At 40.3% G+C, this 144,179-nt stretch overlaps 1 protein-coding gene across 4 annotated transcripts; it reads left to right on the top strand.

Moving 5' to 3' along the window:
- The first annotated feature begins 34,273 nt into the window (after window positions 1–34,273).
- Window positions 34,274–98,438, top strand: LOC148017381 (carboxypeptidase). 4 transcript variants are annotated; one of them, XM_087663118.1, is made up of 4 exons: window positions 34,278–34,462; window positions 34,551–34,661; window positions 97,993–98,055; window positions 98,165–98,438. In XM_087663118.1, exons 1-4 carry the CDS (start codon window positions 34,366–34,368, stop codon window positions 98,215–98,217), a joined length of 324 nt encoding a protein of 107 aa, XP_087519244.1. In that variant the 5' UTR covers window positions 34,278–34,365; the 3' UTR covers window positions 98,218–98,438. The 4 variants fall into 4 exon arrangements, with proteins under 4 accessions (XP_087519246.1, XP_087519245.1, XP_087519244.1 ...); XM_087663120.1 differs by lacking the exons at window positions 97,993–98,055; window positions 98,165–98,438 and adding an exon at window positions 96,121–97,431 and having other exon boundaries at window positions 34,274–34,462; XM_087663119.1 differs by lacking the exon at window positions 97,993–98,055 and having other exon boundaries at window positions 34,275–34,462.
- The last annotated feature ends 45,741 nt before the right edge of the window (window positions 98,439–144,179 follow it).

Genomic DNA, 144,179 nt, shown 5'->3' with positions numbered 1-144,179 from the left:
TTCTCAACTTCCCATTGACTCCCCACTCGCATTGGGTCTCCTTCCCGGCAGCCATAGCTCATTCTCTTGAGCTCCCGTCACTCCTCGGCTTCCCGAGCTTCTTCCCGGCCTATTGATGCACCATCAGGAAATTGACATTGAGGTATTGCTTCATTATTTCAGAGTTTTACTTCAGTCCTCCACAGGTCTAGGTAAACAGGGTTTTCACAGGTTGTGGGTAGCCATAGCTCACACCTCTTGGAGCTTCCTCCACCTGGATCTTGCTTCCATCCTATCAAGGCTTACTGAGGCTTGGTGTAGGTCCCCCCAGCTAGCTCACGTTTTTTTTTGCGCCTGTTTCAAAATCTAGCCCAAAAATCACTCTTTTTGTCATATCTTGGGCATTCGGAACTCGATTCAGGCAAGGTAAGAGTCTAAGTTGGGGTTTTGCCATGCTCCGAACGCGATGGTGATGTCAAATTTGCCAAATTCTAATGACAGAATATTCTGTAATAGATTTCAGGTCTGAGACAGCATGTATTTGTATGCCTATGGCTTATGTGATGCTTCTACTGATGTCTATTGATACTGGATCACTTGTGGATGTTATGCCTCTTATGTGAGATGCATTTGGAGCTGATTTAGCTCAGCCATTGACTATTTTGAACAATCCCAGATCTGTCCAAAACAGGGCAGCCACCTGTTACTTCAATTTTATGCTTACAGGTCTTGGCATTTGATGCCCGATTATGCCCAGTTGGTGCCTAAAGCATTGATTTGCTCAGTTTATAGAGGTTATATGCTGTTGGAAACTTCAGGGCTGAAGCTATTTATGCTGCAATTGGGTTATGCCTATTGGTCAAGGGGTGCTCCCGGCGACTCAGTATGATGTCATGATGTATTTGGACTATGCCACATGTCTTATTTATGCTCCGGAATGCTTTTGAGCTGAGATTAGAGCTTGATTTGGGTTTGACTGTCACTTCTTTGCAGTTGGCATTTCATCTATGACATGGTTTATGCCTAGGCTACCCAGTATGGGTTATGATATCTTGGTGAATGCTTTATGCTTTGGCTATGGATGACAGTTGTTTAAGTTCGCCTCGACATTCATTTGAGTATTCCCTTGAGCAGTTGGACATTGACTTGGATTTTTCCGTTATGACTTGGCTTTTTCCATTACGACCTCGAATGCTATTTAGGCATTGTCTTGGTTACCTATCTTTGGTACTTTGACTTGGTTTGCTTTAGCTATTGAGCTCATTTATCCTCCTTTTGAGCTAGTGGGAGCATCTTATATGCTTGACCGACATTGAGTAGGAGGTTTATGCTATTTGAGCATTTTGCAGATACTTGAGACTTTGGGATCTCTTATACTTACATATTGCATGGTTCATATACTGATATCTTGGAATTGCTTTTGACCTGAGCTTGGGCTTTGCACTCTAGTGAGCATACACCTACTGGTGTCAGGTCTTGCCAGTGTTATGTATACTTTGCCCTACTGTCCACCAGGGGGTATGCCTACTCACTGTCAGATGCTTTGGTGACATGTTTGGGTGTTTGATCAGAGTCTTGATGACTGTTTGGTGCTAATTTATGCCCGTTTATGGCTGGTTATGTCTTGGCTGTCACTTATTGACTTGGTGCAGTTATTTGGTCAGCAATTGACTCTCACAGTACCCTGCTGTCATTTATTACAGCAAGCATATAACTCCGGACTGACATGGATTTTTCATGCTAAAATATTTTAAAATGATGTACTTTCACTAGTACTTGGTGGGTAGTAGCTTTGGTTAAACTTTTCTCGCCATTTTTCTCTCGATTTTGGTGATTTTTTTGTCATTTTCTGTAGTAAACATCAAGCAGTTTTAAATTATCTGCAGTCTTCCAGCGTGCATTATGGCGAGTTCGTCCACTAATCATGCTATTTTCAACATCACTAAGCTTGATGTACAAATTACTCTTATTGGAAGAGCCAGATTTGGCAAGTGTTGGTGCAGAAATCACAGATCAAACCTTTGAGGTTGAGCAGGCATCCACCTGCAACTATGCCAAATGAGGAATGGCTTGAGCTTGATGAGTTATGCAAGACCACTATTGTATTATCTCTCACACGATAGGTTCATTACAATGTATTTGAGGAAGAACAGAGTGCATGGCAGTTGTGGGATAAAATCAAGAATCTCTATGACAAGAAAAGTCTAGTGAGTCAGATGTATTGGCTGAAGCAGCTTATGGATCTGCGCATGAAGGAGAATGTGACTATGTCTGCTCACTTGAGCCAGTTCCATGCTATACTCAAGAACTTGACTTTGCAGGACATCACTTCTGTAGAGCATGTCACTCCTCTTTTCTTGCTTGATACTCTTAATGAGTCATGGGATGTATTCCGCACTGCATTATGTGCCTCTACTACTACCTTGAAATTATCTGATGTTGAGAGTGCTCTTCTGCAGGAAGAGGTTAAACGTAAGAATTTGGATGCCTCTCGTGTGTTGCATGCTATAACAGTTAGAGGCAGGAATGATGGATATGGAAAGCATGGCAGTGGCAATGGCCGTGGATGGGATTCTCAGAAATCTCAATCCAAGTCTCGTGGGAAGTCACGTAGCAAATCCCGTGGTAGGAAAGCAGATGTTACTTGTCACCATTGTGGAAAAAAGGGCCATATTAGGCCACAATGCCATGAACTGCACAATGAAAGGCGCAAAGATAAGAGGAAAGACAAAGTGCCGAATAAGTCTTCTGATCGCAACATAGTGCCTGCAAAGTCCAGTGTTAAAATTGAAGAGATCAATGTTATGCAGCCTAAGGATGTTGATGATGATTATATCCTTGCAGCTTCTTCTAGTGCTTCACAGATGACAGAGATACACTCTATGTATGCAAGTGTTGGCTCTTGGACTCAGGTGCATCCTTTCATGTGACACCTTGCCGAGAGTGGTTTCATTCATACCATACTGTTTCAGATTCTGTGCGCTTGGGTGATGACAACTCTCTTGATATTGTGGGCATTGGTGATGTTAGGCTGTAGTTTCCTTCTGGTAACAGTTTTGTTATGCAGGATGTACGTCATGTACTTGCTTTGACACGCAGTCTCATGTCAGCTGGACAACTTGATGGCGCAGGTTATCATGTATCTTTTGGAGACTCTGCATGGAAGATCACTCGTGGCAGACTTGTGATTGCGAGAGGTGCCAAGGCTGGCAGCCTCTATCCCTTGATTGTATCCGCTTCTTCCCTTGATCATGTTTTGTCTATGGGTTCTATCCCACATGTATCTCTTTGGCATGCCCATTTGGGCCATATGTCTTTGAAGGGAATGAAAATGCTTTCTGGTTTGCAGTACTTACCGCCCCTTGATTATGCATGTTTTGATTCATGTGAGCATTGTCTTTATGGTAGGTAGACTAGGTCTACGCATAAGAAGTCTGGTAGGCCACGCATGAGTGAGCCCTTGGCATTGGTACATCCGGATGTCTATGGGCCCCCTTGTCAGTCTATGGGTGGTGCAAAGTATTTTGTTACGTTCATAGATGATTTTTCACGGAAAGTTTGGGCTTATGGATGGTGCAAAGTATTTTGTTACATTCATAGATGATTTTTCACGGAAAGTTTGGGCTTATCCCATTAAGCTGAAATCCGATGTCTTGGCTATGTTTCAAAGATGGCTTGCATTGGTTGAGAACCAGTCTGGGTATCAGCTAAAATGCCTAAGGACAGATAATGGGGGTGAGTATGTCACAATATAAAGGAACGTGGCCTACTAAGTCAAACAATGCATAGCAGACTACACTAATCGACTGGCGTTATATCTTTGCCAGTTGTAGGTAGGTGTAACAAACTAAATATAATAAGTGATAAGTCAGTGGCCATGTGAGTATCATAATGACCACCAACATGTTGAGTGTAGATGTGCGGATCCATCTAGCCAAGCGGTCCGTCATCAATGTCCACACGTGTTGAGCTTGCCATCTCAACAAAAAAAGGTAGGGACCACCTAGTATGCAGATTGAGAAAGAGCCTTTATGGTCTTAAGCAAGCACCTAGGGAATGGTACTATATGTTTGCTACTTTTATGCTTTCACAGGGCTATACACGCAATGATATGGGTCCGTGTTTACACGAAAAAGGCTTGTGATGGCAACCTTTTGATTTTGGCACTCTATGTGGATGACATGTTGATTGTTGGGAGAGCTCTTGATGAGTTGGATGCTCTAAAAAGTCAGCTTGAGATGAGCTTTGATATGAAATACATGGAATAGGCCTCACATATTCTTGGGATGCACATTATGCATGATTTCTCTTAGGGGCTCCTTTACTTATCACAGAAGGAGTATATCCAGAGGGTGCTTGAGCGGTTTTATATGCAGGATGTTAAGCATATTGGCTATCATTTGCCTTCTCATATGAAGGTGAGCCAACCTGATTGTCTGTAGTCTAATTAGCAGAAGGTCAAGATGTCCAAGATCCCTTATGCATCTACAATGAGCAATTTGATATATGTCATGATTTCCACTCGTCCTGACATAGCTTTTGTAGTGGGAGTTGTGGCATGCTATATGGATACACCTAGCATGTGGCATTGGGATGTCGTCAAGGGTATCATGAAGTACCTAAAGGGCATAACAAATATGTACATATCTTATGGTGGCTAGGATATAGAAGTCATGGGGTACACTGACTTTGATTATGCAGGACATGTAGACAATAGGAAATCCACCTCTGGCTATGTGTTTACCTTTGCTTTGGGGGTGTTATTTCTTGGATGTCCAAGGTGCAGAAATGCATGGTCCTCTCTACTACTGCAGAGGGGCCAAATATGTTGTAGCCACTGAGGCTTCCAAGGAGGCTCTGTGGTTAGGTTGTCTAGTGGCAAATCTTTCTATGACTGATGTGGTCCCTACACTACATTGGAATTCTATGAGTGCTATCCACTTAGCCAAGAATTTGGTCTTCCATGCAAAGACAAAGCACATTGAGATGCAGTACTACTTTATCAAAGAGGTCATTGAGGATAAATTTTTTGATCTTGTCAAGATCTCAACTGACCAAAATCCTACAAATCTGCTTACAAAAAGTTCCTCAGCTGAGCATTTTGCCTTCATTAGGAAGTTGATGGGTTTTGGATGAGATGATCTCTATTCGTCATCCTGTTGTTCTCCATGTACACATTGTACTTTGTCATTTTTTCTTGTTCCCTCTTCACTTGAGACACATTCTCCTTTAAGTGGGAGGTTTTTGGGGGTAAAGGGCCATGTGTCTAGCCACCCGCATATTACTATACTAATAGTGCCCGCACTTGCACACTGTAAGCGGTGTGGGCGCCCATCACTATCACTTCATTCTTTATTCTTTCATTGATATTTAAATAAAGGGAAGGAAAATCACACATTGTGACTAGATATCTTGAGTCTCTCTCTTTCTCTCTTGCTCCATCCGTTGTGGCTCACACGTCTCTTACTTCCGCTTGCTCGTGCTTCCACTTAGGCTTCTCTTTTCACAAGAAAAAGAGAAAGGGAAAAGTGCAGGAAAAGAATGATAATCACAACATTATCCCCAGTAATTCCAACAACAATATTAAGTAGATTAATGTTGTGAAGACCGATTCTGATGATGATTATATACTTGCAGCTTTTTCTCATGATGTTTCACAACATTTGATTGATGCCTTGTCTACCTATGATTTGTATTGGATAGGATTTGGATTCCACACATGGAAATCCAATTATATATTTGCTTATGTAGAAGAACTTATGGGGCATTATCATTGAAAGAGGTATAACAAGCACAAGCTTGGGAGAGGAACATGAAGAAAGCAATGCGAAAGTATTGGGATATATAGCAAGCTTAGGTGAAGAATGCATACACCGTATTGATTGTATTTTAAGTGTAAAGTCAGTATGGGAGGAGTTCAAGAAAGTCTTGGACACTAAATCCAAGCACTCTAAGGTGAATCTACTAATGCAACTTTATAATCTGAAGTTCAACCCAAACTTAAGATCTCACGGGTCACTTAAATAAATATAAAGGCATTAAACAACAATTGGCCGTAATGAAAAGAACACTAGATGAAGATGAGACTAAGGCTACTTTATTAGCAAGCTATGATGTAGATGGTTATCAAAATCTAGTTGAAACATTGTCTAATATGGAAGATTTGAAGCTACACGACATTGAGGCATCTGAGAGAGACACACACAGAGAGAGAGAGAGAGAGAGAGAGAGAGAGAGAGAGAGAGAGAGAGAGAGAGAGAGAGAGAGAGAGAGAGAGAGAGAGAGAGAGAGAGAGAGAGAGAGAGAGAGGGGGAGGGAGGGAGGGAGGGAGGGAGGACACACACACACAACACACACACACACACACACACACAGACAGAGCAAAATTAAATCATTTGGGAGCACTTCAACCTCTACTCTTAACGATGTCTTCAATACTGCAATAAACTCAAGGCTGTTTGGTGTCATCATGCCTCTCCACTATTCTTCTTCTTTTCTCCATAGCTTATCTTATATTCTTGCTCAACCATGTCTTGTAACACTAAGTTCCAAATTGACCCATTACTTTTTCCTCTTCTAGTCATGTTCAACACTGATAATTGTACCCATTGTTAAGTCACTACAGTGAATAAACCATCTTGGAATTTTTGCCTCAACATGCCATGTATGCATTCTATTGAACTCATCAAGATGATATAGCTTTCCTTCCATTTTCATACCATGCCCTATATGCATTCTATTGAACTCATTAGGATACGGCTTTCCTTCCGCTTTCATACCATGGGCCTAAATTATCTTGATAATTTATGTAGGATCAAGAGAAAATCAAATGCTACAAAGGCTACCTTACGAGCAATGTAGCACAACTACTACAAATTAGCCAGGTCAAGAGCATGAGAGGCAAAATGATGAATGATATGAAAAAGGGGAACCAAATGGTCACCTATTAGCTACCTTGACCTCAATCCCAGTCTCCTTACCACTAGGACACTTGTTGAAGTAGAGTCCAATACTCTATGAAGCTTTAAATAAATGGGTAGAAGAATCGATGCATCACAAGGCCATGATGTAGATACACATATACAAGTAAACACTTTTTGGGAAGAAACAGAGATACAATTAGTTCTACTCATTGTCGCATTGGGTGATATGACTTGAAAGGGATTGTTGATATAGGGGTAGGAGTTATTATTCTTAGATGTACAATCCTATAGGATTGGGGCAACCACCAAGAATAACATGCTTTAATGTTATGCTAGCCAATGGAACAAAATTCATGCCATTTAGAGTTTTGAAGGATTGGCCAATCAAGATCATTGAAATCCAATTCTCCATAAACTTCATCGTCATGAAGAGAGTGGACTATGATATCCTATTGGGCTGACCTTAGATGCGAAATGTTCATGATTGGGGCAATGGATTGGTGCTGTGTGCAATCACTCAAAAGTATTGAAATTGAGATGAACACTTGAAAGACCTCACCTATCAACTTAGATGCCATCTCAACCTTGCTAAAAGGAGACACAAACACTACACCCAATGACGGCTTGCTCACAAAATATATCCCTTGTGTTGATGATGAGTGAGGATAAATATCCTAGCTATGATTGACTTGCCCTTCTTGGATGATGAGGATGATTTTTAAAAAGCAATTAATAAAATGGGAAAAGTAGAAGAGCTGAGAGAGGGGGGGAAATACTAGATAAACACTTGTCAACAATCCTGATTTTTAGGATGGCAAGATGCACTAAAGTAATCCCTAGCATGTCCTACCATATACTTGCAAACAAGATAGAGCTGATGAAGATTCTAGATTTTTTGAAGGATCGACTACATGATAACCCTAGTGAAAACCTAAAGACTCTCAAAGAGCTCTTGGAAGCTAGATGATGGAAGTGGACAAAGGTGCATGAACTGAACTTGCTCTATAACTGGGCTCTTCTTGAGAAGAACACAATGATGAGGATAGAGGAAATACCCCTTACATCACCTTGCTTTGCAACCTCTTTGGTCTTCCTTTTGTTAAAATAACAACCTTTTCTAGATGAGGGTTTTTCTCTAGGTAGTCAGAGCTCAAAAGCAATCCCAATTTCATATGCCATTACTAAATCCACTTGGCTAAGTCTCACTTGTTCATAGTCTAGTACCTCGAAATACTGTAACCAAGATCTATCACAATCCATCCTAACTACCCCCTCAATATGCAATCCATATGTCTCCTTAATTTGGAGTTGAAAATGATTTGTTCAATTGCATGCCTATCAGTGTCATAGTCAATCGTTTCAAGCCCTATGGTTGAAACTTCTTCCTCTAATTTGCAATCAACGTATGCACTTTTTGCATCTTCTACATAAAAAAGCTCATCGTCAGTCCTAGGAAGCATTATCATCTCAGTGACATCCCTTTAGGTCAAGGAGAAGAAGATTATGACATACAAAAGGACTTGCTTGGCCGGAAGAAAACCCGCATCTCCTTTGCTCAACGTATGGAGCTTTTCTCCTAAGATGAGAATAGAGTTGAAGGGACTAGTTAACCCTAAGGCCAAAGAGAAGAAGAAAAAAATAGTCAACATCTTGAGTGTGGAGGAGTTAACCTGACATTGTCCTATTATGAATGCATGACACAAAGACAAAGATATTAGAGAAGCTTATATTGATGGAGGAGCACATGTATGTGTCATCACACAAGCTTGTGTTGAGAAATTTTGCATCAAGATGACTAAAGAATTGGGATTTTGATTAAGGTTGGTAAATCATACTCAAATTAAGTGTCTAGGAGTCATACCAGACCTTGAAGTTAAGGTGTATGATGTACCCATGAATATAAGCTAACATGCGATGCTAGTTGGAATAGGGGTATTTCCTCTAATTCTAGGAAGACCATGGTGCAAAAAGACAAAAGATATTAAAGACCAAGGAAAAGGGACAATTACGATCAATGATAAATGAGGTATGTCACCATTGATATATCTACAAGGAAGCCTATTGAACAAGATGATAGTGAGCCTAATAGAGTGAACATAAGGACACTAAAAGCTCTAAAGGATAGGAAGACATTGATGGTGAATTTGAGATGATTGAGATGGATTCTAGCTAAGATATACCTTACAATGAGAATTACAATGAGAATAGGAGGAGATAAGGAAAGGATCCAAGAAGTATCTTGCAACCTTGATGAGGGAAGTGTTGAAGAGCCATCTTGTGAAAGTTCTTGTGAATCAATGACTAGAGATGTTGTGTTGCTTGTAGATCCTAGTGGATTGACTGGTGAAGCTGACTTATATATTTTAAAGGTAAACTCATCAAAGGATGAGGATAAATTTTCTATGGATAAAGAGAGAACCCTAGGAAGAAAAGGAGTTGAGATTAACAAAGAGTTGTTGAAAGTGACATGAGATATGGAGCCAATGTGATGTAAATGCATCTTTTTTGTAAGCATCAAAAGTGAGTTGAGAACCAAAAGGATATATTTTGGAGTTGAAGGGAGATGCTCGATTGATAGCATGAGTAAGCAAAAGCAATGGAGATGTGAGCTATGGTGGATGGAGCAAGAGAAAAAGACTCAAGATGTGCAACAATCACAATGTGTGACTAGCCTCCCTTATTTTATTAGTCATTGAAAGAATAAAGAATAAAATGATAGTGATTTCCACTTGCCACTTGTAGTATATAGGTGTGTGGGTAATATCAGTATCATGAATACACGGGTAGCATAGGCACATGTGCCTTTATCCCCAAAATCTCCCACTTAAAGGTGAATGTGTCTCTAGTGAGGAGAGAACAAGAAGAAAATAAATGACAAAGTACAAATGCCCATTAAGTATAACAAGATGAGGAAGTGCATCATCTCATCCAATGCCCATCAACTTCCTAAGGTAAAGTGTTCCATTGAGAGACTTTTAGTGAGTAGATTTGCAAGATTTTGGTCAATTGAGATTTTGACAACCTCAATGGACTTGTCCTCAACAATCTCTCTAATAAAGTGGTAATGCATCCCATTAATGTACTTTGTCTTTGCATGGACGATTGCATTCTTGGTCAACTGAATAGCACTCATAAAAAATCTAAATACATTGTAGGGACCATATGAATAATAGTAAGGTCTATTACCAAACGGCCTATGTAGAAACCCTCCTTGCAAGCCTTAGTGGCTACAATGTACTATACCTTTGTAGTAGATAGAGCTATGCATTTCTCTATCCTGGACATCCAAGAAACAACACCTCCAACAAAGGTGAAGATATAGCTAGAGATGGACTTCCTATTGTCTGCATGTCTTGCATAAGCATATCAATTTTACCCCACCATAACATATGCACATATCTATAGTATCCTTAAGATACTCTCATGATACCCTTCATGGGATCCCAATGTTGCTTGCCAAGTGTAGCCATATAGTGTGCTATAACTTCCACTACAAATGCTATTTCAGTATGATTGGCTATCATGGCATATATCAAACTACCCACCCACTATTGATGCATAAGGGATCTTGGCCATCTTAGCCTTCTGGTCACCGTACTGCATACAATTGGCCTAACTAACTTTCACATGAGAGGGTAAAGGACAACTAATAGCCTTAATATCTTGCATATGAAATTGCTCAAGGATCTTTTGGATGTACTTCTTCATTGGCGAGTAAAGGAGCCTCTTAGAGCAATTGCACATGATGTGCATCCCAAGAATATGCGAGACCTATCCCATGTCCTTCATCTCAAAGCTCTTCTTAAGCTGACTTTTCAAGGTATCCAGCTCATTATGAGCACTTCCAACAATCAACATATAATTCACATAGAGTACCTATCTAACATCATAGTCATGGGGTGCATTGGGGTATTAGCTGCTGCAAGTTGTCTAGCAAGCTATATAGTAACAGGAGACTCCTCCTGAAATATCACCCTGCATACCTCACCTATGTGCTCAAGCTGCTTATACATTAGCTCCTCATGGAAAAAAACATCATGGCTACAAATTACCTATTGTGCTTGCAGATCCATAGGCGATAGCCCATCTCACCTACACACTTATAACCAAGAAAGATGCATTACACTAACTTAGGATCTAGCCTATTGTGCTTGTCCTTGGGAACATGGTAGAAAGTCTCACAACCAAAGACACACAAATGAGTATATGATGGGGGGTTTTCAAATCATACCTCCTCTACAACCTAGTAGTCAAGAGTAGTGCATGGAGATCAATTGATAAAATGTATAACTATAATAATTACCTCATCCCAAAAGTATTGCAATAAGCTTATTTAGCTATTAAGCATATTACGAAATCTCTTCTAAATCTTCATTTTCATGCACTCAGCCATACGATTCTGGGGTGGGGTGTAAGTGGCAATAAATTGATGCTTAATGCCCCTCTCATCATAAAATTGCTCAAAGACTCTAGATACATACTCACCATTGTCAAAGTGTAGGCATTTTAGCCTATATCAAATTGGTTCTCAATAAGAGCAAGCCAATTCTAAAATGTAGCTAACACTTTCGACTACTACTTTATGGGATATGCCCAGACCTTATCTCAATAGTTAACGAAAGTAACAAAATACTTCATGTTGTTGCAATGTGTAGGGTTGAAGGTCACCACAGGGGTTTGGCAAGAAAAAAATGTATGGGGGTTCAAGAGCTTTTACTCTAGAGATGGTAGAGATAAGAGAAGGGTTGAAGGTTTCAAGCCAAGTTCTTGAAGATAAGAGACAACAAGGTGAAGGTAGATTTAGGAAGAGAAGTAGGAAGAGAAGGGGTTCGAAGAGATTGAAGATGTAGAAGAATACTCCCAAAAAGAATTAGAAAATATAGAAGAATACTAACAGAGATGAAGCCTGTCAGTTTCTTTCAGCATTATGAGAAAATATAACTCTAATAGACAAAAACGTGTACAAAATAATACATTCCTCTATACTTCTCAAATCACCAATCTGATGCCTCCATTAGCTCCAAAAGGGGGGTTCAATACTAGGACACCTAGCCAAAATTCAGCCACATCACTCCTTCATCTCCCACTTCAGAGTGTTGTTCACTGCCTGAAAACAACGACCGCGCGTCACGCGATTTCGTCAATCTCTCTTTTTACATAAAATCCTCTCAAATTGGTTGAAAGCTACATGCTTTCTTTTACATGTCATCCTAATCTAGAACTTGTCTATAGTTTTATGGATTTTTTTATAAGAGATAATATCTAGAATATCAAAAATTGACTAAAAACTTGTCCAAAAAAAATCTAATATTTTGAACCATGGACACTAACACTAATGCCTAAAGTGGCATTAGCTCTCTAAATCTAAAAGGAAGCCACACTCTAGATTTGTTTACATGGTCTACCATATCAATGTCTTCATCTTCTGCCTCTTCTTCTTCCTCTATGTCTTTATGCTCTTGAATTATGTGTCAAAGTCTTATGGATTTGCATTATCAGAAGACGTATCTTCTACCATGTCAATGTCTTCATCTTCTGCCTCTTCTTCTTCCTCTATGTCTTCATGCTCTTGAATTATATTCAATCTTCTAGCTCATATGTTGAACTTTCTCTTCATTTGAAGAGGTTGATTCTTTTTCCAGCTATGTGTATCTTCATGCTTGTTCCATCCAATTCAGCCAATGAATATGTGGCATTGTCATGAACAACCTTTACCACATATGGGTGAAATCAACGCTTTACCATCTTCCTAGAAGCACTGTATTGATTGTCTAGACTACTGTCATAGACAAGCACCTAGTCATTTTCTTGAATTGCTCTTGGTCGAAGTCGATGTCACTTATCAAATCTCCTTTTGTTCTTTAGTCTTGCTGTCTTTAGCTTTTCAATAGCTACTTGAACATCTTCAGGCCTTCTTTCTAGCTACCATATGTGCAAAGTCAGCAACTCTTCTCTACTGATGCCTTCCTCCCAAGGTAGAAGACTCCATGTGAGAATAGATTCTTCAATTGGCATAATTGGTTGTTGTCCATGCATAAGTTCAGCTGGCATATAGCCAATCACTGTACTGTGAGTAGTCCAATCAGCCCATAATGCAAAAGGTAGCATTTTAGGCCATTCTTTGATCTTTCCTCTACAAGACTTTGCTAGAGCTTTAAGAATAGGCTAGTGCCCTCTCTCGCTTTTCCCATTGCCTTCAGGGTTGTAAGCTGATGTTAAAGCCAACTTAATACTCAATTGAGCAAAGAAGTTGTGTGCCTCATCAGTATCCAACTCTCCTCCATCTGCAGTTACTTTACCCACACAACCATATCTACAAAACACTTCTTCAAGCAAAAAATGACAAACAGCTTGAGTGGATTTGGTTGTTAAGGCTTTTCCCTCAACTTGATTGGTTAGATCCTCTCTTGTAAGTACTAAATATTGAATATTCCATATTCCTGTGGGCATGGTTACAAGATCAATAACCCATCTACAATGTATATGTAATATTTCCACACAATAAAAGTTAGTTGGTTAGTTTGAAAGTTAGTTAGTCAAATAATAAGTTAGTAAAATTACTGACTAAAGACTAACTAAGGTAAAAACTAACTAACATTAATAACGAATAATTTTTATTTAATGAAAAATATTTTATTTAGAAAAATCGAGTCGTAATTTCGATATTTTTTCGGATTGATAAGGACCGTAGCCACCGTTCACGTAAGTTACAACCTGAACGAGACTTATGAGCTATATTAATCACTAGTATTAATGTGTATAGTTTGGGAGATTTTGGGCAAAACTAGTTTATTTTAGATATTATCCTAAAAAAGATATGGAGATTTCTAGATTTGGATGTTATTTAAAAGAAAAGGCAAGTGATGTTTTAGTTAGTTTGGAGATTTTATAAAAAGAAAAAAATAAAGAGAGGATTTGCGAAATTACGCGTGCCGCGATCGCAGTCTACAAACAGAAAACAGCACTTTGAACAGAGAAAAGAAGAAGGAGTGAACTAAGAGATTTCTAATCAAGTATCTTGGGGTTTTACCCCCCTTTCAGAGCCAATGGAACCATCAGATTTATTATCTGAGCATCAGATCACTGATCTTTCCAAGATCCCCCTCTATAAAGAGCTCAACTTCCCAACCACAAGCCCTCTCCTCTAATTCACTATAAATATGAGGCATGGGGAGGCACAAGAAAGAATAAGGAGACCCCGAGAGGCTGCAAGAGAGAGGTAGAGAGAAGGATACCCCTCCAAGAGATTGTGAGAGAGAGCTTGAGAGAGAGAGAAAGAGAGAAAGAGAGAGAGAGAGAAGAGTCACCCCAAGAGGCTTCGAGGGAGAGAGTTAGTTCAATTTCCTCTATTTTGATCCCCTCGACCTACCCATCTTCTCTTACGCTCTCCCATCTTGAATCTATTCCACCTTCTTAATCTCTTGAGTCTACTTGCAGATGATGGCCCCCCAAGAGAAGAATGTCACGTATAACCAACAATGAAGCTTCAGACAAAGGCATCACCATCAATCCAATTTTATCTCACGTATTCAAAAGATCGAGCTTGCAAAGTGCATGTATTAAGGAAAGTTAATTGCATCTAGTTGCATATGGCTTGTTTGTTGATAGAGCAATTACAAGGAGGAATCGGTCAAGGATTATGAATGGCATAATCATTATATTAAAAATTATGCATACAAGTGTTAAGTAAATTTTACATAGAATTGCTCTTTGATCCCAAGGGAAAGAGCATATATGCGATGGAAATGTTATCCGACTATTCTTGCATTGTTTGGCAAGAATGCAATTGGTTTTTGTTGGTTGATCGAACAACATCCTAAATGCTTTTACATTCAACTGATTGCTAGTTGTTGTTTGGATGATTATTCCAAGTGCTTGTGATTTATGCTAAATGCATGGCAAGGGTCTGTGATGACAAGTTGCCATGGGAATAAAGGAATGTTTTTCTAGAAAATGATATTAGGGCTAAATGCCTTGTTTGTGCTTGATTCTTAAAGGATTTAATTAAGGAAGGATATTTTGCACGAGTGGATCACCTCCATGATTGCACCGCATATTAACCCAAAGAGGGCACTGCTCGATTCATGGACTGAAGATTGAGTGGTGAAAAGTCCAACCACGGGAATGATGTTTCGCTCCTAGACAGCTTGCAGATCAATTGGAGCTCTGGACACCCCTTGCTAGGTCTAGAATGGAGTTGAAGACCTCTGTAGCCCCCAACGTTTGGGCATGTTGGGAGATCCTATTCTAGATAAAGAATTGAATTTGTGGTGCCATGTGATTTGGACCAGTTACTTCTGCAGGGTAGAAGGGATACTTCTGTTAGATAGAAGCGATACATAATTTCTCCTATATGGGCAGGAGACAAATATTAATTTGAAGATAAGTCAAGGAATTTGTTTGAGCTTGCTTGTCAATAGATTGCTTGCTCTATTTTCGTGTCTATGCTATAAGTTATGCGAACAAACCCTGTTTCCCTAAATGCTTAATTAATGAAGCTAATTTTAAGTGTCGCACATAAATGTGGTAGGACCTAATTAGAAAACTAAAGCTTTCAAGGAAAGCGGGTGGACAGACCCCCGACTGGTCTGTCCTACGGGGCAAGGTGGTCCCAAAGAACTGGGAGGCTTTTCACAAGGTTATACTGATGTCCAACAACCCTTAGGAATTGTTAGATTAGAACCCTGATTCATGCCGTTTTAGGGGACCGGAGTGGGACTATGCCCTACGAGCAGAGAGGTTGAGTAGTGTATCCCTCTCGTTTCCCATTCTCTTTGAACCAAGTGCGGCATGAGTCTACTTTGGCTTGGGTATCTCTGCATAAAGTAGGATGTCCAAGATCCGATGCTAGAATGCTGTTAGGAGCCCAAATTTCAGGTCGATCCTAGTGGGTTTGGCCGTAAACGTTCCATTGTGAGGCGAATTCGAGAAACCCTAAACAACAAAACCTAGAATATTCCATGGGAGTGTCGGATAATGATGCTTAGATTCCTTTCTCGATAGACAGCTGAATGCATGCCTAGACAGCCGATGGGTGGGCACCTTACAGTATAGACAAGGGATAAGTCGGTTGTAACCCATCTCGATGCTTGACCATAGAATACATCTGACACACATAACATGTTTCAACAAAATTTGCTATGTCCCGATACATGTTTTGCCACCAATATTTTTCTTTGACTTTAATAAGGTTCCCAATATGCCTCTATGTCTTGCCCACAAGCTTTCATGAAATTCCTTCATTATTTGTTGTTGCAACCTTTTGTTACCTACAACTCAAACCGATGCTCCTTTCTTCTCCTTTGCATGCTTCCATAGATGTCATTCTTTAAGAAAAAAACCATAAGCCTTCCTCTTGATATGCCTGAACTTCTCATCAATCCAAGTCTCATTCTTCTTCATTGTGATCAAATATTGGCCGATCTTCTTCTCCATAATCTTCTTCAAGGAAATGAACTAGAACTTGAGCAATGCAATGAGCATGTTGGCTTCTAGTTAACCACCCTGTTGTTTTCAACTTTGGACCAGTATATGCTATAACTGAAAATGTATTTTCAACAGCCATGGAATGAAATTCAGCAAGTATAGATTCTTTAGCTTCATCTTCTTCTATCAGCTCTTCTTCACTATCATATATTGCATGTGATAGCATGTCAGCAATTGGATTCACCTTTCCTACAATATGCTTTAATTCGGGGTTGAGAGATTTAATATATGCAATCCATCTTAGCATAGCAATGTCTAGTGTAGATCAGTTTGGCAATCATGCCTAAGAGTGGAAGACAATCAATTTCTACCACTACAAAAGCACCTATAAAGTATTCACGATCACACTTTAATGTTGTTACAACTCCCCACAATTCCCTTTTTGCTTGTGCATACCTTCTTTGATGTTCATTGAGAACTTTTGCTCCAAAACGAATTGCATACCTATTACCTTCAAGATCCTCTTGGCCAACATCCCATCCTATCCCAATGGGACTTGTATCCATAGTAAGGAAGATGGGTTGACCATTTGAATAATTAGCCCTTTTGAGAGTGGGGACTGAAATTATTAGCTTCTTTAATTTACGCATAGTGAGAGTATGCTCATTACCCCAAGAGAATTTTTGGCCTTTTCTTAATAATTGATAAAGATTTTCGACTACATGAGCAAAATGTGGTATCCATATGAGATAGAATACGCATGTGCCAAGAAATCTTCTTACTTCTGAAGCATTTATGCATTTCTCTTACATTCTGCTGATGGCATCTATCTTGATTGGCGAAGGTTTGCATCCATAGGGGCCACATAGATGACCGACCACTAGGACTTCTTCTACTCCAAAAATCAACTTAGTTCCAAAAAGGGTAAGATGTACCTCTTCTAGCCTTGTCAAAATCCTGTCACAATCATGAATATGGTTAACAACAAATGTCTTGTAACCATCTTCATCAAGCTCCTCATTCTTTTCATTGACTTCACATCCCTTGATAGGTACATCATTAAGAAATGGAAGAGTAAGTTGTGGAATAAAGTCCCTTAAGACTTTATACATGGCATTCATCATATGGGCTACAGAGTTTGTTGCACCTTGTGGTAGAGTGCACATGCGGACCAATCCAAGAGGTGTCTTCATTGTGGTAATGTCTTGGCTTTCTAATGAAAGCTCAAATTGGTCATATCCTGAATATAGGTCACCCATAGAATAAATTGCTCTACCTGCAAAAGCTTCAGCAAACTCATCAACAATTGGACTTGAACCAACATTTTAGATTGTCACATGATTGAGAGGCTGTAGATCTTGAATGAATCGTAAAGATCCATTTTTCTTAGGCATAGTAAACCATCGGTTTGAGTAAGGTGCTGAAGAAGGTCCCAAAATCTTCATTCTGATCTTTTTATTTAGAAGCTCTAGTAATTTGGGCAAATGCGCCCTTGGAATAGGAATAGGTTTGAGGTTCCAAGGTACATGTAGAACTGTACAAATGACCATAGGAGTGACAATATTTGGATCCACATAACCTATTTCACTTGGCTGAAATGCGAAAGCTTTTCCGTGTTTCATTAGCATTTGCATAAAAGAGTGTTTTTCAACCAACCAAAGGAAAGAATTTTCACCTATTTTGAGCTCTTTTATACTTTTAGATGTGAACTTATGACCAATGTTGGAAGGATCATGAAGACTTGGCTAATTTGTTGCCCTATCAGCCAACCCTTCACTTTCAGGAGGCAGTGGGTTGACTTTCTTATCCACCATCTTGTATTTTGTCTCCACTTGCGCTTCAACCTTGTTGAGTAAACCAATGTCTTCTTGCTCAACAAATTCTTGAATTGTTTGATAAAAATCAAATGTACATACTTCTATGGACTGATTTTCAACCTGATTTTCTATATGAGCAGCTACATATATTTCAACCAATATGTCAATAGTAATCAGTAAAAAAAATGACCGAAATATCTTCATTTTCAGCCATCATGTCATAAGTTTTTCACTCCCTTTTTACATGACATAAGTATTTTCTTTCAGCTTTAGTCATGGCTAGAAGAGACTTATAACAACCCATATTATTGGTTGTATATACATACAGATTTTCTAGAGACATAATTTCTGTAGCATAAGGAGGTTCAATCTTTTTACATGATGCACTACCATAGCCTCCTTTTATAGCAGTGTAGCCCGAAAACCCTTGAATTCTCGGGCATTAGAAGGCACAGGATAATCACGCAGTCAATCTCTAATTCGATGATGGTCAACACACACAAAAAGAAATTGAATAGCTCGTTCGTTATCCTTGCTTTGGATTCAAGCATAGGAAGAACCATCATCGAGAGCTTTTGTTTCCAAGCGAGCTTCAGAAATGTAAGGTTGCCCAAGAATGATAGGGTAACTACAAGAGTTTAAACAAAAAAGTGAAATTTGTCTTTTATGTCTCTAATAGTTACCTGCACATTAGGACATGCAGTATATAACTCTCTAGAAGAGTTGTTTGTAGCTCTCATTCGCCATCCTGGATCAACATCTATGGGCCATCCTCCACTTTCATAGAAACTCCTTGCCATGATATTTATCTCCAAGCCATGGTCTAAGAGGGCTATACATGGTGTTTTTTTTTCTCCAATTTTGACTACTTTCTTCGTTGTTGCTCTTGCCCAATGCATACGGGAGTAGTGACTGCTTGGAATGAACCGAGCCGCTTTCTCCTCATACATGTGCTGTAGACGGCCTTCTTTTTGAGAGGTGGACTGCCCAACTAGTTTGGACAGCCGATGATTACATTTTCAGCTTTCCCTTCTTTAATTTTTGCATTCATGCTTTCTTTATCTTCTGCTTCAATTGGTGCAATTAATTCTTTTACTGCTTCAAGATGAATTCCTTGTGAAGTCAGCTTTTCTTCATCCTGCACAAAAACTTGAAGAACTTGTAAAAAAGCATGCATTGTTTCTTCAGCTTCATCACCAACATATTGTCTTTTCATTTTGATTATATTAATAATTATATCATGGAATTCACATTTAGCAATTTCAAGAATCTCATCTAAGGTGAATTCAATTTTGCTTCCTAGAATTCGTTCTTCTAGGACTCGTTTAAGATCAGTTGCAGATTCTATGTCAGACTGAAATTTGTAGCCTAGCTGCTTGCCTTTCTTCTTTCCTTTGGTCTTCTTTGTTTGTGGCGCATTTTTCATCTCTTCATCTAGGGTTATATTTTCAGCAAGCTTTGGTTGTTCAAGCGTTCTTCTAGTTACCTGTTTTGGAGGGCCAGAAGACGAAGGCTCTGGTTCATCTTCTCTTCTTCTCTTTTCTTCAATCAAGACTTCCCTATGATTAACATCAGCCAAATGTGTAAAGGTGAAAAAAGAATCTACCAATTCTTTCCAACCAATTATTCTTCGAATGCACTAACTGGCGTTAGCCAAATCTTCTTTAGCTACTTTACCACATTCCATTTGATTTAGTGCATGCATCCATACTTTAGATTGCACATTAGCTTTACATGCTTTCAAACTTGATTTAGTTGGCTCAATTTACAACCCATAGGTAGCTGCATCAATTGCTACGTAGGCATTCATTATAGCTAAATCTTCTAATCTTTTCTTCATTCCATCATTGCCAAATTTTGGCTCCAATGGAAGACCAATTTCAGCTGCATGAATTTTTTCGTCTTTCCAAAAGATGAGCTTCTATGCTTTAGCCTCATGGAAGGCAGAACACTCCCTCTTGTCATGTTGTTGGCTGTCACACCAAATACAGCGTCTCTTAAAGCCTTCTCTCATGGGTCTTTGAGTTGATGATCATCCTCATTCTTCAACTTTGACATCCAGCTTCTCCACCTTGGAACTAATTTCTGTAAGATTCAGATGAAGGTCACGCATGCTTTTAATGAGTTCATCCATTACATCATTTTTAGAAGAAACAGAAGAAGAAAGAGTTAGTTGATTAGTCAAAGGAATAGGGGATTTTGAAGGTGGAACAACTCCATCAATGGAGTTGTTAAAGTTTAAGTAGAGTCCAATCTTAGTCGCATCCGCTCTCTTCGAGCAATCATGTTAACTGCATCAATAACATCTGTCCATGCAGTCTCGACTCCTAATTCGGACGTAGCATCTTCTAGCCGATCAGCAAGATTTTCTTGCAAAATGGGATCTGTAGCCTTAAGGAATAACTCAATCTTCTAACCTTCCATACTTTGTTGGTCTTCAACATCAGGTTGTCCAAATTTACTTTCAAACTCATGGTATAGAGTTGTTGCAGCTAAACCTTTGTTAGGTTTTTCAACCCATTCAGTGAAACTTTTCTTCATCATAAGGCCAAAGTCTTCTAAGAAGAATTCTTTGCATAGGGCTTTTTTGAATGCAACTCAATCCGCATCTTGCTGAAAAAGACCATGGATTCTCTCTTGAAAACCATGCTTGGCTAGTCTGGCAAAATAGCGACTCCATGCATGTTGTGGTATACCAAAGAAGAGCATTTTTTCAACATACAAGTGAATAAAAACAAAGACATTTTGACAATTAAATTGTTTTGATTCTTGCCCAACTTCCTCTAGGGCCTTGATAGCTATGGAATCAATCTTCTCTTCGTCTTGTCTTTGTTGTTGTTGTTGTAACATTTGGATTTTTTGTTGCTGAGTCTGTTGTAGTATGCGTACGAAATGTTGTAGAGTATCTCCTTAAGAATCCCCCATCTTGAAGTTCTCTTACACCGACTTTCACATTGGTTCGCCAATGTCGCAGCATGTAGGTTTGAAGGTCACCACAAGGATTTGGCAAGAGAAGAATGTATGAGGGTTCAAGAGCTTTTACTCTAGAGATGGTAGAGATGAGAGAAGGGTTGAAGGTTTCAAGCCAAGTTCTTGAAGATAAGAGACAGCAGTGTGAATGTAGATTAAGGGAGAGGAGTAGATGAAAGAGAAGGGGTTCGAAGAGATTGAAGATGTAGAAGAATACTCCCAAAAAGAATTAGAAAATATAGAAGAATACTAACAAAGATGAAGCTTGTTAGTTTCTTTCAGCATTATGAGAAAATATAACTCTAATAGACAAAAACGTGTACAAAATAATACCTTCCTCTATGATACTTAGATCGCTAATCTAATGCCTCCATTAGCTTCGAAAGGGGGGTTAAATACCAAGACACCTAACCAAAATTCAGCCAGATCACTCCTTCTTCATCTCCCACTTTGGAGTGCTATTTAATGCCTGAAAACAACGATCGCACGTCGTGCAATTTCTTCAATCTCTCTTTTTACATAAAATCCTCTCAAATTGGATGAAAGCTACATGCTTTCTTTTACATGTCACCCTAATCAATAAGTTGTCTATAGTTTTATGGATTTTTTACAAGAGATAATATCTAGAATATCAAAAATTGACTAAAAACTTGTCCAAAAAAAATCTAATATTTTGAACCATGGACACTAACACTAATGCCTAAAGTGGCATTGGCTCTCTAAATCTAAAAGGAAGCCACACTCTAGATTTGTTTACACGGTGTGTGCGTAGCGGCACGACAACGCCACCTAACAACTTGTAGGGCATAGGTCCACAAACACCTATGCACGTAATACTAGACTTCTTATGTGAACTACCTGTCCGTTGGGGGTAAAGGTGATTATGCCTATACTACATGTGTATTCACTACACTTATAATACCTGCACACCTGTACACTAAAGGTAGTGGGCACCCATTACTATCACTTCATTCTTTATTCTTTTAGTAACTAATGAATAAGGGAAGGCTTGTCAAACATTGTGACTCTTGGAGTTTCCATATCTTGAGTCTCTCTCCCTTGGTCTCTTCCTCCATCCACCATAATTCTCACCTTCGTTGCTTTTGCTAGCTCATGCTCTTACTCAGGCTTCTCTCTCCAACTGGTATCAAAGCCCTTGCACTCAAGAGCTTTATCAGTAATCTTCTTAACTAGTGACGAATACCTACAATACTTCACTCATGGCAGCCATGGCTTTAGCCCATTAAGGTAACCATTGATGCTCAACTCTCTTCATGTCTCTTGATGCTTATCAAGGACCTTCTAGGGGATACTTTAAGCATTGCCAATAATCACTTGAGCCTTAGTAGCATCAGCATAGTGTCCAACAACCAAATCAACAACAATCACAAATCCCACATGGATTTTTTAGCCATGTCCTTCATCACACCTCAGCCTACTATAGGTCATCTTTTGCAACTCTTGGCACTCTTAGGCATTAGGCAAAGGCTTGACATTAGTTCTTGGAATTGATTAGCTAACATTAGGTCACCCTTGAAGAGGTATTTTGGCTTGCTATTGATGTATATTCGTAGTAGCAGATCTCATGTACACACTCCAAGGCATCTTATATTGGATGCCTATTGATTCTATTGATGCCTATTACTCATGTATTTGTGCTTAGATCATTATGAGCATGCAGTATGATGCTTCTTGGATTTTATTGAGCTTGAATAGCTTAGATTTTGAGAATATTTCACTATTGTATACTTCTGGGTAGTAAGTCATTTATGAGGGAAACTTTGTGTTTATTGCTACTTAATGCTCTATTCATCTTTGATGTGGCTACATGCATTGGTTGCTACAATGGCTTACATAGTTTATAGGCTTGAAGATTTTATTGAGTTTTATGCTCCTGGCTTATTCTTCATGTATCTTGGATGCTCAGATGCTATGTATATAATCTATTGAGCTTGTCTTGCTTGCTTGGCATTCGATTTTGTTCTAATGGGAGTCACTTAAGCTACTTGGATATTTTCTTGGGGAGGTCAGTCATAAATATATATATGTATCACGTGGTTCTAACACATTTTTAACATATAGAAGGGTCCCATATAAAGGGGTTACAAATTTAGTAGAAAGAGGTTATGTTTTATTAAGGAAAAATAGGCCTTGAATGCACATGATATAGAGGGTATACATATAGTGAATTACCTGGGGATATTTTGCATTAGAGTAGAGTTGTGGGTTTTATGTAGTTGAGCTTGAGCTTACTTCATTGAGATAATGGGACTTTCATGTGATGTATACGCTCTCTAGATGCTACTTGGATCCAGTTACTTGCCTAGTGGCTAGATTTGATTCTTGCTTTGGATCTAGCACATATCTCTATCAATGTGCTATTAATGATGTATCCACCCTACTAGGCTATGTATTGAGATTCATTGCCCTTGCTCAGTCAGTTGTGCATTTAGCTATTCTCTTCAGTTATTCTTTAGACCTCCTACATGCATGGTATTTATGCCCATTAGATGTATCTCTCTCTAACACATTGACTTAAATAGTTCTCTCAGTACCAATTATAAGCTCCATCATTGGTATAGTTGCTCGTACATATCCTATTTGTTGTAGGATATACCTCATAGTTGGAGCTTGGATTTTTTGGATCACTTGCCCAAATTTGGTTTTGGATTTGCTGATGTATTTATTTCAGCATTCTATAATTGTAGTTTTTAGAGCTTTTTTATAAGAGCAGACACATTATCTTGATAGTTCATTGGTTGTAGTTAGAAACCGCTCATTATTTTGGTAGTTTCTCTTGCGTAGCCCTTGCATTGGCTATAATTTTAGTGCTAATTTGTAATAATTTACGGTAGCCCATCCTCTTGTAATGTGCTTTTATTTATTAGCACAATGACTAGTGCATCAAATGACAGTGCTAACTTTAATATCAACAAATTGCATGGCACTAATTACAGCTATAAAAAGGCAAAGATATGGCAAGTTTTGATGTAGAAATTGTAGATTACTCCATTGAGACATGAGGGTGTAAATCTCAAATGCTTTAATACAGAGAATTGGGCTGAATTGGATGAGTTATGTAAATGTACAATCATTTTGTCATTCTCTAAGCAAGTATTTAATCATGTTGTGCCTGAAGAGTAGACTACCTGGCAACTATGGAAGAACATCCATGATGTATGTGATAAGCAGAGCCCTGCTTCTTAGGTGTATTAGCTAAAGCAACTCGTGGACCTTCAAATGCCATTTGTAAAAGAATAGATGGGTGTAGGCTTAAGGCATGAGGCAAGAAGAGGGAAATAGGAAAAAGGACCTTGCTACAATGGTCGGTCATGTAAAAAGGGATGGGTGTCCATGGGATTTTAGGGCTTGTGTATAAAGTTCAAAAAGTGAATGGAAGCTCATTCTTTGGTGTGTGGCTACAAGATTCATCTCTTCTTCTCTTCTTCTCTTTACCTTGCTTGTGTGTATGATCTTGAGAGAGGGAGTGTGAGAGTGTGAGGGGATGAGTGTGTGAGAGTGAGGGATCAAGAGGGTGAAGCTCTTCACCATCTCCTCTTCTCTTCTCTTCACTTTTCTCATGAGCGCACAACTATGGTGGATGGAGCTCGATGGAGGAGGTTTGAGGATGCTTGAGCTAGCATCTAGGATCATGGAGCTACCAGTGTGTGCGAGGGAGGAGGCAACTCATTTCAGCATCGAGGTAAGCTCACTACACTGGTAGGTTTGAAGGCACATCGACTAAGTGAGAGATAGTTGTTAGAGCTCCCTTGAAATGCTTGAAACAATAAGCAGTCCGTGGGTCTTGGCAGTTGAGCATGAGCTCTCTCCACATTTTGGTTCCATTGCCGGGACCAATGGATTCAAGCTTGAGCACTTGCACACCTCATATTGAGCATCAAAGTAAGGGATTTATCCCCAAAACGGAGCTTGAGATAGGTAGAAAGTTTGGGTTTTTTGATCTTTGATACAAGTAAGTATTTTGGTTATTTTGGTTGTTTGATGATTGGAAAAGAAGGGGAAATCATTTTAGTTATTTGCTTTTGATTCTTGTTGCATTTAGTATAGATTAGGATAAAGTAATCAGATTGGAAAAGCATAGGGTTTACTGCTATAAAACAAGGCAAAATAGGACACAAATCGTGATAAACGGAAAAAAAAGAGTGTTTGAAATGATTAATATCGACAAATGAGTGATTGGGGATAGCAAGACCTTGCTCGGGATGGGGTTTAAGGGCCAAGAGACCATAAAAGAGCTCAATTTTTCACCCTAGCATTGAGAGAGAGAGAGAGAGAGAGAGAGAGAGAGAGAGAGAGAGAAAGCTTCCATTGGTGATTCAATTCAATCTTGTCATCAGGGAGTTCTTCGCACGCATGAAGTATATCAAACCCTTCCTCCTATGTCCTTGTTGTGATCTGGAGGTTTGTGTGCCTTGTGATTGCTTAGATCGCTAGATTTAACGAAATCATCCTTGGCGCTGCCATCGTCGCGCGCAACCTGGCCCGTCTGAGTGGCTTGGTTCTGGGTCGAGTCCCAGAGTCGGCCCTCAATCCTCTTGCATGTGTCCAATTCGGCCGGTCCGAATGAACAACTTGGCCAACACCTTTAAATTCAACCCTCGACCCTCGCGTCTCAGCCCCATCTGAACATACTATTCAACCCTGTTTGGATTTGGCCCTCGTCCAGCCCTTGTCCAACTCGATTCGGCCCAAGCCAACTCGACCATTTCCATTCAGCCCTTTTTGACTCGGCCCACTAACTTGACTCGACCCTCGACCACGTCCATTCAGTTGTCTAAGCCGCAAATTTAGCCATTATTCCTAATCGGCCCTTGGCCCGTCCGAATCCACCACTCGGCTCCCCTGTAATTCGGACTAGTTGGATCGAGTCATATTTTTGCAAATTTTTTGGAAAATTGCACCAAACCTAGCCAGATTTCAACTGCACAAACCTTTGTGAGCCATCTCGATGCCCAGAAATCGATTTTGACGCATGGAATAGGCGAGCTCGCAAGACGCGGCCGCTTAGTAGCTTGAGTAGGTTATTGAGAGTCAAGAACTTGGCAATCATTCTAGCGTCGTTCTTTCTCGTAGTTCTTGCTTTTGCCCATTTTGTTAGATAGTTAGTGGCTACAATAATGTACTTGAATTGGGAGTATTGTGCCGCATGATTAATGGGCCCTATGAGGTCAATTCCCCATTTTTCGAAGGGTTGTCGTGCAATTATTGGGGTTAGCTCCATTTGATCCTTGCAAACCGAGACCTTTGTCCGCTGACACTCGTCGCAGTGCTTAACAAATCGTGCCGCATCGCTAAAAAGCATGAGCCACCACAATTGAGACTACAGCACCTTATGGGCTGTCGTATCTCTGCTAAAGTGTCCTCCAGCGATTCCTTGTGTGCCTCTAAGAGCGCATCGTGCATCTCATGCTTGCATATGCATCTATGCAACAATCCGTCTTACCCTAGTTTATATAGCTGGCCTACTATCAACTGATAGGGTTGGATCTTGAGGATAAGTCACCTAAGTCAGGCTTTCTCTATTGGAGTAGGTAATCTCACAATTCGGCTGCCCCATCGAACTAGTTAGTGACCAGGGCACACACTTCATTAATGAAGTGATTGCGCATCTTCTATCCACCTTTCTAATTATCCATCGAAGTCCTCGCCATACTATCCTCAGGAAAATGGCCACACAAAATCCACAAATAAAATTCTAGTAAACATCCTGATCAAGGTAGTCTCTGCTTCGTGCAGTGATTGGGATAACAAGTTGATGGCAGCCTTGTGGGCTTACCGCACGGCCTATAAAATAACTGTAGACCAAATGCCTTTTAGGTTGACCTATGGAACTGAAGCAATTCTACCTGTAGAGTTCTTTGTTCCTAGCCTGAGGATCACACTTCACAAACAATGGGAAGGGAAGGAGGTATGGACAAACTGTCTAGCTGAACCTGAACGCCTCTCAGAAACTCAACTTCTAGCTACCCATGTGCTCATATGTGAGAAAGTAGATGCAAAAGCTGGTTTAGCAAGCATGTCAAGTAGCGCAAATTTGAATAGGGAGACCTAGTGCTCTTGTACTCCATTAAGGGGCATAAATAGAAAATGAAGTTTAAAGGTCTAGGGCCTTTCAAGGTTCGTGCCATCAATCGAATTGGTAATGTCGAACTCGAGACTTTGGAAGGTGAGGGCATTGGCTTCTTCAATGACAATCGCATCAACAAGTACGCTGATAAAAGAGGCTTTCGAGGAAGGTATCTTTCTCTTGATACTTTTAGAGGGTGGAGACTCTCCGCCTACCAGGTCTGTTACCCAGGGCTAGTGCTTTGGCTGCTTGGTCTATAGTCTTGTGCATGTAGCCATTCCAGTCTACCTCATCCAAGGTGTGGGTTGTTGGGGTAAAGGCACCTCCCTCGTGCCGCCCCGTGTGTATTACTACACTGACAGTACCCACCACTACACACTGCAAGTGACGGGCGCCCGTCACATCACTTTATTCTTTACATTCATTTTAGTGACTAGTAAATAAAGGAAGGCCTGGTCACACATTGTGACTGTTGGAGTTCCCATTTCTTTTCTCTCTCACTGGGGCAGATTCGCCTTTAAGTGGGAGGTTGTTGGGGTAAAGGCGCCTCTGCCGTGCCACCCCGTGTATTACTACACAGACAGTACCCGCCACTGCACACTGCAGGTGGCGAGCGCCCGTCACGTCACTTTATTATTTACATTCATTTTAGTGACTAGTAAATAAAGGAAGGTCCGGTCACACATTGTGACCGTTGGAGTTTCCATTTCTTGTCTCTCTCTTTCTTGCTCTTGCTCTCCTACCATAGCTCGTGTGCAAGCTTCGATCCTTCTCACCTTTATGTACAGTTGTACTGTCTTTTTTTTCTTTTCTTTTCTCTCTCACTGGGGCAGATTCGCCTTTAAGTGGGAGGTTATTGGGGTAAAGGCACCTCCGCCATGCCGCCCCGTGTATTACTACACTGACAGTACCCGCCACTACACACTGCAGGTGGCAGGCGTCCGTCACGTCACTTTATTCTTTACATTCATTTTAGTAACTAGTAAATAAAGGAAGGCTCGGTCACACATTGTGACTGTTGGAATTCCCATTTCTTGTCTCTCTCTTTCTTGCTCTTGCTCTCCCGCCATAGCTCGTGTGCAAGCTTCGATCCTTCTCACCTTTTATGGGTTGCCACATTCTCTAACACATGCACACTGATTTGGTGCATGAGGGAGTTACAGTGCTAGTTGGAGAAGAGTGAATGCATCAATTTTGCCTACATGCAGGCCTCAGCATCGGGGATATCCTGTATGATGATGCTGTCGTTTGTCAAAACATCCTCCCTCTTCATCTTTAGCATAGCATACACATGTCTCTTATGTTTCTTCTCCACCTTAGGTTCCAACCCCATTGCCTTCTCCACACCAAGGCCTAGTTCAATGGCACCTGCATATCTGTTTAGCATTCTCCCCTCTTCCCACAGTCACCATTCCGCATTCTTGATCGAGGTTGTACATTCTTAGAAATTCCATACACTTTGTGTGGTCAGGCTCCTGTGCAAACTTCTCTAGGTGCTTCGAGAGGCTACATTGTTCCACCACTCTCCTTGTAGCCTTCTCCTTGGCTACCACCTCCTCGAGGTTGCAGATATTATGGAATTTCAGCTGATTATAAGCACGGTTTTCTAAGCTGATGCCGTACTGCGTCCTCTCCTCCTCTATGAAAGGGAGTCGGTGAGCACGATCTTGCTGCGACATCTTTCGTTCCTATCATGAACCACGATTCCCATTAGTGCTTTCAAAACAATTATTTGCTGAAAAGAAAGTCTTCATGTTTGTTGAATGAAAACATTTAAGCTCCAAAATAAACTTTCATTTCAGACTTTTCACCCGTTATTTCAAAAATTTTGTGACATTTTTCCTCAATCACAAGTTAACATGTTTCTTTCCTTTCTACATTTAAGTGTAGACTGAGGTTTTCAAGACGGTGTGTTTTTTCTTAGGTGTTTATGCATTTGCTTGATTTTGATTGGTTTTTATTTGACTCACCTTACCCCCTTCCCTTTCAGATTTGAGAAGGATCCTTCCTAGGATTGAAGGTTAGTGGGCCAAGGGCATTCAGCATATGGGTCAAGTGTTTATCTTCGCATGAGCTAAGCTTAGAAGTCTGGATTGTACTCCAACTGAGCTTCGTGGTCCAGATCGAAGGGTTGACTGCCTATTTTTGTGATGTAAGTAAGGACATCCATTAGGAAGTTGTCAGAATCGATACGGTTAGCAATATGTAACTCTTCCTCGGTCAGGAGGCGATCAAGGTAAGGGTGTCCTTTGATGTGCTTTTCCATGGGTCAGCCACAAATAGTTGTTAATACCCTATACAAGGTTGGAGTGACATAAGTTGGGTCATACTCTGATGTCTTGATTGCGTGTCATTGCTTAGTGTTGGTCATTATTTGGCATACTTCGAGTTCCCATTGCAATTGAAGAGAGTACCAGTTTCGTAAGAATGGGGATTCGGTTTCACCAAGCTGTTTCAACTCCTTGATTTCTTGGTCATTGATAGTAGAAGTAGATCGCTTATCGTATGACGTAATGAGACGTTGTTTGATGGCTTGCTCTCTAGATATCTTAGTATTGAGCAACTCTGCAGTCACCTGAGTGGGGTGCTTTAACAAATGCAAATTTGAATGTGTCCCATGAACAAGGCATCGTACAAACTTTGGTTGCTAAGGGCTCTTGCAACAAGTCCAAGTACAAGTGGTCATAGCTCAGAGCCAACGACATGGATGTGGCATCTAAGTGCCTAAGGCAAGCAATCACGTCATCCCTTGTGTCTTCGGCTAGATCTACGGCCAATGTCAAGAATGATTTCCACTCATAGGAGGGTCTAAGGCCTGCGGGTGGTTGGGGTTTGATAGAACAGAGAGTTTGGTAGCAGATGGTTGTGGTTTTGGTTGTTCTTGAGATTGCGATTGGATCCCTTGTACAATGGGCTAGGATTGGACTGTTAATGGGACACTGCTACTTGTGGATGCAGTTTCTTGAGTCTTGGTAGAGTTATATGGTACTGGTTTGGGAGTAGCAAGCTGAGATTTGGGCCGATAGACTTGGTCAGTCTTCATGGGCATAATCCATTGTGAGTCTATGGGCTTGGTGTCTCGAGGCTTATGCGGCTTTAGGCCTTGTCACGTTGTATGGTTGGGTATGGTTAAGCGTGAGGTCGGCATTTGATTAGTGCCTTTGGTTGTTTTAGCCTTAGGGATCCATATCCAATCATTACCCTCATAATAGCCTTATGCTTGCAATAGGGTCTTAGGAATCCATCGTGGCTGACCGTAACCGTTGTCTGTAGCTTTGTCTTGGCCTCCTAGGTTTTGAGGTTGCATTCTTAGCCTTGCAAAGGCATGGCCGATTGCTCCTCGGTGGGCACGCTCTGATGTTTAGGTACCCATTTGAACTGGGGTTCATGGGCATTAGCTTTGGCCTTAGTGGGTTGCTGGCATAGAGGCTTGGCGAGTTGTAACAAGTCACGACCCCCTCCTTAGACTTGACTATAGGTGTTTCTACTGATGACTTTGCAGATCTTGTAGGAGTCGCATAGCCGTTGTTGAAGGCTCCTACTATGCAAACATTGCCAATGGCTAGGTGGATACGCTATGACTCATAATCGACATTGCAGTGACCTTGCTTTTTAAAGGTTTGACCTAGTAGTGACTCCATGCCTACATCTTTAGTGTTTGTCAACACATAAAAGATAATTGGTATGCTCTCAGACTCGATAGAAACTGCAGCCCTGCATTCCCCTAGGAGTGCATATGATCGGCCCCCATATGGGCTTAGTTTGGTGGTAATGGGTTGTAATTGTGATTTGCCAATCTGGATCCAATGATCATGGGTTAAGACATTGAAGTCTGCTCCCTCATCGATCAAGGCATTGAAAGTGCATGTTTGCTTGGCAGTGACTGTGATGCGGAGGTAAGCAGGTTCAACGACTTCCTCATTTTCATCATCAATCTCCGTGATTGTGGCTACTCGTACCTTGACAAGGGGTTCTAACATTGGTGGTTCATGCAGAGGATGCGTGGGAGGGTGATCCACTAGGAGAAAGAGCCATCGAGCAATAGGACAGAAACCGAGACAGAGGAGGAAGATTAGGAGGCTCAATCCAAAAGGAAAAAAACAAAGAAGCCCATTAAAAAGATAGCTCAGAAGAAGAAATAGAATAAGGGTAGGAAGAAGAAAAAAAAAGATCTAGAGAGAGCCAAAAGGGAATCCCTAAGAGAGTCAGAAGGGAGGGAGAAAAAGAAAAAGCAAGAGGCAGAGGAGTTAAAAGAGGAAGTCAGAAAAGCCAAGAAGGAGTCAGAAAAAGAAGCTAAAGAGAGGAAAAAGAAAGAGAGAGAGAGAGAGAGAGAGAGAGAGAGAGAGAGAGAAAAGAGCTGCGGAAAAGGAGGCGGAGTTGAGGAGAAAGGAGGAGGAAGACATGGCCGGAAGCAACTCGCCGGTCCATAGAACAGCAAAGTCGACTCGATGACCTAGGGGCTTTAAGTCCGCCTAGGGATGAAGAACCTAGCTCAAGCACTCATGTACCCGAAGTCACATTGCTTGTGGTCATCGAAGGCAAGGGCAAGGCTCCCATCCATCCCATCCCGCCCCTCTTGGTGCCCACCAACAAAGCAACCACTTTCACTCCAAGCATCCTGGCCAGCGCCAATGTAAACAATTTTGTGGCCTGAATGCAGTACTTCATTAATAAGGAACTGGCCCAAGGAAAGAGTGTGGAGACTATGGCCAATGGGCAGAAAAGACCGGCCACAAATGCCAAGTCTAGGCAGGATCCGAAATGCCAAAAGGTGGAAGCTTCAACCACTCCAATCCCTACTACTATAATGCCACCAGAAAACTATGATGAATATGTTGTTGGACTGTGCTCTCAGCTAGAGAAGGCAAAGGAGGAAAGAAAGATAGCGGTGGCTGAGTTGGAAGCGAAAAAGGAGTTGATGGTGGCAACCTTCCATCTTGAAAAGATGAGGCAAATATCTATGCAACAAAAGGAGATCTTTGATCTAAAATAGGAACTAAAGGCCAAAGATGATAAGGAGGAAAGCTGGCGGCAATAGCTCCAAGATAAAAATCAAGAGCTAGTGAAAATGCAAAGAGAATATACACTTTTAATCATGCAACATGGATTTGGCAGCACAAACAGATCGGATCGAACGAGGCATGATGAAAGAGTTTGACGCAAGGGAAGAAGAAAGGAAGCAAGAAGAGGAGCAACACCACAGAGAGATGGAAAACATGACTGAAAAGTTGAGCCTTGAAAGAAAAGAGCAGGAAAGAATGAGTAGGGAATTGGAAGACCAGGAGCAGAGACTCATGGCCTTGGTACAAAGACAAGGAGAAAGTATGGAGGAGATGAAAAAGAGAGTTGAAGAATGGGTAGGCAAAAATGAACGAAGAGTGAAGACCTTGACGCGTTGTCACAGCGCGCAGGGTTGAAGGTCACCACAGGGGTTTAGCAAGAAAACTAAACAAGATAGATAGAGATGTGTCTTCAAGAGATAAGTAAATTACAGTGAATGTTTAAAGGTTCAAGAGGTACTTCACGGTCAATCACAGGGGTTTGAGAGAAAAGAATGCATGGGCATTCAAGAGCTTAGACTTAGAGATGATAGAGATAAGAGAAGGGTTGAAGGTTTCAAGCTAAGTTCTTGAAGATGTTAATAGAGCTTCCAACTACATGTTCTTAGCAAAGATCACAAGAGTATTATCTCATAATTTCTAATTCAAATCAAGCTTCTTTTCTTGACTGTAAGAGCAATCACAAATTATAAAATCAAGTACAATAGAGGCCACAAAAAGAGGAGTTACAATGTGTAACATATCTGATTTTCCATGTGATGTTATTTCTAATCCTCTTTCTTCAATCTTTCATTGTATATTTGTATCTAAAATGGCTTACGTTTAAGTTGTTTGCACTAGTTACTTAAAAATTGGGACAAAAAAAATCCCCTCCAAATTATGATGAGACTTTAATATAGAAGTTTACATATAAGACACTAAAGGATCAAGCAAGTTTCCTATATATTCAAATCCTTTAGATTTGCAAACCAAGTCACAAGGAAACACTTCCACAAGCATACTCCTTCCTACTAAACTTAAAAAGCAAAGTGAAGAAGGATGTGAAGTCTACTCTTTTTCCTATACAGGAACCCCTAGCCTTGGCCATAATAATGTGCAAAGAACTACTTTGGTTGCACTTCACCACTTGCTAATATCTCAATTAATAGTCTCCACTTTATGTTTATATCAATGTACTAATGATCAAGATAGAGGATGTTCAAAAACACATCATACAAAATAGTGTAGGCCCAACTAGCACCATGACACGTACAAGTCCATTTGACCTGTGTGAGTCGCCATAGCAAAGTTGAACAATGTGTGGATGATGCTTATCGACTTCAACTCTCGGACATGAACTTGGATGAGTCAACAGAGTACCCTCCAAAAAGGAGGTTAAATTGTGAACTTAATGCAGTTACAAAAACATGGCATCCTAAGAGCTCATACATGCACATGTCAAATCGACATGCGTGACTCAATGAAGTTGAAGTATATTACCTAGAGATGTATACTTAACTTTAACTTTGACAAAAATGGGACTCAAGCAGATTGATTAAGTACTCTCTAAAAATAAGGGTGCTCAATTTGCTTGCGGGAGTTAACAATACATGGAGTTTTCTTATTTGTTAGACCTTGAATTGGCTATCTTGCTCAATGCTCTCTCTCTTCCATTTTAGACTTTCTCTCTCCTTCCCATGCCTATGTGATGTTTCATTACTTGTGTGCTTCATAAAACTTGAATTTATGTGGGGATGTTGCGCTTTCATACTGAAAGTTGCACATGCAAGTCAAGGGACTTGTGTGTGCCTCAACCCCAACATTCGTGCTAGTGTTTCCATCTCCTTGTCATGCTCATTTGTGGGGACCATTGACCACCACGACTTGGGCCTCTATGGGGACGAATTGCTGCTAGTGAATGAGCCAAGAAGGGGAAGTGAATTTGCTTGTGCGTGTCCCCTTTCTTACCTAACCAGCCGATTTTCACATGCGGCATTTGGGCATGTTGCAAAAATTTCCTTTCATTGAGGCAACTACCTAGTACGTAAGGCATTTGGGAATCCAAAAGTTTCCTCTCATCAAGGCTGCGCGTGTTAGCCGATCGTGCGCGTGTTAGCCGATTGATGATAATGATGCAGGCCAGCCACTCTTTGCTACTCATTGTCGTGCCCTGGAAATCGCAGAGTCGAGCGTTTCCCGCAACTGTGAGGGCGAACGCAGGTGAGATTCTGATATGAGAGAGAGAGACAGAGAGGGTGCGTGTGTGTGTTTCACTGCTGATCACCGATCGTACTGAATACTGAAACAGCTTCGACGGGGCAGCAAAGATCTCTGAGGACATGCCGGCATTGCAAGAAGCAGTTTAACCCTGCAGAGAATCACCCTCGCGCCTGCCGCTACCATACTGCTCATTTTGGGGGTGAGTAGTAGCTGTTTGTCCTTTCTTGCCATTTGGTTTCCTTCTCTGGTGTCACATTTGTGTAATGAGTGCACTGGAATTTTGCTGATTTATATGCGAATGCACCAAAAACTGAGAGTCAAGGTTCTGAGAAAGCTGCTCATGAATGGTCGCGATAACCTTTCCATCGCACATTTGCTCTCCTTCTTGGGATCAGGAGCGGTTCTATGTAAAATTTACTTAACATGCCCTTCTTTCAACTAAGGTTTCAAACACTGTTCAAGACATAAGTTATATTAATCACTTATATTGATCGATAACCCAACCTTCTTTCTTCTTTCCAAAGAGTAGTGATCTTTAGTTTGACTCGGTCTTCTCAATCCCTTGAGCTCTCTACTTGCCTTTGGGGGCCAGAGTTATGTTTGGATCTAGCCCAATCTCAAAATTGGATAGATTAAGGTAATGGTTATCATGCGGATCCCAAGGTATTCTTAGCCTTAGTTCTTATGGTCGTTGTTTGTGTTAACTACGCATATCATCAAGATCCCAATGATCTAACAGACTCGAGATTTAATTTTTTCTAGGTTAGATTACTTATCATGCAATTCGTTAAACGTGCAAGCTATAACATACTTTTAGTGTGGGAAAATATCCATCTATTATTTTCATGAAAAGAAGAGTCGATAATACCTTGAAATTCAATTATACTATGTGTGAGTTTGTCGCTCAGCATCTAGATACAATTAACTTTTCTTGATATCCGTGCTTTACAACTTTGTCTTTTAAATGTATGAGATGAAGCCTATCTCTTTCCATGATCTAATCTCGTGTGGCATCTAATGTACTTCATGCGAGAATTAAGACAAACATCTATTAATTTGAAAATACATTACTTATAGCTGGTATTGCAGTTGGATTGGAAGTGATGCCTTTACTTGAGGTTTCGTTGCTTGTTATGGGGTTGCCTTTTGTGCGCGATATTTTCCGCTTGGGAGATATTCTCGGTCTTCATCTCTCTTAGACGCAAGTCGCACAGGACTAACCTTGAGCTCGATTAGTGGGACCAATTGGGAGAAAGAATTAGGCTTGCGGGTGGACAATAATCTCGTGGAAAGAGGTATAGTGGTTCGCGGGCAAAGGGGAAAAATGATGCCCATCCTCTTAGGAGAGAAAGAGAAAGATTCTCTCTCTCTCTTTCTCTTTCCCTCTTCTTCTTCTTTCTCTCTCCTTTGTCTCTTTATCATCTCACCTCTTTCTTTCTCTTCCTCTCTCATCCAAATCTGGATTACAAGAGAAGAGTTTATCGTAGTCACATCTCATGGATATCTTCTAGGTGTTTTCTAAGTATCTGGTATATTTTGGATCACTGGAGCTTGTACAATTTCATTCCTTGTAAGTTCAAGTTTTCTTTGAGTTCTTTGGGTCAATTGATGTGGTTATGTTTAATGTTGTGGCGCTCGGAGCATCGGTGTTTAGGGTGCTTTGGATATTCCCTTTTGAAATGACCTAGCTCCTTGCATAGAAACAACGCGAAACTTTATCACTTGGAGTCACAAGATTTTTGGTCATCCTTGGCAAGATTATCTTCTTTAAACTAAATTGTCCTAGGATCCTTTCAACAAACTGAAGTGGTCCTTTATCGCGGAAACTCTGTTTCCGAATTGTCCACTTTTTAGATCTAGACTGAGGTCCATGGTTAATCGGCTTTGCTAGTAATATTAAAGAATACTCCTAAACTTTGATATTCTGGTAAGACCCAATCTATATTAGTTGAGAAGAACACTTAAGGAAAATTCATTGCAAGTTATAATTGCCATTCCTCGCTAGAGTATCTCTAATCATTTGTAAGTCCTAGGCCCCCAAACAGATGCAACTCATATTACTCGGGTTAATTGTAGTTACAAGAGTAAGGTTTATTCCGTTTAGGATATATCTGCGAACCATACATTAATCAATCATATATCATTACGAAGTTTTGCTCTGATACTAACTGTAACGTGCCTGCGTATTGACTGTCCAAGCACGTTTTAGCGGTTCATCAAGAAACGAATCTAAGCATTGCTGGCCGGCACTTCCATGGAATGTTCTGGGGTTTGTTGCCTAGGGTTTCTCGAGTCCGTTTCGCAACGGAACGTTCACGGCCGAATCCACTAGGATCGACCTGAAATATGGGTTCCTAGGGGTCAAAGTCTTCTAATAGCATTCTAGCGTCGGGTTCTGGACATCCTACTTCACGCAGAGATACACAAGTTGAAGCAGACCCATGCCGCACTTGGTTCAAAGAGAATGGGAAATGAGAGGGATGTGCCGCTCAACCTCTCTGCTTATAGGGCATAGTTCCATCCCGGTCCCCTAAAACGGCATGAATCGGGGTTCTAATAATTTCTAAGGGTCGAATGACGGTAAAACCTTGTGAGAAGCCTCCCAGTTCTCTGGGACCACCCTGCTGTAGGATAGACCTGTTGGGGTTCTGCTCACCTGCTTTCCTTGATAGCTTTAGTTTTCTAATTAGGTTCTACCACAATTGTGTGCGATATTTAAAATCAGCTTTATTAATTAAGCCTTTTAGGGAATAGGATTTGTTCGCATAATTTACAGCACAGATACGAATACAGAGCAAGCAATCCTTTGACAAACAAGTTTAAACAAATTTCTTAACTTATCTTCACGTTAATCTTTGTCTCTTGCCCATACAGAAGAAATTATGTATCCCTTTTGTCCAACAAAAGTACCCGGTTCAAATCACATGGCATAATAAATTTCCATTCAATATCTAGAATCGGATCTTCCAATGCCTAGACGTTGGGCTCACGGCAGTCTACAACTCCGTTCCGGACTAGGCAAGGGGTGTCCAAAGCTTCGCTGACCCCAAGTGACCTAGGAGTGAGACACAACTTCCGTGGTTGGTCTTTTCACCACTCGACCTTCGGCCCTTGAATCGAGGAGTGCCCTTCTCAGGTTGAAATGTGGCGTGACCTTGGAGATGATCCACGTGCACAAGATATCATTCCTTAATTAATCCAAGTAAGAATCAAGCACAATCAAGGCAATCAGTCTAATATTATCTTCCAAGGAAACATTCCTTTATTTTCCCATGGCAACTTGTCATCATTGACCCTTGCCATTCATTTACCCTCAAACACAAGAGCGTGGAATAATTATTAAAATTACATCCCAACAATCAATTTAATACAAAATCATTTAGGACATTATTTGTTCAGTCAACAAAAAACAATGATATCCATTTTTCAAACATTGCAGGAATAGTCGCGATAACCTTTCCATCGCGTATTTGCTCTTTCCCTTGGGATCAGAAGCAGTTCTATGTAAAATTTACTTGACACGCCCTTCTTTTGACTAAGGTTTCAAACACTGTACAAGACATAAGTTCTATTAATCACTTATATTGATCGATAACCCAGCCTTCTTTCCAAAGAGTAGTGGTCTTTACGTTGACTCGGTCTTCTTAATTCCTTAAGCTCTCCACTTGCCTTTGGGGGCCGGAGTTGTGTTCGGATCTAGCCCAATCTCCAAATTGGATTGATAAATGTAGTGGTTATTAGACGGATCCCAAGGCATTCTTAGTCTTAGGCCTTATGGTTGTTTATGTTAACTCACACATCATCAAGATCCCAATGATCTAACAGATTTGAGATTGAATTTCCCCTAGGCTAGATTACTTATAATGCAATCCGTCAAGCTACAACATACTTTCAGTGTGGGGAAATATCCGTCTATTATTTTCACGAAAAGGAGAGTCGACAATACCTTGGAATGCTATTATGCTATGTGCGAGTTTGTCGCACAACATCTAGATACAATTAACTTCTCTTGATACCCGCGCTTTGCAACTTCTCTCTCTCACCCTCTCCCTCTCTCTCCTTACCTCTCCCTCTCTCCCTCTCTTCCTCTCTCTCTCTCTCTCTCTCTCTCTTTTCACTTCTCCCTTCCTTTCCCTCTCTCTTCCTCGGCAGCAAAAGGGGAGGGGCGTGGAAGAGGTGGAGTGGTGCAAGGAGTCCGCTACAACGGACTGGTCGAGGTGGCATGGATTAGTGGTAGACCCGTGCTCTTCGACATCATCGTAAACTCCTCCTTCCTTGCCGTGTCATCTTCTTCTTTCCTCCCCCTACACCAACTGCTACGTCATCTCCTCCTTCATGTCATCGGCAACGGCTTTCTCTCGTCCTTTTTTCCATGACATCGTGCCGTCTTCCTTCTCTTTCCCCCCCGGCCACTTGTCGGCGACGACAAGGGGGGTGGTAATAAAAAAAATTTGATTATTTTTTTTTAAAAAAAGAGGGGGGTTTTGTGTGACGACGGAACGTTACATAGATGATGACAACGGATAGATTCGACTGAGATATTCTCCACAAATGGGTTGTGGACAGTAAAGCTTCACCACCTGCAAACTACAAAAATGAGATTGGGCTGAATGGAGGGCAGGTTGCCTATTTATAGAAAGTTTGGGGCCTCTTAAATTAGGGTTTGTAATGTGAGATACAGGAACTCTGTAGGAATGCATTTCTTTTAGTAAAGTTTTGTAAAATTCATTAGTTAAGCATGTTTTGGGATTGTTTTAAAGAAGCTAATGCAAATTTACCTCAACATCTTCTCTCAAGCCCAAAACTAGTACTAGGAGGGATTGCAAACAAGCCCAAGCCCATGTTCTTTTCTTTTACCGCAAGGCATTGTTGAGAAACCCACTTCTTCAGTTCATACACTTCATTGAGGGTTTCACATTGATAGCCCCAAAAAGGGTTGGTATCCACACTTTGGCCACTTTTTCAGTGGGTGCCCACACAATGGTGCGCCACCCTAGATAGCAAGTCTCGGCCATTCTCCAATCCGTCCTCTGCATGCTTTGGGTAATGCTTTCACTATCGGCGGATGCCCTCTTTCACTCTTTCCATTTCCCTCTGGATTATATGCTGTGGTTAGAGCCAACTTGATTCCTAGCTGTGAGAAAAATTCCCTAGCTTCATCTGCATCCAATTCACCACGATCCGCAGTGATCTTACCCACACAACCATACCTGCAGAAAATTTCCTCCAATAAGAACTTACACACTGCACTATTAGTCTTCGTTCTCAAAGATCTGCCCTCAACATGATTGATAAGATCCTCTCTAGCCAAAACAATGTATCTCATCTGCCATAGACCAATAGGCATGGTAACCAAATCAACTACCCACTTATAATGAATGCATAGCGGATAGGTCGGATGAAGCTCATCTCGATGACGCACTACTGAATACATCTGGCAGTCTCTGCAAGTCTCAACAAAGTGAGAAACATCCCTATACATGCCTTTCCACCAATATTTCTCCTTGATTTTCTCATAAGTAGCCCACACTCCTCTATGACCAGCCCAAGGACTCTCATGAAACTCCCTCATCACCTGTAACTGTGTCTCTCTATCGCAGACAACCCGCAAAGGTAATCCGCCTCTTTTCTTCGGATGCTTCCAAAGAAATCCGTCCTTGAGAAAATAACCATAGGCTTTCCTTCTGATCTTCTTGAACTCTTCATCTGTCCATTCATCTCTTTTGCTTAGTGTACTAAGGTACCTGCCAATCTGCAACCAATCTCCAACATAGAGCTGCCTATAAATAGGTAATCACTTTATTCATTCTTAATCACTCTCTTTAGTCTTTCTTAACCACCTTCTACGATCGCCACCTCCACTTCCCTTCTCTCTCTAGCTACTTCCACTACCCTCACACCCCTTCAAGAGGATATTGCGGTTCGCGGCTTGTGGCTGCTCTCACCCTTCTTTTGCTTCAAGCGTCTTGTTCCTTCATCAGGCCTTGTGTTTGGAGCATCTTCCACTTGGTATCACCATCATCTGCTTGGCGTCAACACCCTTCTCCTTTAGGCTCCACCTTCACGTGCGTTTTTCAGACTGGAGGTCTTCTACTTGCTTAGCATCATCATCTCTAGCTTGGCGTCAGTATCCTAGTCTGTGGCGATAGTCTACACCACCTAGTGTCGGTGATTTCATCATTCCTCTATCATAGGGGCTATTGGGACTTGTGTTTTTGCAGCCTGCTTCTCCTCCATCACTTGGCATCACTCGTTTGTCACATAGAGGCTATTGGGACCTGCGTTTTTGTACCATGGCTTATCCTCCATCATCTGGCATCATCATTATTTACCTGGTGTCAACATCTGGGCTGCTCTCCTTGGGTTTGATAGCTCCGACACTCTGGGATTTGCATTTTGTTCCCTAGGTCACTCCCCAACATCAGAGGAATGCAGTTCGCTCCCTCGATAGCTCGTGGTCATCTTCCACATCTTCGACAACATTAGAGGATTGCAATTCGCTCCCTCAATAGCTGTCCTTTACCTTCACTTTCCAGTGATTCCTCTATGCAAATTTTCCACAGGTGTTGCCGCTTGATTTAGATAGGACATTGCAATTATCTTTTGAGCTTCGGCTCCATTGTATCAGCTTTTCTTCTCATAGTATGATTTAGTGCATCATCACCATGGTCTTCTTGTGTTTCTAAGTTTCTCTTCTGTCTTGGTGTTTGCTGTACATACTTTGTGTTACTCCTCGCAAGCCCTATTATCTCTATGTACTCATATTTTGACATAGTATTAGATCATACATGTTATTTTTGATAGGTGTTCCACCCCAAAGCAGCCAAGACATTGGGCAAAGAGTGTATATTGGTTGCCTAGTGACCTATTAAGACTACAGAGGCAATAATAATATTACCAAGGATGCCTAATTATTCACTCCAGAGAGGACAGAGTATTGGGCAAAGGGTACATGTTGGCTACCCAATGGCCTACTAAGTCTTGCAAAGGCAGATGGAACCACAATGGACTTTGCTTTTTTTCTTTGGGATGACTTTTTTGTGTTGTTTTCAAGGTATATTATTGAGTGAGTGTTTTCAATAAGTTTTCATCTTATTGAGTATCCATGCCCCAAAGGGAGGATGATAAGGGTTGGTCAGCCCTAAGACCTTTACAAAACAAACAAGCTATCCCATCCATTAGTGGGTGTTGATGATTGAGGAAAAGTGGCATGATGAGGCTATGGGGAGTATGTGATAGAGGCAAAAAAGATAGATGGAAGCAAGCTAGGTAAGTGAAGAAAGCAAACAAGGAAAAGTACCCTTGGACACTACCATATTAGTTGTGAATATGGTGGATCAAGAGTTGACCACTTTAAAGATTGAAAAGGGATAAATGCATATAGATGCATCTTTATAAGAATAGAATGCAGGTGCATTGGAGTTATGCAAGAGGCAATGTAAGTGATTATGCTTATGCAAAATGCAATGTAACAATGCCACTTGTATAGGGCCTTCACAGGGGAATTGTTTACTTGTCCAAGCATCCTTTTATAATCATGGTTATTGTGATAATGTGGATGATGATACAAAGTATAAAATAAATACTTTTTGTCTGAATCAAGCTGTAATCAAAATCTTGCAACCATTAAGAGAAGAAGGCCACTCTCTCTCAAAGTGAAAGGGAAAGCTGGAGGGAGTCACCCTCTCCCTATCAATGTGAAGAAGTAGGGGAGGGTAAATCCAAGATGATCTTGGATTACAAGTACTATAGAACCAGCTGATTGACTGCCTTAGTCAAAATATTTGCAAAATTTTCACATGATGGCACAAACTCTAGGCAAATAGTACCTACCTCAACCTCCGGTCTGGTGAAGTGAAAATCTACTCCATTTTGCCTTGTCTGTGGGGTGATGATGGGGATACCAGATAGTGCAATTGCACTCTGGTTATAGTAGTTAGATGATAGTTGGAACAACACAAGAGAATTGAAACACTGCTAGCAAGCTCCTCAAATAGATGGCCTTAGTGGTGCCATCGTAAAGAAAGGAAACCACAAGAATGTCGGGTGTTGGGATCTCTTGCCCAATTAGAATCAATGTAACCCTGCAAGCATAACTCATGACCATAAATCAAACCATAAGAATAGTTACATCAAAGATATCTTGAAACATGTGAACAAGCAGTCCAATATGACATGCTAGGTGCAATGAAATACTGACTAAGTAAGCTAACTAAGTATGCAAATTTAGCCTAGTGTGAATCAACCAAAGAAGCTTCCCTACAATAGACCTATGGAAGCGTAGGGACAATAGGTGGTGTAGGCAGACTTGGTGAGCAGGATTGTTGAATGGGTGGCTATTGTCAGCTTATGATAGATATTGGCACGACATGGACAATGAGGCCATGGTTACTTGGAGGTAGCCGATGAGCTGTAGACGATGAGAGAAGGCCTGGTTGAGAGGTACCTGGATGCTTTGTATAGAGATTGAAGATAGAAGCCTTGGGTCGAGGGGAGTGTGAGGATTGTGGGACAAGTTATTGATGAAAGCTGGCACAATGACAATGAGCAGCAGTCGGTTGAGGTGTGATTCTCAATAGCAATGGCTATAAGAAAGGTGTTTGCAGGAAACAGATGGAGATAAGTGGCTCTGATACCATTGTTGGTCTAGGTGTAAAGTAATTGCGTGATTAATTGATAGAGAATGAAAGATAATGCAAGAATTATCGACTCAATCACAAAATGAGAGGTGATGTATTAATGAATAAGAGAGAGTAGAACGCTCAAGGTGATTACAATAAATAGTGCCACAATTATGCGGTAGTGATGCACAAAGTTACTTTTTATAATAAAAGCTCACCCTAAACGGCTTAATAGCCATAGGAGACCCTAACTAAAATCCTAACCTTGGTGTCACTTAGTGTCTAAGACACTAGGGAAAACAACATCGTTTAATGACAATGCAAATGCCTAGGAAGCCTAGATCATGGATCAAAGGACATCAATGCATAGCCGATGAGATGGCTACATTGAGGCATGCCCTTGAGTGACAACACTTATGGGACATTGTGCAAGGGTTGGGATTTGAACTAGATCCTTGCCTTGCTCCATTTGAGGTTGTCCATTTTTGGAAGGCATGAAATACCTTTGTGAGTGTTGAGTTAATGCAAGGTTTCCTTCTGCTTTAACCTAGTCTCCCTCTCCCTCTTTCCTTTCCTCTTTCACTTTTATCCAAATCTTCTCTTCCTCTCCTCTCTTTGTCCCTCTCCCTCTTCCTCTCTTGCTTTCATCCACATTCCCTCCTCTTCCTCTTTCTCTCTCACTTTTATCCATACATCCTCTCCTTCTCCCTTTCCCAAATCTCTCTTTCTCTCCCTCTCCTCCATTGCCCTCATTCTTCTCCACAATGCCTAGGCCTCTTCATGAAGCTTTTCGTCTTTACACCACAGATCTTGAGAAGGCCATAGGCAAGTCATATTGCCACCGATGGACTTACAAGTTTTGTGAAACCACCACAAGGAAGTTATTAGCAAGCTTGGTTTTTGAGTAACTCAATAGCTCGTTTGTAGCAAATTGTCTATACATAGCTAGAGAGATGGCAGTGGACACAAAAGAGATCGTCTTTATGTGAGAATGATACTTTTGATCCATGTGAATGTTCCAATATCTTTTAGCAAATTATTAAGATAATGAGTAATACACGGACTCTATGTGATGTGTGAAAAAATTTGCTCTAGTGAAGCACATGGCACTATTTTGTCGGATGTAGGGGTGTAGGAATGATAGTACATAGCTTGGAGGAGAAGAAGCTTGAGAGAGCACAACTCAAGGTATATTGAGAGGTATCAATAGAGAAGATTTACAAGACTAAGTATGCCCTAAAAGTGAATAGGCATATACACAAGACCGGGGACAAAAGACCTAAAGAGGAAAAAAGGCGCCTTGGCAGTCCCGTGTTATTTATACTCATCACTACCAAAATATAGTAAGAAATCTTCCCTAAGAATGATGCGGTTAACAAGAGCTAGTACTCATGTATAGGAAAGTGCCATGTCTAGTGGACTAGATCAATTCACAAAGGGGAGAACCTCAATGTGCTTTGACTATCAATGAAGATGGTGGTGGCAAATGACTATCCAACACCCAAATCAGCCAAGAGGCTTCTAAGCTAAACACACTAAACTTGTCAGAAGTGGTGCAATAATGGAAGCATAAACATATGCTGAAATAAACTGCTGAACACAAGACAAAAGAGAAAAGAAAAGAAGGAGAGAACACAACAGATGAGAACTTAGATGTATGCTCGAGAAATGGAATCTATATATCAGACATGAGACTGTTGCATACAACAGTGAGTCACTGGCTACGTGGGCATTGGCACTGGCTCCTCTCTCCATGGGATCTCCAGGTGTTGAACTGATTGACTGAGGAGGAGGAGCCCATAATATATAGGCATAAATAATGCCATAAAATATGTCAGGTCGGCTAGTATTAATGTTGGCCGACTAGTAGCAATAAATGTTATACAGCATAAAATGTTACACAATAAATGCTATAAAGCATAAAATGCTGCACAATAAAATGCCTAAAATATCTACATAATGTGCCCAGTCCAGAATACATGCTTAGACTCACACATGAGTTGACATACTGTGCTAACACCCTCTCTCAGATCATGGGTGAGCTAATACAATACAATGATACAATGATAAATGACTCATCATAGTCCATACAACATAGAACCACCAAGTAGAACCATGGATACCCAGGCAGTGGGTGATCAAGCCAGCACCAAGGTGCCTCGGAGAGAACCTGATGTCGATGTTGATTGTACCAACTCCTGAAGATAGAGAAGATCACAACAACTCTCAATGTCTGTTAACAATGCCTTTGATGTAGCACACGTGACCATCTTGTCACCAATGCCGTGGTGCATAAATGACCATGGATCTTTGTCCTTTGGCCAGACCACCAAAGTGTCCCCTCATGTGAGCTCTAGACAAATGCCACCCTCTCTTTGTCAAATAATTAGCCCATCATGAACCTGGATGTCAATCCTAGCTCTAGGATTTGAACCTATCAGACTTTGGTCGATGCATCAGGGACGTTTCTCTCTGGATCCTGTGTATCTGTATAGAAATATAGATGAGGCGCAGCTACCCCATCTCACCACCCTCTCACACTTCCTCTTTGGCACTGGAGAGTCGTGCGGGATGACATCATCACCACCACTAGAAAGCAGCTGAGGAAGGGGCCACTAAGCCCTTCCCGCGATCGAAAGAAGAGGATCCCTTCCGCGCCTTGGACTTTGCCTTGGCCGGAGAATGTGAGTTGGAATCTGAGGCAGATAATGACTCGTCGGAGAAGTCCGTATCCTACTTCGTCTTTTGCTCATTTTTCTTCATGGGAGCTGCTAACTCTTTGCAGTCCTTCCTCAAATGGCTCTTCTTGCCATAGTGGTAACACTAGGCCGTCGAATTCTTCGTCTTCGAACCCCTCTCTGAAGCTGCAAGAGCCTCATCTGAACCTCCAAAATGTGATGGAAGTGGCTCTTGTAGTCGCAAATTCGCCTCATGCTCAAGTAGCATCGAGGACATGTGACGAAAACTGACACGAGTTGTAGATGTTTGCACCCTCAAAGCATTCGCCACTTCATCAAACTCTGGAGGAAGCTTGTAGAGTACCGTACCAACAAGATGTGCCTCTGATGGGGTAGATTGCATAGTCCGAAGCTGGTCCTAGATTTGGGTAACTCGAAGTAGGAATGATTGGATTGTATCTTTGGTTTCAAACTTCAGTTGTTGGAGGTGGCCATAGAGAGTAACGGCCCTCATGGTGGAAGGAGCCTCATGCATTAGTTGCAACTTCAACCATACGTTTGAAGCTGTCTTGCAGGAGGTGACCGCTGGTAGGACTTCTTTGGAAATACACCGAAGTAAGACCGAGTAAGCACGGGCATCATCCGAATCCCATCTAAGCACTGCTTCCTCATGGTTGTCTTCATCAAAATTAGCTAGAACAGGAGAAGGCTGTTGAGGACGTGCAATAGCTCCGTAAACCATGTATCATAACTGCTTCTGGATGAACCAGGCTTTCATTACCGCACTCCACGTGTGATAATAAGGTCCATGGAGCTTGTCATTAGTGGATGTGTATGGAGGAGCCATCTGTAGAGGATTTAGAAGAGAAGTAGAGAAAATAAGGTATTTGGAGAGGAAACATAGCCAAAATACGATCAAAGACTGGAAAAAGCAAGAGTTCACATACAATATAACCCAAAATCTGAGCAAAATAAGACAAAAGCTGCTGCAAATAGTCAAAAAAATCAGTCAAAAACTGCCAAAAACAGCAAAAATGGCGTGAAGTTACAGTCGTCCAGCAAGGAAGGAGTTACGAACAGCAAAATGCAGGTTGAGTACTGCCACAAATAGGCTGAAAAACCGTCGCAACAGTTTGAAAACCGGAAACGCAGGTAGAGAGGGGCTGTAGACAGCAGGCGATGGCAAGTGTGTAGAAAACGCAGGTAAAACAGGTCGCGTGGTTGGAACTGCAGTCGCATGATCAGCAAGGGTGAAAACAGTCCTAAAACTAGCAAGAAAATATATCAGGAGCACAAATCCTGAAATTTGATACCATGTCAGAAGTTGTGCAGCAATGGAAGTATAAACATGTGCTACAATAATGTTGAATACAAGATAAAAGAGAAAAGAAAAGAAAGAGAGAACACAATAGAGATGAGAACTTAGATGTATGCTTGGGAAATGGAATCCATGTATCAGACACGAGACTGTTGCATACAACAGTGAGCCATTGGTTGCGTGAGTATTGGCACCGGCTCGTCTCTCCACGGGACCTCCAAGTGGTGAACTGATTGACTGAGGAGGAGGAGCTTGGAATATATAGGCATGAATAATGCCATAAAAAATGTCAGGTCGGCTAGCATCAATGTTGGCCGATTGGCAACAATAAATGCTATAAAGCATAAAATGCTACACAAAAAATGCCTAAAATTTCTACATAATGTGCCCAACCCACAATACATGCTCAGACTTACATATGAGTTGACATACTCTGCTAACACAACTGTAGTTGCAAAAGTTGCCCTTGTACTTATATTTACAACTAGAAGTGGCCACAGTGGGTTGCTTTTTGCTCAATCACTGTATGCGTGAGTTACCAAGCATGAGGCAAAAACCACTTGTGGATACACGAGTATCGTAACAACTAGCCCAGTCAGAATTCAAAAAAGTATGTAAATTTGGCGGGGTAATAATTCCTCGGGATAAAATAGCCCCAGGTGCAAAGTATCACTCAAGCAATGAAAGATCCGTTTCACTGCCTGCTAATGCTTAATGCTTGGGTTGTGCATAATCTTGCTCATATGTGAGATTGCAAATTGAATGTTAGGCCTAGTAATGCATACATAACTCAAGTATCCAATAGCTTGTTGATAAAGAAAGACATCAAAACTATCTCCAGCATCATGAAGGCTCAACTTCAAACTTGTCTCCATAGGATTATCAATAGGTTTGCAGTCTTCTAGACCAAATCTTTGCAATAATGTTTCAACATACTTTGTTTGACACAAAACAATACCTCTATCACACTACTTAAATTGAATGCCCAAATAATGATGTAGTAGGCCTAAATTTGACATGTCAAAACATGAACTCAACTCAGCCTAACATCAATGTGTGTCTTAGAACTAGTGAATGTCATCAATATAAACCACAATGATCAGAGGCACATCATCCTCATGTCTAATATATAATGTGCTCTCAATGGGACTATTTTGAAAACCACGTGTAGTTAAGTATGCATGCATCTTCTTATACCAAGCTCAAGGTGCTTGCTTTAGAACATACAAAGCCCTTTTCTATTTGCACACATTATTTTCTTGCCCCTTTTGCATAAAACCACAAGATTGTAAAACATATACTGTACAAAACTACAAGGTTGAAAAACATACATTCCTCATGTAAATCACCATTCAAAAATGCGGTTTTGATGTTCAATTGATGTACATTTCAAGCACTTGGAAAATGACAACTAGCTATGGAGGAGAGAAAAGAGAGACAATGAGAGCGCGTTAAAGTAAAAGGGTAGAGTGTACTTGTTGAACTGAAAGAGTGAGACTGAAATGTACAAGATAGGTCTAAGATAGACTTAGCTCTAACTCAACTAGAGAACTCTAACTCTAACTCTAAGAGTGGTGACACAACTTATAACTTTAGTTGTGTTCACACTAAGAATTGAAAAAAACCTAAAGACTAAAACATTAGGCATTGCCCATAGAATTGGCAAATTCTAACACCCCCCTGCAGTGCCAATATGGTAAAGTACAGGAATGATCAATCACCAAAGGGTAATAAGTTTAAGGACTTGTGAAAAGCCTCAAACTTCTCACGAGGTAGTGCCTTGGTGAAAATGATTGCAACATTTTCTTGTGTAGAAACATACATTAAGCTAATCTCTCTTGCATAGCTTCTCTCTCTGACATAATGGTAATGCACCTCAATGTGTTTCATGCGAGCATGAAACATAGGATTTCGTGCCATTGCAATAGCACTCTAATTGTAAAAAAGAATGGGTGTAGGACCCTCCAATGGTAAATGTAGATCAGCCAACAATCTGCACAACCATACACATTCCACTCTTCTTGTGAAGGCTGTCTAGCCTCACAGGACAAGGTAGCCATTGTAGGTTATTTCTTGCTTAGTCATGAACGGCCTAGAAAGAAACAATGTCCACTAGTAGACTATCTAGTGTTTGCATCACGAGCCCAATTTGAATCACTGTAAGCCAGTAATTGCAAGTCTTCCCCTTGGGAAATAATAATGCATGTGATTGAGTACCTTGCAAGTATCTGAAGATCTGCTTAATAGCTTGCCAATGTATGGTCCATGGGCTATGCATATACTTGCTTACCTGAGATATTGCATACTGAATGTCAGGGCATGTGTTGCAAAGTAAATAAGATAGGCTGTAAATTGCAACATTAGATATCTCTTCACTATCATGCATAGACAGCTTTAAGCTTGGCTCCATAGGAGTGCACATAGGTTGCAATCTTGCATATTAAAACTTTGTAATAGCTTATCCACATACTGTGACTTTGACATGATGATACCATGCTGATATTGGGTGAATTGAATCCCCAAATAATACTGTAGATAGCCCATATCTGAGATAGTAAATGCATGTTTTAATTCGGCCTTTAAATCTGCAATTTTTGCATTTGAAGGTCAAATGAGCAGCATGTCATCTACATAAAGAATGATAATCATCAAGTCCCCCCTTTCATTCTTAATGTATAGAGTGGGAGTAGTTGGAGTGTTTTTGAACCCTTTGCCAGCCAAATGTGCATCAATTTTAGAGTACCATGTACGAAAAGCTTGTTTGAGACCATAAAGAGCTTTGTTTAGCTTGCATACTGTGTGCTCTTTCCCCTTAACCACAAAACTTGGAGGTTGTGACACATAAATATCCTCATGCAAATCCCCATTCAAGAATGGTGTCTTAATGCCCAATTGATGTACCTTCCAACCATAATTTGCAGCCATAGCAATTATACATCTCACTATACTCATGCGGTGTAGGAGCAAAAGTCTCTTCATAATCTATGCCCTTTTTTTGTGCATAGCCTTTTGCTATCAATTGTGCTTTGTACCTATCAATGGTACCATCAGCCTTGTGTTTGAGTTTAAAACCCCATTTTGTGCCAATGGCCTTCTTGCCAAGTGGTAAATCCACAAGATCCCATGTAGAGTTAGTGGCAATAGAGTCCAACTCATCTTGCATGGCCTACATCTAATGTATATCTTGTTGAGCTTGGTCCAAGGAAGTAGGCTCATTATTATCCAAGAGTGAGCTTATGCATGCTTATCACAATCATCTACTTCCGTAAAATCAACCAAATGGGCTCCCCTTGCATCATGTGCTGCATATCTAGTAGCCCTTCTAGTACGTTGAGCTAAAGGAGCATCCATTTGTTAGCAGATATGTCAGCTCATGTGTGAGTTTGTGCATGGAGAGGTTGGGCACATTATTTAGGATATTTAGGCATTTTTTGTGGTCTTCATTTTGGTCATATTGAGCATTTATTTCTAGTTGACTAGCATTAAATGTTGGCTGACCTGATCATATTGAGGACATATTTTTGTCCTGTGTATTTAGGTTTCTCCTCACTCACTCACTCATCTGCCATCACACATGTGGAGACTCCGGGGAGAGGAGCTAGTGCCGATGCCCACACAGCTAGTGACTCATTGTTGTATGCGACTGTTGCGTGTTGGATATATGGATTCCATTTCCTGAGCATACATTTGAGTTCTAATTTGTATTGTGTTATTTAGTGTTCTTTCTTTCCCTTTCTCTTTTGTCTCGTGTTTCAGCAGTTTATTACAGCATATATTTACGCTTCCATTGCTGCTCCACTTCTAACATGGTATCGAATTTCAGGTTCTATGCTTCTACTGTGTTTTCTTTGCTGATTTCAGGACTGTTTTGACCATTACCAACCAAGAGACCTGTTTATCCTGTGTTTTTGCTGACGTTAGCATTTGTACAGCCTGCGTCAGTCCCTCTCTTGCCTGGTGTCAGTTCCAACCTGCGTTTTGGTGTCTTTGTATCTTCTCTTGGCTGGATGACTGCATTCTCAAGCTGCTTTTGCTGTTTCGGGCAGTTTCAGACTGATTTTTTGACTTTTCGCAACAACTTTCTTCTTGTTTTGGTCAGATTTTGGTGAATATTGCATGTGAACTCTCATTTTCTGTAGTCTGTGCTTGTGGTTTGGTTGTGTTTCCTCTCCAAATATCTTCTTAGAGATTCTAGTGAGGCTCTTGCTGCTTCAAAGAGGGGTTCGAAGAAAAGTCGAAGACCCAGTGTTACCACTGTGGGAAGAAAGGTCGTTTACGGCAGGACTACAAAGAGTTAGTGGCTTCCAGGAAGAAGAAGGAGAAGAAGACGGAGCGGAATATGAACTCCTCCGACGAGTCATTGTAAAGAAATACCCTAACACAGAAATATAAACAGAAATCGTATGACAGCACAGACTGATAAAAGAACACAGTTAGGGTTAGGGTAACTCAGAGACAATGAACACAGTGAAGGACAGGGGTAATGAGCTGGAGAGTGTCATACTCTGAACGGATCCCGAATCGCAACAAGGCAGCCTCTGGATGTCAAACATCAACAAACGCAGCAGTGAGAAGCTAGGTCTGATACAGACAGTAGTGAGGAGAGAGAAAGACTAAAAACGCAGGCAACATGTGAGAGAAAGACTAAAAACGTAGACTGCAGGAGAGAGAAATACTAAACACGTAGGTAAGATAGCCTGTAGGAGAGAAAGACTAAAAACGTAGGTAGGATAGTCTACAGGAGAGAGAAAACTGCCAAACGCATAGCTTGGCGATAGCCTGCAGAAGTTGGGCGATAGATGGAGAAGAGAGAAATCTGCCAAACGCAAGTTGCAAATGATGTGGAAGGTAGTACCACAGTAGGTTTATGCAAGAACAGTAGTCGCCTCGCTGGGATCAGCTCCAAACTGCGAGAAGAGGGTTGGAAATCATGTGCCAATTGATGTAGACAGCAATGGACAGCTTCGGTTGAGATGTCCTCCGCGAATGGGGTGTGGGCAGTAAGCTGAAACACTTGAAATTTGCAAAAACGAGATTAAGGGCTGAATGGAGGGTAGAATATGTATTTATAGAGAGTTTGGGCCCTCCCAAGTGGGTTTGTGCTCATGGGACATAGAAACTCTCTAGGATCGCGTTTCTTTTAAATAAAACAAGGTTTCTTTATTAATTAAGCATGTTTTAGGGCTGTTTAAATAAAGCTAATGCATTTTTAGCTCAACACCCCCTCTTAGGCCAAACAACGGTGCCACGAGAATAGAGGTCAACCAAGTCCTTTTTTTGTTTATCTTTTACCCCAAGGCGTTCCACCCCAAAGCAGCCAAAGCATCGGACAAAGGGTGTGCGTTGACTGCCTAGTGGCCTACTAAGACTAAAGAGGTGATGGTTATCTTACCAAGGGAGCCCAAGTGATCGCCCTAGAGACGTCAACTCAACACCCCCTCTTAGGCCAAACAACGGTGCCATGAGAATAGAGGTCAGCCAAGTCATTTTTTCGTTTATCTTTTACCCCAAGGCGTTCCACCCCAAAGCAGCCAAAGCATCGGACAAAGGGTGTGCGTTGGCTGCCTAGTGGCCTACTAAGACTAAAGAGGTGATGGTTATCTTACCAAGGGAGCCCAAGCGATCGCCCTAGAGACGACAGAGCATTGGACAAAAGGCGTACGTCGGCTGCCCAGTGGTCTACCAAACCCTACAAAGGTGGATGGAACCAGCTATGGACTTTTTGTTTGGTTTTTTTTTTGAGGGCTTTTTAGGTTTGATAGATTGAACATTAAGTGAGGGTTTCAAATCAGTTTTCGTCCTATTGAGTATATGTGCCTAAATGGGAGAGTAATAGGGGATGGTCAAACCCCAAGACCTTCACAAGATAAGCATACTATCCCTACTATTACTAGGCGTCGATGATGAAGAAATGGCTAAGGTTTGTGTATAGCAAATATGTCAAGCAAGCGAGACAAGCAAAGCAAGCAAGCAAGTTGGGAAAGATTACCTTGGAGATGGTGGATCCTAGAGTCGACCACTCCAAACTACCGAAAAGGGATAAATGCGCACAGATGCATGTTTACATGAGTAGAATGCCAATGCATGGGGTAATGCAAAGGGAGATGCAAGATATCATGCTTATGCAATATGCTATGCAATGGTGCCACTGGGACAGTACCCTCATAGGGGAATTGCTCACTTGTTTTAAGTGCCCTTTTATAATCATGTCATCCTGACAGTGCGGATGAAGTTACAAATGTCCATAATACAATACAGAAGAATAAATGAATGTAATGGCTAAAAAAAACTGTATCATCACTGTGACTATCAAGAGTAGAAGCCGTCCCCTCTCAAACTGGAAGGGAAAGCAAGAGGGAAGCACCCTCTCCCTGTCAAGCTGAAGAAGTAGGGGAGGGTGTACCCAAGCCGATCCTAGGTAGCAGGTATTGAAGAACCGGCCGGTTGACCACTTTGGTTAAGATATCTGCAAAATTATCAGATGATGGCACAAACTCTAGGCGAATAGTGCCTAGCTCAACCTGCTCTTTGGAAGAGTGGAAGTGGACTCCCACATGCCGTGTCCGTGGTGTGATGATCGGATTTCCTGCAAGGGTAATGGCACTCTGGTTGTCGCAGTAGACAACTGTGGGAGAGTCACATGGAAAGTGAAGCACCACTAGTAAACTCCTCAGATAGATGGCCTCGGTGGTGCCATCGAAGAAAGCTCGATACTCAACCTCGGCCGTGGAAGCCGCTACCGTCTCTTGCTTACGGCTGGACCAAGAAATGGGAGCCATGCCCAAGGTAAAGAGGTAGCCGCCATGGGAATGCCGGGTGTCAGGATCTCTTGTCAAATCAGAATTAGTGTACCCCTGCAAACATAAACCAGAACCATATGTCAGGCCATAAGAATAAGTACACCACAAATAACGCAACACACCAAGACATGCAATTCAATGTGACATCCTAGGTGTTGTGAAATACTGATTGAGATTGCTAACTGAGTAAGCTAAATCTGGCCCAGTGTGAATTAACCAAAGAAGTTTTCCTACAACAAAATGATAGGTATGTGCATCGAAGGGCTGTCCTAGGGTATCCTTCGACAAGTGGACAGTAGGATCTAGAGGCTTGATCACTGGCCGTGGCTGATCCTGAGTATACTGATCCACGAGCTAAAGTGCGTACTTCTGTTGTGACATAAAAATACAGCCCCCAGAACGAACTATCTCCATCCCCAAGAAATAGGATAACAAACCAAGGTCTGTCATCTCAAATGTACATTTAAGCTTAGCCTTGATTTTCGCTATGGCAATAGAATCTCAGCGTGTGATGAGTAAGTCATCAATGTATAACAAGATATAGCTAACCCCCTTTGCAGTAGATTGAACAATAAGTTCGGGTCATAAGGGGTAGAATGGTATTCGTGAGTCTGCACGCAAGAACTCATCCATCCTATGGAACCAAGACCGCGGCGCTTGCTTCAGCCCATAAAGAGCTTTATGCAAACAGAATACCTTATCCCTAGGGTTCCTTGAAGGAAAGCCCGGTGACTGCTCCACATAGACTTCCTCCTCTAAGAAACCGTTCAGGAAGGCACTCTTGACATCCATTGATGGATCAGCCAGCCGTGGTGAGCGGCTAGCGCGAGTAGCAACGGAAAGGAAGTCAACCGCGCAGTAGGGGCAAAGGTCTCTTCATAATCAATGCTATGCTTCTCTCGAAACCCTTGCACAATAAGGTGAGCCTTGTACTTGTGTAAAGTCCCATAATCTTTTAGCTTGGTCCTAAAAATCCACTTTGACTTTCTTGTGGCTCGGACGATCCACCAATGTCTAAGTCTCATTTTGGTCAATACTCTCTAGCTCCTTCTCCATGGCCTCTCGCCATTGAGGGTGCTGAAGAGTCTCCTGTCAGCTTAGAATGCACTATATAATCAGCTGTAAACAATGATGCAAATGATATTTGAGGAGCAAGCCGGGCAGATCTTCTAGGTCCCTCTGGAGTGGAATCTAGTGGTAGAATCCCCGAATCCCGCATGGTGTGTTGGTATCAGTGAGGTAACGGGTCTCGAGGAGGGGGCCTAGGAGCGGAAGAATCTGCGGAAATATCAGGAGCGGAAAGTAGACCAGGCTTAGTAGGCACGATCTCTGATGATGTGGAAGAAGAAATTAGATCGGAATCCTGTGCAGAGGATGCCACGATATCCCTCTCGTCAAAGACGACATCTCGTCTAATGATCACCTTGTTTGTTCGAGGATCAAATAAATGATAGGCTTTCGCTTCATAGGAATATCCCATAAAAATAAGGAGATCAGCTCGGGGAGTGAGCTTTCTTATCTTGTCATTAGGCATCTGTGTGTAGGCACGACACCCGGAGACTTTGAAGTGGAAAATAGCAGGTCAAGAGCCAAAAAATATCTCATATGGGTTCTTCTGAAGAAGAGCTGTAGTTGGGCACTGGTTGAGGATGTACACCGAAGTGTTAACAGCCTCAAACCAAAGGCGCTCAGGGAGCTTTGCTGCGAATAACATAGAGCGTGCCATTTCCATGACGGTTCGGTTTCTACGCTCTAGGACTCCATTCTGAGAAGGAGAGTTGGTAGAGGTGAGTTGATGGGAGATGCCATGCTTCTGTAGAAACTGAGAAAACTCGTGGGAGATGAACTCACCACTGCTATCACTCGTGCAATCAACACGACGACTGATTTGGTTATGAACTAGCAGCACCCAAGCATAAAAATATATGAAAGCATCTGACTTATGCTTGAGAAAGTATAACCACACATATTTGGAATGATTATCCACTATCGAAAAGAAATACAACGCGCCGTTCAAGGCGGCAGTGGATGTTGGCCTACAAAGATCAACATGAATCAATCTAAGAGGCGTCTCAGCACGATGTGAGGTTTGCTGAGGGAATGGGGTACGGTGCTGCTTCCCAAGCTGATAAGCTTTACAGACATCTTGAGCTAGCTTTAGGCGCGGAAGGCCCTCAACCAGCTCACGGTGTGACAACTCATAAAGAGAGTCATAACCAAGATGCCCTAAGCGAAAATGCCAAAGGCGCTCATTGTTCGTAGGCTCCCAAGATGTGGCTAAGGCCTGGAAGCTATGGAACATGGAGCTTGCAGTTGTTGGCTCGATTAGGAAATGTGTCATGTGGTATAGGCCATTAGGCTATGCCTTAGTGTGAGCAATCACTAAACCAATTTGAGAGTCAAGGACGTCGATTATGGTCGCTGTAAAGAAGACTGCTCGCCCCAACCAGCAAAGCTACTGAATAGATAAGTTCGCTCCAAGTCGAGGGACATGATATACATTGTGCGGCGAAGCCAGATCCGGACCCTTGTTAGTGGCAAAACTGACACAACATTGAGTCTGAATCTTGATCGAGGAGTTGTTTCCTACGCAGAACCGTCCATCTACAGGGGCTCGGGAACGGAAAATGTCCGCTAGAGGAGTCATATGATGTGTAGCTCCACTCTCCATAATCCAAAAAGGAGCTGAAGTACTCGATTGTGACGAGTGGCCCTCTACGGTAACCTTGTTAGGAGGCAACTCACAGATGTGGATGAGACTCGTATCTGATGTCTCTATGGAGACGATGTGACGAGTAGGCCTCTATGGTAACCTTGTTAGGAGGCAACTCACAGATGTGGACGAGACTCGCATCTGATGTCTCTATGGAGACGATGTGGACCTTTGCAGACCAGTCAGACAAGCCCTCTGGAGTTGAGAACGTTGTCGACTGAGATGGCTGAGCGATGGCAGTATGAGTGTGATCTTTAAATTGCCCCTTGCCATCACCTTGCCTCCCTTGCTAGGGATTGTACAATTGAGAAGCGGGGGTTTGTGACTTAGGTTTTGGTGCTGTGCCTCTTGCCTTTGATCGATATGCGTTGTTAAAATGGCCAGCCTTTTGACAATGTTGATAATACCTATTCTTTTTAGGTACACTCTGCCACCCAGGTTTGAGAGATTAGATGTTCCTTGTGATTTCCCAGATTGATTTTGATTTTGAGGGGAGGTTTGGTTTAGTTTTCCCTTCCCTTGTTGCCCTTTCTGAGAATGAGCAACAAGAGCCCCCCTTTGAAGAGGAATTCATATGAAATTGATTGAACAACCATGCGCAATGTAACAATTGACACTCAAATTCATAGAATGTAGGTAGGCATGGTAGGCTTTGAAACTATACCTTCCACAAAATTGAATATTTCTTGGGGAGTTTATTTAGAACAATGTGACTTGATTGTCAAAGGACTTGGGAGTCCCCGTAGTGAAGAATTTAGTGAGAAGACACTAATACTCGCTAACTTGACTTTCAAGTCATCCCGGTTAGTGATTTTGAAAAGCTGGAGCTCATGGTCAAGATTGATACGACGGGTCTTTTCTCGAGCCACATAGCGGTCAGTCAAGTGTGCCCATCGTTCAGATGCTAAGTTAAAATGCTGAAACTGAGAATGAAACTTAGGCAATAAGCCTTGTATCAGCTCGACAATAGTGGAGGCATTCCTAGCCTTCCATGAGCGGATAATCTTGTATGGGACAAGTGCGGGATCGGGTTGGGGTTTCAACCCTTGCACAAGATCCCATAGATTCTGGAAGTCAAGGATATGTCTCATCAAGTTCGACCAAGTGGTAAAGTTTGGCCCGTTAAAACGTGTCTTGTGATTAAATGCATGCTTGGCAGAAGATGAGCTAGAACCATGAGGTGTCGGGTAGATGGAGTAAGATGGATATGGGGGATAAGATAGTGGGGGGTAAGATGGTAGAGGTGGATATGTCTGATAGGTAGGAGGGGGTAGAGGTGGGTAGGCAGAAGTAGGTTGTGAGTGTCCAATGCATGTCGATTGAAGCAGAGGCACTAGAACATGAATGTTTCCATAAGGTATCGGTGTAGGTGGAGGCATTGGGACATGGAAGCCCTGTCCAAAGTGAGACTGGGACACATCAATATGACCAAAATGTCCACTAGGTAAACCCATGGAGGCAAACTGTGGAGTCAACTGATCCATACTCAAGAGAGATTGGGGGGGATACCTAGGCTGCAATGATGTTGAAAATGTGTGTAAAGTAGGTGGAACACCGCCCGGCTGAGGGAAGAATGAGGTTCTAAAGGATGTGCCTATGTTTCCATAACTCCCTGGTGTGATGTGCGGTGCGACATAAGGTGTTTGAAATGGAAATGTAAATGGTGTGAATGGAAGTGAAGAAGTAGCGGAAGAATGTGGTGAGATGGGTGGGTTTTGAAAAAGTGGTGTGTGAGGTGTAGATGCATTTTGTTCATTTTTAACATTTAAATGATTGGAAATGAAAGTGTGAAGATGATGATGCACCATGCAATGAAGAAAAAGGAACACCAAATTCATTTTGATTTTGTGAAGTAGATAGAAAAGAAGGAAGGTTAGAAGAAGAGGTACTTAGCTTTTTCTTATAATCCCCACGACGTGTGTTAATATACAAGAATTGGTTCTCAAGAGGACCTTTTCTGTAGTCAACAAACTGGACTCTTTCTTCCACATGATCTCTACTAGAATATTGCAAAGCAGAAGAGGTAAAATAAGAAGGAATAAAAGACGGATCTAAAGTACCTTGCACTGGAGTGGACGGAAGAGGATGAAAGAAACGAACATACTTCGGGTCTTGTTCTTCAAGAGGGGGGCTTGTCCCTAATGGAGGTCTCGATGAACCTGCCACATCATCAGATTTATGCGTAATATTTGAAGAGAGAAATTCACGCATATCTTCATTTAGAAGCTTTTCTTAAAGGGCAATCCTTCGATCGAGCTCCTCAATCTTCTTTCGTCTATAAGCTATGATCAGTTTGTATTCTTCAGAGGTTAGCTTACCTAGCTTTTCTTCCATGTAATCAGAAGTGTCTTCCATCATGTTGGAACTTTGTGGAGCAAGCTGATCGGCCCACTCTTGCTTAGTTCTTGGCATAGTTGGTTTTGGAGACTGAATCGGTGTTGTTGCGTTCAAAGTCATTTGAACCTACTGTTGTTCTTGCTTCTTGTGTAGAGCTTTCAGATCAAAGGTCTAGGTTTCTCAAAGAGTACTAGGTTTTGATACCATGTAAAGAAATACCCTAACACAAAAACATAGACAAAAACCGTACGACAAAGCACAGACTAGTAAAAGAACTAGTAAAAGAACACAGTTAGGGTTAGAATAACTCAGAGACAATGAACATAGTGAATTAATGAAGTGATATGACTACTGAATATACAATGTGTTTTATCAGTTTATTATAGCATATATTTACGCTTCCATTGTTGCTCCACTTCTGACACCATTTTATTCTCTTGGAGAGTTTGTAATAGCCATCTTGGGATTGTTTTTACTGCATTTATAGCAGCTCTCTCATGCTGTATTGCATCTTCCATTGCATGTGGCAAACCATCATCAATATCCAGCTGTTTAGGTGCATATGGTGTAGTAACAACTTGCTGTATTATGTTTGTCCGGCCATTTATAGTAGGCAGGAACTCCAAAGAAAGTGGCAAGAGACCCTCAAAGACATCACCAATGTCTTGTGTTGTATGCGACCGTCTTGTGTTGGATATATGGATTCCATTTCCCGAGCATATATTTGAGTTCTCATCTATATTGTGTTCTTCAATGTTCTTTCTTTCCCTTTCTCTTTTGTTTTGTGTTTTATCAGCTTATTATAGCATATATTTACGCTTTCATTGTTGCTCCACTTCTGACACCATTTTACTCTCTTGGAGAGTTTGTAATAGCCATCTTGGGATTGTTTTTGCTGCATTTATAGCAGCTCCTCATGCTGTATTGCATCTTCCATTGCATGTGGCAAACCATCATTAATATCCAGCTGTTCAGGTGCATATGGTGTAGCAACAACTTGCTGTATTATGTTTGTCTGGCCATTTATAGTAGGCATGGACTCCAAAGAAAGTGGCAAGAGACCCTCAAAGACATCACCAATGTCATGAGTGGATGGCATTTGAAACTGATAATGTGAAAATGCAACATTTTCAGCAAATATGACATCCCTATTGATAAAAGCTTTCTTTGTGCATGGGTCATACAAGCGATAGCCCTTACTTTTGAACTGTAGCTAGTAAATATACATTTATAGTAGGCACAGACTCCAAAGAAAGTGGCAAGAGACCCTCAAAGACATCACCAATGTCATGGGTGGATGGCATTTGAAACTAATCATGTGAAAATGTAGCATTTTCAGCAGATATGACATCCCTTTTGACAAAAGCTTTCTTTGTGCATGGGTCATACAAGCGATAGCCCTTACTTTTTGAACTGTAGCTAGTAAATATACATTTTACAGCCTTGTCATCAAGCCTCCCACGAAGGTTTTTCGGAACATGTGCATAGACTATGCAACCAAATACTCAAAAGTAGTCAACCTTGGGTTTCTTGCCATGCCAAGCTTGAAATGGAGTGATCGTCTTTAGTGCCTTAGTGGGTGTATGATTTAACACATGATTTGCACACTAAAGGCCTTCTAACCAAAATTTATGAGGCAACCCCTTGCTTTTGAGCATATAACGAGTCATCTCCATAAGGTGCGATTCTTCCTTTCAACAACACCATTTTGATGAGGAGTCATTCTAATAGTGGCTTGATGCGTAATGCCATGATTAAGCAAATATATCTCAAAAGCATGAGGAGTCATTCTAATAGTGGCTTGATGCGTAATGCCATGATTAAGCAAATATATCTCAAAAGCACGAGACATGTACTCCCCTCCTCTATCCATGCGAAGTGTTTGCACTTTTAAGCTAGTTTCAGCCTTAAACTTTGCAACAAGATGTTTAAAATGCATAAACACATCAGATTTTTCTTTCAGCCCATACACCCATGTATACGGAGAGTAGTCATCAATAAATGTAACAAAGTAAAGATGACCTCCAAGTGTACGTGTCCTCATGGGACCACAAACATCAGAGTGAATAAGTTGCAATTTTCGGCACGTAGTGCACCATTCTTTCTGAAGGCAAATTTGTGCATCTTGCCCAAAATATATCCCTTGCATGCATGAGGAGATGGAGTCTCTACTAGAGGCAATGCATCTACCATATGATACTTCTGAGGGGTCATCAAACTCCCAAAACTCATATGTCCGTAGCGGGCATGCGATAGCTTTGCATTTTGCATAGCGGGCGATAGAGTAGTGACTACCAGAGCATCATGAGACTATGATCATAGGTATCCAACAAAAACAAACCCTTATATAGGGTGCTAGACAGCTTGAGTGCATAATCCATCTCCCTATCTCTGACAATGCATTTGTTATCCTCAAAGATAATTTGAAAGCCATGCTTATTAAAAGCAAAGATAGACAACAAGTTCTTTGCAATGCCAGTCACAAACAAGACATCTAGAAGCATGAAGTTAGAACCATCTGCAACAGTAATAGTGTGTGTCCCAATGCCACAAACATCATAACTATTGCTGTTCGCACATGTAACATGCTTCCTAGCAGGGACTGAATGCAAAGAAGAAAACAAACACTTTCTAGGGATGTGCTTTGAAGCTTCACTGTCAAAATACCATGTTTGTTGCATTTCAACAGCATTAAATGCTGAATTAGTCATTGAAGAATCATAACTGCAAGTTAGAAATGCATAGTCCTCCTCCACAAAGTTGGCTGAAGCATCACCATCAGTAGATTTGATGGCTGATGTCTCTTGGAGAGCCAAACCGGAGTCATTTTTCTTCTCTTTGGCTAGTCTCTTATGGCATTCATCAATGTAGTGACCTGGCTTCTTGCAATAATGACATTTTCCCTTCTTTTTAGACTTCTGTCTTGGATAGCCTTATTTGGGCTGTCCAATAGTACCCTTTTGTTGATTTTTTGCATTTTGCTTGACTTTTCCTTTGCCTTTGAACTTGAAAAACATAGTCACATCTCTTCAACTCAATACAACATACTTCTGAGTCTATTCCTCTTGCAACAAGAGGCCTTCCAACTCCACAAATATAAGGGGTTGTTGCACCCTCCCCGAAGACAACATCAAAGAGGTGTGGAAACCAAGATATGACTTTGGAAGAGAGTTCAGCATGATGTTTACCAATTCAGCATCTTGAATGATTTCATCCACATTGAGCAGCTACTCACGCAAATCCTATATGTGAGTAAGGTGATCTGTCATGCTATCACCCTCATCCACGTTCACGTTGGCTAATTCTCTACAGAGATAAGATATTCTGGCCTCGTTACGTGCTGTGAACACACGCTTAAGTGTATCCTATGTTGATTTTGAGGTCTTACAAGATCGGATGTATGGAATGATTGATCTTTTCATTGACAAGGCAATCAAAGAGATGCACAATCTTTTCATTGACAAGGCAATCAAAGAAAGTGGATGTGCATCTTTTGAGTCCCATCTCCTCTGAGCCTTGGTAGGAGGGCGGGGGGGGGGGGGGGGGAAAGCGGCAACAATACCAATAGTTGTCCTCTAGCGTTATGTTGAGGTGTTTGTGGTGCAAGATCTCTTGGTCGCTACAAATCACCTGCAACATAGTCCCAGAAGTCCTTCGCTACAAAAAGGTTGCGGACCATAAAACTCCACAATGGGTAGTTTGATCCATTAAGTTTGTCCTCATCATACGGACCTTGATCGGCTTTCTTCCCAACCACCATTGTATGATTCTCTCCTTTGACAATCTTCGAGGGTTACAAGTCCCTAATTGATAGTGATGGCATCCCCTGTGCATGTGCTTATCCTACCTTTCTACTTGCATCAAAGAAGCTAGATGGAAAGAGCTACCCTCTATGGTCATGCAGAGTTGAGAGCATTCTCGACACTTTGGCCTTTGGGATTTTGTTATTAGTTCCTATTCCTTGAGCTACCTTGGATCTTTGAGTTGGAGTGACCTTGGACCCCACAACTTTATAGGATTGGTTGAATGCGAGAGCACGCTCTTTTCTCTTTTGGAGTTATTATAGATTCTGTGTTGTGCATGTAAGACACATTGGCACTGTTGTAGAGGTTGGCATATCTCTACTAGGTCGAGATATTTGGGCATTATCCCTTGGATTGAGTCTATGATAACTATGTATTGTAGATTCTCCTATGATAAGGATCGCATCAACAAGTGTCGGAGTGCAATGAATGTGGAAGCGTACGGATAAGACTGAAAGAAAATGAACAAGAGAGAAAGGGAGAGAGAAAAGAGACAGAAGAATGCAGAAATCTGCAGTCAATGAATGCTGAAATCAAGAGGGCAGATATGCAGGGGCTGTTGATGTATCTCCTCAAGATCTCTCTCTTCCACAAGCACTTGAAAAGCAAGTGAGTGGGGTAGGTTGCCAAGTAGGCCTAAATAGGAGGAAATAAATACAATAAAATAGTGCATTCGACCAGCAAAAAACTAGCTGACTTGATTAGCAACCAGCTGAAAGCATCATAAATGCATAAAATGATCTGTGCTGACAAGCCAGCCAGCCACATGGCATAGTTGCCTACCTAGAAAGGTGCCCATACATTGTGACTATAGAAAATACCTAGAAACTGACAGGAATAATGAATAATGCCCTTTGAGAGTACCTCCGAGAGAACTAATTGCACCAATAGTAACCTGCGAAATGCTAGTCGAGGGATGACTAATCTCTAACACACCCTCTTAGATCTTGAACGTGGCAGAAGACTTAAGGATGTGGAGTACTGTCGGAGAAGAAGCTGGGGAAGTGCCTTTGTAAACAAATTTGTGAGATTATCCTGTATCTTGTAGTAAACTACATCAATGGTCTCATCCAAGATCTTCTCTTGAATGAACTGATACTATCTGTCAATGTGCTTCGACCTAGCATGAAACACTGGGTTCCATGCCAAAGTAATGCAACTCCCATTGTCGCAATGAAGTGTTATAGGACTTGTCTAAGGACCTCCTAGTAACTTCCAAAGCCATACTGTCTCACATGTGGTAGAAGTGTTAGCCAGTCATTTCCTGGACAGTGCGGACATCAGTGCCACGTCAGCACCTGCAGTTGGACAGGTTGCTGCAGTCGGACAGTATTTACTGCAGTCGGCTGCATTTAATGCAGCCAACTTGCTGCAATTATTTCCTATTTTTTGGCTATTTATAGCCGGTTTTGTGGCACACTTCAGGATTCATTATTCAGATTTTGATCTTGAGATCTGTTGGCTGAGACAGATTGTGCTCGGGCTGACGGAGATCAAGGTCATCAAGTCGGAGACATACTCAGATATTTCCTATGCCCCCTTGTGTATTTCTGCACTCTTATACAGCATACTACACCGTAGATTTTTTGCGTTTACACTGTCTCCTTTTCTCTCTCTCCCTCTCTTCTCTTTGTATTCATTCTCTCTTAGTCTTTGTCCTACGCTTCCGCATCGCTACACTCTAACATGGTATCAGAGCGGTGAAGATGGACTGATTGAGGGCTGTGAACCTATCTGAAGAGGAGATTTCAGTGCGACACAAGGCTGCGTTTCCAGGTTTTGAGGGCGAGCGGAAGGGCTGCGCATGGGATCAAGGCTGAAGCGAGCATGGGTGTGCGAGAAAGGAGTCTAATCGGTGAATTTGCTGTAGGTTATTGCTGTTCGAAGGGGAGGAAGGCTGCGTTTGAGGCCTTCCATTGCAGATTTTACCTTTTTATCGCCTCCGGCGGGTGAAGAAGGTTTGGGCAGCGGAGGAATCAGTCCTAGAAGGCTATGTTTTCACAGTCAGAGGGGGCTGCTTTTGCGTTTGTGCAGGTATTGTAGATTAGCATGTCTACAAAGACTGATTTGGAGTTCCAGGTGATCATGGATAGGAAGGTGCCTGTCCTACTGGCTCTTCCAACGGATCAAAAGCTTGATGGTGACAATTACCACATTTGGCGGGTGATGATGTTGGCCATTTTAGAGTCTTATGATTTGGCGAAATTGGTGGTGGAGGAGATTAACGGGCCCTCGGTGAGGGATGAGTTCAAACTCTCTTCCAATGCTTGTGCGGAGTTGACCAAGGTCCAGCCTCATTGGGACAAACTGAATGCCAGGATTTAATCTTTTTTGTTTTTGTCTTGCACCACAGCCGTGATAGCTCACATCGAGCACTTGACGGTGGCCCGTGAGATATGGCTGGAGCTAGACCAGATGTACAATTGGATGACCCTGATGAATTGGGTTTCTTTGGAGGTGCAGATGCGGACTTTGTCCGTGAATAAGTCTTCTTTGCTTCGGGAACACATCAACAAGCTTCGGCAGCTTCAGATGTAGGTTCAAAATGTGGGGAAGCCTATTTTCTCCGAAGACATAGCGATCACTTTACTATCCTAGTTGCCGCCATGATTCGGTACTTTTTATTCCGCTCTTATTGCTTCAGGGCGGTAGTCGACTCTTCGGTGGGAAGAGTTGGTTCCTATGGTCTTGGACCAGGATGAACAATTGAAGGGACAGAATGCTTTCAAATCGGAGGCATTGGTTGTTTAAGCCTCTCAGAAGAAGGGGAAGGACTAAAAGAAGAAGAAGGAGGACAACAAATCCGAGAAGGACAAGGAGAAGGAATCAACTTGCCATATTTGTGGAAAGACCGGTCATTGGAAGAAGGATTGCCCCGACAAAGACAAGAAGGATACCAAGAAGAAGGACACGAAGGACTCTGGAGTGGTAGCTATTGTGAGAGTGCGCAACGGAAGAGGAAATACGAACACGGAGGAGAGGAGAGAAAGCAGAGAATGAAGGAAGAAAATCTGCACTGACTGAAATGAATGCTGAATACACTGAAATGGACTGATCAGTCCCTGCACGCAGCCCAAAGCGTCAGTGAGGGCACCAGATCAGGCTGATGATGACGGCAGCACCGAAGACGGAGGAAGATGACGGAGTCGGAGTGTGCACCTGGCAAAGAAGGAGGGAAGTTGATAATACAACTGACTGCCAAGTGGGAAATGGCTATAAATAGCCAAAAAACCCACAAACTGGCCGACCTGAAATTTGAGGCCATAAATATGTCCGACCAGCATTTAATGCTGATCTGACCAGCATTTAATGCTGGTAAAAATGCCAGGAATGCTCAGAAAAATCCCGGAAAGGGTGGACAATGTCCGGCAGGTGAGGCAAGCTGATGAATGCAGAAGCTGCCCCGGGAAATGCACATCTGAGTGCTCTAGAATGAGCTACCTCCTCCGTCAAAACAAGTGATAGACAAGTCAGAGCTCCTAAAGTCCTCGTCTGACTCAGACTGAGGCTCACAGGCAGGAGATGACAAGGCATGACAAACATGACTGCTAACACCCCCTCTCAGATCCTGGATGTGGCGGAAGGCCAAGGAAGAAACGGATCCTGGGGTGGCAAGAGGAATGCCAAGGTCGATGAAGTCCGTCGATGTAGACTGCTGTTGAAGGAGCTCCTCACGATCCTGGAAAGCCCCCTCTAAAACACTAGGGGCCAGGGAATCCACAGCCGCATCACGAGATCGTCCCCCTCTGAAAGGGATGGGGGGTACGAGGGAACCACCGGAGGAGAAGGTGGGGGATGGGAAGGAACCTGTGGAATAGAAGGTGCACAAGCGGGAATGGGTGTAGCAATAGACTGCCTCAGAGGACCCTGCATCAAAGAAGGGGAATGGAGCCTGTAAAGCCCGCTCTCTTGCCAACCTGTAGATAAGACAGCTCCTGTAAGAGAATCCTCAATAACAACGGCATGCTCGGTGAAGATCACGCGTGTGCCAAGCCTCGTAAGGCCATAAACTGAGAGGAGGGGAAGGCCCAAATCCGGAACATGTAGGGCCTGGGAAAAGGAGCTCGAAGGTCGGTCGGTAAACAAAGGCAATGTGCCAACACCACTAATAGGCACCGATAAAATGTCACCAACAGTGACTGAACCCTCTGATGGACGGAGATCCTGTAACAAATCACCTCGGGGAGTCATATGACTCGAAGCACCACTGTCCACTAACCAAGGCTGCGCAGAAGACACTGCAGCCACGAAAGAAGGATCCTCCTCCAAAGCATGGATATGAAGGAACACTGACTCATGGGTAACAGCTGGTGTAGAGGTAGAAGAAGGCTCCGATGTAGATCCACCCTTCGCTCCCGGACGAAGGTGAGGGTACTTCTTCCAACATTTCTCCTCGGGATGTGTCCCTTTCCCACAGTGTGGGCACTTCGGTCTCTCTGAATCTGAGTCAGAGTCTGAAGAACTGTCCTTCTTCTTAGCCTTTGACTTCGTCTTCTTCTTCTTCTGTCCTCCCGAACTTGCAACAAAGGCTCTAGTGGAGTCGGATCCACTAGCACTGACCTCTCTGAGTCGCTCGTCATGCTCCAAGACAAGCGGGGATAGCTCCTCCCATAGAAGCTTCTCACGGGTCCTCAATGTAAGAAGGCTGGTGTAGAAGACATCAAACCGAGGCGATGGCAGCTGAGTCAAAAGAATCATAGCCATGTCTTCAGAAGATATCGTCCGACCGAGGGATGCAAGCTCATCCCTCATATCCTGTAATCTGTTGATGTGGTCCTTCATGGAAGGACTATCATCAATAGCGAGCATCCGCAACTTCTTTTCGAGAGATATCCGGTGGGCAAACGTCTTCTGTTGATAGAGAGACGCGAGCTTTCTCCACACGTCCGCTGCAGTCTTCAACCTGTGAACATGAACAAGGACAGAATCCTGCAAACTCAGAAAGAGGAAAGATCTGGCTCTAGAATTAAGCCGATCCCATAAGGCTGCACGATCCATAGATGTCCCATCTGCGGGATCCACCTTAGGCCGGGGAATAGGAACAGAAACAAGCTCCCAAAGATCGAAGGAGTCCAAGATACACTCCACCTTGCAAGACCATAGAGAAAAGTTGGAGCCATCCAACCGGTCCTCTTTGGGCAGCTGAGGAAGTACGGGTACCTGTACAGGGGGTACCAAAGGCTGCATCGTCGGCCCACTGGAAGGGGATCGCCGAGATACATGAATAGAAGGGGGACGGGAACGAGGAATAGACTCCATATGACGATCCTCGCGATAGAAATCACACCTCCGTTCAGATGAATGGCGAGACAAAAGCTCATCATTTGAGCCATCAAAACCTGTAGACTGATGAGAAGACATCTTCCAATCTGCAAACACCAAAACACAACAAGGGAAGGTTGCCGGTGCCGAAACACAAACACCAGAAGCTCCTGAGCTGGCCGCCTTGCACAGAACGCAAGGATGATGTCAAACGCAAATGCTGACGATGCAATCACCATAGAAAAACAGCCGCCTGCCTGAAAACGCAGCCTGGGAAGAAGTCGCCAGCAGGAAAAGAGCCGCCGGACGATGGAACAACAGCCAGAACAGCAAGGCGCAGGCTGGAAGGGTGTCGCCCAGCTGGAGGAAGGCCGCCGAGGCTGAAAACGCAGGCAGGAAGAGGGTGGTGATGACGTGGCAGCCACTGGAGAAGGCGCCAGCAGCAAACGCAAATTTGTTGACACCAAAACAGGCCGCCCTGATCAAGGAGATGATGCAGAGGATGACGCCTCAGCTGTTGGAGACGTCTTGACCAGCAAACGCAGAGTTGTGGGTGTTCTCCCGCGTAAAACTCAGCTCCGTGTACTCTCAGTTTGGCGATGATACCATGTGAGAGTGCGCAACGGAAGAGGAAATACGAACACGGAGGAGAGGAGAGAAAGCAGAGAATGAAGGAAGAAAATCTGCACTGACTGAAATGAATGCTGAATACACTGAAATGGACTGATCAGTCCCTGCACGCAGCCCAAAGCGTCAGTGAGGGCACCAGATCAGGCTGATGATGACGGCAGCACCGAAGACGGAGGAAGATGACGGAGTTGGAGTGTGCACCTGCCAAAGAAGGAGGGAAGTTGATAATACAACTGACTGCCAAGTGGGAAATGGCTATAAATAGCCAAAAAACCCACAAACTGGCCGACCTGAAATTTGAGGCCATAAATATGTCCGACCAGCATTTAATGCTGATCTGACCAGCATTTAATGCTGGTAAAAATGCCAGGAATGCTCAGAAAAATCCCGGAAAGGGTGGACAATGTCCGGCAGGTGAGGCAAGCTGATGAATGCAGAAGCTGCCCCGGGAAATGTACATCTGAGTGCTCTAGAATGAGCTACCTCCTCCGTCAAAACAAGTGATAGACAAGTCAGAGCTCCTAAAGTCCTCGTCTGACTCAGACTGAGGCTCACAGGCAGGAGATGACAAGGCATGACAAACATGACTGCTAACAGCTACACCCTCATCAACTGCTTTTCTACACTTAGCAGTCATTGAGGACTCTACACTGACAGCTTCTGATGCTGCGATGACAGCTCCCCAGGCTCGAGAGTGGATCGTGGACAGTGGTGCCTCACGGCACATGACTCCTTCCGTTGGTGTTGCCCATTTGCGACCTTCGCGTGGGTAGATTCTCATTGGAGACAGCTCTTCTGTGTCTATTGTTGCGCAGGGTGAGATGCAACTTATTCCAGATGGATGTGGTGGTATCCACTCCTCTAAGGTGTTGCATGTGCCAGGATTGGGGTATCATTTACTTTCGGTTCATAAGGTTTGTGCTCTTGGCCTCTTGGTGGAGTTTGACATTGATACTGTTCGAGTCCTTGATCGTGGATTGAGGAAGGTTCTCTTTGCAAGGTATGAGGAGAATGGAGTCTACAAATTGAAGTCTTTTTCAGCTCTTACTTCTCTTCTTCTTACTTCTCAGACACAGTCAGAGCTATGACATGCTCGGTTTGACTACCTGAACTACGAGTACCTTCGGAAGGCGTCGCGAGGGTCCTTTGTCCGAGGCTTGCCAGACATACTGGTGAGCCATCAGCCATGTGTCTCCTGCATTCGTGGGAAACTACATCGGGATGTGATTCCCAACAAAGCTTCTAGGCGGTCTACTTTACCCATGGAGCTTGTATCTATGGATCTTTGTGGCCCGATGAGGATCGAGTCCCTGAAGGGAAGCTTGTACTTCATGTTGATCGTAGATGACTACAACAGGATGACTTGGGCCTATTTCTTGACTTTGAAGTCGGAGTCTTTCTCTCATTTCAAGGATTAGCTTCTTTTTGAGGAGAATCGTTTTGGCCAACGACTGAAGACCTTGCATTCAGACAAGGGAGGTGAATTTATGTCTAATGAGTTTGCTTGTTTTTGTGCAGATAGGGGCATTCACTAGGAGTTTGCTAACACCAACACTCCCAAGAGAATGTTGGGATATAAAGACCCGGTGATCTCCGTGTATATAGTACACGCACATTGTACATGTGAACGCACCCTTCACGTGCCCTAAGTATAAATATATTTTATTCTTTGTGTACCAACACATTGTCGGTACACTCTTATCGTCTCAGACTTTCACTCTGCTCACACTCTCTCCAGCCGTTATACTCATACGCTCACGTTTGCTCGATCTCAAACTCTCTCAGCTGTGTCCTTCCAGTTCCAACAACTAGTATTGGAGCCAAAGGTTCCACACGCTTCCCAAGATTGACAAGTCTAGTTTGACCTGACGGGATTAGCTGACAAGAGCTGGGTGCAGCTGTCAGGTCGACGTGAAGGACCAGGCGGGACCAGGACCAGTCGAGGTGTTGAGCGTGTAGCTGACGATAGGCAACAACAGCGTGATAGCTGGGCAAACTGCAAACGAGCGTCGAATTGTAAACGGGCAGTGACTGCGCGACAATTAGGTGACTTGTCCGGGCGGTGTGCGACTGGGAACGAGGCGACTGGCAGGTGACCTCTGCGGGCGACGTTTGAGGGTGACGTGACGCGACGGGGGTCAATGGACCCCCCCTAGTTAGTTCCTTTGTTTTTTCAAAAAAAAAAATCAAATCTTTTTCTCTAATCCCCTCATTTCCACTTGCCACTAATAGGAGTTCACACGCCAAAAGCACAGATCACAGATTTGTGAGGATTCCAGGCAGAAATTTGGGGCTTTTTCCAGATTTGATATAATCCATGCCCGTCAGTGACTTTTGAGTCAGAAATTGCAGACATCGTGAGCGGTAACCTCGATTAATTTGGGGATTTTGCCAAATTAGTCAAAATTTTGCCCCTTTGAGCAAAATTTCCTGACATTGGATCCCAGAAATTTGGGGCTTTTCATGTATTGGCAAAGCTTTACTCAGCCGGTTCAGATTGACTGACATTCATGCAATTTTGGACTTGAAATTTTAGGGATTTGCATAGAATTTTGGTAAATTTCTGCATCTTTTGCCCTTGCAATGGCTGGTTAATGTACAAACAGCAGAGATTTATTTCTGGTTGAGGAAAAACAGCAGGGTATTTTGCTGGTTCAGCTTGTGCTTCCGTAGATTAGTGCATTTACTCTTGTGTTCGTGGTAAAATGGCTGCAACTTCTTCTAGTTCAGACATCAAGAGTTTGATGGAGATCAAACGGTTTGATGGTCATGGCTTTGACCTTTGGAAAGACCATATGCAGGGCATTTTGTTCTTGAAGGATTGTGAGGATGCTTTGTAGGAAGATAAACCCGCACTAATGTCTGATGCAGATTGGGCCAGAGTGAATAAAAAGGCTGTGGCTTACATAAAGATGGGTGTTACTGATGACATTCTGATAGACATTAAGGGTTTAGACATAGGTTATGCAATATGGGAGAAGCTGAAGACTACTTGTGAGATCACCACACCTGTTAATCAGGTGCATTTAATGCGCAAGTTGGTGAATATGCGACTGGATGAGTCAAAGCCTGTAGCTAAGCACTTGAGTGCATTTACAGGGATTCTAAATCAGCTTAAAGATGCAAATTTGGATTTTGATGATAAGTTGAGAGCGCTCTTTTTGATTATGACACTGCCTGACTCTTGGGAGACCTTGGTGGTTTCACTCAGCAATAACCCCAATCTCTCATATGATGGGGTTAGGGGTTCTATCTTGAATAAAGAAATCAGACGTATGTCTAGTGAAGAAGGCATCAACTCAGCTTATAATGTAAGAGGCAAGGCTGAAAAGAAAAACGCATATACAGATCAGAGAAACAGGAGCAAGAGCAAAGGAAAGGATAAGAGTGACATTACTTGCTATCATTGTGGCTGGAAGGGCCACAAGAAACCTGATTGCAGGTACTACAAGAAGGAACAAGAGAGAAGGAAGAAAAGACAGATTCATTGGAGACATCCAAAGGCAAAGAAAAGGCCAATGTGGCCTCTAGTGTGGTCATAGAGGAGCTTTCAAATACAGAGGCTGATGTATTATGTGCAGTTGATTATGATGCCCTTGTATGTCACATGCAGGATATGCAGATTATCAAGGCTGATGCGATTGATGCACTCTTGTCAGTTGATGATGGTGTCACTCAAACTTGGATTGTAGACTCTGGTGCCTCTTTCCATGTAACTCCCTGCTTGGAGTGTTTTGCTATGTTCAATGCAGGCATTTATGGAAAGGTGTACCTTGGAAATAACCATGCTTGCAGCATTGATGGGATTGGCACCGTACACTTGTCTTTAGACAATGGCCAAGAGCTTGTGTTGAAAGATGTCAGATATGTGCCTAGCATTAAAAAGAGTTTACTATCTGTTGGTCAGCTTGACTTGCATGGCTACACCACATTGTTTGGTGGTGGTTTGTGGAAAGTAAAAAAGGGTTCCATGCTGATTGCAAAAGGAACCAAGAAGGGCACATTGTATTGTTTGCATTGTAAAGCCTTGAATGGCAAGTTTCTTGCAGTTGCTGAAATTTGCAGCCACTTGGAGTTATGGCATAAGAGTTGGCCATATGAGCCAAAAAGGACTTGATGTTCTTACCTCTTTGAAGAGGGTTGATGGAAAAGGCTCTAAACTTGATTTTTGTAATGAGTGTCAGTTTGGAAAGCAAATTAAAAATTCCTTTTACTCTGGTGTCTCTCGTAAGTCCAATGTCTTGGACTTTGTGCATTTTGATGTATGTAGTATGCTCGTGAAATCATTGGGTGGTGCTGCATATTTTATCTCCTTTATTGATGATTGTTCCAAGAAGATTTGGGTATACTTGCTGAAAAAGAAAAGTGAAGTGTTTGCTGTTTTTAAAACTTTTCATGCATTTGTGACCACTCAGATAGATAGAAAGCTGAAATGCTTGAGAACTGATAATGGGGGTGAGTTCACATTGATTGAATTCAAGTCATTTTGTGACTTACATGGTATTAAGAGGGAGCTTACAGCCCCTTACAATCCTTCTTCAAATGGGGTGGCTGAAAGATATAACAAAACTTTATGTGAAAGAGTGCACTCAAAACCGCGGTTCACATTTGCACTCAAAACCGCGGTTCACATTTTGGGGAGAGGCACTCAAAACCGCGGTTCACATTTGCAACCGCTCTCCAAATAGGTCCTTAAATAATGGCATCCCTGAGGAGGTTTGGTCTAGCAAATTGGCCTCATGACCATTTACGTATATTTGGCTGTGATGCTTTTGTACATATTAGGGATGAGCTGAGGAACAAACTTGACCCAAAATCCACCAAAGGCATTTTCATGGGCTATGGTGATGAGGGTGAATTTGGCTACAGAGTGTGGTTACCTCAGTCCAAGAAAATTATTCTCAACCGTAATGTTGTGTTTAATGAGGCAAAATTGCTGAAAGGCTCTTTAGCCTCTAATGAAGATCCGAAAAAGGTGAAATTTCAGAGTTTGCAACCACCCATAACTTCAGAAAATGAGCCTCAAGGTGCTGTACCACAGGCTGAAACTGATGATCAGCCGGTTACTCTTGAGCCAGATGATGATGGACAGCAAACAGAAGCACAAGGAGGTCATGGACAGCAAAATAGGCTTGCTGATTATGAAAATGCAGGTGTTGGAAATGAAAATGAAGGTGCTGTACTGCATGAACAGCATGCTGAAAATGGTTTACAGCAGCAAATGAATGCTGAAAATAATATACCTCCTGATGTAGACCCAAATCCTGAAAATGTTGATCATTGGGTCTGCAAGTCTACACGCGTAAGAAGGCAACCGCATAGGTTTGACCCCCCTTTGCATTATGTGATACTTACAAAGAGACCAAGTCATGTGAGTTCAGCAGTAAGTGGGAGCTAGCTATGCAGGAAGAGATTAAATCTCTATATGATACTTGGGATCTTGTGTCATTACCAAAGGGAAGAAAGTCACTTCCAAACAAATGGGTGTACAAAGTCAAGACAGTTGATGGGAAACCCAAGTACAAGGCAAGGCTAGTTGCCAAAGGTTATGCACAAAAGGAAGGAATTGACTTCCAAGAGGTCTTCTCATTTGTTGTGAAGATGACCACTGTACGTGTGCTTTTTGCTCTTACTGCTGTTTTGGATTTAGAGCTGTATCAAATGGATGTAAAAACAACTTTCTTGCATGGTGACATTGATGAGGAAATCTACATGAAACAGCCTGAGGGCTTTGTAGTTCCTGGAAAAGAGCAGATGGTGTGTAAGCTAAAATGCAGCCTGTATGGGCTGAAGCAAGCACCACGGCAGTGGTACAAAAAGTTTGATACTTTTATGCTATCTCATGAGTTTACACGCTGCCATGCAAATCATTGCTTGTACACGAAAAAGGATACAGATGGCAGTCCCATAATACTTGTTTTGTATGTGGATGATATGTTACTAGCTAGGAAAAGAAAGACTAGCTTGGATGCTCTAAAAAATCATCTGAAATCAGCTTTCTCCATGAAAGATTTGGGGAATGCAGGGTATATTTTGGGCATGAGGATTCGTAGAGATAGAATGCAGAAATTGCTGTTTTTATCTCAAGAAAAGTACATTGGAAGGATACTGGATAGATTTAACATGTTTGAAGCTAAGCCTTTTGGGGTACCCTTACCTCCTTATCTCAAGCTTAGTAAAGCCAACAGCCTGAAAGATGACATGGAAGCAAATGCTATGAAGGGAGTTCCTTATGCATCAGCTTGTGGCTCTCTTATGTATGCTATGGTTGCTACTCGTCCAGACATTGCTCATGCAGTGGGAGTTGTTAGCAGGTTTATGTCAAATCCTGACAAAGCACATTGGGAGGCTGTCAAGTGTATTCTTCGATACCTTAAGGGTACACAAAGAAAAAGTATTTGCTATGGGCAGGGTACACTTAGTTTGCAGGGTTATTGTGATACAGACATGGTAGGTGACTTGGACACTCGTAGGTCCACCAGCGGATATGTCTTTACAGTTGTTGGTGGGGCTGTTTCTTGGTGTTCCAGGTTGCAAAACATTGTTACACTGAGTACCACAGAAGCTGAATACATATCAGCTATTGAAGCTTCTAAGGAAGCTATATGGTTGAGCAGACTTGCAGATGATCTCAGCATGTCTATGGATACTGCAGTTTTGGGATGTGATAGCCAGAGTGCTATGTATCTGGCTAAGAATGCCATGTATCATTCACGCACAAAGCATATAGATGTGCGATATCACTTCATCAGACAGATTCTGGAAGATGGTCAAATCACATTGACCAAACACAAGATAACCCTGCAGATGTTCTCACTAAAAGTCTAAGCAGAGCTCAGTATGAGCATTGCATTTGACTAGTGGGAGTTGGTTAGCTAGAGGCTCATATCAGACCTTTAAGTGGGAGGTTGTTGAGATATAAAGGCCCGATGACCTCAGTGTATATAGTACACGCACATTGTACATGTGAACGCATCTTTTATGTACCCTAAGTATAAATACATTTTATTCTTTGTGTACCAACACATTGTTGGTACACTCTTATCGTCTCGGACTTTCACTCTGCTCACACTCTCTCCAGCCGTCACACTCATACGCTCACTCTTGCTTGATCTCAAACTCTATCAGCTGTGTCCTTCCAGTTCCAACAAAGAATGGCATTTTGGAGCGGAAGAACCGAAGTGTGATCGAAATGGCACGCACCATGATGGAGCACCGACAGACCCCTCAGTTTCCGTGGGCTGAGGCAGTGGCTACAGCAGTTCATATCCTTAATCAATCTCCCACTTCGGCCATTGACAGGATGACACCTTTTGAGGCTTACTTCGGGACTAAGCCCGATGTCTCTTATTTTAGGATCTTTGGGTGTGATGCTTATGTGCATATTCCGAAGACTCAGCGTGATAAGTTCGAGGCAGCTTCCCGATGACAGGTTTTTGTTGGCTATAGCTCCCAATCCCAAGGTTATCGTTTGTTTGATCCCGTTAAGCGGGATGTCTACACGAGCCGAGATGTGCGGTTCGTGGAAGTATCGGCCACAGAGGGGGGTGAGGAGCACCCCGTCCTTGGAGATCTAGGGGAGAGTTGGGCTCTCGAGACAGTTTCTTTGGAGCTAGAGCCTCTTGATGGAGATTCTTCTTCGGATTCAGAGTCTTCTCTTCCACTGGCCACGCCCGAGGCGCTTTCGTTGGTGGATGTTCCTGAGTCTTCAGCAGATGGAGAGCGATGGGGAGAGATTCGTTCTCCTCCTCGTTGGTCCCGTGACACCTCCGAGATTCAGGGATTGAGGGGGTCTCCGAGGAGTGGGAACCGCAGGATGGACAGCAGAGGTTACGGCGGAACCAGGCACATTCTTCGGAGCTTGTTTGCTCCAACTATTGTTTGCTGACTCGTGTTATGCAAGATCGAGAGCCCACTTCAGTGAAGGAAGCTTTGCAGTCTGATCATTGGCGGAAGGCCATGGAAGCCGAGTTGGAGGCTATTGAGAGAAATGGCACTTGGTCTCTTGTGCCTCATCCCTCTCACAAGAAGGTGATTGGTGTCAAGTGGGTCTTCAAGACCAAGTACCTTAGCGATGGTTCTTTGGACAAGCACAAGGCTCGCCTTGTTGCTAAAGGTTTTGCTCAGCGCCCAGGCATTGATTTCCATGATACTTTTGCCCCCACTGCTCGTATGGTGACTATTCGAGTTGTTCTTGCCTTGGTTGGCCATAGGAGATGGCCCATTTATTAGTTGGATGTGAAGTCGGCCTTTCTAAATGGTGACTTGCAGGAGGAGATCTATGTTGAGCAGCCTCCTGGCTTTGGATCCTCGGATGGGAAAGTTTACAGGTTGAAGAAGGCCTTGTATGGCCTCAAGCCGGCTTCGCGTGTATGGAACGAGAAGATTGACTCATTTCTTCAGTCGGAGTTGGGATATTGGCGCTCCAAGGCCGATCCGCAGCTTTATGTGCACACTTTCGAGGTTGGTCATGTGCTGTTATATGTTGATGATTTGATTTTGACAGGGGATCATGCACAAAAGGTCTGAGAGACTAAGACAACTTTACATTAGGCATTCGAGATGATGGATTTGGGGCTTTTTCATTTATTCTTGGGTCACGAGATTTATGAGTCTTAGAGGGGGATTTTCATCTCTTAGCAGAGGTACATTCAGGAGCTCTTGGTGACTTTTGAGATGGAGACTTGTTGGCCCATTACTACTCCTATGGATCCGAATTGGAAGGCCACTTCACGCTCAGATTCTCCCGTGATGGATGCTTTACGCTACCGTCAGTCGATTGGATCCTTGATTTGGCTTCTCAACACTCGTGTTGATCTTTGTTTTGTTGTGGGTCTTTTGGCAGGGTTCATGACGGAACCCAAACAGGTGCATTGGCAGGCTACCCTGAGGATTCTTTGGTATTTGAGGGGGACCTCTGACTTAGGGATTTCTTATCCTGCAGGTACAGATACTTCTGATTTGATTCTTGCAGGTTGGAGTGACTCGGATTGGGCTGGAGATGTGGACCACCGACGGTCTACTACAGGCTACTGTTTTATCTTGGGTACAGGTGTTATCTCTTGGAGTAGCAAGAAGCAGCCCACAATAGCCCTTTCTTCTATTGAGGCGGAGTATCGGGCTACGTCTTCCACCACATGTGAAGTTGTGGCTTCGGAGATTGTTGGAGGAGCTTGGTTGCCCCCAGACTCGTCCTACTCTTCTGCGGTGTGACAATGAGAGTTGCATTGCCTTGGTACGGAATCCAGTATTCCATACCTGGTTGAAGCACATTGAGATCCAGTATTACTTCATTCGGGAGAAGCTTCTGGATGTGACCATTGATGTGGAGTATTGCAAGACGGAGGATAATCTTGTAGATTTGTTCACAAAGGTGCTTCCCTAGGCTCTTCTTTGGCAGCGGGATGTCTTTATAAAGTAGGCTACAAGGATGTCGATGGAAGATGATACAAAGAATACTTAAAAAGGCGGTCATCAGGTGCTTTGGAGACATAGTTGGCCTCCAATTCTTTTGGTGCTTTAGGGGAGTTAGGACATTTACTGGTGATATGTCTTGTTTGCTTACATTTGTTGCACTTCTTGTTGGGATATTTTTTTCAACATTTGCTTACAATACATCAATTTTTATTGCAAAAGGAATATTTAGTGGATATGGTATGAACTAAGAGTTGATCTCGGGTTATTGAGGTAGATGTTGAGCTAGTGTTGCCTTCCTTTTGATTTCTTTTCTCCTCATCTAGACAAGACTGAATGACACCTTCAAGTGTAGGATTAGGTATATTTGTTAGAGTAGTTACAAGAGTTGGGAAGAGTTTTGGTACAACTTTTAAAAGTATTGCAATGGCATCTTCTTCAGCAATAGGAGCTTGGACTGAAGCTAGTTGGGCCATTAGTCCCTTCGTGTGGGAAATGAACTTTCCCAAGTCTTTTCCTTGCTTGTATTCTATGATGAAGAACTCTATTTTGAGGAAGATTTTGGAGTTCTTTTCTCTTGCACCATACAATTTCTCGAGCTCATCTCACTTCTCCTTTGCAGTTGCAAGTTGATCAATGTGGTGGATTAAGGATTCATCCAAGTGTAACATTATTATGGCTTGGGCTCTTTCATCATCTTCTACATCTATAGAGTTGAATGGGTCAATGGCCTTGGTCCCTTTGATAAAGGGCTAGTAACCCCTTTCCATCATTTTATATTTCACCAATACTTGCCATGGATAGAAATCTCTCCCATCAAACTTGCGGATTTGAGGTTTTACACTAACATAGGCCACGATAGGAAGGTCTTATTGATTGCATAGGACATTGGTAGCCTTTAATTCTTTACAAGGCGGGCAATAAGAGCGGAAGCATATGTTGGGAATAAAGGGCCCTTTTGCCTTTTGTATGTGCTTGGGTGTGAATACACTCTTAGCACACTTGTACTTTCATATATATATCTATCTAAAAACCTAAAGAGGTACACTTGTCATTGTACCCACAAGTCGTGCTCACTCTCACTCTCTACTCTGTACTCTCTCTCTCTCTGTCTCTTTGCTGCTATGTGTAAGCACTGTGTGTCTCGATCCTTGCGCCACATGGCTCAACAAACTGGTATCAGAGTGGGTTACGGGCATGAGATAACTAGCGGCAGGTAGCAAACAGTTGAGGCAACTGGGCTTAGGTCACACGATGCAGACGAAACAAGTCACAGGTGGTTGACAGGTAGTGCAGGCAGGCGTCAGTAGATAGTGGTCAGCTGGACGAAGGCCAGGTGGCGTGTGATAGGTTGTGGATGTTGGAGAGTAGGCAACAGTTGCTGCAGGCATTGCAGACACAACAAACGATCAGTCAACGGGCTGCAGGCGTTAGACAAAGACGGCGCGCGACGGACGGGACGGGCTTCATCGACTCATCATGGTCACGAACCAGAAGGGTCAACGAACCCCGTCAAGGTTTAAAAAAAAGTCAAAATTCTTCTTTTAATCCCCTCAATTATCCCTTGTCTTGGTGGGAGTTCACACACTGGAGGCACAAATCTCAGATCTGTGCAAAATTGAACCAGAAAATTGGGGCTTTTCTCGGATTTGGGGATTGTGACGCAGAGCAAGACCATTTGTCTCAGAAATTGCAGGAATTTGTGACATTTTGCCTCCGACATTTGGGGCTTTTCATGTACATGCAAGAATTGGGCTGAAATTTACCCAATTTCTCGACATTGATGCACATTGGATCCCATGCAATTTGGGGCTTTTGCTGTTTGGGCAAAATTTGTGCGCCATTTGGTCATTTTATGTTCATGCGGGTTTAATTCCATGCAATTTGGACATCTAGCGCTTGGATAAATTTGGGGATTTTGCTGAAATTGCTCTATTTTGGCAAAATTGGTCTATTCCATGCATGTCAGTGACAGTGCAGATGTATGGTTGATACTTGAGTACAAAATTTTGGGGCTTTTGACCGTGCGTGTCAAATTTTGTGCCCATGAGTTCATGTACAACAGAAATTGTAGCTAAAATTTAGGACTTCTCATGTAATGTGATGTATTTGCCCCTGAAACAGTTGTAATCAGTTGTGGAGTGCTGTAGCACAAGGTTTAGTGCTTCTGAAAATTTATTTGCAGATCTGAAATTTCTGCTTCTACGTGGTTATTTATTGCTGGTTGGTACTTTTTTGTACCTTGGTCACTTGTGTGACAGTTTGAGCCTACATTTGCTGAATTTTTTGGTCACATTTGGACTGAAAATCATGGCTAGCAGTAGTGACAGCAGTAATCTCATGCACATTAAGAAGCTTGAAAGAGCACATAATTTTGCAATCTGACAAAAACAGTGCTACAATATCTTGTTGCAGAAGAAGCAGGCAAAGCCGATTAAGACCAAAGGGGCAAAGCCTACAGATATGGAACAGGAAGATTGGGATGAGTTAAGCGAGCTTGCATGCTCAACCATCAAGCTATTGATTTCTGATGCCTTGCTGTTTAACATTGAAGGTTTGGATTCTGCCTATGCTATTTGGACTCGATTGGAAGAACTATATGCACAGAAGAGTGCCGCAAGCAAAGTGTATTGGTTGAAAAAGCTTATGGATTTGTGTATGAAAGAGGGTACATCAATGTCTACTCACTTGAGTGAGTTTAACTTCATTTTCAGCTTGCTGGTTGCCTTGAAGTTCTTAATTGATGAAGAATTTAAGGCTACGTTCTTGCTTTACACTTTGCTAGAGAGTTGGGATACATTTAGGACTGCAATGAGCAATTCTAATGCGATCCTTTTGTATGCTGATATAGAGAGTGCTTTGCTCATGGAAGAAATGAATTAGCAGAACAATGCATCCAGTAAGTCTTCCAGTGCTTTGCATACTAGGGGCAGATCACAACAGAAAGGAAAATTTGATAGCAAGGGATGCAGTAAATCACATGGTAAGGATGTTGAATGCCATCATTGTGGCAAGAAGGGTCACTTTAAACGTGACTACTACAAATGGAAGAAAGAGAAAGGAAAGGACAAGAAGATAGATGATAGCAAAGAAGAGAAGAAAGAGAGTCAGCCTAAAAAGAGTAGTGTCAAAATTGAAGAGGTGAATGTAGTCACTCATGATAGTGACAGTGGGAATGACGTACTCTTTGTCTCTCCATACTTTGGTACTCATGCTTTACTTGCAGATACGGATGATGACATGTATAGTTGGATTCTAGATTCAGGTGCTTCCTTTCATGTCACCCCTCATCGTGAGTGGTTTTCCGACTATACAGGGGGTCGACATGGTGTTGTCCATCTTGGGGACAACTATGCATGTGACATTGCATGTATTAGTAGTGTGTAGTTGTAGTTTCAGCTTGGTTTTGTCTTCACACTTCAGCATGTACGGTATATATCTCAGCTCAAGAAGAGCTTGATTAGCATAAGGCAGCTAGATGACGATGGATTTCATACCACCTTTGGTGATGGGAAAATGAAGATATGTAAGGGATCTAGAGTGATTGCTAGAGGTTGTAAAAGTGATACCTTGTATCCTCTCCATGTATCTAGTGTGCGTGACCATGTTGTTGCAGTGACCGAGCAGCCAAGTGTTTCTTTGTGGCATGGTTGGTTGGGACATATGAGTCAAACTAGAATGAAAGTGCTTTCTCGTTTGGGTTACTTGCATTATTTTCATTATACTGATTTTGAGCATTGTGATCATTGTGTTTACGGTAAACATGCACTGACGTCTCATAAGAAGTCTCTTTTGTTGAAATCTTCTCTTCTAGAATTAGTACATTTCGACATATGTCAAATTCCAGGGTTATCTTTAGGGGGGAAAGAAATATTTTGACACCTTTGTCGATGATACTACATGGAAGGTATGGGTTTACCCTATTTGTAGCAAGGACGAAGTGCTTGACAAGTTCAAAAAATTCTTGGCATTGGTTGAAAATCAGACTGATAAGACACTTAAGTGTCTTCGCTTTGATAGTGGTGGGGAATATGTGTCCAAGGCCTTTTAGGCATTTTGTGACAATAAAGGGATAAAGAGGGAGCTCACTGCCCCTCATAATCCACCCCAAAATGGAGTTGCAGAGCATATGAATCGGACCATATAGGATAAGGTTCGTACGATATTGTCTCATGTTGCATTATCCCATGGTTTTTGGGCAGAGGCTGTTATGACAGCCGTATACTTGATTAATCGGTCACCAAACAGGTCTTTCGGTGGGGGAGTTCCCCAAGAAGCGTGGTCGGGCAAGGCATCTTTGTATGCACACTTGAAAGTGTTTGGCTGCGAAGCATTTGTGCACATTCATAAAGAAAAACACAGTAAACATGAGCCAAAAACCTGTAAATGCATTTTCCTAGGATATGGTGACGAGGGTGAAATGGGGTATAGATTATGGGATCCCGAGAAAAGGAAAGCAGTATGCAGCAATGATGTTATCTTCCGGGAAGATCGCATGCATAAACAACCCGAAAAGACTGAGGAGGTCTGTAGGGTTACAATCCGGGAAGAAATACCTTTTGGACAGCAAAATGTGCATGTTGTACAACAGCAAATACCTACTCTAAATGAACTTGCAAATGCAGAAAATAATGCTGGAAATGATCAGCCAGCTATGGCCCATAATGATGAGCCACTAGATGTACAGGAACAGCCAGGATAGTAAGCTATTAATGCTGATTTGCAGGTTGAAATGCTAGGACAACAAGCTGAAAATGCTCGACAGCCAGCAAACAATGATTATTGGGTTAGGAGATCATCTAGGGCTACTAGACAACCTGTTGAGCTAAAACATGCATTACTTGCTGATTAGCCTCTTAAATAGCCCCAAAACACACTAAAAAAACTCTTTTAGAGTAAAACCCTAAAACGGGGAGTGGTTCAAGAGAGTTCAATGAAAACCCTAAAACGGAGAGCGATTCGAGAGAGTTTAGTGAAAACCCTAATTTTTGGAGCGCCCTTCCATATCTATAAATAGACAGGTTGCCCCCATTCAGCATTCATTTCGTCTGTGCAGGTTTCTCACTCCACGTGCAGATTTCAGCCATCAGCCTCCTCCCACATGGCTGCCCTCCCCTTGAGATTGCTGCCACTCCATTCGTGTTTGCTCCTGCTGCTGGCGTCTTCATCCATGTTCACGTCAGCTGCTGGCAACATCATCATCTGCTGCGATCTGATCATCCAGTCATTGCTAGCCACATCAGACACTGTTTTAGCCTGCTGTTTACAGCAAACTGTGCGCAGTTTCCAGCCTCCGATTGGCAGTATACTGCTGCCTTTACCAGTTTCCAACCTCCAGACTACTGCGTTTTGGTGACCAGCCTGCTGCCATTCACTATTCAGTACTTCTACACTTTGAGTGGTGGTCACAGACTTGGGATCCATCTCCGATGGACGTCACACTCTGACATTGCTCTGCCCTTGAGCACACTGTATACTCTTACATTCATTTACATCATTCATTCACTTTAGAGTTGTGTTCTCTCTCCCTTCTTCTGTTTGTGTTGGAGTTTCTGTGTTGAGTTTTGAGTTTTGCGTTTAGGGTTTGAGTTTTTCCCTCTGTATCTATGTCTGTCTCTTTGTGTTTCTGTCATGGTCATACACTCTGTGTGTTCTCAGTGCAAACCCTAGCAGTTTTCTTCACACCTGATAGATTTGTTCATGGTGCAAACAATGTGGCTGATTATGTCATGTTGACAGACTGTGGTGAACCGTCTTGCTTCAAGGAAGCAATGGACAGACAGGACAGCAAGAAATGGTATAAAGCCATGTTGTCAGAGATGGAATCTCTTGAGAAAAATGGCACTTGGGACTTGGTGCAGTTGCCTGAAAGGTAGAAAACCCTTCCATGTAAATGGGTTTACAAGATGAAGGTAACTTCTGGTTCCTCGCCAAAGTACAAAGCAAGCTTGGTTGCGAAGGGGTACAAGCAAGAACATGGAGTCGACTTCGATGAGATCTTCTCTCCTGTAGTCAAGATGACTACATTGAGAACCATTTTGGGCTTGGTTGCAGTTGAAGATATGGAGCTCATACAGATGGATGTAAAGATTGCATTCTTACATGGTGATCTGCATGAAGACATATATATGCAGCAGCTTAAAGGGTTTGTGGAAAAAGGAAAAGAGAAGATGGTATGTAAACTCAAAAAGAGTTTGTATGGGCTGAAACAAGCATCAAGAGAATGGTATCATAAGTTTGATACATTTATGCAGTCTCAAGGTTTTCATAGAAGTCAAGTGGATCACTGCTTGTACACCAAGAAGGCAGCAAATGGCAGCCTGATTATCTTGGTTTTGTATGTTGATGACATACTGATTGTTGGTAGGGATACTCATGCCCTGGACTCATTGAAGCAAAGTCTTCATGGTAGCTTTGACATGAAGGATCTTGGTGATGCAAATCACATTCTTGGCATGCGAATACTCATAGATAGGTCAAAAGGATTACTGTATCTATCTCAACAGGAGTATATCTCCAAGGTTTTGCAGCATTTCAATATGGAGGGGGGAAAAACAATTGGGGTTCCATTGCCTCCATATGTGAAACTCAGTGCAGAGAGGACAACCCTACATTTGATGATGAGAAGATTGAAATGGCCAAGATACCATATGCTTCAGCTGTTGGTAGTTTGATGTATGCTATGGTTGCTACACGTCCTGACATTGCCTTTGCAGTGGGAGTGGTTAGGAGATACATGGCAAACCTTGGTAAAAAGCATTGGGAAGTAGTAAAAGGTATTATGAGATACCTCAAAGGCACAAAGGATTTGCGCATTTGCTTTGGAAAGCAGAAGGCGTTTGTCGTTGGCTTTATAGATGCAGACTATGCTGGTCATGCGGATTGCAGAAAGTCCACTTCTAGGTATGTGTTTACCTTCAGAGGAGGAGCAGTCTCTTGGATCTCCAGGCTACAAAAGTGTGTTGCATTGTCTACTACAGAGGCAGAGTATGTGGTTGCCATTGAGGCATGCAAGAAGGCTTTATGGCTTTCACGTCTGGTGGGAGAGCTTGGAATTATAGAGTTATCTATTGTCCATTGTGATAGTCAGAGTGCTATCATGCTAGCACAGAATCTTGTCTTCCATGCAAAGATGAAGCACATACAGGTGAAGTACCACTTCATTAGAGATGCACTTGATAGCAAGAGCATTAAGCTTGTCAAAGTGCATATAGATGACAATCTTGTAGACCTTCTCACGAAGGGTCTTCTAGTAGAGCGGTTTGCTCATTGTCGACAGATGATGGGAGTTGGATAGATATATGTATTTCAGCTTTGTACATACCTAGACTTAGCTAATTCTTTTATCCTCTTAAGGCACATTGCCTTTCGGTGGGAGGTTGTTGGGAATAAAGGGCCCTTTTGCCTTTTATATATGCTCGGGTGTGAACACACTCTTAGCACACTTGTACTTTCATGTATATATCTATCTAAAAACCTAAAGAGGTACACTCGTCATTGTAGCCACAAGTCGTGCTTACTCTCACTCTCTACTCTGCACTCTCTCTCTGTCTCTTTGCTGCTGTGTGTAAGCATTGCGTATCTCGATCCTCGCGCCACAGGGCTCAACAACATATGGAATGATGTTTAAATCAAATGAGTAACAAGATGAAAGTGATTTAAAATCTAATAAAAAAATCAATAAGATAACATTTGGAGAGGAGCATGGTCCGTGTTTATAGTTTTAGAGTTTGGTAAATCTCATTCTCTAAAAGAAATGAAGAAGGCCCATATCCATCATCTCGAATGCCTCGTGTGGTGCTACCTTAGTCTCCTTGACCTTTTGGGCATGGTCACCTGTCAAAATAAGATCATCCATATAAAGCACGAACAACGCGTGTTCTCTAGCTGAGGTGTGGACATACAATTGGGGATCGAAAGAGGAACGGTGATACTCCAACTTCCCTTGGAGAAACGAGTCTATCTTCTTGTTTCAAGCATGTGGAGCTTGTTTGAAGCTGTAAAGGGCCTTCTTCAACATGAGAAAAAGCGAGGAGGCTACTCAATATGGATCTCCTCCTTTAAATCACCATTGACGAAGGCAGACTTCATATCAAGCTAATTAACTAGCTATCTCCTATGGCTGGCTGAGGCAAGAATGACTCTTATGGTAGCCATCCGAGGTATAGGTGCAAAGGTGTCATGGAAATCCATCCCTAGTTGATGTGCGAAGCCCTTTGCAATGAGTCACGTCTTGTGCTTATCCAGAGTACCATCACTGTGATATTTGGTCTTGAAGACTCATTTTACACCAATCACCTTCCTATGAACGGGCCGATGCACAAGATCCCAAGTGCCATTCTGCTCAATAGCATCCAACTCTTGCTTCATAGCCTTTTTCCAATACTGTGACTGCAAAGCTTTCTTCATGGAGGTGGGCTCCCTATCCTGTATGGCACGGGTTATCAAACAATAGTTAGTATAAACAAGCTTGGTAGCATGTGCTCGGATTCTTCGAGACCACTGGGACCATCTTGCAGCTGCCACTCCTCAAGGATTCCCTCAATCCTTGAATCTCGGAGTGTGTCTTGTGTCCAACGAGGAGGCTGGACCTCTCCTCGGCGCACACCATATGTTGAAGTCTCTGGAACTTCCATTGCCGGTGGCTCAATCGAGGAAGCGAGTAGGGAAGTAGTATCCTCATCGAAAGAGAAAGCATCTCCACGAGGCATAGGCTGGTACCCAACTATCTCCTAGATCTTCAAGCACGGGGTGCTCCTCACCCCTCTCTGAGGCTAGAACCTCCACGAACCGAACATCTCGACTTGTGTAGACATCGCGCTTAATGGGATTATACAATCGGTAACTGGGGATTGTGAGCTATAGCCCACAAACACTTGTCTTTGAGAAGCTGCTTCAAATTTATCACGCCGTGTCTTCAAGATGTGGACATAGGCATCACGCCCAAAAACCCTGAAATAAGAAGCATTAGGCTTAGACCCAAAATATACCTCACAGGGTGTCATACCAACAACAATTGAAGTGGGGATTAATTAAGGATATGGACTGCAGTAGCCACAACCTCTGCACAAAGACACTTCGGTGTCTGTCTATGCTCCATCATGGTGCGAGCCATCTCAATCACACTTTGGTTTTTCCACTCCAATATGCCATTTTTTGAGGTGTGTTGGTGTTTGCAAACTCTTGTGGATACTGCGATATGCACAAAATCTAGTAAGCTCATTAGAAACAAATTCTCTTCCCTTATCCGATCGTAATGTCTTTAGTTTATGGCCTAATCAGTTCTCCTCAAAGAGTAACCAATCCTTGAAGCGTGAGAAAGCCTCCAACTTCAGCTGCAAAAAATAAGCCCATATCATCTTGCTAAAATCATCCACAATTAGCATGAAATACAAGCTCCCCTTAAGGGACTCTGTCCTCGTAGGTCCACATAGATCTATAGAAACAAGCTGCAAGGGTGCTGAAGACCGCCTTAAAGCCTTACTGGGAATGACATCATGATGTTGTTTTACCACGAATGCAAGATACATATGGCTGTTTGCTCACCATAATATTAGTATACCTTGAACAAGCTGTCCCCTAGATGCTTTTTGAAGGTAATCATAATTTAGGTGGCCAAACCGAGTGAAACTAGCCTTTCTTCTCGAATAGGGTGGTAAATAACTTGATTAAGTATTTAATTACAACAATTAATAATTGAGCATAAGCTAAAAATGCACACTTTACCACTTTAATCTTGCACATTGGACACCAGATTGACCCTAAAACTAGCATCCCTTGTGGTGTTTCTTTATCTTATATTGCAAATGGAGGGAATACAATTGAGATTTTTTAATCTCCTCCGCTAATCCAAGTGTCTCTTAGTGTCAAAATTGATGAGCAAGTCTCTCCAAACCAAATTGCCCCTTGGTTTGCTCGGGGATTGGCCTTCATCTTGTTCCTTAAAAGACAAATTCAGCCCCAAATATGATATTGGTTGACTGGCCTCTTGAATCTTGCTGAAACTTCTCAATTTCAGTTGCTTGGAATTTAAGTCCTAGGCCTTGAATTCTGAGCATGCATCCCAAGGTGGCTGTCAAAACCCTAATTTACAGCAAAGATTGATTGAAATCTCTTTCTGTAATGGCTCAAATTGCTGAAAAATGCTGAGATAACTTAAGAGATGTTGCGATATGAGAGAGAATGATGTAGAGAGAGAAATTTCAAAGCTTTATCGTGAGAAATGTTGAAAAGCTATTGTTACCTTGCTCAAACAACTATGGAAGCTGTCATCTACAGCTTAGGACCACTAGAAAGACCACTATCCCCTCTTCTATGGTGTCATCTGCACCAAAAGGATCTTAGGTTGTTGTCACTTGCTCCTGGAGAGCTTCAAACTATTGTCACATGTTATAGGACTGATCTTTGGTAGGTGCAAATCACATCAGCAGCATCTCCTTGCTCTCTAGTAGTCTCCTTCTCTCTCACAATGACTGGAATAGACTCCACCAGTCCCTAAAAACGTTTTTCCTACTTGCATGGATAAGTTTTATCCAGTGGTAGCCTTCTAATCCCATTTTCTAGCATTATCTAGCTTATCAAATTAATTTTCAAAATATTAATTCTAGCACTTAAAAAATTAATTTCACTAGCCAATAATTAAATTGGCTAGGCCAATTTGTCTTCCAGGTATCCTTGAGTAGTTATTAGCCTTTAGATGGGTAATTAATTAATGCCTAGTCTCTAATGTCACCATTGACATTAGTGGCCAATAAATTGGTCTAGATCCAAATCTGATACCAAATATCACCTAGTATTTGTTAGGCATAACTTACTGCACTTCCTATAGTAGTCATCCTCCTTTTCATATTTGATTTTGGCTTGCAGATGAAGTTCGAGCCTAAGGACTCTATTTAATCATTTATGCTCCGTGTTACATAGGTACAGGATCGGCTTTGATACACATGTCTGCCCTTCTCAAGGCACATCTCGTGGGAATGGTACTCTATAGGCTCTCCTCAGAGTTTGGAGTAGCGAATGCTTTGAGGCTGCAGACATCATCTATACTTGTGAGCTTCACCCATATGTCCTTGATATTGCTTGAGCACGAGGCATCTTTGTGTTTACAGGGGAGGCTTCTGTCCTTGTACGGAGATTTTGGCAAGGCTCTTGCAATTTTAGAGAGGAGCAACATGATGAAGATATTGAAGACCCAGTGTTACCATTGTGGCAAGAAGGGATACTTGCGGAAGGACAGTTACGGAAGGTCCAAGGCGCGGAAGGGATCCAATTTCTTCAAATCGAGATAAGGGCTTGGCTTTTCCTTCCTCTATTGTTTTCTAGTATAGGTGATATGGTCATCCCTCATGACTCTCTGGTATTAGAGAGAGTGTGAGAGAGTGGTGAAATGGGGTCGGTAAACCTCATCTATACAGGTATACAGGTGCACAAGTTATAAAGAGGGACGTCCCTAATGAATTGATCCAAGCATGATAGGTTTAAACCCTGGAGCTGAGATTAAAATCGAGGTTCATGATGGATTGGTACTTGACAGAGAGTGGGCTTGGCTCCTAGTCTTGTGCTCACATGAGGGGACACTTTGGTATTCTAGGGAAATCCATGGTCATATATGTTTAGAGACATTTTTGAAAGGATGGTCTTGTATGCTACTGTGAGACATTGATGATGTGCTGGGTGTAAAGTTCCTTCGGGTGTAAAATTCCATTAATCTCCGTGTGTATATCTTAGATTCCCTCACTCTCACTGTTAGCTTTGTTCCTGCTCATTCCTGTCTTGCACTCCATTGCACTTTGTCACAACAAATTGGTATCAGAGCTCCGGTTATTGTGTTTGCCCTTTCCAAGAGTGTGAGTTAGTTTTGCGTATGAGAAGAAGCCATTCACATTTCTTGTCAGTCACTGAGAGCAAGCCAAGTGTCGTTTAGGTCAAACGGACCAGGCTTGTTGTTTCAATTGACGACTAGCGTGAACAATAGTTGACAGGTGTGAGGTCACAAGATGGGCAGCTATGCAACATGTCAACGGACTAGGTGTAGGAGATCATGGGTGATAGGTGACTAGCACAGCTCGTGTGAGGTAGACGGCAACATTGCTGCAACTAGGCAGACATCATGGCATGGGGGCGTGTGCAGAGGGGTGATCGTGTGCAGGTCTAGCGGGCAACTGAAGGGTGATGGGGCTTGGTCAATGACTTGATATGCCCATTTTCTTCTGTTTTTTTATAAAATGATCTGCAATTTTTCTTCTCCTTTCTTAGTAGGTGTTCACGTGCACAAGCACATTGTGCCATCTTGGCTAACAATTTTGGGGCTCTTTCTAGATTTGGGAACCATGATACAAGACAGGAGAATTTGACTCAGAAATTGTAGAAATTGTGTACATTGGCCTTGAAAGTTTGGGGTTTAGTCAGTGAAATTTTGCTTAGGTGAGCCAAATTTATTGACATTGGTGCACATTTGGACCTAAGAAATTTGGGGCTTTTGCAAGATTTTGGCAAATTTTACTAATTTTGCCTGTTTTATGCTCTTGGGATCATGTATTAATGCAATCGGAGCAGACTGGTCAATAAAATTTTGGGGCTTTTGCTGAAATTTGAGAATTCTAGCAAAATTGATGTCTGAAATGTACATTGGATCATTGCTGAAGCAATCTTGGTGCTGTAAGCAGTGAGACTTACCTCCCACTTGTGAGGTTTTGGAGAAATTGTAGAGAATTTTGGTGTCGTTTGTGTATCAGAAGTTGACTTGGTCACATATGTATGCAGTACAGATGTTGGGCAGCTCCCATTGAGTTGATATATTGCTGAATATTCATGGTGCAATAGTCTTAGTGATCACTTGTAGATTTGGGATTGTTGTAGATGTTTTTTTGGTGATATTGCTGAAGTGGGAGTCACCTAGCAGTGATGTATGCATGTAATGTATGCTGAAATTTCAGTTATACTTCTAAAAGTCATCCGTTCTACTGCTGTACATGTACTTGGACTGAATCTTGCTCTTATTGTCTGAAAATTTGGGCTGATATTAGCTGAATATTCAGCTCATTGTTTGCTGTCATAAATTGCAGCATTGTTTTTTGGGTGTGTCGCTGAAAAATGGCTGCAAATGCTTCTAGCAGCAGTGACACTAAATCCCTTCTTGAAATCGAGAGGTTTGATGGCACTGGCTTTGACTTGTGGAAGGACAGGATGCAAGGCATTTTGTTTCTCAAGAATTGCAATGATGCTCTTTTGGAAGTTAAACCTGTAGCTATGATAGACGAGGACAGGGTTAGACTCAATAAGAAGGCCATTGCATACATTAAAATGGCTGTATTTGATGATGTACTTACAAACATTAAGCGTCTTGATATAGCTTATGCCATATGGAAAAAGTTGACGGACACTTATGAAAATACAACTCTAGTAAATCAAGTGCATCTCATGCGCAAGCTTGTAAACATGGAGTTGGATGAGTCTAAGCTAACATCGAAGCATTTGAGTGCTTTCATAGGGATTTTGAGTCGGTTGGTCAAGACTCTGGTTTGTAGCCCTTCAATGATAAATTAAAGGCTCTTTTTTTGTTGATGACTTTACCTGATAGTTGAGTCTTTGGTTGTTTCACTAAGCAACAATCTTGCTTTCATAGCAGCCCATCTAAGAAAGGCGTTTCTTTCAGTTTGAAACTTATGAAACATTTCTTGAAGTAAGAAACGTTTTTGAGAGTAAAAAGCGTGTTTTTTTTTCTTTTTTTTTGGTGAGTTGGAATCTCTTTTCCTAGTCCAAACTTCCTATAAAAAAAAAATCTACGTTTATTATTTTATCCCCTCTTGAAAGAAACTTACAAAACACGTTTCTAGTGTTTCGTTTCTAGACGTTTCTGTTGTTTCGGGCTGCTATGCTTGCTTTAACCTATGATGGTGTTAGGGGCTCTATTCTCAATGAGGAGATTAGAAGAAAGTTCAGTGGAGAAAGTAGTGGTTCAACTTATTGTCTTAGAGGTAGGTTAGAAAAGAGGAGTAATGCAAGAAATAAAAGCAAAAGCAGGAGTAAAAGCAAGGGTAAACAACATGATGTTACTTGCTATCAATGTGGACATAAAGGGCATAAAAGTTCGATTGTCGATACTATAAGAAAGAGCAAGAAAGAAATAAATAATAAGGAAAGAAAAAGAAGGATGATAAGAAAGATTGTGATAGCTCTCCCTCAAAAGAAGATGCAAAGGCAAATGTTGCATTTAGTGTGGTCATTGAAGAGCTCTCTGACACTGGAGAGATACTTGTTGCAACCTCATGTAATGATGTAGATGTTATGGCAGCAGTAGATGATATGCACATAACTAAAAAGGAGGTAATTGATGCCTTACTTTTAGTTCATGATGGCCTGTCTCAATCATGGATAGTGGATGTCGGTGCCTCTTTTTATGTTACTCTCTCTTTGGAGTCATTTTCTGAATACACTATAGGTTGCCTTGGCAAGGTTTACTTGGGCAACAATTATGCATGTGAAATAGAGAGTATAGTACCATTTACTTGGCTCTTGAAAATGGCCAAGAGTTGATTTTGCAAGATGTCAGATATGTACGTGGCATAAAGAAAAGTCTATCAGTTGGGTAGCTTGATGCAAGAGGGTATTTTACTACCTTTGGTGGTGGATCATGAAAGGTCCATAAAGGCTCTATGTTGATTGTTAAAGGTAGCAAAAAGTGGACTTTGTTTTATTTACATTGTAAAGTATTACCTGGCAAGTTTTTGGTTGTGGCTGAAGTTCATTCATAGATGGAACTTTGGCACAAAAGACTTGTCCATATGAGCTAGAAAGGCCTTTAGGTTCTCTTCTCTTTAGGAAGATTTGATGTAAAAGGCTTTGGTCTCGACTTCTGTAATGATTGCATATATGCAAAACATGTGAAGTCTCCTTATTACTCTGGTGTCGTTAATAAGTCCAATGCTCTTGACTTGGTACACTCTAATGTGTGCACTATGCCTGTTAATTCACATGGAGGTGCACGGTACTTTGTCACTTTTATTGATGATTTTAGTAGAAAGTCATGGATATATGCGTTAAAGAGCAAAAAGGAAGTGTTGGACACCTTTAAAAGGTTTTATGCTTTTGTTACCACATAGAAATGGCTTAAGTTAAAAGCTATAAGAACGGATAATGGGGGTGAGTATGTTTCTAATGAGTTGAAAAAGTTTTGTGAGATGCATGACATTAAGAGGGAGTTGACAGGCCCTTACAATCCTACATCCGATGGCGTGGTTGAAAGATATAATCACACACTTTGCGAGAGAGTTAGATGCATGCTGTCCATAGCTAATCTCGTGCAACAGTTCTAGGGAGAGGCTCTTAAAATTGCAGTTCATGTGTGCAATCGCTCTACCAATCATGCATTGGAAAATGGCATTCCTGAAGAGGTTTAGTCTGGTAAATCTGCTTCATATTACCATTTGCGTATCTTTGGTTGTGATGCTTTTGTGCATATTCTTGTAAATTAGAGGGCTAAACTAGACATGAAATCCATCAAGGGCATCTTCATGGGATATGGAGATAAGGGAGAGATGGGATATAGATTTTGGATTCCTCAGGGTAGGAAGATAATACGCAACTGAGACGTAGTATTTAATGAGGCAAAGTTGCTGAAAAATGCTACACATAGTGATCTTGACAAAAAGAAGGTCAAATTTCAGCATGAACAGCCAGCTATTCAGCAACCATTTGCTGAAGATTTTGTCCCTTTTGATGCTGAAAATGAGCAACAACCTATTGTGCTATAGCTAGAAGATAATGGACAACAAATAGATGCACATGATGGAATAGGACAACAAGAGAAACATGTTGAAAATAGGACACAGCAACAAGAAAATACTGAAAATCAGCCACCAGGTGATGGTTTGCACATACCTAAGGGTGTAGACCCATTGCTTATCAATATAGATCATTGCGTAAGAAGGTCTACACATGTCAGAAGGTAGCCACAGAGGTTTTAGCCATCTTTGGATTGCATTTTATTAATTGATGAAGGTGAGCCTTTGACATTTAGAGAGGCAGAGTCATGTGAAAATGAGAAAGTGGAAGCTTGCTATATAAGAAGACATGAAGTCTTTGTATGCGAATAACACATGGGAGCTTGTATCTTTGCCAAAGGACATGAAAGCTATTTCTAATAAATGGGTTTATAATGTGAAATTTATCGATGGGAAGCTTAAATACAAGGCATGTTTGGCTGCTAAGGGCTATACATAGAAGGAAGGCATAGACTTCTAGGAGGCTTTTGTTTGTTCTCATTGCATCCTTGGATTTAGAGTTTAATCAGATGGATGTGAAGATTGCTTTTCTTCATAGTGACCTAGATGAAGAGCTGTATATAAAACAACCCGAAGGGTTTACTATTCCAGGGAAAGATAATTTAGTTTGTAAGCTGAAATGCAGGTTATATGGGCTGAAACAAGCCCCTAGATAGTGGTATAAAAAGTTTGATACCTTTATGCTCAGCTATGGATTCAAACACAATCATGCAGATCAGTACTTATACACTAAAAAGGCTGATGATGGAAGCCTTATTGTGTTGGTCTTATATGTGGATGACATGTTGATTGCAGGAAAGCATAAGAGTACTCTACATGCTCTTAAAAGGCAGATGAGTTCAACCTTCTCAATGAAAGATTTGGGAGCAGCTGAACACATTTTGGGCATGTGTATTAAAAGAGATTGAGGGCAGCACTTATTGTTTCTCTCACAGGACAAGTACATCAACAAAGTACTTGACATATTTAATATGGTTGATGCTAAGCCTCTTGGTGTGCTTTTACCGCCATATACAAAGCTTAGCAAAACCAATTGCCCAAAAGATAATGCAATTGCTATTGCTATGAAGGACATACCTTATGCATCAGCTTGTGGTTCTTTGATTTACGCCATGGTTGCAACTCATCCTGACATTGCTCATGCAGTGGAAGTTGTTAGTAGATTCATGTCTAACCTTGGCAAACCGCATTGGGAAGCATTGAAATGTATCTTTAGATACTTAAAATGTACACAAGACAAGTGTATATGCTATGGAAAGGGTACACTCGAGTTGTAGGGATTCTGTGATTCAGACATGGTAGGAGATCTTGACACTAGAAAAGCTATTAGTGGGCATGCCTTCACTTCGGCTGGTGGGGCTGTTTCTTGGTGTTCAAGATTGCAGAAAATTGTAGCATTGAGTACTACAGAGGCTGAATATATTTCACCCACAGAAGCTTCTAAGGAAGCTATTTGGCTTGGCTGATTGGTCAAGGATTTTGGTCTTTCTTCACGTATGCCAGTGCTTGGTTGTGATAGCCACAATGCGGTATGTTTGGCTAAGAATGCCATGTTCGATGCATGTATCAAACACATATGTTTGGTATTACTTCATTCGATAGGTCTTGGATGATGGTTTTGTCACATTGACTAAGGTCAAAACCCACGATAACCCTACATATGTTCTCACTAAAAGTCTTGCAAAGGCTCAACATGAGCATTGCATTCGATTAGTGGGAGTTGGTTAGCTTAAAGGTGCCACTTCGGGCCTTTAAGTGGGAGGTTGTTGGATGTAAAGTCCCTTCGGGTATAAACCCCCATTAATCTCCTTGTGTATAAACTTATAGGTATGAACACACCCTTATTTGTATCCTAACATAGAAATACGGAACATATTGGTACACTCATCTTGGATTTCCTTATTCTCACTCTTAGCTTTGTTTTTGATCATTCCTGTCTCACACTCGATTGCACTTTGTCACAACATGATGGACACAAAGATATGCTATGGTTCTCCTTTGTTTTTAGGAGCTGGTACGATCGACATCAACATTGATATCAGGTTCTCTCTAATGAGTTATTATCATTGTATCATTGTATTATATTAGATCACTCATGAATTGAGAGAGGGTGTTAGTAAGATTGTCAGGTCATGTGTACGTCTGTGCATGCTTGTTAGGGTTGGGCACATTGTCATTATTTTAGGTCTTATTGTTGTGATTTATTAGTAGCATTTTTGGCATTTTATGCCAGTTGACTAGCATTTTGTGCCTATTTATAGTGGGACTTCTTCTCCTCATTCCTCATCATCTTTCTTCAGATGGACTTCTTGTTGGAAAGAGGAGTTGGTGCCAGTGCCCACGCAGCCAATGACTCATTGCTATATGCGACTGTCTCGTGTTTGGTATATGGATTCCATTTATTGAGTATCCTTCTGAGTCCTCTTCTTTGTAACGTTTTCTCTTTCTTTTATTTTTGTCTTGTGTTTAGCAGTTTATTTCATCTCTTGTTTATGCTTCCATTGCCGCATCCTCTTCTAACATGGTGAAGTTACACAAGGAGTGTCTATAGGAAGATGCATATACTGAGGTGGGATAGAGAGCAATGGTCAATGGTGACAAGCTTTGGTGGAGTGCCTTGACTTGTTGGAGTGGTTTGTGCTCCAACTTGAGGAAGAAGCCATAGCACTGGTGTAGCAAATGTATAATGGGAGGGTGGGAAGGAGTGAAACATAGTTCTCACAAATGTTGCAATAGAATGAAACTAAGGAATTTGAGTTAATAGTGGTCTTTCCACTCCCTACAAGTTGTGTTCCTCATGGAAAATGAGGATCTTTAGCTCTTGGAGCATCTCTGCGTTCTGATACCATGTGAAGAAATGATAGGGTTTGCATTGGAGACAACTATATGATAAACACTAACAACGAATGAACTCAAAAACTCAAAGAATGAGTAAAATGATGAATGGTATACGATGATGATACAATGGGACTTAGGCCTCTGTGTCTCTAGGATTGGGGCTGAGGGGTGAACCAAGGAGTGTATAGTTGATGGAGTGGCTTGAGATGACTACGGTGCCCTGGCTAATCAAGGCGGCAGCACTGTGGAAGGAGTAAAGCAGATTCCTTCGGGCAAGGGGATGTTGTTGAAGACACCAAATGAAGGTGGACAGCCGTGAAGGGAGCAAAATGCAGTCCTCAATAGCTGTTGGTGATGACAAAGATGACTTGAAGGGCAGCAGTACAAAATGCGGATGTGAACACCTCCAAATGAGCTGGGCAGCAGATCTAAACTCACATGTGGATCACCTCCAAATGTTGGGTGGTAGACAGCAGGATGCGCAGCAGCAAAAACACACATCTCAGCTGGTGTTGGAGACCTCTTGGAGCATGGGCAGCTGCAGATGTATGTGGGTGACAGTCTGAGGGGACAGGAGCTGTAAATGCAAAGGCAGCACCTAGCCAAAGTGAAGCACCGGCTGAATCTCAGGGCAGAAGGGTTAGGACGGCTGGGCGACAACCTAAAGATGACCAGCAGATTGAAAATGCATATGTAACTGATCTGACGACAGCAGTCTCTGATGATGACAGCCCTTAATTTTTTAAATTTATTTATTTATTTTGGGTGTTTTTTTTTTTTGGGGGGGGGGGGGGGGTGTTGTGTGCACAACATATCGTGGTGCCATGGCCTTCTAGGCAAAAAAGGTTGTTCCTATGGAATCGATCTACTATCATTGAGGAGTCTTTCAAGTGAGTGCCAGACCATGTTCTTATATTTTGGCAAGTTTCACTGGGTTTTTACTTTGGACAAGATGTTAACTTTCAGAGGTGCCACAAGGGAGGTATCCAGGGTTTGAATTCACACACATATGTACACACCTGCATGCTCAGAGTTCAGTTTTGCTCTACCTCCCTAGCAATTGTTTCTGCTTTCTCTAGAGCTGAAGTAAGGTGTATGTTGTTATAAGTACACCCCAACCTCAAGCAAGCACATCTTTGGTTTTTTAAATGCTTTATTGCCCTATTGTTACTTTTGCTGGCAACCTATTCTATCACTTCAAACTTTCAAGCTGCTTTGATCGGTCATACCTTGGGATTCATATCTCTGGGAGTAAGAAAGATGACATTTGGGCACTCTCAATGAAAGATTTTGCTGTGGAAGATTAACTGATCAACCTTGGGAAACTTTTGTAGGTGAAACGAAGAGGAAATTTGAGAGTGTACATACAGGGGGTACAATGGACACTCCTGGGAGTGGTAAAATATCCAGCTATTGGCACTGTTGTGCGAATGAAGATCCTTTTGATCCTGGGTGTGTTGCTGGGCCGCATGCTTCATATGACGATTGATTCATGGGGTATTGCAGGATTGGATTTCCACTCTGGTGCAACGGATTATCATTCAATTTGGTATGAGTAAGCCTTTGTAGTACAGGAAAACTCCCACAGTCATTGACTGCTCAAGCAACAGTCATTGAAAGGAGCCAGGAGAGAGGAGGAAATCACGATGGAATTCTTCACAATCTCAACAATGGGTTAGTGGAATTCTTCACAAATCTAACAATAGGAAAATGAAAATATGTGAAGGGTATACCAGGCAAAATACAAGATGTAAATATGCTTTTTAAATTTTTTTTTACATGCTTAGGTTGTCTTAAAGGCCAATCCAATGTGCATTGTAAGGAATATAATGCATTGTCCCATGTGGCTTTTAGTTCCTTACATGATTTAATAGGGCCTCTTCCCCGCCCCCCAAAAACTTTCCTTCCACTAGTGAGGTGGCAAACACATGTTATGCCATATCTTTGTTCACCATATATACACTCGAAAAAAATACACAAAAACATAAAACTTACCAATTAATTTTATATGATATCCTCTTCTATGATTATTACTCAATGCTATACATAACCTTTGATAAGGCTATGAGTGACACCCAATCATATATAGTAAATTTATGAGGAAAGAAAGATAGTGTTGCAAGGTTATATAACCTAAACATTGCCATTGATACGTTTATAAGAAAAAATTGCAGCCAAAATATTGAAAGCAAACTAATAATATATGGCATTAATCTAGACCTTATGGCTTTCGGCATTAAGGGCCTCAATCTTTGAATTGCCAGCATCAAGCTACATGCCTTAAAGTTGTGATGGCTAGACAATGGAGCTCGAATTGGCATCAATCAATCATTCATAAGGTGGCGAAAATTTGAAAGGTGGCACAATTGCATCACAAGAGGTGAGTAGTAAGTGAGCTTTTGTCAAAAAAGCCAAACATGGGTGTTGATGGGATTCTTGAAGCATTTATAAAATGTTATATAGGTAGTGCACGTATCTTTTCATACTGCACAACATTTTATGAGGATCACTGATGATGGGAAGAAGCAAATGCTATCCTACGAATCCCTTAAATATTTCCGACACATCTTATTGAGAAAATAGGGCAACAAAAAGTACAATGGTAATTCAAGCAATAAAGGAGGAAGAGAGGTAAGGCATGACAATGGTATTACTTCAACAATTAGTGAAAATGAACTATGTTAAGGTGCTTGGGTTGGGTGGTATGAAGAAATACAAGTGGAATTGAAGGATACCATACACCAAGAATGAGTAGACATATTTAAGCTAGGAAGTAAAACATGAGACATACTTACAATATATGAATATGATTTAAGGAGTTTCATGGTCCATCAAGAAGAAGGGGAATAATGGGATGAATCACTAAAATATAGTGGTGAGGAGCATGAGTTCTTAAACATGCAACATCCAAAGTTATTCTAAAGAAGTAACATAAGAGACATTTTCACTTAGCTTAAGTGAAGGTCAAATGAAATTGCAAAATAAAGAGGGGCTAGGAGAGAAGGGAAATGGATAGTTTATTAAGGAGAGGGAAAATATTGTAGTGGAATTCTTCACAACCTAAATAATCGGTTATTCTAGCATGTTCTTTTCATGCTCACAATTTATGTTTAAAGACAAACATAATTGATTGTAAATTTGAGAATTGTTTTGAGAATCTATTTTCTTGTAGATTTGCCATAAGGTGGTAACTTTGCCTATTGATATTCTATAGCCTTGACATTACCCTTGCCTTACTATATGGTGTATGTCTATCCATGGTTAAGTGATATGTACTTACACACCACCAAAAAACACTTTTGAGGACATGGTTTAAATCGACAATGTAATAGCATTTCACTTTATCCATGCATAGATATTTATTAGCATTGCCCAATCAAATAGAATGTAACTGGCTTAAACATGTTTACAATTTTTAATATTCAAACTTTAGTCTACACAAATGAATAATTTAATAATTTGAGTTTATGAGTAGACCAAGCATCACCTTAGATATAACTTATAAAATTGTGAAAACATAACTTAAGTTACATTGGTTAATATTAAGTTGATCCAATTCTTGATTGTATATTGAAAGTTTCTTCATTGGAGTTGAAAGGGGTTCAAAAAGAGACCCAATACGTTATAAATTTTACCCAAGTATAAAGTAAGGAGTTGTGAACTTCTATACTACTTAGAGATTGCATGGTAGTTGCTATTTCAACTTCGATATGTTACATGTTTGCATAATATTAATGTAGCTAAAAGTCACAGTAGGAAGCAAATAATCATTAAAACATTGATGTTTTTACACTACAGAGTGAACACGATGTTAAAATTAAATAAAAAGTACAAACCTATGTGGCATAAGGAGAGAAGTTTAGTATTTAAGAAATAAAAACTTATTCTTGAAGGGTGAGTGGAGATTATGTTTATTTTCTTCTTTCACACACACACACACACACACACAGTGGTTACTGTGTGTGTGCGTGTGAGATGAAATTATGATATCCAAGGTATTTTACCAAGATTTACTATGGAAATAAGATGAATTTTATTTTAGTGTGGATTTTGATTATTTTTTGCATAATGCATGATATTGTATGCGTTTATGTGTGATACTCCTCACATTATGCCTGAAAGATAGATGGAAGGATATTAACGTGCTTTGTGATGTGGTGAGTAGATTATATAAATAATATTTAGGTGAATTTATACAATAAATATAATGTACAATAATAAGTATTCACATGATATTGTGTATTATTAAAAAAATATTTATTTATAAATTACAAGTTTAAGATTTTTTAATGATAATTTTAAGTGAATCATTGGTCTTTATTATAAAATTATTTAATTTAGTATATTTAACATAAATAATATTAAAATACTATATTTAAGATATTTTTTATTAAAATAAAATTTCTTTATGGAATGGTTTGCTATTTGTATTATGTGGTTCATTTTTGGAAAGCTTTCCTAGCTTTTTTTATAAAGGCAACAAGATTGCGTACAATTTTGGCTACAACTTTCAATGGTTTGGCATCTTATACAAAGGTGATATTGTAGCACAATCAAGCTTTACAAGGCTGATTGTTACAAGCAAAAGCTATGGTTATGGAAGCTATGGTTATGTTTCTCATGCTTCGAAATCCTTAATTTCATTACTTAACTACGTTGATTGGTTTATATTTTCTATCTCTAGTTTTTGGAAAGAGTTTGTTGAGTTTTGATTGACTATATGGATTTCTCGAACGCCAAAATCTCAAAGTCATAATCATGACTATGCTTTAGTTCCAAATCCTCTTGTGGAGCTATTTTTTAGGTACTGTAACTTTCTAAGTACTATAACTCTCTATCTATTCAAATGTTGAGGATTATGAAAAAAAAAAGTTTTAGAAATTCAAAAGATCTATAATTTGTATTACAGGCAAGTTTTACCAAGTTTGATTATTTCACGAGATATTTCAATCTTAAAGTAACCTTAAACCCATATTTCATAGTAGTAAGCATAAATTTATGTTTTGGTAAAATTAATGCTCTATTCTCTCATTCTTACCTTTCGAATTAGCAAGTCATCCATAAGATATGATTTGTAGAACTTTTGTTATACAACTCTTTACGTATCATCTTGAATTGAATCTGAACACTTAAAAAAGTGATTTGCTTCTAAAGTGGACCTTCAGACTAATCTAGATCTAGCTAAATTTTATGGCTCACACTTGTATACTGACCTAGTTTTTCCTTAGAATAACTTATGGTATATTAATAATTAATATGTATTATAAAAGTAAAATTGTAGCTTTTAGAAAGAACTATAACTTGTATTAGAAATAGTTTTGACTGAATACATATAGTTTTTTAGTTAATCGTAGTAGCCAAAGTCAACCTCTTAGTCTAATTTTATAATTTTCTCCAAAAATATACACTCTTGTAATTTTAAAATACTAATTTAGTCAATCATCCCTTGTTTTTAATTCATAATAAGTTGAATATATTTTGTAGATCATTGAAAAATCTAAATTTTTATTTAATATATGATATTCTAATTATTAATGATTTCCATAAAGATATTTCAATATTCAAATGCCCATAAGTCAAATTTTACTTCCGTAGCTGAAAAAATTAAGATTGATATATGTACATTTAGTGACTATTATTTGTTTGATCTCTCTATATTCCATCTATATTACATGGCTATTATTTAGTTTAATATCTTTAGATTTGATCTTAACTTCATTAAAAAGTAAACCTCACTACTATTCTTATCTAAAAATTGTCTGCCACTCACAATCACATTAATATCCCACATGCATGGACTAATTGCATGAAGCAACGTTTCAAGTAAAATCAATAGAATCTTATTTTCATAGAAACGTGTAGATTCACCACATAAGGCAACATTAGCATGTGGTTGGTCATACTTGCAATTTTCTTTGTTTTATCAACAGAGGGAGCAATTGCTTTTTGACCCCCAAGAAATGTTATGAAATTATCATTTCCACAATATTTTAGTAGAATTCACTATGAAAATGCGAATTTTTTCTTTTATTATAGATTTTATCTATTTTGCCACATGGTTCATGACATTGCATAAGTGTATATATGTGATACTAGTCACATTATACCAAATAAATGGATAGAAGGATAATAATGTGCTTTGTAGTGTAGCGAGTAGATTATTATATAAATAATATTTAGAAAAATCTATAAAGTAAGATTAATCTATAATAATATATATTAACATGATATTATGTACTACTAAAATTATTGTGTATTTGTGATTATAAGTTTAAGCTTGTTTAGTGGTAATTATAATGACAATGATATAATTATTTGTAAATTCAATAATATAAGCATTAATTATAACTATTAATACATTAATGTAATTGAGCATCTATTGATAATTAATGATTAAATATTATTACATAAATCATATTTAATATGTAATTAATATATAACATTTATATAATATAATAATGTTTAATTAATATATATAATCACAATTAGTTTATTATTTTGACTATAATGTTATATATATAATTAAAAATAATAATGACGTATATGATATACTTGTATGTTAATTGAATAATACATGTATTAATTATAGCTATCAATACATTCACATAAGTAATTATGTATTAATCATTAACTAATTATCACTAAAAGATATATAATATACATGTATATATATATATATATATATATATATATATATATATATATATATATATATATATATATATATGTATGTATGTATGTATGTATGTATGTATGTATGTATGTATGTATGTATCATGCATTATACATATATGTCAATATATAATTATAATTTATAATATTAGTTATTAGATTATTATTTTAACAAGTTATTATTATATTGAAGTATCCTTCATGTAATATTTCTATTAATGATACTTTCAATGTATGTAGTATGATTGTTAATACTTTAATATGCCATCTTGTGATTTTCCTCTCCTTTACCTTGACTGCAAAATTTGGTACAATTTCTTTTGCCCTCCATCATCACCACACTATCCCTTCTTGTATTTATGGAGAATGGAATTGTTTTCTTCTTTGCAGGCACGCACGTGCACGCGCACGCACACGCGCAAGCGCGCGCGCATGCACACACACGTACACACACACAGAGTATCAATCAAGACTTACCCTACCATGCACATGTGAATCACATGGCCAATGAACACTATGTAGAATTTTGTTGAGTGCTCGCAACCATTATTAATGCTCAGATTTTAGTATGAACTAAACCCTTTATGTAAAGCTCGGGTTCCATCCCTTTATTAATGGTGTTTGATTTCAATTAACTTACATCAAATGCGTTTAGGCTTTCCCGAATTGCCTACAATCTCATATTTTAATAGTTTCATTGATTTGTTTTAATGTCATGGTGCATAATGATAATTAGAATCAATAATCATTGCATGTAGTTATGTTGCATCTCATTTTGGTTATCCACCTGCCATGATGGGTGGAATTTCAATGTCCTCACATGTGCAGGCTGCATGTCAAGTGACTTCTAATGCTTATGCAAAGAAAGGCCTTTCCTAGCTATCACTTAAAACAATGTTAGGGTTCTTGGATCTTTAATGTGTTTCTTGCTTTTTCTATTTCTTTGCTGTCTCTAAAGTAAGATTCAAATGGATTGTTATTTGCAAATCAATTGGCAACATTGACCATGAGGTTGTAAGTCAAGAATGAGAGAGAGGGCGGAGAGAGAAATACTAGATTTGGGTCTCTTTCACAAGACCATCATTTGTGAAGTCGAAGGTGCTAATAGAGAGCAAAGAAATGGATCATGTTGCATTTGATTGGAATGGGTATATTGAGACAACCATAGCCCTCTCATCCCCCTCCTCTTGTCATTTGTGCACTTTTCCTTTTTTTTTTGTTTGTTTTTGGTTAAAAAAATCATCTCATCGCGTGAAGAATTTTAGGGAGGGGAGGCTCCAAGGGTCACACCTCCCCACCTACTCCAAAACCCCTTTTACATTCGAGCTCCTCTTGACCTCTCGCCCTTGGGCACTTAGGATCTCCTGCGTCTAACATTCAAATCATGATCTGAAAATTTTTGCTTGTTTGTCTGAGACTCCTGCACTACTTGGAACCTTTCATTGTTATTCTCACCACTCAAAAAAATTTACAAATATCTAAAACTATTGTGGGATTCGTCTTTACATGAGACTTTAAAATTCACATTTCATGGACGCTTATAAATGATCAGATGGATCTGTCTCTATTGCTTTTAGTGGGTTTGTATTTCCACTTTAAAATGATAAATTTTGGAACGCTTTTGGCTTTTTATTTAGCCTAAAATTTACTCTCATTGGTAATGAGGGGATAGGGTTACTTAGCCCATCAAACCCACGAACTAATTTGCACACAAAGGAAATATAAAAGAGTATCAATTTGCTTCAAACAAAATAGACAATATAATACAACACACAACTCTCACCTTACTTCATGAAAAAATCAAAGCATGAATTCCACAAGGGATAAATCTGATAAAGAGATCAAGAGCTAGTTGCTAACCAATTGCTCCAACACAAAATCGGCTAAAAGAACTATCAAAGAAGTCAGTCTTAACAGTAGTCTAACTTGTCTACTTAACCTAGGACAATCGGACTAGGAACTCCTACTAGGCAAGGACTTCTATAGCTTGGTCCACTTTGAGGCATATATTTTATAGTTTTTCACATTCTTCATTCTTCATTATTTGATAATAAGGAGTTGAGCATTTTGTGACCCAAGGAGAGAATGGCATCGGTGCCTTAGGTCCAGTCTTGGTACCGAAGAACCTACCAAGTTTTCACGAGGTGAAACTAAATTCTTTTTTTCCACTCACTTTTATTTTCTCTCTAACCATCGGCCTGACTTGTCTCCAGGAACCTACCAGGCCTTCGTAAGGCAATGAATATATGTTCTTTTGATTTTTTCATTCTTTTTCTTTTTTATTTCAAGGGTTATAACTCCCTTTTATACATCCCCATTATTATATGCATGTCAGATACATTTATCATTTTCTTCTTTTATTGACTCAAGCTTCCCTAGTTGCCTCATAGCCAACATGAATTCTTAGAATCAGCTTCTTGGAAAGCTAGGAGGATAAGGTCACTAGGGAAACCTCATAAGATAGATCTTTGTATGCTCAATAATGTCTTTGCAGGAGGTGGACAACTACTTAAACCTCCCTAGACACACCTAACCTAATCCTAGGGCTTTATGCCTTGACAGTTGATCCCCAATAAAGAAAGAAACATCCCCAAGTGTAAATGCACATTTGTCTTTAGGAGAAGGAAGTTGAAAAGGAAAAACATCACCTAGACTGGCTACCAAAAGCTTTCGTGCAGCAATTGGCTCCCTAAGGGTGCTTTTTTAGACCTGTCTAGTGCATCACTAAAACAAAAAACCATTAAACATCTCTTCACCACAACAAACACATGACTCTCTTGGCCTAAGGAACTAGATCATTTCATTGCAAAAGAAGTGGTCTCCCTTGCCTTAAAAAAAGAATGTTTATGTCCAAAACAATTGGCCCTCTTAGCCTAAAGTGATAAATCAAGACCGCTTAAAATATATTCCCCTTGGAGTGGGATTCGACATGTAACAAGATGTGATATCCCAATGAGAAATTAGGGCTCCTAACCCTAAACTAAGTGCATCAAATTATGACACATACCTCTTGCATATATAGCAAGAGGTGTACGCATAACATGTCATCTAATGAGCCTATGGGTCCAAGATAATAATGATAGATGGGTCTCGACTACTTTTTGAATCACCCAAACTAATCACTACCTACCATATAAAGCATGTTCAAATAATAGTACCCATAATTGACTAGGTCTGATTCCATCATCAAGAGATATATTTGGGCTAGGACCACAGTTGAAAAAGAGGTATTGTTTCGAAGCATAATTCGCTAATGAATTGGCAAACTAGTTCCAATATCATGGAATTAGCTGAAGAGGCACCCTTTCAAACCCGTCGATCAGGCCTATAGCAATGTGATACTACATTATGAAGGATGGGATTGCATATTTTCATCCCATTTAGTTTATTAAATATAAAAAACAAATCCCCATTTACTAATATATGGTGAATACCGCCTCTTTCTTAGCAATGTTTAGCCCCATTATTAGGGCTTTATATTTTATTATATTGTTAGTAAATCCTATTTCAAGGTAGACAACTAATTTCATCATGAATCTATATTGGACATCTCTATGACTACCATGATGCTCTCCTTCTTATTGGATCCGCTCAATGCTCCATTAATATACAATATATAGGTCCATAGAGGGTTTATACAACTGGCCATGGTTAATGCATATACTCTCGTAACTATGATAATCGAAGTTCAACATATTTAGAGGGTGAACCAAAGACTCCATCCCACCTTTATAGGTCCATAGATGGTTTATACAACTGGCCATGGTCAATGCCTCTACTCATAACTATGATAATCAAAGTTCAACATATTTAGAGGGTGAACCAAAGACTCCATCCCACCTTTATAGGTCCATAGAGGGTTTATACAACTAGCCATGGTCAATGCCTCTACTCATAATTATGATAATCAAAGCTCAACATACTTATAGGGTGAACCAAAGACTCCATCCCACCTTTTTCTTTGAAACTTACAAGGATATCCGTAAAGATGCTCAAGTAGTAATGGTAGAAGACCTTAATTTTCTAAAGGAATGTCTCGTCTTCTTGCTTAATCACCTTCTACCCTTTGCTCCACCAAATATCTTTTCCCAATCTTGTTTCTTTTCTAAGACGATCTTTGACAGAATTCTTGCAAGTAGCTTATTGGTCCTCTCAACTTACCCATTCGCCTATGGATTATAAGGTGTTGTTTTGTTATGCTTTATCTACCAAGCTCACCTTATTCACAAAATGAGTGCCATGGTTTATCAACATCAGTTCTTTTGGTGGGCCAAATTGACAAAGCTAGCAATCTCCTTTACATCTTCCTTCCTTGTCACTCTTGTTTCTAACCATTTGGCAAAATAGTCAATTTGCTACTATGATATATCTCTTTTATATAGAGGACAATGAGGTAATTGAACCTACAATGTCAACGCTTCACTTCTTGAATGGTAATAAACGCATTATAGAAGTCACTAGGCGCTTCTAATTCTCTTGACTATCATGTCTTTGGCATATATTGTACCTCTTTACATATGCAAATACATCCTAGAAGATGGATGGTTACCAATATTGGATCCTTAAGGCTTTCTGTGCAGTCAACTATTGAGCAAAGTGATCTCCCACAAGTGGAGTCATGAGACTCTTCCAAGATAAATGAAATCTCATCAGGCATAATACATCGGCAATAAACATCATCTATCCGTGCCGATATAGAGTTCTTGCAATTAAGGAAAAATTTAAGGCTTGTAGTCTGATTTTTCTTTTCTTAGCCTTAAACAAAGAGGTGTCAAGATTGTGGGAGAGAAGGAAGAAGTCTCACTTGTAGCTTTCTTGCTTGCACAATGGGGGAATACACACACAGGTGGAGGCTGAAAACAGTTTTCCTCTTCTTAGTTGTGTAAGCAAAAAAGAACTCTAGTACAAAGAAATAGAAGAACCCTATATATGGGTCTCAAAACCAAACTCAACTAACTAAGGTGGCATACTAACTGAGCCACGAACTAGAGTAGATAAGGATAACTGTCATCTAGCTATTATTCATGGGCGGTGTACCAACCGCATCTCCAGCTAACAAGTCGGTGACATAAATGCACAACGGTCACCCTGGCATATCACGAGTGGAGCTCGATATCTCAACACTCCCCCTCGAGCTCAATCCCAATTCTTGCACACCAAGCAGGTCTCTGAACTTGCGCAGCTTCTTTGCGCCCAATGCCTTCGTAAATATGTCAGCTACCTGATCCTCTGTGCTGACATAAACTAGATCAATAAGATCTAGTAAAATCCTCTCCCGCACATAGTGATAATGCACCTCAATGTGCTTTGTTCTAGCATGATAGACTGGGTTATTTACCAAGAGTATACTACTCATGTTGTTACAATAAATGACAACTGGCCCATCTGTAGGCTGATGCATATTATAAAATAGCTTATGCAACCAAGCTACCTCACATGCAGCCATTGCTGCGCCCTTGTACTCAGCCTCTATGCTCAACAAGGCAACTGTAGGCTATTTCTTGTTGCTCCAAGTGGCTGTAACACTCTCAAAAGAGAACACATATCCACTGGTAGATCGTCTATCAGAAATACTACCAGCCCGATCAGCATCAGTGTATCCATGCAACTGTATCTAAACCCCAGTCTCATAAAGTAGTCCATACTGCAATGTGGACTTCATATACCTGAGTATGCGTCTAGCCGCATCCAAATGCGGTTTCCTTGGAGCCTGCATAAACTGACTTACCAATTCAATATCATAGCTCAAATCTGGCCTGGTAATAGTCATATAAATCAAACTTCCTACTATGCGTCTGTACATAGTAGGGTCTTCTAGAAGCTCACCTGCATCTATGCTCAACTTCACATTCTGCTCCAAAGGAATTGAAATAGGCTTACAGTCTGTCATCCCATATTTGAACAGCATGTCCAATCCATACTGCCTCTGCAAGAGCCGTATCCCACTTCATGATCTAATCACCTCAATGCCCAAGAAATAACGCAGCTCTCCCAAATCCTTCATCTCAAACTTTTGCTTCAATAGCGTTTTCACATGAAGGATATCTTCATCACTGTCACCTGTCATAATCAAATCAACATAAATGACAAGTAGCATAACACATTTCTCTGTTTTTCTCACATAAAGTGAGAAATCTGCCTTGGAAATTTGAAAGCCAATAGTGACAAGATACTGTCCTATCTTGTCAGACCATGCTCTAGGTGCTTGCTTTAAGCCATACAAGGCTTTCTTCAACCTGCAAACAAACTCAGGATGAACATTATGCACATAACCTGGTGGCTGCTCCATATAGACCTCTTCTTGCAAATCACCATGCAAGAAGGCATTCTTTACATCCATCTGATGTAAAGACCATCCCTTTGATGCAGCCATAGCAATGACTGCTCTTATGGTTGCCATCCTTGCAACCGGACTGAATGTTTCTTCATAATCAATGCCATATGTTTGTGTATACCCCTTGACTACTAATCTTGCCTTGTCTCTATTCACAGAATCATCTGCATTGTGTTTCACCTTATAAACCCACTTACAACCAATTGCATTATTATCTTTAGGCAAAGGTACCAATTCCCATGTAGCATTTGCTTCCAAGGCATCCATTTCTTCATCCATGGCTCTCCCATTTTTCTTTTCCCATGGCTTGCTCAAAAGAAGTGGGTTCTGGTTCCTGTATCACTTTGACCATATATGCATAGTGAATGGTTGTAAATCCATTACATTTCAGCCTATCCACAGGATACCTAGCTTTGGTAGACCTGCGCAAAGTAGGTTCACTCCCAGGTGCTCTTAAAACATCCCTGGTCTTTCTTATTCCAGGTGTAACAATAGAAGGAATACCCAACTCATCATCAATGCTCTGTTCTGAGCCACTGGATTCACCATCCACATAAGAGTGACCTGCATTCACATCAAACATGGGCTGATCTACCTTCTCTTTTCCTTTTCGTGATACCTGCATACCACTATCTGCATTGCTTTGAGAAGATTCTCCTGATCTCAATCTGCCTGTCCATGGCGAAGAATGTGAACCACTGCTAGAGGACGCTCCAGGTCCACTAATATCTTGTGACTGCTGCTGTGAATTCTGTGCAGCATTACCATTTTATGCATCTATATTATCAATCACATTTACTGGTTTATACAAGCTACTCAACTCATCAAAAACATCTCTGCTCACTGTAAACTTACGAGTAGAAGGGTTATAGCATCTATACCCTTTTTGCTGAAGAGAATAATCAATAAAGATGCACTTCTCAGCTTTTGGATTTTATCTGGCACATGAACATAGGCAATGCAACAAAAAATTTTCAAATGAGAAATATCTGGTTTCCTACCAGTATACCTCTCCTCTGGAGTCATGCCATGTATTGCTGCAGTGGGAGTCCTGTTCATTATGTAGACCGCTGTAGCAACTGCCTCAGCCCAGTAAAAATCTGGCAAGTCTTTTTTATTGACCATGGCACGAGATACCTCTCCAATATGCCTGTTTTTTCTTTCTACAATTCCATTTTGCTGTGGGATATGACTACATGAATATTGCTGCTTTATGCCATGCTCCTGCAAGAACCTTGCAAACTCATTTGAGAGGTACTCTCCCCCTCCATCTGACCTTAGGCATTTTATTTGTAGGCCTGTTTCTTTTTCAAACATAGCTTTAAGAGTTTTGAAATGCCCAAAAACTTCACTTTTTTTTTCATAAAATACACCTAAACTTTTCTGCTATAGTCATCAATAAAAGTGACAAAATAATGACAGCCTCCAATAGATGCAGATTTAGTACATACATCAGAGTGGATTCATTCCAATGGCTTCTTACTCTCTTGAACATGTCTAAGAAATGGTTTCCTTGCCTGTTTTCTAAATTGACAGGCTTCACATACCTTATGTATTTCTGCAACCTTGAATTTAGGCAATCCCGCAACAATATTTTGGGCTTGCATTGATTTAAGTCGTTGTACATTAATATGACCAATGCGTTTATGCCAGATATTAATATCTGCAACTATACCGGTCCCATGTGCAAACATTGCTGCACTCAATTCAGGCATGTCTGCATCCAACGTAAACATTCTGCCCTTCTTCTTTCCTTTTGCTATCGAGCGACCTTTATTTTTCATATCATCAACAAAGCATCCATGAGAATTAAATCTGACTTGCAAGCCTTGCTCAACCATTTGACCAACAGAAACCAGGTTCTTGGTGATATTCGGGACATGAAATACATCCGACAGGTATTTCTTTTTCCCGTCCTGCATAGACAAAGGAATTTTTTCAATCTGCACAATAGGATGTGCAATATCATTACCAGTCTCCACAAATCCTGGTTTTTCAATTTTCCTTGCATCTTGTATCCATTCTGCATGACCTGTCATGTGGTTTGATGCACCTGAGTCAACATACCACACATTGTTGCTTTCTTCTGCACTTATCACAGAATTGGTCATGTGCTGCACCATAAATAAATGCTCATTTCTGTCATCACCCTGTCTACTAGAAGATGCATAATTCCCTTATTGCAATTTTCCATTCATGATGTCATTCTGCTTTTTATAACAGTCTTTAGCCATATGACCCATTTTACCACAGTAGTAGCATTCAACATTGCTGTTTGCATTTTGGCCTCTTTGCCATCCACTACGATCTCTTTGGCTCCCCCTGCCTCTAGAGTTACCACGTCCTCCTTCATAGGACTGGTTTTCTTGAGTTTGCTCCATATTCTGATTTCTATCACGGCCTCCTCTACCTCTGCCTCTACCTCTTCTAGCATTTGAGTAGAATACAGCTTCTTTTGAAGTTCCTCCTGAAGAAGATGCATCACCATTTCTCTGCTCCTCAGAAATTAGAAGAGCAATCAACTCCTCAAAATCAAGAAATCTTTCACGGATGGAAATCGATGTTCGGAACTGTGCATAATCCTTTCCTAGACCATTCAAGGTCACAGAAACTAAATCATCATCTTTCACTGGCGACCCAATGGAAGCAAGTGCATCTGCAATCTTCTTTACCTTCATGTGATAGTCATTGATGCTCATACTTTCTCTTTGCACATTGTGCAACTCTTACTTAAGCTGCATTTTCCTGGGTTGCGTATTTGTGCTATACATTTTTGACAAAGTATCCCATGTCTCCTTTGGCGTACTTGCATCCTGAATATGCACAATCATAGAGTCTGAAATGGTGATAGACAGCCAGTACATAACTTTCTTGGCTCTCTCATGCCATCCTTTAAATGCTTGCATTTGCTGTTGATTGGGAACATCAGGAAGAACTAGTTCTTCTTCATTTCCTGCAACGAATTTCCAATATCCTTTTCCCATAAGGAAATTCGTCATTCTAAACTTCCATGCTTGGAAGTTGTTCTTGTTAAGCTTTTCAGTGACAATCTGTGAAAGAGAATTAGACGCCATTACAGAACACTGCAAAAAATTCTGTCACTGTAAAAAGCACAGCTTCAGCCTCAGAAGGGCAAATCTGCAAAACTGATGAAAGTGGTATTTGACCACACAGTCACTTCCTAGTGACGATTTTGCATCAACAAGCAACAAGGATGATTCTGTAACTCCCAATGTCTCTGCGCATAGGCATACGATGCAATTTCTACAGTAACTTTTCACCGACCTTTAGAACAGTGGTCGCACAACAAAAAATAGGGCCTTTTGCTGAGTGCGTGCGGAAAACTTCCGCCTCCAAAATAGGTACCGAAATGGCCTCGAATAAAAAAAACAGGGCAACCAAGGGCTAAAGGCCTCTCTCGCAGCATATACTGTCCTCTTCCTACACTGCGAAGGATGTCTCAATCTGAGACAATGCACTCTTGCACTTTTCGGCTGTGCTACCTGCAGAGACTTGCTCCCAAAACAGAAAAATGAAAGCAACACTGGTCCTCTTACCAGAACACCATGTTTCTTCCTTTCTTAAAATTTCTTGATTATTTCTACTATAAATACTCAAAATTTTAGAATTTTTGATCACACAATAGCAAAGATCGACCATGGCAATCAACATACACTGTTTCATCCGCATATAATATTTCTTTCTACCATTTTTACCGATTATTATCAAAAGTAGGTAATTTTGCGTGTCTCTATATTTTAGATAATTAATTTCTCATTATCATGATGTGTGATTCTGCATTTTTTTAATGATAGCACTCAAACGCATCACATACTATGCTTATATCCAAATTGCAATCTCAAAATTTTGCATGTTTGTCTGAGACTTGCGCACCGCCTAGCACTTGGCATTGCTTGTCTTGCCCACTCAAAATTTTTAATAAAAATATGGAACCTCTATGGGTTTGTCTTTAGATGTGACTTTAAAACTCGCATTTCATGGATGCTTAAAATGATTAGATTTGCTTTTGCTGCTTCCAATGGGCTCACATTTCTGCTTTAAAATGATAAATTTTGGCATGGTTTTAGCTCTTTATTTGGGCTAAAATCTTGCTCTCATGGTGTGCTCATCTTTCAATGTATTATAGTTGTTGGTTTTGCCATGAAGTTAGCAAGAGCATATTGAAGGTAGTCTATGTGTTGCTAGGATAGCAACAAGAATGAGGGGCTATTTTGCATGTCTATGAGGCTTGTTTAGAAGAGACCATGTTGAAATTTGAGCCTCACCATAGCATGTGTCTTGGAGAATGGTATTATGAAGAGGTAGTAGCAACCTAGAGGGATCGTGATGTTAGAGGATACTATTTTTGTGAGTTGGGAGGGGTCTATTTATTGATCATGTGGTTATCTTAAAGCTAAACCCGATGATACCAAGAAGGGGAGACCATCATCATAAATTATCGAGGGCTCTTATTCTAGTGGCTTATAGTGTGGATCATATGTCTACATCAACATGTTCTTTTAGGTGGCGATATATACTTCTAGGTAGTAACATTGAATTTGCTATGGTGATAGTACTCTTGATGCTTTTGGAAGTGATAGGACGTGAAGAGAGCCTTATTTTGGAGGCCTAGAAGGTGGTTAACTTGAAAATATACTTATTGACTTGGATTGTAGTAGCGTCCTTCAAGCTAGAGAACAACCTAGAGTATTGAAGGTAAGATTATATAAGGAGGATAGCTTATTGATCTTTTTGAGGACGATATGGGTCTTAATCCAAAAGCCTAAAGAGGTGGTGTTTTTTCAAATGTGTTTGAAGTTGATGACCTTGGAGTAATAAGCTAGGACCATTGCCAACTCAAATTTGAATTCAAAAGAAGCTTGCTAAGCCTCTAGTGGAAATTGAGGAGACAACCTTGTTGGAACAATGGATTGTTTGGCTTTCAAGTAGTGGTGGCTTATCAAGATGTCTATGGTTGACTGCATGTAGCCCTGATAGAGTTAGAAGGACTTGCTAGTCTCGAGATGCACTAAGCTTGTGGATTCCACCTCTAGTCTTGGACAAAAAAACAATAATCATTTTCATCAGATCTTGGATTTTAAGCTATCATCATCTCATTTTTTGGTCAAATGTAAGATTTTTTGACATTCATAGTCTATTCTTTGTTGTACTTGAAAAGATAAATATTTTCTTATTGCAATAACTTTCTTTGGTGCTTCCTCTTGGAAATTGTGTTGCGAGTCTTGTCTATTGTTGCTTATCTTAAATATTGTGTTTGTGCTTGTTGAACTTGGGGATGCTATTGCTTGAAGTTTCAAATCATATGTTATAAAGAAGATCCATTTGCAAAAGCTACAATAGGTGTATGGGTTTTAAGCTTTTTTGTTGCTGGGTATCCTCTTGTTCTTGTGTTTGTATTTTGATTGTTATATTATATCATTGTTTAACCTAGTTCTTTACTCTGGGTTTCCAAATTGCATGTCACACACTTGTTTTGCTTGTAAGGACTTCAATGAATGTGTAGGCTTTGAGTCCTCTTGTTGTTCATTACTCTCTTATTTGTTCTTGTGTTAAAGGATCTAAACCAAACTCAAGACATTTTTTTCCATTCTGTGGTTGTTCTGGATCTACCTTCTGTGTTTTTTGAGGCTATAAGAGGCTATTTGTTTCACACTATGTGAGAGGATATTGTTCATTACTCTCTTATTTGTTCTTTGTCGTGGATCTAAACCAAAATCAAGACCTGTTGTTTAATTTTGTGGCTGTTTTGGCTTCACTTTCTATGTTGTTCAAGGCTACAAGAGGCTATTGTATTATGATTGTTGTTCAATGTTTGTTTGTCATTGCGATTTGTTGTTGAGTTCATCATAATGAAAAATAATACACCTTTATGAGAACTCATTTTCATCTTATTTTGGGGTTGTGAGTAGGGGTTTCCTTGTTCACTGATATGCAAATTGGATACTGTATATGTACGTAGTAGTGAATGTTGAAAGGTTCTCAAGAACAATGAACTCTACAAACCTTCATAATTTCAAGTACAAAGCAAAAGTAGATCTGTACGACATGAGACCAAAAGACAAATTGGGTGCAATCTCTCCCATGCCTTATGTGAGGGCTTCACAAGACATGTATTTATAGATTTATTTATCTTCAAGCTAAAAAATAGCCCACTTTACAAATAGCATGCTTTTGCTTTTGCGTTTACATGTCCAAATATAAAGTAAGGTGTTTGGGCATCGGGTTGTGTCCAAATACAAATATCAAATAATGAAGTATTTAACAGAGCGCCTACATGCATACAAGATAATAAATATTTTATCAAGCATTTTAATAAATAAGCGTGCTTAAATAAATATTGGCACTACGCCTTTAGTGATAAAGTGCATACCCATCAAAAATAGTAATTCTTTTAGGCATTTGGATTCATGCCATTACCTGGTGCTACCCAACGCCACTGTCGCCTGCTCTATACATCAACTGAAGCATTCACAATTGTTAGAAAATAATTAAATAAAACAAAAAAAAGTGAATACCTAGCAGTCTTCAGCTTCAAAATAAGTAAATAGATTGGAACTCTGTCCTAACCTTAATTTAATTCGAGTACGCACTCTAAACTCATAAATGTCCATTAATTTAATATGTATTTTATGAAATCACATGCTATGCATTATCTACATGCACATTAAATTAATTTGATGTTCGAAAAGGACATGCATCCCTGTCAATTTTTTGCATAAGGAATCCTCCTTGTATATGAGCCTCGACAGAATTCAATCTCACAGAATCATTCTCAATTGCTATTAGCTCCATGTGAAGCCTGTAGTGGGAGGTAAGCACTTAGGTCATAGGTGTGCATCCATTGGGCCTCTTCAATATGATGATTTTTAAACTTAATCAAATATCTAGAATATCTATAGCCAGTTCTAGTGGTCATAAAGTTAGTGTCTAGAATAGTTTCAAGTTCAAGGATTTCAATTTCTTCTTCTAACAAAGGAGGATTTTCATAGATAGGGTAGACAAGTAATTGGTCTTTAAAAGGTCGTAGCAAACTGATATAAAAAGTATTATGGATCTTTAGTTCTAATTTAAATGCATTGTCATTGATCTTGTGAATTATTTTAAAAGGTCCATAAAATCTAAGTGCTAATTTAATAATAGGATGTTTCTCAATACTTTTCAATCTTCTTTTTTAAATGCATAACCAAACATAATCACCAACAACGAAACTCATTGCTTGTTTTTTTTTATTAGTTTGTTTAGTGTATGATTGTTGGGTTTTCACAATCATATCTTTAACTTGAGCAAAAATAGTAGTATGCATATTGGAAATATCATTAGCAGCTTTAACTTTATTTAACAATGATGTGATATGTGTAGGCAGTCTATGTCCATAAATAATTTCAAAAGGTGCTTTATGAGTAGCTGTGTGTGGTGTATTATTGTATGCAAATTGAAGTAGATGTAAATGTGGGTCCCATGTTTATGGTTTTGAAATTGTGTATGCATGCAAAAGATCTAGAATTGTACTATTAGTAGCTTCTATTTTTTCATTGGTTTCAAGATGGAATGCAGATGAGAAATCAATCTTAGTACCCAAATTAGCAAACAAGGTAGTTCAAAAAATATTACAAAATCTAGAATCATGATAATAAATAATAACTTTTGACAAACCATGATTAGTGAAAATAGTCTTAAAAAATAATTGTGCAGCTTGAGATGCAGTTAATGTTTTCTTACATGGTAGAAAATATGCTTGTTTACTAAATCGATCTACTATAGTTTAAATCATATCATGATTAGCTTGTGTATTAGGCAAATAGGTTATAAAATCCATCGAAATATGTTCCCATGGACGGTTAAGAATTGATAAAGGTATTAACAAACCATATTTCTTACCATGGTGTCACTTAACTCTGGCAAATTAAGCACTCAGAAACAAAGTTAGAAACATCAGATTTCATTTGCAGCCATTAAAAATCTTCAACCAATGTTCTTAAAGTGAAAATAATAACTCTATGACTTTGATATGGAGGACAATGAATTTTCTGCAACACAAGTGATCTAAATTGAACAATGACACATAATCTTTTCTCATAAAACATAAATCCATCAGAATAAGAAAATGAATAAATTAGAATCTAGTTATTAGCAACTAATTCGTTTCAATGAGCTTGAAAACTGGGATCATGGTTATATGTATCTTTCATAGGAGTAAGGAAATCAAAGGATAGAACGGAAATATTATGGATACTACGTCTTCTACTCAATGCATCGGTAAAAATATTCTCTTCGTGACTGATATTGGATAAGTTGACGGAAACTTTAAATGAAAGCAGCCCATTTAATATGACGGTAAAAAATTTGTGACTGACTAAGGAGATATTTGATACTTTGCTAGTAGATTTTAATCATAAATTCGGATCCCATTAGATAGTGTTTCCATTGATGCAAGGCTTGAACTACAGTTAACAATTCTTTATCATAGGTGTAATACTTCAAATCAGAAAATTTAAGTTTACAAATAGAATAGGCTATGTGATGTGAATCTTGCATGAGGACAGCTCCTATTCCTGATTCGCTAGCATAAGTGACTACTAGGAAGAATGTGACTAAAATTAGATAATTGTAAAACATGTGCATGTGTTAAAACATATTTCAATAAATCAAAAAACTTTTGTTGGTTGTCAGAACGACGATATACACCATCTTTCTTTAACAATTTCATCAATGGCAATGTACTATAAATTTTTTTTCACAAATTTTCTATAAAAGCTGGCAAGGCCTAAGAAAGAACATAACTCATACACATTTTTAGGGATTGGCCAATTCAAAATTGCCTCTAGCTTTTTATGTTCAATGTGAATACCATCAGAAGAAACAATGTGACCTAAGTATTCAATCTGGGTTTGGAAAAATTCACTCTTGTCAAGGTTAGCATATAATTGATTCTCTTTCAATAATTTGAAAACTAAAGATAGATGTTCACAATGCTCATTCTCATCCTTATTACTGAAAATCAAAATATAATCAAAGAAAATAATCACACAAATTTGATACTTAAAAAATATATGATTCATCATATATCTGAATGTAGTTGGTGCATTGGTCAAACCGAAAGGCATAACAAGAAATTCATAATGACCAAACTGAGTTCTAAATGTAGTCTTAAAAATGTCAAATATATCTATGCGTACTTGATGATATCTAGACTTGAGATTTATCTTGCTAAAAACAGTGGCCCCTTGTATCCATGAGGTTGTATACCCTAGGGATCGGATATCGATTCTTGATAGTGATTTTGTTTAGGACGCCATAGTCAATGCACATCCTATAGGTATTATTTTTCTTCTTAACTAATATAACAAGTGCACCAAAAGGAGAACTACTAGCCTAATGAATCCTCGGTTCAACAGTTTCTTAAATTGTGTTTGGATTTCTTTTTGTTCAATCTGATTGTGTCTATAAGGTGCTTTACATGGTGGTTGAGAACCTGGGATTAAATCTATTTTATGGTCGTCATGATGTGTAGGTGGTAAACTAGGTGATAAATCAGCAGTAAAACAATCTTAAAATTGTGAAACAAATTATGAATACCTAGGATGCATCTTATTTTTCTTAGCTTCAATTTCATTCACCCATACTAAATATGATTTACCACATTTTCTCAATGCATGTTTAGCATGTGTGTGACTAAGCAAGGAAAAATGATCAAAGGTGTGTAATCCATGTAATGTGATTTGGATTCCGTTAAAATGAATTTTCATGGAACATGTGGGAATAATCTATGTCAAGGTTATATTTGCATCGCCAAGACATTTCTAAATAATATCACTAGCTTGTAAAGGCATAACTAAGAAATTTTTGTGCTCAATATAATCATCGATTTTAATCTCTAAATCATGCACTTCTTGTATACCATTGTCTCTAGTGTCTAAGAATGCAGTCTTTATGCGATAATGAGTTGGGATAGCAGATAAATTCAATTCTTTTACCAGTTTTGTGAAAATGAAATCATGAGTGCTTCCATCATTATGCAAAACAATCTTTTCTTGACCATACACAAAAAATTTCATTGTTAATAACGAATGAGGATTTGACATACCTGGTAAAGTATTTGAAGCATTGTTGATATCATCATCATCTTTAGTAAAGTCTGGCATATTGTCAAGGTCCTCGCCATCAGTTGCTCCCAAGTGATTGATTTGAGCAACTTGCTTCTTGGACTGGCAATTCGCTGCTAAGTGTTCATGTTGCTGATAGTTGTAGCAAATCATAGGATTTGCATTTTGGAGACATTATTGGTAAGGGCTAGAAGTTTGGGTAGATTGGGATTTGATTGAAGGGAAGGCTTAGGGTTTGAATTAGCAGTTGATGGTAAAGTAGGAGGTCGAGTCAAGGGTTTACAGAAAGTGGAAGGAGCAAAGCGATTTTGATTGAATTTTTAAAAGTTAGAATTGAATTGATTTGTATCAAAGTTACCATTAACAAAAAAATGTTGCGGTTACTTTTCTTGTCTACGAATTTTATCCTTCACATCATGCGCTAAAGAAATTGCATCCTCCAAAGTCTTTGGCTTAAACATATTCACTTTTGCATAGAAGTGACCAAGAAAATCGGACATGTACTTATGCTTGTGGGTCACATTAGGAACATCTTTAAGCATTTGAAGTTGAAGTAAGGCACTCCAGAAATACTCAGTGTATTGCAGAATGGATTCACAATCTCTTTGTTGCAGGAGATCTCACTATTTGATGGCTTCCCGGGGGGTCCACTAAGGTTCACCGTATGGTACCACATGAGTGTAAGGGAGGGGGGTTATTTAAGGGAAGGAATGTACATTTCATAAGGTAAGGTCCCATAAATAGGGGATATATAAGGGGTATTTTCATAAATTTCTTGCACGCATGTGACAGCTCCTTATTACTACTAGTGAATCCCCTATGGATGGCTTTCTTATGGAATTGAGATGGAAGAAAATTTTGTAAAAAATTCTTTTGAAAGGCTTTCAAAGTAGAGGGACAATCAATACTCTTGTGGATAACAGTCCACCATAATGATGCTATGTCTGCTAGATGGTTAGTGATGCATTTAAGTTTATCTTTTTTAGCATATTGCTCTTCATGAAAATAGTGGTCAAACTGACTAATGAAAGCAAGAACAGTTTTGCCATCACGTTGCCTATTAAAAGTGTGGAATTTAAAATTTCTTTTACTTATCTTGGCCTCTTTCCTAAGAGCGCGTGTATCGAGCGTTGCATCAATAGTACGTCGAATGACATCTTCAGGTTGCACTCCGTCTTGCTCGACAATGGATTGTTGAAGTGCAGCCAATTGTGCTTGCAAGTTTTGATGTTTCCTTTGCTCTTCTTGAAGCTACATCATGATTAGATCCAATTTGTGTTTCATAGTTGGCTCAGACAAATTGCCTTCGCCCATAAAATCATCCATGTTATGATCCGATATCCTAGTTTTGATTGAAGACCGTCGCTTGTCCTCTAGTCACATGTGAATAAGATCACCACGAACTTGCTTTTTTTATTAGTATGCTTTTGCTTTTACGATCTTGCTTTTCTCAAATACAGCAATTGAAAATTGTATTCTTCCAAGGAAAATAGTCTTCCGCGCATAGACTACGTGTGACAGCCTACTTGTTGTAAATCCTTTCAACCAAGTTGTATGTGGGAACAGGGGCTTACTGAAGCTTCAAAACCGGTTCGGGAGTATCACAAAGTGAACACCTTCTTTATAAAGTGTTTTTGATTAAGCTTTAAGCTTGAATTAAGCTTAATAGCTTAAGCTTTTTTAAAAGCTTTGGTAATTTGACAAAATTGACGCAAGTCGATAGTATAGGTTTGAGGGAATCCCCACCAGCGAGTATATGCCGAAGTACTTGTTTGAAGAGTTAAATTTTAAGCTCTTTCTAAGCTCAAAATAAGCTTAACAATTTCCATTAACATCAACTACTTCTCTATGAGAAAAATGACTTGAGAAAGGGACTTCTTGAGTGGTTCTCTACCTCCTGTGAGAGGTTCTTCACGATTAGAGGGTACAATAGGGGATTCTTCACCACCAAGAACACGCTTGTGTTGTCAGTTCGCCGCAAGACATGATGTGGAGCCCATTCGTTCCAGGAGCTTCGCCTTCGCATGAGATAGTAAGCGATTGGAAGTTGTTAATCTCAGCTTCTCTCTGATACCACTTGATGAAACCCAAAGAAGCATAAAAACAAGGCACAAAAGAATCCAAGCATGCATCATATTCTCATTTTTTGTCAAGAGAATAATACTACATTATTTAAAATAATATCCCACATAAGGGGGAGGGGGGCCACATCTATTAAATTCAATGGTATGCTTTCAAGTGTTACATGCATGCATTTGTAAAGGGTAGGAATACTCAAAATTAAAGGCTAAAGGCCTTATAATATCAAATGTATCAAAGTTTCAAAGAAATAATAAAATACGAAGGGGTGTGCTTTTTGGGAAAGAGGTGGGGTGGAGTGCACGAGTGGTTATGTGCCTCTTTCCCTTTCCTCTCTCTTCTCAAATTGCATATTCTCCCTTTTTGGTGGTACAAAAATTTGTTCTCTCTCCTCTCTCCTCTCTCCTCTGTCTTTTGTGCAGAAATTTCTCTTTTCCGTTTTGTTTTTGCATAATGGTTGAAGCTATGGATGAAGATGACAAATTGGTTCATTATTAAAAAAGAGATTTATGGTTTCTTTTCAGTTTTGAGATTAATGGCAGAGCCATACACATAGATTTTGTGTGCTTTGTCCTTAGTTTTGTGGTTGATTATGTTTGTGGGAGGGTTGCTGTCACCACTGGTGCGCAGATCGGATGCTGTATGCATACGTAGTGAATGTCAGAAGGTTCCCAAGAACAAAGAACTCTCCAAACCTTCATAATTTCAAGTACAAAGCAAAAGAAGATTTGCACGACATGAGACAAAGACAAATTGGGTGCAATCTCCCCCCATGCCTTATGTGAGCGCTTCACAAGGCATGTATTTATAGATTTATTTATTTTCAAGCTAAAAAATAGCTCACTTTACAAATAGCATGCTTTTGCTTTTGCGTTTGCATTTTCCCAAATATAAAGTAAGGCGTTTGGGAGTCCAAAAGTTGGGCTGTGCCCAAATACAAATATCAAATAATGAAGTATTTAACCGAGCGCCTATGCACATATAAGATAATAAATGTTTTGTCAGGTGCTTTAATAAATAAGCACACTTAAATAAATTTTTCATTTAATAATACATTTATCACATTAAGAGTAAATCTTTTTTTTTTTGAAGAAATGTTTGACAATCATGCAAACAATTGCAACAACAAACCTATTATATGTGACCATTGAGATAGAAAAAGGTTATAGAATTTCATAGCAAAAAGGGAGAAAAGATTTATCCTTTTGAGGTGAAAATTAGTATTTAAGGACTTTTGTATGTGTACATACGTGTTTTTATATGTTTGTTTATTTTGAAAGTCCTTAGAAACTTCATCCATGCAATATCTACACTTTCTTCCCACTCTTTCCTTGACAACATCAAGTTTTGGATTTTCTTTATTGATAAGGTTCAATCTTTGATCCTTTAAGTCAAACTCAAAGCTCACTTCTTTGTGTAACTTCTCTAAGGAAGTTTAAAGTGGCACACTTGGAAAGTCTTCCTTTCTCCTTCTATCTTCACAACTTATCTCAACCATCTCTTTTGTAACTTTATCCGAAAAATCCATTAGGTCATTATCAAACTCATCTTTCTCTCTTAGATTTCATCCATAACTTTCCCAATGAATCATTAAGTCATTAAAAGACGATTCCATTCTCTTGTTAGCCCCACGAACTCTTCCTTAATAAACCATACATTGATCTATGTGTACCATGCAAGGCTCACTCTTTACCAACTCAATCTCACTCTCAACACTATTAAGAACTTCAAATTGAGTCAATACAAGATCCTCAACTCTCCAAAGTCAACCTCATTTTTTGCTTTAGTCACAAAAAAACCAACTCACTCCTCATTGCTCCTAGTTACACCATAAGAGCAAACATTCCCTAGATTAGCACATATTCCTCTTACTTCCAAATGGTGCGACTCCCTCTCAACAACATTCTCATTGATAATCCTCTCAAAAGGCAACAACTTAGTGTATCTCCTTTCTTTTTGACTCTTTATCTTCCAAGTTTAGCCCTATTGTTTGATTGACAAGATTTCCAACTTCCTTTTCAATGTTTATACCCTCACATTGTTGTTCTCTTAGGGGTCTAGACTCCAAGTCCACCCCCTTGTGTGACTTTTTAAATAAAACAAACTCTCAATCTCTAGCATCTTTAAATGGAGATCAATCACAATGGTTCTTCAACTCATCAAATCCATAATCTTTTTCATCATTCTCTTTCTCACCCTTAATTTTTCTCCCTCCTATGATTTTCTATCTTTACATTAAAAATCCATTTACATCTTCACTGAATTTCTCATAAAAAATATGTGACTCAACTGTGTCAATCAATTCATAAGGGTCTTCTCTAGCTCCAAAGTCTTTCCTAGTCTAGGGCAAACAATTTAATGGATTGGTCTTCATTTCTATTATAGAACCCAATCTTTTTCCTTATGGTGTGTCAATCTCTTGAAATCCATCTAGAAAGACTTGTTTGGTTGCTTAAATATACTCAAGCTAAGCATGAGGGTTTCTTTGGTTCAACTATATCTACATAGGATTCTATCCAATCTCTACCTTCTTCCAAGAGTTGGTATTTCAAGACTTGAAGGTTCAATGTAAGATCAATAATTCTTTAGATAATGCAACCTAATCTGAACCTTTTGAAGAACCTTTGGAGATCCTCACTCTTCTTACCATAAAATTTGAGAAACATAAAATCACTCACACCACTCCTTAATTGGGGCACCAAAAAGGATGACACATGCTTTGCTAGCAATAAGGGAAACCATACATGATCAAGATACTAAGGAGTGTTGGTATGGTTTACTAACCTAGTGCTAAAGCTTGGTTCTTTCAAACTTTGTGACTTAGCCTCAAAGAACAAAAACCCTAGGTTTAACTCTAGGGTTTCTAGTCAATTTCTTCTTTTCCTTTAGGCCTTCTCTTCGTGGTAGTTTTTCACAAAAACTATATCTCCTCTCAAAAGTTTCTTCTCTTAGTTTCAAAGGTCTTTAGCTTTAACCTAGAGCCTCAAGCATAATCTTCTAGGGTAAGTCAATATGTTCAATAGAGGAGGATTGAGAGAAGAGAAAGGCATATGAAAAACTCGACTAACTATCCTTTATTCATTCTCCTTTCTTTTTGTATACATAGAGGATTTATTCATTTCATGTAATTGGTGTAAGGGAATAACCAAAGTTAATTATCTTAATCACTTATGGTTAGCTTTCCACATTGCTTTAAAAAATAAGTCTTTATATATTATTTTTATTTATAAAAAATCACAAACAACACTATTAGAATAAAAAAGAGAGTTTAGCTTTTCAAAGCTAAGGCTAATATTAGAGCTAAGCCTTGAGGAAGGTTGTTAAGGTATGGGGTGATGCCCTTTTTGATTGGCCCATCTCTGTGTATGGAGGGGATATTATTTACAATATATGTGGAGAACCTTATCAGTGAAGGATTGGATGAGAGCAAGGGAGATTTGGAAGGTGTGTCCCAAAGAAAGAAAAAGATCTTTGCCATGTATAGAATCAAGCCAAGGAGGACTAGAACTATAATCATGGTGAAAAAAATAGGATTTTGATTATGATACCTCTTCCCAGTTGAATCCTGAGGAGAGCTTGATCCAACACAAGATGTTGGTATGTTGGGACCCAAAATGGGCCCAATAACTTTGGCCCAATCAGCTCTAGCCAGGCTCCTAGACTCACCAAACAATCCTCACGACCCCACGACCAATAGTGTCTGGAGGATACAAAATGGCTTACTTGACTAATGTGTTTGTAGACATACGTTTTAAATGGTAATCCAATGGTTTGTCCATCCCGACTCCAAGCACAGGGAGCCTTCCACACATAGATTACTATCACACACACACACACGCACACACACACACACACACACACACACACACACACACACACACACACACACACACACACACACACACACACACACACACACACACACACACAAGGCACCCCCAATTGACTACTGTGGCCCTTACAACTCTCCTATATCCCACGGATTGGCCCCAAGATGCTGTTGGGATAAAGGGTAGTGTTCATGTTCGGCCGTAAGGGCCAGGTTTTACACATTATATATACCTATCTAAAATCATTATTGAGGTACACTCTTCAGTACCACAAATTGTGTTTCTCTATCTCTTCTCTCTCTCAACCTACATCTCTACATAGAAGGTCCATTGCAGCTAACTCAACAAAATGCTATTAGAGCTTAGCTGAGGCAATCAAGAGCTTGGCATTTCTTCAAGTGTAGGAGCTTGAAGTTGAAGAAGAGTTCATTGTGAAGAGTTTGCAGGTAGGGCAGCAAGGTTTGAAGCTTCTTCTTGAAGCTTGAAGCTTCCCTATTCATTTGAGCTTGTTGTCAGCCACCATCATTGGCCACTTGGGGACCCTCCCCATCATCTCCAACACTTGGATCAGCATTCCAATCTCTTCAAAGTTGAAGGCATAATCATTGTGGGTATGCAGATCTAGTTTTTCAGCATGCCCAGGATCTACATCAATTGCTCCTTTTCATTTGGAATCAAGGTTGCGCTCCAGACTTTGCATCTAATTCTTAGCATTGAGTATTGAAGTGTAGTATTACACTTGTTGAGAATAGCAAATGGTGCCTGATATAGAGGCTTGCCCATAAGTGGCTTTGTATGCGAGATATGACAAAGATGTAAGCTCTAGGAAGAGATGCCCAAAATCCCATTAGCAGAGAGAAGAAAAGTGGTACTATAAAAAAAACTATAAAAGCATGTACTTGACACTCATTTCAATATAATGATACTATCAAGTTGAGTCACTCAAGATTGTATATGAGTCCAAGTTAATCTATCTTGGAACCTAATTCACTTGAGTTACAATTCCTCATTCTGATAATGTATCGTGTGTTTTGCATCCATCATAGTTGATCTAGCTATAGATTCGTGTTTATTAACAACACTTGGGGCTGATATACATTCAGCTTCAGGTCTGAAATACACAGTATTTAGATTTATAATAAATAGGATAGCACCTGCTCTCTTGATATTGATGCTCATATGATAGCTATGTGGATGTATCTTGATGTTGGATGCTTTGGGAACCATGTGACATTGTCTTGAGGCCATTTTGAGCTAATCTTGGCAAGGATTTGGCTCATTTTGCAGACATATTTGGCTGCTAGAATAACAGGGTTGAATGACATTTTGACTACGTATGCATTATGTCTTACTTCTAGACTTGGTCTCGGACATTCTAAACCAAGTATTCATGCTTATGGTTGATGCTACATGCTTGGATTTGATTCTGGAATGAGCACTGATTAAATCTCATTTTTGGATTAGCTTTACCTATAGGTCTATTGCTGTACATTTAGGATAGTTTCTTGCATAGTCAGGACATCATACCTCACTATTAGGAAATTTGATATGTTTCTATGCAAGAACATTATGGTGATGTTTTGAGCAGCTTTGCATTATCGTTAGAGCTCATAGTCTGAGAGTTTATTTCATTTCTAAAATTTTAGGACAATTTTTTCACGAATGTCAAGATTGCACTCCTAAATTGCAGGATAGCCACCTATATTGTCAGGAATTTTAGGACTGCACTCATGAATTGCAGGACAACCATCTGTATTGTCAAGAATTTTAGGATTGCACTATGTTTTTGTTAGGAAATTGGTATGTTTACTGTCATTGAATGCTTTTGAGGCATTTTGGGCAATGAAATGATGTATGTTCTTGCTACTACATACTTGGAGATATTCCTAATATACTACTGAGTGGATTTTGGAGCTTTCATTGCTTAGCATTAACTGCCATTTACTGTCATACATTTATTTGGCTGTGAATCATGACTAGCAGTCATCTTATGCATATCAAGAAGCTTGAAGGAGTACAAAACTTTGTAGTTTGGCAAAATCAGTGCTATAATATCTTATTTGCAGATGAAGCAAGCAAAGTCGATTAAAGTAAAGGGAACAAAACCAGTTGATGTAGAGTAGGACGACTAGGATAAGCTGAATGAGCTTTCACGCTCGACCATTGAGCTATCAATTTATGATGCCTTGTTGTTTAACATTGAAGGGTTGGATTCTGATTATGACATTTGAAAGCGATTGGAAGAATTGTATGCCTAGAAGAGTATTGCAAGCAAAGTCTACTGACTGAAGAAACTCATGGATTTGCATATGAAAGAGGGTACTGCAATGTCTACTCACCGTAGTGAGTTTAACTCCATTTTTAGCTAGCTTGCCACTTTGAAGTTCAATATTGATGATGAGTTCAAAGCTACCTTCTTACTTTGCACTCTACCGCCAGAGAGTTGGGATACCTTCAGGACTGCTATGAGCAATTCTAATGCTATGCTTTTGTATGCTGATGTAGAGAGTGCTCTAGTCATGGAAGAAATGAATTGGTAGAACAATGCATCCAGTAAGTCTTCCAGTGCTTTGCATACTAGAGGTAGATCACAATAGAAAGGAAAAATTGATAGCAAGGGACATTGTAAATCATGTGGTAAGGATATTGAATGCCATCACTATGGCAAGAAGGGTCACTTCAAGGGTGACTACTATAAATGGAAGAAAGAAAAAGGTAAGGGCAAGAAGATGGATGATAGTAAGGAAGAGAAAAAAGAGAGTTAGCTTGCTAAGAAGAGCAATGTAAAGATTGAAGAGAGGAATGTAGTCAACCATGAGAGTGACAGTGGAAATGATGTACTCTTTGTCTCTTCTTGTTTCAGTGCACATGCTTTGATTGCAAATACAGATGATGAAATGAATACTTGGATTTTAGATTCAGGTGCCTCTTTTCATGTCACCCCTCACCGTGAGTGGTTTACAAACTATACAGGAGGTTGACATGGTGTTGTCCATCTTGGGGACAATTATGCATGTGACATTGTGGGCATTGGCAATGTGCAACTGTAGTTTCAACATGTATCTATCTTCACTCTTTAGAATGTAAGGCATGTATCGTAGTTCAAGAAGAGCTTACTGGACATCTAGATGATGATGGATTTCATACCACCTTTGGGAAATGGAAGATCTGTAGAGGATCTAGGGTTATTGTCGAAGGCTCAAAGAGCAATACTTTATATCCTCTCCATGTATCTAGTGTGCGTGACCATGTTGTTGCCATGACTGAGTAGCCAAGTGTTTCCTTGTGGTATGGCCAAGTGGGACACATGAGTCAAACATGAATGAAAGTACTTTCTCATTTGGGTTACATGCCTTATCTTCGTATGCTAATTTTGAGCACTATGATCATTGTGTTTATGGTAAGCATGCACACAAATCTCATAAAAAGTCTCTTTCACTAAAATATTTACCTCTAGAGTTAGTACATTTTGATGTATCTCAGATGCTAAGGTTATCTCTAGGAGGAAAGAAATACTTTGTCACATTTATCAATGATGCTACTCGTAAGGTATGGTTTTACCCTATTCGTAGCAAGGATGAAGTGCTTGATAGGTTTCAAAAATTCTTGGCATTGGTTGAGAACCAAAGTGATAAGACACTTAAGTGTCTTCGCTTTGACAACAGTGGGGAGTATGTGTCTAAAGCCTTTTAGGCATTTTGTGACAACAAGGGGATAAAGAGGGAGCTCACTGCCCCTCATAATCCACCCCAAAATGGAGTTTCAGAGTGCATGAATCGGAACATATAGGATAAGGTTTGTACGATGTTGTCTCATGCTGCATTACCCCATGACTTTTGGGCAAAAGTTGTTATGAAAATTGTTCATTTGATTAACATGTCATCAAATAGATATTTAGGGGGGAGAGTCCCTCAGGAAGAGTGGTCAGGCAATCCACCTTCATATGCTCAGTTGCGAGTGTTTGGCTGCAAGGCTTTTGTGCACATAAGGAAAGAAGAGCGCAAAAAACTGGAACCAAAGTCTTGTAAATGCATATTTCTAGGATAGGGTGATGAGGGTGAGATGGGATATAGACTTTGGGATCCGAAGAAAAGAAAGATAGTATGTATCAATGATGTCATCTTCTATGAAGATCGCATGCATAAGCAGCCCGAGAAGACCGAGGAAGTCAAGAGGGTTGTTTTCAGGGAGGATATACCTTTAAGACAGCCATTTGTGCCTAATGGGGATAACAGTGTACTCGCTGTAAAATACTCTTGAAAATGTAGGAAATGGTGCTGGAAATGACCAACAAGGTATTGCCCATGATACACCACAGTTTCAGCTTGAAAACATGCAGTTAGGACAACCTGAACTATCAGGACATCATGCTAGAATTTCAAGACAATAACTTGTATATGCAGAATTGCAGACTTGTATTTTAGAATAGCAACCTGTACATATAGAATTACAAGCCCATATTTTAGGACAACAACCTGTAAATGCAGATTTGCAGGTCTAGCAATGAGCAAATGCAGAACCTTCACTACATACGTCAACCCAAACTTCAAGGCAACCAAATAGGTTTGTTCCTGGTGCATAGTATGCTGCATATTATGTCATGATTACTGACTGTGGTGAGTCGTCATGCTTCAAGGAAGCAATGACTAGACCAGACAGCAATAAGTGGTTCAAGGCCATGCTATTGGAAATGGAATCACTTGATAAGAATGGTACTTAGGATTTGGTCCAGTTGCCTAAAGGGAAGAAAAGTCTTCCATGCAAGTGGGTTTACAAGATGAAGGTCACTTCTAGTTCTTCACCAAAGTACAAAGTACAATTAGTTGCAAAGGGTACAAGTAGGAACATGGAATTGACTTTGACGAGATCTTCTCTCCCGTAGTCAAGATGACTACTCTAAGAACCATTTTGGGCTTGGTTACAACTGACGATATGGAGCTCATATAGATGGATGTAAAGACTGCATTTTTACATAGTGATCTGCATGAGGGCATATGTATGCAGCAACATGAAGATCTTATTGCTAAATGCAAAGAGACGATGGTCTGTAAATTGAAACAGAGTTTGTATGGGCTGAAATAGGTGCATTGAGGGAATGGTATCATAAGTTTGATACTTTCATGCAGTCTCAGGGCTTTCAAAGAAGTCAAGTTGATCACTGCTTGTACACTAAGAAGGTAGTAGATGGCAGCCTGATTATCTTGGTTCTATATGTTGATGACATGCTGATCTGGCAGGGATACTCATGCCTTGGATTCATTGAAGCAAAGTCTTCATGGCATCTTTGACATGAATGATCTTGGTGATGTAGATACTCAAAGATAGATCAAAGGGGTTACTCTATCTATCTCAGTAGGAGTACGCATCAAAGATTTTGCAACGTTTCAATATGGAGGGAGGGAAAGAAATCGGAGTTTCATTGCCTCCATATGTGAAACTCAGTGTGTAGAGGACAACCCTACTACATCTGATGATGAGAAGGCTGAAATGGCCAAGATTTTGTATGCTTCAGCTGTTGGAAATTTGATGTATGCTATGGTTGCTACATGTCCTGACATTGCCTTTTGCAGTGGGAGTAGTTAGTAGGTACATAGCAAACCCTGGCAAGAAGCACTGGGAAGCAATGAAAGATATTATGAGATACCTCAAGGGCACAAAGGATTTGTGCATATGCTTTGGTAAGTATAAGTCATTTTTCATTGGCTTTACAGATGCAGACTATGCTGGACATGCAGACTGTAGGAAGTCCACTAGAGGGTATGTGTTTAACTTCACAGGGGGATTTGTCTCTTAGATATCCAAGCTACAAAAGTATGTTGCATTGTCTACTATAGAAGTAGAGTATGTGGCTGCCACTGAGGCATGCAAAGAAGCCTTATGGCTGTCACATTTGGTTGCTGAGCTTGGGATTATTGAGGTTCCTATCCTCCATTGTGATAGTCAAATTGCTATCATTTTAGCACGGAACCCTATCTTTCATGCAAAGACAAAACACATATAGGTGAAATATCATTTCATCATAGAAGTAATTGACAATAAGAGCATTGAGTTGTTCAAGGTGCACCACTGATGATAACCTTGCAGACCTTCTCACGAAGGGTCTTCCAGTAGAGAGGTTTGCCCATTGCCGGCAAATGATGGGTATTAGATAGGTATAGTCTTTTCAGCTTTGTACATACTTAGACTTAACTGATTCTCTTTCTCTACCTTTGGGAACATTGCCTTTAGGGGGGAGGTTGTTGGGATAAAGGGCAGTGCTCGTGTCCACCCGTAATGGCCAGGTTGTACATAGTACATATACCTATCTAAAATCATTATTGAGGTACACTTGTCAGTACCACAAATCGTGTGTCTCTATCTCTCCTCTCTCTCAACTTGCATCTCTACACAAAAGCTCCATTGTAGCTAACTCAACATATGCACCATCTAACATATAAAGAATAGCAAAATAGAGTCCTCTCTTTTTATCTTTTCAATCCAAGAGATTTATTATTTCCTCACACAACCCTCACACAACCTTTCCCCAAGATAGCCACTCTAACCTACATGCAGTATGTCATTGCTATAGCGTGCTCAAATAGTTTTAACTAACAATTAGTCATGTGTTATGAAAATACATTCTTTTCATGATTTTCCCTAATCAAAGTGCATCGTTGAGGAGATGGAACTGGGCTAACATGTGCTCCGCTCCTTTAGATATTCAACAAAACTTAAATGTTGCACTTCAATGCACAACTATTCATTTTTCCATGAAAAAAACTTTTCATTTCAGCATCATTGCACATTGATTCATTATGTAGCATTCTTCACGTTGTCGGAGGGGTTTTTGTCGAAAGTCGAATCCACTGGGGATAAGAGGTAGAAGGAAGTAGAGATAGGAGATGGAAGAGAAGAAAGAGAATACACAAGTGGTAGACAGGACAAAGACAAAGCACAATGAATTGAATCAATATGTATTGAAAGACCCTGGAATCTTTGCACTACTCAGAAGCAATCTCTAGGCATTAGTTCTCACGGAGCTCCTTCATAGACAAAAACGTAGATTAGAAAAATAAGCTCTTTCTCTACTGCCCAGAACCCAAATCTGATGGCTTCGTTGGGTCCGAAAGGGAGGTAAAACCACAGGATACCTGCTCATGGATCTCCCAGATCACTCCTTCTTATTCTTTCAGTTCAATATGCAGTTTTCAGCCTATTTACAGCGATCACGACACTCTCGATTTTGTCAATCTATCCTTCTTATGAAAATCCCCTAATTGGCTGAAAAAGCAACTAGCTTTTTGCATGCCATCCTAATCTAGAAGTTTTTTTCTAACTTTTTTGAATTTTTATAATAAATAATATAAAAAATATGCTAAAATGATCCAAAAATCTAGTATTTTTGGATAATCCATGTAACTCACACTAGTACTAATGGCTCAGATCACATTGACTCTCTAGATCAATAAAGAAGTCGGATGATGATGCATTACATACTTTTTCACACTGTGTCCTCATAACATCACGACATCCACCCCCTCTGAACCTGCACATCCTCCGGTATGTGCCAAAATCCTAGTTGTCACCAGATTCTGAGTCCTCCTCATCCTCTGCAACCATATCCTTTGCTTCTTCATCTTCCATATCTTCTTGGCTAGCCCCTATATTATGGTCACTATTTTCTTCCAATTCTAGCAACTCATAGGCAATAGATTCTCGCCTTTTGAATAATTTGATTATTTTCCCTGCTACCGAAAGTTTTATGACTGTCCCATCCAGCTCATTTAATGCATTATTAGCATTATCAAACACCTGTCTTACCACATAGTGTCCAAACCATCTTTTGGAAACTTTACGTATGGTACTATGCTGGTTGTCTAAACTGCTATCATAAACCAATATCCAATCCCCATCTTGTATGGTTATTGGCCTCAATCTATGTCTTTTATCAAATTGTTTCTTGTTATGTATCCTTGCTGCCCTTAACTTTGCAATTGCTGCCTCTATGTCTTCTGACTTTCTTTCCAACTGTCTAATGTGCAAGGCCAACAACTCCTCTCGATTCAACTCCTCTTCCCAAGGTAGCACACTCCATGTGACTGTCATCTCTTCTATCGGCGTGATAGGTTTTTGACCATACATCAATTCAGTAGGCATATATCCTGTAACGGCACTATGAGTTGTTCTGTCAGCCCACAAAGCATAAGGGAGCAATCGTGGCCACTCTTTTACCTTCTCTCCACATGCTTTTGCCAATGCCTTCACAATAGATGGATGACCTCTTTCACTTTTGCCATTTCCTTTAGGGTTATAGGTTGATGTTAAAGCAAGCTTTATCTCCAATCGTGCAAAGAAATCATGAGCCTCATCTGCATCTAGCTCACCCCTATCTGTTGTAATTTTTTCCACACAGCCATACCGACAAAAGATTTCTTCTAAGAGAAAAGTACATACGTCATTTGTCGTCTTAGAACGTAGAGCTCTCCCTTCCACTTGATTAGTCAAATCTTCATGGGCAAGCACAAGATATCTCATTTGCCAAAGACTTGTAGGCATCGTGACTAAATCCACCACCCACTTAAAATAAAGAGATAATGGATATGTGGGTTGCAATCCATCCCGATGTCTCACAGATGAATACATTTGACATGTCATACATGTTCCACAAAGTGAGCAACATCCTTATACATACCCTGCCACCAATATCTTTCTTTGATCTTTGTAAAAGTACCCCAAACACCTCTATGACCAGCCCACAAGCTTTCATGAAATTCTTGCATTACTTGTACTTGTGAAGCTCTATCACCCAAAACTCGCAACGGCATACCCTGTTTATTTTTAGCATGTTTCCATAAGTATCCATCTTTTAAAAAAAAACCCATACGCTTTCCTCTTGATTTTCTTAAACTCCTCATCTGACCATTCATCTCTCTTTATTAATGTACTGAGGTATTGACCAATTCTTACCCACTCTCTTGTATATTTGTCTTCCAGAAATACTTCTACACAAGATACAAAACATCTAAAGTGTCTTCTCTTTGTTGTCCAAGCTTCTGCTAATGCTGTAGCAACACCTTGCATTGCTAAATTCACTATTGCAACATCATTTTCAGCCATAAGAAAGTCATCTTCTTCCTCTTCATCCATCATCCATCTTCATTCTCATAACGTGCTTGAGATAACATGTCTGCCCACTGGGTTATCTCTTGTTGCAATATGCTGAAATTCAGGGTTCAAAGATTTGATGTATGGAATCCACTAGAGCATAGCAATGTCCGGAGTAGCACAGCTAGTAATCATACCCAATACCAGCAAACAATCGGTCTCAATGACTACATGAGCACCCATAAAATACTCCTTATCACATTTAAGGGCTATCACAATTCCTTTTAACCTGTGGATATCTTCTCTGTCGTTCAGTCAATACTTTAGCACCAAAGCGAATTGCATATCTTTGTCCTTCCTCATCATCTTGCCCAATTGCCCATCCAATCCCAATTGGGCTTGTATCAACAGTAATAATGATAGGCTTTCCATGTGAATAGTTAGCCTTTCTCAATGTAGGAGCAGATTTTAAGATTTGCTTCAATTTCTTCATTGCTTTTTAATGCTTCCTTTCCCAATGAAATTTCTGACCTTTCCTTAGAAGCTGATAAAGAGCATCGGCTACATGTGCAAGGTGAGGAATCCATATCAAATAGAACACACATTCACCCAAGAATCTACGCACCTCTGATACATTCATGCATACATCTTGCATTCTATCAATCCCATCTATTTTTGCTAGTGATGGCCTTTACCCATAAGACCCACACATATGCCCAACAATCAAAACCTCTTCAACTCCAAAGATATACTTTTGTCCAGCAAGAGTTAAATGCACGTCTTCTAGATGTGTCAAATCCTCTCACGATCCACAATATGGTCTGCAACAAACAGTCTGCATCCATGAGCATCCATCTCTTCATTCTTTTCATCCAATGCACATCCTTTGATTGTAACATCATCCAAGAAGGGTATAGTCAATTGTGGTATAAAATCCCTGAGTACCCTATTCATAGCATTTGTCATGTGTGCCACTAAGTTTGTTGCACCTTGTGGGAGAGTACACATACGTACTAACCTCAAAGGAGTCTTCATGGTTGTGATATCCTGCTTTCAATTGCAAGCTGAAATTGATCATAACTCGAGTAAAGATCACCCAAAGAATACATCGCTCTGCCTGCAAAAGCCTCTGCAAATTCATCAACCACAGGACATGCACCCACATTTCTTATGGTCACTTTATTGATTGGTTGCATGTCTTGAATAAATCTCAAAGTCCCATTCTGTTTGGGCATAGTAAACCAACGATTTGAGTACGGGGCTGAAGAAGGCTCCAAGATCTTCATGTGAATCTTTTCATTTATCAAATCCATTAGCTTTGGCAAGTAAGCTTTAGGCACTCGAATAGGCCTCAAGTTCCATGGTACATGTGGCACAGTAAATATGAACATAGGAGAGACAACATTTGGATCCACACAACCTATTTCACTTGGCTGAAATGCAAATGTCTTCCCATGTCTAGCCAACATCCGCATAAAACAGTCTCTCTCAGCAGCAGGCAAAAGAAACCCTTCTACACCAACTTTCAATTCCTGTACTGTTTCAGATGTAAACTGATGACCTATATCTTTAGGATCCCATAAGCTTGGCTGCCTTGACACTTTTTCATACATACCCTCACTCTCTGGTGGAAGTGGCAAAGTAATTGGTTTCAGCTTTTTGTCAACTGTCTTATACTTTGTCTCCACAAGTGCTTCAGGCCATTGTAATCTTTCCTGCTGAGCAAATAATGCTATAACATCATACATATCCAAAGAGCATACTGACAACACTCTGTTTTCAGCCTCATTTTCCGCATGTATAGTTGCTGAAATTTCAGCCATAGTGTCAGTAATATTTAGCCCATAAAAGATGCCTGAAATGCCATCATTTTCAGCTAACAACCCCAATGCTCTCAGTTTCTTAGTAGCCTGTTTCATAGATATGCATTCATCAGCCCTACACATAGCTTCCATAGGCTTAAACCAATATGAACTGTTTGCTGTAAACTGAGAATTACCAATAGTAAATATATACTTCATTTCATCAAGAGGCAAGTGTACCCACTGAACAACACTACTGTAGCCCTGTATTACAGCAGTGCTTAATGAAAATCCAGGTCTTTGAATTCCATTACATTTGGAACCAAAGGAGACTCTCAAAGTGTATCCCGATTTCTAGGATGATTAACACAAACAATAAGAAATTGGACTGCTTTTCTCCCATCCTTGCTTTTGACTCTTACATAAGCAGAACCATCATCAAACACCTTTGTTTCCATACGCACACCTATAATATAGGGCTATCCCAAAATCACTGCATATGAGGAATTATCTTGCACAAAGAAGTATTGCTCTTCCTGTACATCACCAATTGTCACTTTTACATTAGGACATGCAACATAGAGCTCCCCTGAAGAATTATTTGCAGCCCTCATTCACCAACCATGATCATTGTCTATAGGCCATGTACCATTTTCATACAACCCATGCTCAATGACATTTATCTCAGACCCATGGTCAAGTAAAGCAACACAAGGAGTTTCACGTTCCCCTATTTTCACTACCGTTTCAGTGGTAGCTCTAGCCCAATGATTTCTTGTGTAGTGACTTCGAGAAATAAATCCTAGAGTCTCTTCTCCATATTGTTGCATTTGCCTTACTCCACCATGCATATTGCTACAAGACAATGCATTTTTAGCCACTTTCTTCTCTTTTTAACATGCTATCCATTGATTAGTAGTATCCTGCATAGACAATCATGTACTTACTTCATGCTCATATTCAGCCCAAATACCCAACAAACTAGTTTCTTCTTAAATTGCAGCAATGCACTAGTGGTATCACCAAGGAACTAACACTTTCTGTTAATTATGTCAATGATCTCATCATGAAATTCTTGCTTGGCAATGCCAAGCACTCTCCCAAGGTAAATTCCAGCCGACTGTTTAAGATCCGTTCTTCAAGAACCTTCTTAAGATTTGTGCCTGTCTCAATGTCAGATTGCAACTTATATCCTGGCTGCTTGCCCTTCTTTTTTCCCTCTTGTTTGTTATCTTGTTTTTGCTCTTGAGACTGACCTCTTCCATAACATGCTCGGGAGGTGGCTGATTTGCAGCTTTAGGCTGATCCCACACTTCTTCTTCTTATGCAATTTATGCTTACACTGAATATGCATCTACCGGTGATTCCCAACCAGTTATGCCACGAATGCCTTGCCCTGCATGAGACATTTCACTATCAGTGACCTTTCTCTTTTCAGCTGCATGTAAAGCATGTGTCCATATTTTAGCCTTTGGACCAACCATCACTTGGCCATGCATTCTATCCAACTATAGACCAAAAGTAGAAGCATGTACTGCCACATAAGCATTTCGGATAGCCAAGTCTTCCAACAACTTCTACATACCTCCCTTTCTAAAATTCAAAGCAAGAGGAAATCTCGTTTCTTCTGCATGGATCTTTCTATCTTTCCAAAAGATAAGCTATCATGCCAAGGCCTCCTGATAGGCAGCACAATCCTCTCGTGTTGCAAACTGTCACACAACGTACATCTTTTTCCAGGCTTAGGGGCTGCTGTCCGTCCCCTTTCCTCTTGTCCTTTTTCATCCAATTTTGCAACCTTCAATTGAAGATCCCGCATTCCTTTGACCAATTCATCTAAGGCATCATCCCTAAGAGAGGGAACAATAGCAGGTATAACCATAAGGTTAGCCACAGAAGCGGGTGGCTTACTGGATACTTCAATTGTTTTGCCCGTAATAGTGGACAAGCTAGAGACATGCAATCTTTCTCTTCTTCTATGCTTCTTCACAAGCGCAGTAACAACTTCCTTGACATGTCTCCACTCTATTTTCAAACTTGTCTCTGTAGTTAGATCCTCCAGCAAATCATCAAGCTTCTCTTGAAGCTCAGGATTAACTGCTTGTAGAATCAATTCAATTTTCTGACTTGCAAGAGCTTGCTATTCTGCGATCCAACTGCTCAAATCGACTTTCAAATTCTCTTAACAATTCTGTAGAGCCACAAGACCCTTATTGTGTTGTATAACCCACTCCTGAAAAGTCTTGTGTGTAATCAAACTGGTATCCTCAATATAAAATTCTTCCGTGAGTATCTTTTTGAAGGCTACCCAGTCAACATCCTGCAAGTATAATTCAATAATCCGTGCTTTCAATTCATGAACAGTAATACGTACAAAATACTGGCTCCATGCAGATTGAGCCACTCCAAAGAATTCCATCTTCTAAGCATAGGTATATACATATGCAGATACATCCCTACCATTGAATAACTTCACCTCACACTCAATTGCTTGCAAAGCATTCATCACAACACTTTCTGTTTGAGCTGAAGCTTGCATCACCTGTTGTTGTTGTTGTACCTGCATAAGCATATTCATATTTTGCACCAACTATTGCAAAACATCATTGGAGAATGTATTCGAAGATTCTCCCATCTTGTCTTTCCTTCTTCTGACGACCTTTCATGTCGGGTTCACCAATGTGGGAGGGATTTTTATCGAAAGGTTGAATCCACCGGGGATCAGAGAGGTAGAAGGAAGTAGAGATAGGAGATGGAAGAGAAGAAAGAGAATACACAAGTGGTAAACACGACAAAGAAAAAGCATTGAAAGAACCTAGAATCTTCGCACTACTCAGAAGCAATCTCCAGGCATTAGTTCTCTTGGAGCTCCTTCATAGACAAAAAACGTGGATCAGAAAAAGCAGCTCTTTCTCTGCTGCCCGTAACCCAAATCTGATGGCTCCGTTGGCTTCAAAAGGGGGGTAAAACCTTAGGACATCTGCTCACGGATCTTCCAGATCACTCCTTCTTTCAGTTCAATCTGCAATTTTCAGCCTGTTTACAGCGATCGTGACGCGCGCAATTTTGTCAATCTATCCTTTTTGTAAAAATCCCCTACTTGGCTAAAAAAGCAACTAGCCTAATCTAGAAGCTTTTTTTTAACTTTTTCGGATTTTTACAATAAATAATATCAAAAATAGGCTAAAATTATCCAAAAATCTAGTATTTTCGGATAATCCATGCAACTCATACTAGTACTAATGGCTCAGATCACATTGACTCTCTAGATCAATAAAGAAGTCGGATGATGATGCATTCCATACTTTTTCACACTGTGTCCTCATAACATCACGACAACGTTATATGACATTTTTCCATAGAATCACCCCCTAAATGGATACTTTAATATACAAATGGGTGTAGGTTGAACCTTATGCCCTACAACCCATCATATATCATGACATGTTCTACTATTGTTTTCAATTTTAAAGATTTAAAAACCAAATTTTCTTATTTTTCTTCAATTTTTATTTATTATTTCTACTATATAAATACTCATTATTTTACAAATTCTAACCATGTAGTAGCAAAGAGCAACCATGGCAATCAGCATAAACTATTTCATCCACATAAAATATATCTTTCTAATATTTTTATCGATTATTATTAAAACTTTTTCTTTTTGTATGTTTTGAAATATTTTGGATAATTAATTTCTCATTAATTTGATGTTGGATTCTCCATTTTCTTTATGCTAACACTCAAATACATCACATTCTATGCTCATATCCAATTTTATACCATATGCACATCATTTCCATATCAAACATAAAAAAGAACCATATTTTAATGAAAAACAAGACTTACCAAGATATTTTCATCTTTTATATTTTTATGGTTATATAGACAATCATAAAATTGGTTTAAATTCAAGCTGTACTTAGTGCTAGTCATTACATCTCACTATCAACATCATCTCATATTTATCCAGTTCAAGATGACATCCATCTCCCATCTCGACCTTCTCTTGATTATTTCCACAATAACATGCCACAAGAGGAGAGAGAGGGAGAAGAGAGAAATATTAGATTTGGCCCTCTCTCTAGCCCATTATTTATAGAGCCGAAGGTGGTGATAGAGAGTGAAAAAATGGAGGAGAATCATACTACATTTGATTGATATGGATATATTGAGGCTACTGTAGCCCTCTCAACCCCCTTCTCCTCTCATTGTTTTTGTGCTCCCCCCTCCCCCCTCCCCCCTCTTTTTTTTTTTTTTTGGTAAAGAAAAGTCCCTCCTTGTCCCCCTCGGTCCCAAGGGTCCCCCCCCACTTACTCCAAAACCCCTTTTACATTTGAGCTTCTCTTGACCTCTCACTTGGGTACCTAACATCTCCTACGTCTGTCATCCAAATCGTGAGCTAAAAAGTTTTGCTTGTTTGTCTGAGACTGTCACACTACCTAGCACCTGACATTGTCAATTCCATCCCTCAAGAAAATTTATAAAAATCTGAAACCGCTACCGAGTTTATCTTCAAATGTGACTTTAAAACCCACATTTATAGATGCTTACAATGATTGGATCTACTTTTTCACTTCCAGTGGGATCAGATTTTGGTTTTAAAATGACAAATTTTGGTACTCTTTCAACCATTTATCTAGTCTAAAATCCCTCTCATTGGCTACCATGGGATAGGGCAATCAACCCATCAAACCCACAAACTGATCTACACACAAAGGAAACATAAAGAGCATCAATCTACTTCAAACAAAATAGATAACATAACATAACACATAGCTCTCACACTTGTTGATAAATATACAAACACACTCCTGTGATAACTTCTTTGTATGGAGTAGTAAGTCAAGGAACATGCAACATCCTAGAAGAGCTATCTTTTATCCCATAGGCATAGTTAGGAAAGGTGGTACCACCCTGTAACTATTAAATAATATACTTGACAATCATTTTAATGCAATGCTATTGTACTTTATACTTTCAATCTATGTCGCTATCTACTTAAGATTGTGTTTATGAATTGAAGCTAATCTATCTTGGAACCCAATTCACTTGAGTAATACTCTCAGTCATCATGCTTCTAGTCTATGAATTTCAATTGCCATTGCTAAACCATTGCTCAAGATCCATGTTTTTAACATGGTATCAAAGCCATGGTGATCTTGGTTTAGCTCAGATCATTGTTCTTTTAGCTCTCCTCAACCTCAGCTCATCTCAGCTCCACATGAAATTTTCATTCTCCTACTCCAACTCCACTCCACCTCTTGACCTCCATAACCAACTAGCACCTTGCTCACTTAGAGCAGCTAGATCTCCTCATCTAGGCAATATCTCAATAAGTTCTCTTATAGGGGAATCTTCTTCTACTCTAGGCACTTCATCTTGTTTCATCAAACCTTGACATTGGTCATTCTCATGCTCGACATTGTGTGTTTCCTCCCTCGGTATCAAAATAGTGCCTGCATCTTGTCATATAGTTAGTACAGTGCGAACATGCCGCGATCCATCCTATGGCCATAGGGCATTTGGAGCTTTATATCTAAGCTCTCTCCTCATCAAATATTAGCCCCAATGGTGCACTCCTCAAGCTACGAGAATAGAAAAATTAGTCAATCTTCAAAATCCTAAATATGATAGCCATAGCTACTTGATCTAAAGCTCATTTTCCGCTTTATTTTCTCACTCCTCTCAACTGAAAAAACTCATTGCCACTTTGATCTATTGCCACACTCAATTTTTAGTAAGTTTTCTACATCAAATCATCAAGGAGAGGGGAGGATTAAACATCAATCATCAAAGCTCAACATCAAGCTCAACAATCATAGTATCTTTTGATACTCATTTAGTGCTTCTTGGAACTATTGCTCTTGTGTCTCTTGACATAGTTGGATTCAATTCTTGTGCTAATCTACTCCCAAAGATTTGGTGCTACTCCTGCCATCTAGAATGGGTAAAGATTCACCCTCATGCTGCTTCAAAGGTGCCTGCTTCCATACATGGTAGACAAGGATCAAGTGAATCCTCATGAAGAAGGACTCGTGGTCTATCACAAGTAGATGGAAGAAGAAGCCTAGAGATTCTACCCTTGTAGAAATATGGAAAAAGAGTGATGAAAAAGCCCAACCAATCATCAATCTTGAGCTTGATGATAGATATATCCACCATGTAGACGCGTGTGATACACCTCATATTGCTACTTGGCAATGATTGGATACACTATTTGGTGCCCAATCTAAATTTTCAAAATATGGATTGTTGATTGAGTTTTCAAGTTGGATATGAAGACTAGTACATCCCTTGCAACTCACCTTAATTATATGAAAATTTTGCTAACTCAACTTGCAGGGATTAACTTAAAAATGGAAGAAGACATATGCATTGGAGTCTTACTTAAGAGTATTTCTCTAGAATTTAGTAATGTCTCCATCACACTAATTAACATGACAGATCCTAAGCTAGTAGAGATCAAAGCATCACTCCTTGAAGAAGACTTGAAGAAGAAGAGAAAAAGCTCGAAGGTAAGAGAAAGCAAGCACTTCAAAGGAAAAACATGTGCTCTATGTTAACAACAAGTACAAAGGGAAGAAATATATTCTTTGTGACTTTTGTAAAATAACTAGGCACATTGAAAAATTTTGTCATTCCAGGAAGAGATGACAAAAGGCCTACCTTGCAACTATCAAAGAAGAATAAGACCATGAAGAAGAAGAAGAAGATACTCAAGAGCAAAAGGAAAAGCCTCATGAATCCTTCTATTCCCACTATTCAGATAGACTTTTTTAAGCCTTGTATGTACTTGCATCAATGCTCCAATCATAAAACTTGTCATCCTCATGTAACCTGTGCACTACAACCTCTACACACTTAGTTAGGCCTTCTGACAACCTCTAGCTTTATATGGTTGGTTTTCCCATGTCCAAGGCAAGCTCACTACATCCCTGTAGAATCGAAGGTGCATTGGCTAGGTGAGAGATAGCCATAAGTGTTTGCTTGAAGAAGCGCTTGAACAATAAGTGGTCCGTGGGTCTTGGCGGTTGAGCGTGAGCTCACCTCTACATTTTGGTTCCATTTTCGAGACCAATGGATTCAAGCTTGAGCACTTGAGGCAAGTAAGGGTTTCATCCTCTAACCGGAGCAAAATGACTTTTATTTAAGAATGAGACTCTATCAAAACATTCAATATCATGAACTTGTACAATGTAGGCAAAGAGCTAGGGCATGCCTAGGCGAATTCTACTTCCATAAGTCTATGTAGTGAAGTAAGGAGGATGTGGCCAACATGGATTGGTAAATATCATATTCTCCCTCCTCAAGTTCCTTTTCTCTCTCTCTAAAGGTGTAATGCACCCTTCACTCTCTTTTGTAAAGAGCTCTTCTCTCACCTAAAAAAGTATTTCTCTCTTGGCTGGAATAAGTGGGGTCTATGCTTAGTGATATTAGGTGTGGCCACACTACTTTGACTTCCTTTTCTACTCCCTTGAGGGACTTGAGCTTGGCTTGACCCATAGATCCTCATTATGTAAACTTGGATGCATATATCTCTTTAATTATCAATGTAATGTAATGTGTGTCTTTGCGTCTAACATTGCTTAGATA

This window comes from Lygodium microphyllum, chromosome 22 (genome assembly GCF_053477565.2).
Source record: "Lygodium microphyllum isolate KBCC chromosome 22, Lygodium_microphyllum_v1.1.10, whole genome shotgun sequence".
NCBI lineage: Eukaryota > Viridiplantae > Streptophyta > Polypodiopsida > Schizaeales > Lygodiaceae > Lygodium > Lygodium microphyllum.
The sequence above is the reverse complement of the archived record's forward strand: the minus strand, read 5'-3'. Positions and strand labels throughout refer to the sequence as shown.

Bases quoted from the DNA above. Each gene is read 5' to 3' on its own strand.
- LOC148017381 (XM_087663117.1), top strand. From the start codon at position 34,366: ATGATAATGATGCAGGCCAGCCACTCTTTGCTACTCATTGTCGTGCCC. The intron at 34,463-34,550 runs GTGAGATTCTGA...ATACTGAAACAG, and splicing joins AACTGTGAGGGCGAACGCAG to CTTCGACGGGGCAGCAAAGA. The intron at 34,662-97,992 runs GTGAGTAGTAGC...AAACTTTTGTAG, and splicing joins CCATACTGCTCATTTTGGGG to GTGAAACGAAGAGGAAATTT.